The 144,179-nt window shown below is 46.2% G+C and overlaps 2 protein-coding genes across 2 annotated transcripts; both read right to left on the bottom strand.

Moving 5' to 3' along the window:
* Positions 1-7,203: 7,203 nt before the first annotated feature.
* gad3 (glutamate decarboxylase 3) lies at positions 7,204-64,457 on the bottom strand. The gene is made up of 15 exons (XM_078229313.1): positions 64,403-64,457; positions 57,911-58,072; positions 53,511-53,753; positions 49,716-49,806; positions 47,657-47,769; positions 44,766-44,881; positions 42,627-42,706; positions 40,505-40,559; positions 28,648-28,764; positions 25,621-25,685; positions 25,434-25,512; positions 22,518-22,667; positions 14,399-14,506; positions 12,524-12,613; positions 7,204-7,377 (listed from the first exon to the last, which is right to left on the bottom strand). The coding sequence occupies exons 1-15, from the start codon at positions 64,455-64,457 to the stop codon at positions 7,204-7,206; spliced, it is 1,698 nt and encodes a 565-aa protein (XP_078085439.1).
* Positions 64,458-140,950: 76,493 nt separating this feature from the next.
* mc4r (melanocortin 4 receptor) lies at positions 140,951-141,934 on the bottom strand. Its single transcript, XM_078229315.1, has one exon. The coding sequence runs from the start codon at positions 141,932-141,934 to the stop codon at positions 140,951-140,953; it is 984 nt and encodes a 327-aa protein (XP_078085441.1).
* Positions 141,935-144,179: the final 2,245 nt, after the last annotated feature.

The raw sequence follows: 144,179 nt of genomic DNA on the forward strand, positions 1-144,179 counted from the left end.
TTCAACAGCTGGAGCGCCCGAAACAGACTTTTATTCAGCAGGTCCATTTTGGCCTGATTCTGGATTGGCGAACGTGGTGGTAAAGGGGGAAATGCTGATAAAGTTGGGCGGGCAGTTCATTAATTCAATTGAAATGCATGCAAATGCACTTAAATTGCCATTGCGCCCGTTTCGGGCGCGAATTGGATCGTGGCCATTCCCGGGCCTCGATAAAGTGGGCATCTGCGGAGACATGGGCGCGGATCGCGTTAATGGCCTCACGCCCGACTTTACCATGTTTTCGCGCCCATTTTCGGGCGTGACGCAATGGTAAAATCAGGCCCAGTGTGTCAACTTCTATGCAAATTTATATATGCATGTGAATGCGTGTGCACATTGGGGAGATGGGTGGTGTAGTGATATTGTCACTGGACTAGCAATCTAGGGCATTGCTCTGGGGACCGGGGTTCGAATCCCACCATAGCAGATGTTGAAATTTGAATTCAATAAAAATCTGGAATTAAAACTTGGATGACAACCATTGTCAATTTCTTTTCTCTAATGTCCTTTAGGGAAGGAAATCTGCCGTCCTTACCTGGCCTGGCCTACATAAGACTCCACAGCAAAATGGTTGACATTTAACTGTCCTCTGAAATGGCCTCGCAAGCCATTCAGGTCAAGGGCAATTAGGGATGGGCAATAAATGCTGTTCTTTCCAACGACACCCACATCCCATAAATGGATTTTGAAAATATGTGTGTATGTGAATTTATGTTTATGTGTGTCTGTGTGTGTACACATGTGTGTAAGTTATGGGAGTACATGGTCTTGTACAGTCCCCATAAGTGATATCAACTATTTTTGTGAATTGCTCTTATACCTTGGCAATGAGTTCCATCGCCCCCATATAAAAGAGAGCCTTGGGTTGTGCTAGAATGTGATGGCCTTTACTTACTGTCATTCCCACATGTTGCACTGAAGGAAGCAGTGTTGTCTAATTTGCTATTGAACAGAAGGATTGGAAGATTCTTTGCAAGAGAGATGCTCAATATATCTCTCAATGTACCCTGATCTCTCCCCATGGCCCTGGGGAAACTATAGCCAAGGACACCTTCTGAAAAATAAATGAGATGTCATTGAGGTTGAGCCAGGAAATGACTCTTGAGATTCTGGTATTTGTTGCTGGACATTTGCCCAACTCCCTCCCTCGCTCATAGGCTAATCAATAGCGTAGGTAAAACAGATCCTGATACATCAACATGCCCAAGCAAAAACCAAGCACAGGGTTAAACAGAAGATGATAAACAATTGCACAGTGATGCTTCAATCTTTGGTGGGCGGGTTGGGGTGGGGGCAGGGGGAGGGTGTGTGTGGTCACCACAGGCCAGGAAATCAGGAATGTAGGTCACATGGAGGTCTCCAGAGTTTAACCTTTGAACTTGCTTTCCCTTTGCCCAGTTGACAGTCAGCCAGATTGAGAGGTGGGACAAGGAGGGGAAGGAGAAAGAGAGAGGAACAATGCAGTGAGCTAACATGTTTGCTGGGACGGTGGGGTGTATTTGGTGGGAATGATGGGGGTGCGTGGGGGGTGGCAATACGGGGGTGAAAACTCCATAGAAACGATGTGAATGATTAATTACACTCCGACCCCATGATTCTCACTGAAATTACCGAACTTTCACATATATCCAGAACCATTTGGCACTTGTTAACCCTCATCGCGCATGTGGATATGAGGTCTACCATGTTTAATTTTATAAGTTTATTTATTTTTTAGTCACAAGTAGGCTTGCATTAACACTGCAATGAAGTTACTGCGAAAATCCCCTAGTCGCCACACTCCGGCGCCTGTTCGGGTACACTGAGAGAGAATTTAGCACGGCCAATGCACCTAACCAGCACGTCTTTTGGACTGCGGGAGGAAACCGGAGCAACTGGAGGAAATCCACGCAGACATGGGGAGAACGTGCAGACTCCGCACAGACAGTGACCCAAGCCGGGAATTGAACTCGGGTCCCTGGCTGTGAGGCAGCAATGCTAACCATTGCGTCACCATACCGCCCATACAATGTACAATGTATCCATGTACAATGTTTGCAAATGATAAAATAATGTCCTTAATACACATTTAAAGGAAACACCACAATAGACTGAATAAACTATTTTTGTATAAGTCACGTCTCATTAATCATTGACATGAGTGTTTGATTACTGAGATTATTAGATTAATGAGCCACAATGTCTGATCTTCACCCATTTATTTTTGTGGAACTTTGCAGACTAACATCAAATAATTTCCACAACAAAGTGCAGAGAAGGTTCACAAGGATGTTGCCGGGACTTGAGAAACTGAGTTACAGAGAAAGGTTGAATAGGTTAGGACTTTATTCCCTGGAGCGTAGAAGAATGAGGGGAGATTTAATAGAGGTGTATAAAATTATGATGGGTGTAGATAGAGTGAATGCAAGCAGGCTTTTTCCACTGAGGCTAGGGGAGAAAAAAACTAGAGGACATGGGTTAAGGGTGAAAAGTTTAAAGGGAATATTAGGGGGGGCTTCTTCACACAGAGAGTGGTGGGAGTGTGGAATGAGCTGCCAGATGAAGTGATGAATGCGGGCTCACTTTTAACACTTAAGAAAAACTTGGACAGGTACATGGATGAGAGGGGTGTGGAGGGATATGTTCCAGGTGCAGGTCAGTGGGACTCGGCAGAAAAATGGTTCGGCACAGCCAAGAAGGGCCAAAAAGCCTGTTTCTGTGCTGTAATGTTCTATGGTTCTAAATTCATTTGTCGATTGCCTCAGTAATGAATGCCAAAGATGTTGCTCTGGCGGAGTAAAAATCAGATTTAATTCCCTTTCTTTTTATACTGTTTCTGACACTGGGGTTTCAAATCAGTGAAAGTGACACTTGTTCCATTTCTACTGCTATCTATATTGGGTATCACTGCACACAAACTAGGAAGAGCTGGAATAAAATAGCCCAAAAATATATCACAAGTTTTTACTTATGACATTTAAGCACAAAGGAAAAGTACATTTCATTTCTGACTCTTATTTCTTATTCATGGGGAGGTGGTGATGTCGTGTAATTGTCACTGGACTAGTAATCCAGAGACTTAGAGTAATGTTTTGGGGACCCAGATTTGAATCCTACCACAGCAGGTGGTGAATTCAATAAAAATCTGGGATCAAAGTCTAATGATGACCATGAAGCCATTGTCGATTGTTGCAAAAACCCATCTTGTTCACTCATGTCCTTTGGGAAGCAAATCTGCCATCCTTACCTGGTCTGGCCTACATATGTCTGCATGGGTTTCCTCCAAGTGCTCCTGTTTCCTCCCACTGTCCAAAAATGTGCTGGTTAGGTGGATTAGCCAGAGTAAAAATTTGCCTTTTATTGCTCCAAGATGTGTAGGTTAGATGGATGAATCATGGTAAATGTGTGGGATTACGTGGATAGGGCGGGAGAGAGGACCTGGGTAAAATATTCTGTCAGAGACTGAGTGCAGATTGCCGATGGGCTGAATGGCCTCCTGCTGCACTGTAGGGATTCTATGATTCTGTGTGAAGCTAGATCCCCAGCAATGCGACTAACACTTAGCCGAAATAACCCACAAGTTACTCAGTTCAAAGGCAATAAGGGATGGGCACCAAGTGCTGGTCTTTCCAAAGGCACTCACATTCCATAAATTAATATAAACAAAATTCAATGGGGAATTCAGGAGAAATGCCCTAGCCCAAGGCAGAAGACATTCAGTTATCTCACCTCAGCCTTGATGTCTGATGGCACAATGAACATACTTAAGAAAGGAAGTCTTGCATTCATAAAGCACTTTGCACAAACTCCAGAGGTTTCAAAGTTCTTTACCGGCATTGGAATACTTTTGGAGTTGTAGTCACTGTTGTAATATAGGAAACATGGCAACCAATCTATTCACAGCAAGCTCCCACAAACAACAATGTGACAATGAGCAGATAATCTGCCTTGTTTTCGTTGTTGACTGGGAGATAAAGAACAAACAAAGAACAAAGAACAGTACAGCACAGGAAACAGGCCCTTCGGCCCTCCAAGCCTGTGCCGCTCCTTGGTCCAACTAGACCAATCGTTTGTATCCCTCCATTCCCAGGCTGCTCATGTGACTATCCAGGTAAGTCTTAAACTATCCAGGTAAGTCTTAAAAATAGACATTGGCTGGGACACCAAGGATAAGTAACGATGTGGAGATGCCGGGGTTGGACTGGGGTAGGCACAGTAAGAAGTCTCACATCACCAGGTTAAAGTCCAATAGGTTTATTTGGAATCATGAGCTTTCGGAGCGCTGCTCCCTTGTCAGGTGAGTGGAGAGCTATGGGCTAAGTGCTGGCAAGGGGGATTAGGTGGGCAGGTCATGGCATTTCATGTGTCGGTGCTGACTTGATGGGCTGACGGGCCTCTTCTGCACTGTATTCTGTGATTCTGAGAGGTAGATTCATAAACACGGCATTTATAGGCAAAGACACAATAGCAAGATAATTACAGATTGGAATGTGAAGAATGGTTGGAATGCGAGTCTTTACAGGTAATCAAGTCTTTACAGGAACAGACAGTGTGAGTGGAGAGAGGGATGATCACAGCTTAAAGAGGTGTGAATTATCTCAAGCCTGGACAATTAGTCGGATTTTGCAAACCCAGACAATATGGTGGGGGCTACATGTAGTGTGACATAAACCCAAGATCCCGTTTTTAAAAAATTCATTCTTGGGACATGGACGTCGCTGGCTGGCCAGCATTTATTGCCCATCCCTAGTTGCCCTTGAGAAGGTGGTGGTGAGCTGCCTTCTTGAATCGCTGCAGCCCATGTGCTGAGGGTTGACCCACGATGCCGTTAGGGTCATTTCTTTGTTGAGACTTTGTAGTGATTGTTACAACTGAGAGGCTTACTAGGCCATTTCAGAGGGCAGTTAAGAGTCAACCGCATTGAACCCAAGATCCTGGTTGAAGCCGTCCTCATGCGTGCGGATAAGTAAGGTTGCCAGCTCCGGCTGAATGTATTCCTGGAGGTTTAACCATGTGAACCCCACTCCCTCCACACCTCTAACCACCCTGTCCAATCACTTCCTTCCTTCTGTATCTCCAGCACTTTTAGAATTGATGAACTAAAATGTTCAAAGTGAATTGGAGAAAAAAACATCATTTTTGTTAATGATCAGAGGACATTTTTCTGAAGGGTAACTGTATAAATGCAAGGTCTTTAGCTCCTTACAAACGTGTGACTTTCTCAATCTGTGTGAATCTGTAATAGAACAGGGAGTGATTTACATCGCTGTGATTTACATGCTGGCTGTCGAAATAAAAAATAAACAATAAAAGTGAGAGCGTCGCTAGTTTAAGAAAGAAGCTAAAGTTAATTTGTTGTGTTTGCTTTTACAAGGTGTATTGATACTTTCTCCTCGGTTAGAATTACAGCTGCAGTATCTCACAATTAGCAGCAATGAATCTTTCCCAGACTGGTTGCCAGAAGCTGCTGAGTCTGGTCTGCACTCTCCATTTCTCTTACAAACCCAGCCTTTGGGAGACAGTTAGAATCCCTACACTGCAGGAGGAGGCCATTTGGCCCATCGAGACTGCACCGACAACCATCCCACCCAGGTCCTATTCCCATAACCCAACATATTTACCCTGCTTAACACCCTGACACTAGGGTCAATTTAGCATGGAAAATCAACCTAACCCACACATGTTTGGACTGTGAGAGGAATCCGGGGCACCCAGAGGAAACCCACGCAGACACAGAGAGGACGTGCAAACTCCAGACAGACAGTGACCTGAGGCCGGAATTGAAGCCAGGACACTGGCGCTGTGAGGCAGCAGTGCTAACCACTGTGCCACCATGCCGCTGTTGGAATAAATCCATCAAACCAAAATTCCTACTATGTAGTTCTAATATTCATACCCTAAAAAAAAGATTTAGCCAGCAGGAAGCATGTTGAGCACTGGTGCTTAGCAACATCCTTTGTTTATCATTAATATCCTTCAATTTAACAGGATACTGGGAAGTGCAGACGGTGATCCTTGCAACATTCAGTCTCCGGGATTCAGTTAACAATTTAATTAACGTCATGTTTAAGGTTATCTCTTGTTAGATTGTAGTATCTTACAAATTACCAATGTGTTGCCGAGGCGACACAAAGACCTGAACTGCGAATATACCGCAGGATGTTGTTGTCAGGCATTTTTAATACCTTTGCCCAGCAGATGAGCGCTGATTTTTAATTTTTAATCCCTAATGACTTCTTATTTATAGCTGGATTCTGTCACAGCTTCATATTTATAGTTCCATTCCTTCATATGTCAACCTTCATTTTTGTACTCTTGCCCTCAAGGGGGTTTTGAACCTGGAACCTTGTGACGCAGAAGTGCTGCTGACTGAGTCACAATGATTCCACTGTCAGTCATATGCCAAATAGATTCTTTATGGAGGACCCCACGGTCCAACTTGAGGATCAAACCATCCTCAGAACTGTCTCAGAGCTGGTTCTGGTAAAGCCTGCATCCCTTCATTCATTAAAGCATTCTCGTTGTGTGAGTATCGAGCTCAAGAAGTTTTGACCCAGATCCCTGAATTAGACATTGATATTTGATTTGGTTTTTTTTCCCTGGAACGTAGGAGGCTTAGGGGGTGATCTTATAGAGGTCTGTAAAATAATGAGGGGCATAGTTAAGGTAGATAGTCGACATCTTTTCCCAAAGGTAGGGAAAAGCATGTGAAAAAAGACCCCATGGTTTTCCAAAAACAACCCAAGCCAGCAAGGGACAGCAGCAAGTTATTGGACAAGTAATCTAGACACCTGATGTAAGTTCAAATGGTGATCACGAAACTACTAGATTATTGTGAAATCCAATTTGGTTCACTGATATCCTTTCGGGAAGGAAATTTAGCATCCTTACTTGGTCTGGCCTACATGTGACTCCAGACCCAGAGCAATGCGGTTAACTCTTCACTGCTCTCTGGAATGGCCGAACAAACCATTCAGTTCAAGGACAATTATGGATGGACAATAATTTGTTGAAGTCTATAACAAGCACCAGAGAGAGTCAATATTCTAATGAATTTGCTTTGTCAAAGCTGTACGGGGGACACTAATTTGCCCAGAAACAAAGTGATTCATAGCAAAGGTAAGAAAAAAGGTTTTGCCACATATTTTATTAAAGACCATGATTATTCCTGCATCTGCTTACAATTTATAAATCCTGCCCAAGTCTTGCGATTTCTTCAATCACAAAGTCGACATCAGATGCGTTTGTGGCTGGATTTGAGATGACCATTCGGAAGAAATTCACCTTGTCCCCTTGTGGTTGGTACCCAACCATTGTTGACCCTTCCTCCATCATCCGGGCTTTAATGTTTGGCGCCACCTTTTGATTTGATTTGATTTATTATTGTCACATGTATTGGTATAAAGTGAAAAGTATTGTTTCTTGCGCGCTATACAGACAAAGCATACCATTCATAGAGAAGGAAACGAGAGAGGGCAGAATGTAGTGCTACAGTCATAGCTAGGGTATAGAGAAAGATCAACTTAATGCGAGGTAGGTCCATTCAAAAGTCTGACAGCAGCAGGGAAGAAGCTGTTCTTGAGTCGGTTGGTACGTGACCTCAGACTTTTGTATCTTTTTCCTGATGGAAGGTGGATGAGAGAATGTCTGGGGTACGTGGGGTCCTTAATTATGCTGGCTGCTTTGCAGCGGAATAGTGACAAAGAGGCAACTTCACGGTTTTGTGGCTCAAATAAAAATTAGACATTTAAAAGGGTGGCACGCTGGCACAATGGTTAGCACTGCTGCCTCACAGCGCCAGGGACCCGGGCTCAATTCTGACCTCGGGTGACTGTGTGGAGTTTGCACGTTCTCCCCATGCCTGCATGGGTTTCCTCCGGGTGCTCCGGTTTCCTCCCACACTCCAAAGATGTGCGGGTTGGGTGGATTGGCTATGCTAAATTAACCCCAGTGTCAGAATAAATACATAGGGTTATAGGAATAGGATCAGGGTGGGATTGTTGTCGGTGGAGGCTCGATGGGCCAAATGGCCTCCTTCTGCACTGGATTCTTTGATTCTATGATATGATCTTTGACAGTGTTTGCTCCTGAACCGATTGGCCATGCTAAATTGTCCTTTAGTGGCTCAAGATGTATGGGTTAGAGGGATTAGCAGGGTAAATATTTGGGGTGATGGGATAGGGCCTGGGCAGGATGCTGTGTCAAAGGGCCCTATTTTACCATTGCCTCGTGCCCATTTTCGAGCACGAAAATGTGATAAAGTCGGGTGAGAGGCCATTATCGCGATCCTACCCGCATCCGCGCAGATTGCCACTTAACCGAAACCCGGGAATGGCAGCGATTCGATTCGCACCCAAAACGGGCGCAATGATGATTTAAATGCATTTGCATGCATTTAAATTGAATGAATGAACTGCCCGCCCAACTTTATCAGCATTTTCCCCTTTACCACCGCGTTTGCCAATCCGGAACCGTGCCGTAATGGACATGCTAAATAAAAGTCTGAAACGGACGCTCCAGCTTCTGAAGAGTGTGTTCAGAGCTTCCAACGGCTCCCTGACTCAGATCAGTGGCGGGGGGAGGGAGACGGGTCAGATCATTCTTTGGTTGGGAGGGAGGAGGGAGTGAGGTCAGATCGTTGTCTGGTTGGTGGGGGGGGAGGAGGAGGAGGAGGCGGGTCAGATGTATCTCGGGGGGGGGGGGGGGGTGCGAGAGGGCCGACCATTGTCTGGTGGTGGAGGGGGAGGGCTGATCGTTGTCTGGTGGGGAGGGAGGAGGAGGCGGGTCAGATGTTCCTCTGGAGGGGAAAGGGGAGTGAGGCCAGACCATTCTCTGGGGTGGGAGGGGGAAGTGAAGCCAGTTCTCTTGGGGGGGGGCAGGAGGGAGGCGGGTAAGATGTATCTTGGAGGGAGGGGAGGCCCAGTCGCTCACTGGTGGGGGGGGTGAGGGGGCAGCTGGATCTCTGGTGGGGGGGCAGGGGGGTCTACTGCCACTCTGTGGGCGATCGGTGGGGAGGGAATGGGGGCAGGGGTGGCGATCAGTCTGGGTAGTGGGGAGGGTGGATAAGGGGGACAGTGATGTGTGTGAGTAGTGAGGGGTGGATAAGGGGGACAGTGATGTGTGTGGGTAGTGGGGGGTGGATAAGGGGGACAGTGATGTGTGTGGGTAGTGGGGGGAGTGGATAAGGGGGACAGTGATGTGTGTGGGTAGTGGGGGGAGTGGATAAGGGGGACAGTGATGTGTGTGGGTAGTGGGGGGGGTGGATAAGGAGGACAATGATGTGTGTGGGTAGTGGGGGGAGTGGATAAGGGGGACAGTGATGTGTGTGGGTAGTGGGGGGGTGGATAAGGGGAACAGTGATGTGTGTGTGTGCACCCTCGCTCCCGCTTGTCGCTCTCGGGCCGCTTTCTCTGCTTTCTGCGGCCCGGGAGCGATCTGACACGGGCGCGTTTTTCAAATTTTTTTCAAACTGCGCATGCGCAGTCCAGAGCTCCGATCGTTTTGGCCGCGCTAAGCCCCGCCCACAGCGCGAATCAGACTGGAGATGGCTGAGAGCATATGGGGGCGCCTGAAAGCAGATTTCTAAGTCGGATCTGCATTACGCCCAGAGTCGGCACTTAGAATGAAAATGGTAAAATCGGGCCCAAAGAGTCGGCGCAGACACGATGGGCCGAATGGCCTCCTTCTGTGCTGTAGGGATTCTATGATTCTATGAGAAGGGAGGTGCCTTGCGATAGGAATTCTGAATCCAATCAGCCAGTTCTGATAACAGGTCACCAACCTGGAATGTTAAGCAGGATTTTCCACTCCCCCCACCCCCGCCGTGGCGTGTTTTGTGGTGGTGGAGATGGCCCACTATTGGCCGGTGGCAGGATCTTCCAGTCCCACTGCTGTCAATGGGACTTCCTGTTGTTCGCACCCCTTCGGCTCAAAATCCCACCGGTGGGAAAGGCCGGAAAATCCCATCCGTTCACTCTGTCTCTCTCCACAGATGCTGCCTGACCTGCTGAGCATTTCCAGTTCGTTTACTTCAGTTCTGGAAGAGCTGGGTGGAGTGGGTTACACATGTTTTAGCCGTGGGACAGACTAAACTGGCAAAATAGTCATAGTTTTCACATGTTTTCCTGAGGATTGTGGGAAAATAAAAGAGAGAAATAGCTGCTCCTACCAGCCAAAAATGTATATGGAAGGTTCAAAGTATAAAGGCACCAGCGTGAAATTGTAAAATAACCTACGGGACTATCAATTTAAGGTATAAAGTCTACCATCTCTAAGAAATTTTCATATTTTTACAGCAGTGTAATATATTCCCTATGTGATAATTAGTAGTTGACAGAAGTGCTTTAAAATAAAGCAATATTGTCAAAGCATAAAACCTCTGCCGGAAATTGGTGCCATATTCCGATATATCTCCCGAGTGCTATTTCCTCAAGTTCTTGCCCATTTATGGTCAGACCCTCAGCGATCCAATCTCCCACCCTGCAATTCCCACCATCTCCATCACTCTGCCTCTCTCTCTTTTTTTTAAAACACTGCTTGGTGCTTTGATCAAGTTGAATATCAAGTTGGATTACTGTGTACAGTCCTGGTCACCCTATTATAGAAAGGGTATTATTAAACTAGAAAGAGCGTCGAAAAGATGTACTAGGATGCTACCGGGACTTGATGGTTTGAGTTATAAGGAGCGGCTGCATAAACTTTTTTCCCTGGAGAATAGGAGACTTAGGGGTAATCTTATAGAAGTCTATAAAATAATGAGGGGTATAGATTAGCGAGATAGTCAACATCTTTTCCCAAAGGTAGGGGAGTCTAAAACGAGAGGGCATAGATTTAAGGTGAGAGGGGAGCCATACAAAAGAGTCCAGAGGGACAATTTTTTCACACAGAGGGAGGTGAGTGTCTGGAACAAGCTGCCAGAGGTAGTAGGAGAGGCAGGTACAATTTTATCTTTTAAAAAGCGTTTAGACAGTTACATGAGTAAGATGGGTATAGAGGGATATGGGCCAAATGCGGTCAATTGGGACTAGCTTAGTGGTAAAACTGGGCAGCATGGACAAGTTGGGCCGAAGGGCCTGTTTCCATGCTGTAAACCTCTATGACTCTAAGGTCCTACTGTTTCCTTCGTTGATTTGGTGTGAGTTTTGTCTGATGAATGTTTTGAGATGTTTTCTATCTGAATTCTGCCATACGCTCGCAAGTTGTATCTGAGATATTGATGATTCCTTGTAAAGCCTTGTAGGCTTTATTTCTAAACACATCCTTCTTACATTGGGAACATCCAATCCTTCATATCTTGGTCTTAAGCTGCATGGATTGCTGGGGTACAAATCCTGCTACATTTTCTCTGTACAAACCTTGAAGCATTGGGCTGATTTTAATTCGGGTGGTCGTGTCTTGACGGTGGTCCAGAGAGCCTGGGATTGCTCTGCCACCACTGATTCTAGGAGTGCTGACATTGAATCATAACATTGCTACTAGCAATTGACAAGAATTGGCTATGGGCTCAATCTTGATCCAATGAGATTAGGAAAAATATTGTAGATATCGGATTAACAATAATGTAAAGGGTAATGGGGATAACGGGTTAAAAAAGGCACTGAGGTGTCCGATCAGCCATGATAGTATTGAATGGTAGAGCAGGCTTAATGGGCTGAATGGCTGACTCCTGTTCTTATGTGTTATGTATCGTAAAGCAACGAATCGTTGTGTGTTTAGTCACATGATTTGCTGTGATGTCACCAGAGGCATTTGCGGGTTTTTATCTCTCTTCCATGTTGGACTTCAATCAGGTAACAGCTCTTAAATAAATCTGTGCTGTTGGCCCAAAACCCAGTGTGGTACCTTGTCATCCTTTATCTTGTTCTACTGGTCAAAGCATCTAATATATAACACTATGTATTATTTTTGGGTTTTATAAATGGGTTTAGAGTATATTTCTGTAAGTATATCTAATGTACTGTAAGGTGGACTGTGGTAATTTTCTGGCAATGGGTTTAAGGGGTTTTTATAATCGCTGGACAAAACATCTGAGCAGGAGGAGGCCATTCGGCCCGTCGAACCTGCTCCACCATCCATTATGATCATGGCTGATCATCCAACTCAATAACCTGATTTCCCCCTTCCCCCCCATATCCTCTGATCCCCTTCGCCCCAAGAGCTGTTCCTAACTGCTTCTTGAAAACATTCAATGTTTTGGCCTCAGCTGCTTTCTGTGGTAGCGAATTCCATAGGCTGACCACTCTCTGGGTGAAGAAATTTCCACTCCTCTCTGTCCTAAGCGCTCTACCCTGTATCCTCAGACTGTGACCCAGAGGAACCTCACTCTCTTGTTCCATTTGAGAGATTAAGAGAAAATTAGCATATTGTTTTACTTGAATTGCGCCCCCCTGCAGAATGATTACATTGTCTTTTGTCATGGAGCGTGACACAGGCCAGATATCCAGCCTGCTCTGGCATGTTGACAAATTGTGAACAATTTATCAAATTACATCAGATTGAAGCTTACCTGATGAAGCTTCTTGTCCCATTCTGCGTTTTCAGGCATTCCTTTGAGACTTGGTGGAAGGTACCAGAAACACACATTGGTGTGCTCGGGCTGAGAAGGAACAGGTAAGTAAAATGGACAAAATACTTGTTGTTATTCAAAAGTAGTTACAGAAAACTGCCGATGAATGTGCCATTCTGATCACTTAATGGACACTTTTAGTACCTTTCTCAGCCTTCATCTTCACCATTTACATTTCCTTTGTCCAATTACGGGACCACCCCTACCCCCACCCTCATGGTACAAATCTTGTCTGATTCCCTTTGCTCCCAGTTCTGACGAAGGGTCACCCAGACTCGGAAAAGTTGGCTCTATTCTCTCTCCACAGATGCTGTCAGACCTGCTGAGATTTTCCAGCATTTTGTGTCTTTGTTTCGGATTCCAGCATCTGCAGTATTTTGCCTTTACATTTCCCAGTGGTAATGGTGGAAGCCTAAAGAAAGAACTTCTGCCTCCCCTCTTAGACTGAAAAGGTGAATCATATGGAGAGATACAGGAGAGAAGATAAAAAAAACAAGATGTTTTCAATAATATTGCCCCACAAGCAATATGCAAGAGCGGCACAGTGGGGTAGTGGTTCGCACTGCTGCCTCACAGTGCCAGGGACCTGAGTTCAATTCCAGCCTTGGGTGAGTATGTGTGGAGTTTGTACATTTTCCCCCTGTTTGCAAGGGGTTTCCTCCGGGTGGCCTGGTTTTCTCCCACAGTCCAAAGATGTGCAGCTTAGGTGGATTGGCCATGCTAAATTACCCCTTAGTATCCAAGGATATCTAGGTTAGGGGAATTAGTGGGGTAAATATGTGGGGTTACGGGGATAGGGTCCAAAGGTGTGCAGGATAGGTGGATTGGCCATGGTAAAAGTGCGGGATTATGGACAAAGAATCATAGATTCACTACAGTGCAGAAGGTAGCCATTCAGCCCATCAAGCCTGCACCAACAACAATCCCACCCAAGCTCTATCCCTGTAACTCCACATATTTACCCTGCTACTCCACTGACACTAAGGGGCAATTTATCATGGCCAATCAACCTAACCCGCACATCTTTGGACCTTGAGTGGAAACCGAAGCACCCGGAGGAAACCCACGCAGACATAGGGAGGATGTATAAACAAAGGGGAGGCATTTTGGTAGGACACACTTTTGGAGAGTCAGTACAGACTCAATAGGCTGAATGGCCTCTTTCTGCACTGCAGGGATTCTATGGTTCTATGTCCCAGGCGACAAATTCCAATCAACAAAATGATAAACTGATTGAAAGGCAACATTTAAAGTAAGGCAGTGCTGCACACCTGTACGCATGGGGTTATTTTTACATCTGCATTCTCCCAATTGGCATCCTCACAAGTCAAAAGCTGGCATCAGAAAACCAGAAGCTAGACAAATGATGTGGTGATGCGGGTGTCACACCCACAGTTTGATGGATAAAGAATCATTTTGATATGTAGTTCTGCCCCCTCGCCCACCAGGGGGAGAATGTGCCCTGGGGCCATGCAATCATAGAAGTGGCCCTTTAAGATGGCAATATATTTCAAAGAAAATAATGGGTAATTTTACACTTTTGTAACCTCTTTATACCTGATCATCTGTTAACTATTTTAAATGAATAGAAAATTAGTCAGGTCACATCACAAGTTTATTATTCTCCCTCCCAATATTCCAATATGTGCGCATAGAACGTGAGCCTTGCTGTTGGAGTGGCAAACGCAGGAAGTTTGCCCTTTAATCCTCCCTATTGGATCAGAATCCAGATCACCAAGGTTTTGGGGGGGGGGAGGGATGGTACTGTTTCAATGCTCTTAGACACCACATAGAATATAACAACTAGAAACTTACTTTATCATCAAACACCAGCTTAAAATCATCTCTTCCTTCAAGTTTGCTGTGGAGATATTCTGCAAGTTCAAGGCATTTATCGATTTGTTTCTCAAACCCTGATGTACCCTGTAAAGTATAACAGGAAAAATTGATTTATATCACACTGAGTTTAAAGTTCATTTATTAGTAATAAGTAAGACTTACATTAACACTGCAATGAAGTTACTGTGAAATTCCCCTAGATGCCACAGTCCGGCACCTGTTTGGGTCAATGCACCCTAACCAGCACGTCTTTCAGAAAGTAGGAGGAAACCAGAGCCCCCAGAAGAAATCCACGCAGACACGGAGAGAACATTCAAACTCCACACTGACAGTGACCCAAGCTGGGAATCGAACCCGGGTGCCTGGTGCTGTAGGCAGCAGTGCTAACCACTGTGCTACCGTGCCATCCTATTGATGTTGCATTGGTATGTGATATTGATATGTGATATTGATATGGGATATTGATATGGGATATTGATATGTGATATTGCTATGGGGTATTGATATGGGATATTGATATGGGATATTGATATGGGATATTGATATGGGATATTGCATGTAGTAATTCCAGTTACAAAGAGAAATACAAAGACCAGCTCTTGAACTGTCCGTTAGAATGAAAGATTTGTATTTATACAGCGCCTTTATACACAACCTCAGGACTTTCTGTTTCATAAGCTGGTTGTGTGGCCTGTCTTATCTTGAGGAACGGTGGTCTAACTCAAGTAGTTACTTAAAACTGGTTTAAAATAATGTTTTATTACATTCTTAAAGTTACAAAGCCAATGTTCAGTGTAGACCGGGCAAAGCCAAATCCATTCCTTACTGGCTGGAAAAACCAAATTCAAATTGAATCCAATTCAAGATGTCCACAAGAGAGACAAACAAGATCCAAGCTGACAAGATAAGGCGTTGGATCCCATCTTGAGCTTGATCCAACACTATGGGCAGCATGGTGGCATAGTGGTTAGCACTGCTGCCTCACAGTGCCAGTGATCCGGGTTCAATTCCAGCCTCGGATGACTGTCTATGTGGAGTTTGCACGTTCTCTCCGTGTCTTTTCTCCGGGTGCTCCGGTTTCCTCCCACACTCCAAAGATGTGTGAGTTAGGTTGATTGGCCATGATAAATTGCTCCTTAATGTCAGGTGGATTAGGAGGGTAAATATGTGGGGTTATGGGGATAAGACAGGACCTGTTGTCAGTGCAGACTTGATGGGCCAAATGGCCTCCTTCTGCACTGTAGATTCTATGATTCGATGACTTGATCTTAGCCATGATGTGGAGATGCCAGCATTGAACTGGGGTAGGCACAGTCAGAAGTCTCACAACACCAGGTTAAAGTCCAACAAGTTTATTTGATATCACGAGCTTTCAGAGTGCTGCTCCTTCATCAGGTGAGTCTGATGAATCTTAAACCTGTTGGACTTTAACCTGGTGTTGTGAGACTTCTTATTGATCTTAGCCAAAAGGTCTTAGGCCAACAAGCTATGTACATAATGGGCCCTATTTTACTATTTTGATTCTAAGTGCTGGGCAGACTTGAAACTGGATGTGTTTCAGATCCGTCTTTTAGACCCATTCTCAGGCGCTCCCATAAGCACCCTGCCTGAAAAAATATCAGCGAGTCCGAATTGTGCTGCACAGGCCTGTGGGTGGGGCTTAAGAGGACCCTTTAAAGGATGAGAAGGGGGATGTAATAACTGGAAATGAGAAAATGGCTGAGGCATTGAACAGGTATTTTGTGTCGGTCTTCACAGTGGAAGACACAAATAACATGCCAAAAATAGATGACAGGAAGGCTATGGCAGGTGAGGACCTAGAAACTATCATTATCACAAAAGAGGTAGTGTTGGGCAAGTTAATGGGGCTAAAGGTAGACAAGTCTCCTGGCCCCAATGGAATGCATCCCAAGGTACTAAAAGAGATGGTGGGGGAAATAACAAATGCACTAATGGTAATTTACCAAAATTCGCTGGACTCTGGGGTTGTTCCTGCAGATTGGAAAACAGCAAATGTGACGCCACTGTTTAAGAAAAGAGGTAGACACAAGGCGGGTAACTATAGGCCGGTTGGCTTAACTTCTGTAGTAGGGAAAATGCTTGAATCTATCATCAAGGAAGAAATAGCGAGACATCTGGATATAAATTGTCCCATTGGCAAGACGTAGCATGAGTTCATGAAGGGCAGGTCATGTTTGACTAATTTGGTAGAATTCTTTGAGAACATTACATGCGCAATGGACAATGGGGAACCTGTAGACGTGGTGTATCTGGATTTCTAGAAGGCATTTGACAAGGTGCCGCACCGAAGACTGCTACATAAGATAAAGGTGCACAGTGTTACGGGTAATGTATTAGCATGGATAGAGGATTGGTTAACTAACAGAAAGCAAAGAGTGGGAGTAAATGGGTGTTTTTCTGGTTGACGATCAGTGACTAGTGGTGTGCCTTAGGGATCAGTGTTGGGATCGTAATTGTTTACGATTTACATAAATGATTTGGAATTGGGGATCAAGTGTAGTGTGTCAAAATTTGCAGATGGCACTAAGATGAGTGGCAGAGCAAAGTGTGCAGAGAACGCTGAAAGTCTACAAAGGGATATAGATAATCTAAGTGAGTGGGCGAAGGTCTGGCAGATGGAGTACAATGTTGGTAAATGTGCGGTCATTCATTTTGGTAGGAATAACAGCAAAATGGACTACTATTTAAATGGTAAAAAATTGCAGCATGCTGCTGTGCAGAGGGACCTGGGTATCCTTGTGCAAGAATCACAAGGAGTTAGTTTGCAGGTGCAGCAGGTAATTAAGAAGGCAAATGGAATTTTGTCCTTCATTGCTAGAGGGATGGAGTTTAAAAACAGGGAGGTTATGTTGCAGCTGTATAAGGTGCTGGTGAGGCCACACCTGGAGTACTGTGTACAGTTTTGGTCTCCTTACTTGAGAAAGGATATAGTGGCACTGGAGGGGGTGCAGAGGAGATTCACTAGGTTGATTCCGGAGTTGAGAAGGTAGGCTTATGAGGAGAGACTGAGTAGACTGGGGCTATACTCATTGGAATTCAGAGGAATGAGGGGAGATCTTATAGAAACATATAAGATTATGACGGGAATAGATAAGATAGAAGCAGGGAAGTTGTTTCCACTGGCAGGTGAAACTAGAACTAGGGGGCATGACCTCAAAATAAGGGGAAGCAGATTTAGGACTGAGGTAAGGAGGAACTTCTTCACACAAAGGGTTGTGAATCTGTGGAATTCCCTGCCCAGTGAAGCAGTTGAGGCTGCCTCATTGAATGTTTTTAAGGCAAGGGTAGATAAATTTTGAACAGTAAAGGAGTTAAGGGTTATGGTGAGCGGGCAGGTAAGTGGAGCTGAGTCCATGAAAAGATCAGCCATGATCTTATTGAATGGCGGAGCTGGCGCGAGGGGCCAGATGGCCTACTCCTGCTCCTAGTTTTTATGTTCTTATTTAACATGCCCAAAACCCTGCAGCTCCGATTGGCACCTCCAATTGTGCATGTGCAGAACAAAAAATGTTCTGCCACATCGCTCCCGGGCCGGATAATGCCTCACCCGGCCCCCACAGACATTGCCTCACCCCCACAACATTACTGACCCCCTTATCGCCCCAACCCCTCCACCACCCAGACAGATCGCGGGCTCCTCCCCCCCTTCCCCCTCACTGATCTCAGACAGAGAGCCGTTGGACACTCGGCACTTACCCCCTCACTAACTGGAGCACCCGAATTGGACTTTTGTAGAGCATGTCTGTTTCGCGCTGATTCCAGATGGGTGAACGCGGTGGTAAAGGGGGAAGTGCCGGTGAGGTTGGATGTGCAGCTCATTAAGTCAATTTAAATGCATGCAAATGCATTTAAATGGCTGTTGCGCCCGTTTCAGGTACGGTCCCGATCGTGGCCATTTTCGGGTCATCATAAAGGGGGAACCGGCACGGAGGCAGGTGTGGATCGCGCTACTCGCCTCACACCCAACTTTATCAAGTTTTCGTGCCCAAACACGGGTGCCTTGCAATGGTAAAATTGGGCCTGATGTGTTATTTGGTAGGCACATCTCTCAGACTGATTTACCTGAATCTATGCAACAGCGTCACTTTTAGACCACTAGCTTATTAGCGTAACTATTCTATTAACCATTATACCACACCTCCTAAAGCACAGCGCAGCCAATGTAGCAGTTTTTGAAATGTAGCTATTGTTACCAAAACATCGCTCCCACAAACTGCAATATGATGACCAGATAATCTATTTCTGCAATGTTAGTTGAGGGTAAATAGTGAGAAGATACCTCCCTTATTATTCTTCAAGATAAAACTGTGAATTTCTTTGCATACAAGAGAGAACAGATAGGACCTTAGTTTATCATCCCTTCTAAACAAGGGCACCTCTAAGAGTGCCACACCCAACACTTTGCTAGACTAACCGCCCCGATGTTGTGGTCAAGGGAGGGACGGTAGCGCAGTGGTTAGCACTGCTGCTTCACAGCTCCAGGGACCTGGGTTCAATTCCCGGCTTGGGTCACTGTCTGTGTGGAGTTTGCACATTCTCCTCGTGTCTGCGTGGGTTTCCTCCGGGTGCTCCGGTTTCCTCCCACAGTCCAAAGATGTGCGGGTTAGGTTGATTGGCCATGCTAAAATTGCCCCTTAGTGTCCTGAGATGCATAGGGTTAGAGGGATTAGTGGGGAAATATGTAGGGATATGGGGGTAGGGTCTGGGTGGGATTGTGGTCGGTGCAGACTCGATGGGCCGAATGGCCTCTTTCTGTACTGTAGGGTTTCTATGATTCTATGACTTTCTGGCCCTGAGACTGGCGGCTGTCACCACAGATGGGACTGGAAAATTTGGAGAGTTCATAAAGTCAATGGCTCTCCCAATTATCACACCTGCCCACGAGGATGCCCATGGCTGCCAGAGTGGCACTGGAACCCACAACATTCAGGATATGTGAGTGCAAACAACTGAGCTACAGCTGTATATAGACAGAAACCAGTTCTTCTAACACAGGAGGAGATGGTGATGTAGTGTTAACGTCACTCGACCAGTAATCCATTAATCCAGGCTAATGCTCTCCAGACAAGGATTCAAATCATACCACAGCAGCTGCTGGAATTTTAAATTCAAGGAATAATCTGAGATTGAAAAGCTATTAGTCTCAGCGATGGTGAGTATGAAACCATTGCTGGTTGTTGTCAAATCCCTAACAGATTCACTAATGCCCTTTAGAGAGGGGGGATCTGCCGTCCTTAGCCTGGTCTGGGCTACAAGTGACTCCAGACCCAGATGTGGAGATGCCAGCATTGGGCTGGGTAGGCACTGTAAGAAGTCTCACAACACCAGGTTAGAGTCCAATAGGTTTATTTGGTATCATGAGTTTTCGGAGCGCTGCTCCTTCACCTCACCTGATGAAGAAGCAGCGCTCTGAAAGCTTGTGATACCAAATAAACCCATTGGACTCTAACCCCATGTTGTGAGACTTCTTACTGCCCAGACCCAGAGTAATGTGACTGACTCTGACTAAGCAAGCCACTCACTTCAAGGGCAATTAGGAATGGGCAACAATTGTCAGCAACACTCTCATCCCGTGAAAGAATAAATTTCTTAAAAATTATTGAAAGTAACCATTGCTCGGGGTTCCCCGATGTTATTTAATTTTTGGTTTGATAATTGGCGTCAAAGCTGTAATGCTTAAAATTATTTGTCTAATAAATTTTCCCCTTTTTGTTTTCTGCTTACTTTTAAATTACTTTTAAATCCTGGGCACTTGGATGCTACGGATGTTACTGCTGAGTTTAATCTGTCAACATTGTGAGGAGATGGTGGCCTCCAAGTCATGAGTGATGGTTGTCAACAACCCAGATTACTTTGACTATTTTTTTCAAAAGTGAGAATATACAAGTTTGGCACCTCTTTGTGACCAAGTCAAATGGACCCGTTGGGCCAAATCAAACGATGATGTGGTTCATCATAAAGGATATCAAATAGGACTTGTAAGTTGTGCATGTTCTGAGTTTAGTCCCTTATCTTTGTCAGAATGTGTGGAGTGGTGCCACTGTGGATCCCTGGGGAGATACACTTCCCACTTTCTGTAAATTGCTAACTATTTAGGACGGCACGGTGGGACAGTGGTTAGCACTGTTGCCTTACAACGCCAGGGACCCGGGTCCAATTCCTGGCTTGGGTCACTGTCTGTGTGGAGCTTGCACATTCTCCCTGTGTCTGCGTGGGTTTCCTTCGGGTGCTCCGGTTTCCTCCCACAGTCCAAACATGTGCAGGTTAGATGCATTGGCTGTACTAAATTCTCCCTCAGTGTACCCAAACAGGTGCCGGAGTGTGGCAACTAGGGGATTTTCACAGTAACCCTTCATTGCAGTGTTAATGTAAGCCTACTTGTGACTAACAAAATAAACTTTATATACAGAAATGATTTCAGAAACTGGAATCTTGCCGTCATAGTGTACTGAATAGGCTGGCAAAGCTAATGAGGTGAAGGAGAGGACAGAAATGCTGGAAGGTGTAAAAGAGCTTGGGGAGGGGTTGGGTAAATGACAAATAAAATACAACATAGCAAAGTGTGAGGTGGTTTATTTTGGTAGGTACAATGAGGAGAGGTAAGAACCAAATCGGGTAGATGAGCAACAAGATCTGGGGTTACCGACAGAGAAAGAACTAAATATAATTTTGCTAAGATTACAAATAGTGCAATAAAAAAGCACTCTCGTTGATTTCTAGAGGAATGGAACACAGAAGCAGGAAGGTCACATACAATGGGTGGGATTCTCTGGCTGTTTGCTGGCAGTGGGATTCTCTGGTCCCGTCGGTCACGTACCCCCGCCCCCGGGTTTCCCAGCGGTGTGGGGTGGCTTCAATGGGAAATCCCATTGACAGCGGTGGGACCAGAGAATCCCGCCACCAGTGAACAGCGCATTGCCTCCTATCGCTGGGAAACACGCGGCTGAGAGGCCAGAGAATCCCACCCAATATGTATATTGAATTTTATTTATCATTTACCCAACCCCTCCCCAAGCCCTTTTATACCTTCCTGCATTTCTGTTCTCTGCTTCACCTCATTAGCTTTGCCACCCCATTCGGTATCATCTGTGCACTATGTCGTCAAGACTCCAGTTTCTGAAATCATTTCTGTATATAGTTAACAATTTACAGAAAGTGGAAGGTGTTTCTCCTCAGGGATCCACACTGGCACCACTCCACACATAGTGACAGAGATGTTCAAAGAGAAGGGACTGAACTCAGAACTTGGTTAGACCACACTTGGAGTGCTGAGTACAGTTTTGGTTTCCACATTATAAAAAGGGTCTTGAAGCACTGGAGTTGGTAGAGGAAAAGAATTACGAGGATAGTTGCCAGAATAAAGAGGAAGCAGCTGTACGGAAAGACTGAAACAACTGGGCTCTTTTCTCTCAAAAAGGGAAGAAACCCGACAGAACTCTTCACAATTCTAAAAGGGTTCAGTGGTGTCGATGCAGAGAAGCTGTTTCACCTGTGAGTAATTCCAGAACAAGTGGGAATAAACATAAGGTAGTCACTAACAGATCAAAGAAAGCACTTCAGAGGAATTTTTTTCATAGAATCATAGAACCGCTACAGTACAGAAAGGCCATTCGGCCCATTGAGTCTGTACCGACCACAATCCCACCCAGGCCCTATTCCCGCAACCCCCACATTTACCCTGCTAATCCCCCTGATACTAAGGGACAATTTAGCATGGCCAATCCACCTAACCCGCCCATCTTTAGACTGTGGGAGGAAACTGGAGCATCCGGAGGAAACCCACGCAGACATGGGGAGAATATGCAACTTGCTGCTTCAAGATTGTAGCAGAGAGGATTGATTTAATTAAGGGAGAGTTGATGACGGAAAGGGAATGGAATGTATGTGAAGGTTGTGATGAAGTGATTTGTTTCACTATCACAGCAGCAATGATCAATTGGGCTGAGTGGCCTGTTTCTATGCTGAAGATTGCGTACATTTATGACGAGTGTAGGATAAATTAGAATATTAAGTGTTCACAAGTTATCATCCCATAGTATCATTACAGTGTTAATCTTCTTTATGTTTTTATTACCTTTGCTTTCCACATCAACCAGAATTTAAAGACATCCACGTGGCGGCCACACTGAATTGTTTTATCTCCTGTATCATAGGATACGTCATACGGTTTGTCATTCTGGAACAGATACTGTGCACACATTTTATTGCAGTTCAGGAGCAAACCCTGTCAAAGATCATATCATAGAATCATTACAGAATCATAGAATCCTTACAGTGCAGAAGGAGGCCATTTGGCCCACCGAGCCTGCACCGACAACAATCCCACCCAGATCCGATCCCTGTAACCCTATGTATTTATCTTGACACTAAGGGGCAATTTAGCACGGCCAATCCACCTAACGTGCACATCTTTTGGACTGTGGAAGGAAACCGGAGCACCCGGAGGAAACCCACGCAGACACGGGGAGAACGTTCAAACTCCACACAGACAGTGACCCAAGGCCAGAATTGACCCTGGGTCCTTAGCATTGTGAGGCAGCAGTGCCAACCACTCCTCCACCCTTTACCAAGGCAATATTTTCTTAAACACAAAGCTATTCATTGTGATATGCTCCATTTTATGTTACAGTTAAACACCTTTTATATGATGTAGAGGAGACAACTTAGATTTTGCGTGTCTGTGTATGTCTACTATCATCTCGTCCTGAATCTCCCTACTGTGTGTGGGGAAGGTTAGCAGTGATATTTGTACTCCTTGGAAGGAGAGGGGGATAAGATAAAACAGGCACTTCCTCATCTCTCATGGTCTTTTCAGTCATTATCTGGGCATTAAAGAAACACATTTACTTCAAGTGAAAGCTCTTGGAATGCTTAATTAATCCTCCACCATTCATTCAACTCACAATAGCTGCTAATCTTTATAGACAAGTTGCTTAAAGGGGTAATGCACCTCAGTCTCTCGTCATCGTGGGATGTCACATGCTCATTCGGAAGTCATAAATACCCCGTGCCACTTACATTGCCTCCAGTGTGGTGCCCTCTCAAAGCCAAGGTCTCGGAAGACCAACAACAGAAAACCTCTCAGCCTTTTGGCTAAGATCAAGCGTCAGATCAAGCCCAAGATGGGGTGCAATGCCTTATCCTGTCAGCTTGGATCTTGCTCGTCTCTCTTGAGGGAACCTTGAATTGGATTCAATTGGATTTTGAATTAGGTTTTTGGAGGAATGGATTCGGGTTTGCCTGGTCCACTCTGACTGAGCACTGGCTTTGTAACTTTAAGAATGGAATAAAAAAATTAATTAAAAAAAGAATTAAGCATCAGATAAGGTGCAATGCCTGCTCTTGTCAGCTTGGATCTGGTATATCCCTTTTGTGTGGACCATGAACTGGATTCAATTTGATTTGAATTTGTTTTTGGGGCAAGCAAGGAGATGGATTAGAGGCTAGCCCTGTCCGCTCTGTGCATTGGGCTTTGTAACTCTGAGAAAGGAATACAATGAAATAGAAAAGCAGAAATCTAGAACCGGATGTGAAACGACACTGCTGTAAACCTCAATGCATGAGTGAAGGGTTCTTTGGATCATAGAGATTGATTGCAGGAAAAGAGAGCACAACTCTCATGTTGTAAGTGATCAGCCCACAGGTGATTTATTTCCCATGACAGCCTCTGAAGGGGCAAACACAGCCTTCTGAGGTAGTCCTGAGAAAGATCTCCGACATATCTTTCTACCTGCTTCCTAACTAGCACCTGAATCTTTCCCCGAGCTACTCCATATCACCCTCCACTTCAATGCATACAAATTCCCATCGGAAAGACGTGGACAACCCACAGTGTCACCTTCTGAAGAGCTGAGTGCTCTAAAGAGGCAGGTTGGAAGTGGTCATGAAGGAAACATTCTGCTTTTTGAATTTACCCGTTGTTGGTTGGATTTTCGGAATGTCAGCAAAGCCCAAGGCCTTTGACCCTGTCTCACCAACAGCTCAGATTTACCACCCCGAGGCTTCAACCTCAAGCCCAGGTCTTCAATCCTTCCCCGAATGAGACACATGGCCTCTCTCTCAGGTCTCCGATTCCCCCGACTTCCCTGCCAGCCCTGCAGTCAAAACACCAGCCAAAGCACCACCCTTCCCCCATTCCACCCCGAAGCCACACACAGAGCACCCCAGAACTCCCCCCACCAGACCTGCAGCCACCTTCCCCCAGGCCTCTGATTTCCCCGCACCTCCTAGCCTCTCTCTGATCCATCCCCCATGATCCTGGGGTTGGGAGCCCCCCAGGTGAATACATCCTCCCCCACAACGATTACCTCTTCTGAGATCAGCCACAGCCCCACCCAGTACCCCCAACATCTCAGAGATCGACTGACTTACTGTCACTCCCTCTCCCCAGTCTGATACACTCCTCACTGTCATGGATGTACCTTGCCCTGAGGCCTACACTGACTGGTTCCCCACCTGACTGGACTCCATCCTGTTGATCAGGGTTGTATCAGGGTGGAGAACTGATTAGTGACACCTTACATGCATGCTGGAGTTAGGATTCCACAGTCTCCTGAGTTTGGGGTTCTCTGTGACTTTCTAATCCCTCCTCCCATTCCTGGCATGTCCGGTGAGGAAGAATCGGGGCCTTAATGCTTTTCATCTACTCCGACTCTCACACACCAGCCCCCACAACCACAACCACTGCTGATTTTAGTCACAACATCCCCCACATCCCTCCCATTGTTGGGCTCGATTTCAAATGAACACAGCAAGCTCCCGGGAGCCTAATGATTCCTCATTGGTTTCTCCATGGTAATGCCTCAGCCAATCAGATTTGGCTTGCCAACCAATCAGCACCCTGTGCTCTTGCAGAATAAATTGTCGTGGTGATTGTTTGAAATTTGGCGTTCTTGCATTTGTCCTGATGAGTGCAAGGTGGAAAACTTCAGCAACGTGAATCTTTTCAGCAAGATTGAGGTTTAGTGCGACCAAGCGGCTGTTGAAGTACCTTCTCGTGGATCAGAATGGCAGAACACTGCAGGGGAACATTCATTATCTTGTGTGGATTCCACGTTACAGAGTTGGCCCTGGAACAGAGAAGAGTTTTCCAACAGCAGAGAAAAATAAAACTGCCACGCATAAATTTCATATTCATAAATATTTCCATGGGTGGTGCAAAATGAGCAGAAATTTACCTTTCAATTCCACTTAACTTATGACGATGCTTCTGTGACATTAATAAGCCACCGCCCCAAGCTGCCTGTTTAAAACAAAAACAAAGAACGCTTTAATATGAAAGGACAAAGCGTTTCTCACACAAGACAATAGGGACATTCTGAGGCTGTTTTTGATTTTTTTTAAGATGCGCACCCAGAAAGCTATGTCAGTGGACTAATAATCCCATGGGCCTGGGTTAACACTCTGAGGGGCAGCACGGCGGCACAATGGTTAGCACTGTTGCCTCACAGCGCCAGGGACCTGGGTTCGATTCCAGCCTTGGGTGACTATCTGTGTGGAGTTTGCACCTTCTCCCCGTGTCTGCGTGGGTTTCCTCCGGGTGCTCTGGTTTCCTCCCATGCTCCAAAGATCTGTGGGTTAGAGTGATTGGCCATGGTAAATTGCCGCTTAGTGTCAGGGGGTTAGCAGGGTACATACGTGGGGTTACAGGGTTAGGGCCTGGGCGGGATTGTGGTCGGTGCAGACTCAATGGGCCAAATGGCCTCCTTCTGTACTGTAGGAATTTTATGATTCTGTGAACATGGATTCAAATCCCACCATGGCAGCTGGTGGAATTTAAATTCAATTAATAAACTTGGAATCGAAAGCTTGTCTCAGTGACAGAGACCCTGAAATTGTCACTGATTGTTGTAAAGTTCACAAGGATGATTCCAGGGATGAATCAACTGTGGCAGAGATTGGACAGGTTGGGTCTCTTCTCCTTGGAGAGAAGAAGGAGACTTAATTGAAGACCCTGAGGAGAATGGACAGAGTAAACAGTGAGAAACTATTCCCTCTCCAGAGTGCGTCAAGAATGAGAGGGCACAGAAAATAAGAGGTAAAAGGAGTCGAGGTGATGTGAGGAAAAATATTTCCACCCTGAGGATGGTTGGAATCTGGAGGGAGTCGCACATTGCAGCAGAGGGTCTTAAAGGAAAAGCAGTCACTTCAGTGGGGAGGTGGCTTTCTCTCTTTGCTGGATTCACTTATGCTCTTCCCATTCACTAGTGCCACACTTTGGTCTAGGGGTGTCAAGAGTTCCATTCACTGCTGAGAACCAGACCTACAGCTGAAACTTCCTTAACTGTCAAAATTCACCCTCTAGGTCAGGCAGTCCCAACCAATCAAAACTACCGGTGTAACCATGTCTCCAGCTGTGAACGAGTGAGTCTGATAATGCATCGGCTGTGCAAGTGTTGAAATCAGCTTGTTTTCAGCTTTCAATTAGTCTCCTGCAATGTTTTATATTTGATATACATGGGAGCCCTAACCTATTGATTCAGTGGGTAACTGTGTCACAAGATGTGCTACTCACCCAGGCAACTCAGGTACATCCCAGTCTCATCCTGGGGCAGTGTGGAATTAGCTGAAGAATGGCAATTGGATTGCTGCAATTGGCACAGTCTGACTGTGCAGAGTTAATTGAGGTTTCTTTATCTGGTCACAATCAGTAATTTCTGTTGAAAAGTGTAGGAGGATAGAACTGGGTTGCCATCTGATCGTCATAGAATTCCTACAGTGCAGAAGGAGGTCATTCGGCCCATTGAGTCTGCACCGACCACAATCCCACCTAGTCCCTATCCCCGTAGTCCCCCTTATTTACCCTGCTAGTCCCCCTGACACTAAGTGGCAATTTAGCATGGTCAATCAACCTGACCTGCACATCTTTGGCCTGTGGGAGGAAACTGGAGCACCTGAAGGAAACCCACGCAGACACGGGGAGAATGTGCAAACTCCACACGGTCAGTGACCCAAGCCGAGAATTGAACCTGGGTCCCTGGTGCTGTGAGGCAGCAGTGCTAACCACTGTGCTACCGTGCCGCCCCACTCTTGCACGCACACAAACACACATATACATGCACACAAACACACACACACACACATGCACAGACAGTCACATGTGCACACACACACACGCGCATACACATACATACACACATACACAAACATGCACACACATGTGTACACACACACATCCAAATGCACATATACGTGTTAGCTGTGGCTCAGTGGATAGTACTCATATCTCTGAGTCAGACATTGTGAGTTCAAGTCTCATGCCAGGGATTGCTAACGCTCCAGTGGGGTACTGCGAGGGTGCTGGGCTGCTGGAGGTGCTGTCTTTGGAATGAGATGCTAAACTGTGACCCTGCCTGTCTGGATATAGAAGATTGCATGGCGCCATTTTTAAGAAGAATCAGGGAGTTAGTGATTCAGTCCTGGACAATACTTACTCTTCAATCAACTTCAAACATTATCTGGTCATTATCACATTGCTGGTCGCAGGGGTTTGCTGTGAACAGACTGACCGTGTTTCCTACAACAGTAACTGGGTCATGTGCTTTACTGTTCCTGTTTCTGGTGTCCTGCACCACTCCTCCAAAGTATGTCAGTGGTTGTAAAACACTTTGTGACCTGCTGTATTTGTGAAAGGTGCTATACAAATGCAAGTCTTTCTTGTCTTTTACGGGAAATGGCTAGTGACAGGGAAATGCATGGTGGCACAGTGGTCAGCACTGCTGCCTCACAGCGCCAGGGACCCGGGTTCGATTCCCAGCTTGGATCACTGTCTGTGTGGAGTTTGCACATTCTCCCCGTGTCTGTATAGGTTTCCTCCTGGTGCTCCGGTTTCCTCCCACAGTCCAAAGATGTGTGGGTTAGGTGGGTTGGCCATGCTAAATCGCCCCCAGTGTCAGTGGGACTAGCTTGGGTAAATGCATGTGGTTATAGGGATAGGGCCTGGACGGGATTGTTGTCGGTGCAGACTCAATGGGTCGAATGGCCTCCTGTACTGTAGGATTCTATTCCCAACATTCACTTTGTGTCACTGCTTCCTGTTTGCAATCCAATGTAAGAATACGTCTGCATTTTCCCCTCTACATTCACTGTGAGTGACCTATGCTATTAAATCTTTGATGTGGAGATGCCAGCGTTGGACTTTGAAATCCTTTCTAAATCTTTGAACATGGGTGTGGTTGACTCTGTTGTATTTGGAAGGTCCTTACATCAACATGCATCCAAAGGTGGTGCTTCTTACAAATGTCCGCAATCTCATTGAGAGGATCAAAGGCTCCAAACACGGTGGTTCCAGCTGTAGCATTGACATACAAAGGAACAAAGCCCTGTAAGCAAAACCTATTATTAGCTCTGTGCTTTCTGTACATGTTACAAATAACTTTTTTTAAATGGCTCCCGTACACTTGAATAGAATTTGTTGTGGATTCACAGTCACATTTTTTGCTTCATTTCCAGTTGCTGCAAGCATAATTATTAAAGTAACCAGACAAAAGTGACCACAGCAAGGCCCAATTTCAGTAATCAGTATCTTGGGCACTAGGGTTACCTGATGAAACATCCAATTCTAAAACTGGCACTGGCCCTATTACCACATGTAAATGAAGGGCCCAACATCTGCTTTGGGAACCCCCTCCAGAAATTGGACATTGCACTGTCAGTATGTATTAGCCTGAACAGGGCGGCAGAGTGGTTAGCAATCTGTGAGTTTGCACATTCTCCCCGTGTATGTGTGAATTTCCTTTGGGTGCTCTGGTTTCCTCCCATAGTCCAAATACGAGCAGATTAAGTTGATTGGCCATGTTAAACTACCCCTTAGGTTCAGTGGTCTAATAGGCTATTATGTGGGGATAGGGCCTGGGTGGGATTGTTGTTAGTGCAGGCTTGATGGGCTGAATGGCCTCCTTCTGCACTGTAGAGGTTCAATGAGAATATGAGCTTAATATGTAGGAAAAGCCTTGTTAGTTTAACAAGTTAGCTTGAATTGTACTGGGATATAATGGTTCTCGTTTTTCTAGAGTCCCAAAGGGGAATGTCTTACATTGTTAAATAAATTTTGGTGACAGTGAGATCTTTTGGTGACAGTGAGATCTTTTGGTGTGTCTTATAATCTCTGATTTCTAGTGGAATGAAAGCTGGTCTCATTGAAATGTATAAGGGGTCGGTTTAGCTCAGTTGGCTGGATGGCTGGTTTGTGATGGGGAGCAATGCCAACAGCGCAAGTTCAATTCCCCTACCGGGTGTGATTATTCATGAAAGTCCCACCTTGTTAACCTTTCGCGCCTGAGGTGTGGTGATCCTCAGGCTAAATCTCCCCAGTCAGCCTATGGATATCTGTCAACTTTACCTTTCAGAAGATTTGACAGGTTAAATGCTGAGTAGATCCCCTGGCTGAAGAATCTAGAACACCGTCCCAATCTTTGGATAAGGAGTCAGACATTTTGAACTGAGATGAGGAGAAGTTTCCTCAGACCCTAATTTGGCCAAAGGTGTCAGTTCCACATGGTATCTTAAAGGGCGAAAGAGATGTGGAGAGATGGAAAGGTTTAGGAGAGAATTCTGAAGGTTGGAACCTTGTCAGCTGAAGGCATGGTTGCCAATGTCGGAGCAATGAAAATTGGGGATGTTCTGGAGTCCAGAATTCGACAATCCCAGATATCTTGGAGAGTTGTAGGCCTTAGCAGAGGTTACAGGGAGGAATCTGAAAGGAAGGATAACAATTCCTCTCCCAGCCAGCATCACAATAAAAAGAATAACAAGTCCATGATCTCATTGCACCTTTTGGGACCTTGATGTGTATAAAAGTACCACCACGTTAACAACACTTCAAAGTAATTAATTGTATTTGAATTACTTTAAAGTTGCTCGAAGAGCGAGGGTAAACAGCTGTATCAAGTATAAATACAAGTTCTCCTTTGTATTTTATTGTAAGCAGTCTGTCTTTGTCACTGCTTGTCTCCAACTCAGCTGTTGAAGAGAATAACACTAACATGGTTAATTTACAGTAACCAAGCTGCATTCGTGACAAATGCTGCTTTTTAAAGTTATCCTTCAAAGACTTTAGTAGTCATTCTGTTATCAGAAAAATAATGAGCTATGTTTTGCTGCACCTGTGCGAATTATTAAGTAGTTGCAATTGTCAAAAATGTCAACAACTTTCTCAAGTGAGAAGAAAAGGAATTACAAATGATTCAACCATTGAAACTGTGTGAGAAATGTTGGTTGCAACTTTTCCTGGGTTTTGTATTATTGAGGCCTGTAAGTGGACCTTCCAACCCCACACTCTGCAAAGCACCTTTGCTGCCATTTTCCTCTGATTTGTGTGCAATGTATGGTAGTAACGCGCGCATGCTAAATGAACTCCTCAGAGGCCAGTGTCCCTTCACCAGATTCTCTTTATTTACAAACTCAATTCCACTGCTAAGAGTGTTTCAGGCACAGAGTCAGAATCTGGAGTGCGAGTAGCCCTGACACTCCTCATTATATACACAGGTGAGACTCCCTGATTGGGCAGGCAATCATTACCTCAATCAGGGAGCTCATGCTCCAAGAGGCCCACCTCATGGGTCTCACTGAGGTCATTACGTCTGCCATCAAATACATTCTCATGTCATTACTGAGGACGGAGAGCATCTAGAGAGATGAGGCATGATGGTAAATCAACAATTTGTTGACTTTACATAAAATACAGATATTGATAGAATACAATTTCCCAACAATGTCCTGTAATTTCTCACTACTCCTCAATCTAGGAAGAACTGCAAAAGTGCATGTCTACCTCCATTCTTGGTGAAAATCAAAATTTTAATTAGCTATTTCTCAAGTAGCTGGCTCTGTTATAAACTATACACTCATAAATTAAGCCAAGAATCCTTGTCCAAGAGTGAGAGTGAAAGAGAGAGATCCCTCAATCATGTTTAGATGAGCCGATGGCCTAGTGATATTATTTGTGATCTAGCCGCAAACAATATAATGGAAGGGCACATAGACAAAGACAGGGAGGCGATGGCCCAGTGGTATTATCACGAGACTATTAATCCAGAAACTCAGCTAATTCCTGGGGATCCGGGTTCAAATCCCACCATAGCAAATGGTGGAATTTGAATTCAATAAGAAATATCAGGAATTAAAAATCTATTGATGACCATGAAACCATTGTCGGAAAAACCCATCTGGTTCACTAATGTCCTTTAGGGAAGGACATCTGCCATCCTCACCTGGTCTGACCTACATGCAATGTGGTTGGCTCTCAACTGCCCTCCAAGGGAAACTAGGGATGGGCAATAAATGCTGGCTAGCCAGTGACGCCCATGTCCCATGAATGAATCGTTAAAAAAAAAGATTTTCAAATCAATGAAAGCCCTTTTTTAGGTTGAACACCCATGAGGATTCATCCACAGGTTGAATGTAAACAAAGAAAATAATTATGTTGATGACTGAAGCTGATTTTATTTAGTGATACAAGTACTTTATCTGACTGAATTCCAAGGGGTTTGTTTCCCGATTGTTTAAAAGCTCCAGGAATATTCACAAATGAACAGTTTTAGGGGCCAGAGGCCATTCAGTCCCCATGTCGAGAAAGTTCAAGTGATTGAATTCAATGTTTTAGCACTAACATTTCCAATTGCTATAGCTACTGACTATAATGCAATTCTACTGGCTTTGTGAGTTGAACTCTTAAAATAAGAATTTAACGTTCGAGCAATGGCCAATACAGATTGCAACAAAATCCTTGACAAGTCATGAAAGTAAGAATCCCAAAATGTTACAGGATCAACCACAGAAAATGGATCAAGCAATGGATCCTTATCAGTAAGAATAGGCAACAACACCTCTTCCACGATTATCCTCAACACCGGTGCCCCACAAGGCTGTGTTCTCAGCCTCTCACTAGACTCCTTATACACCTATGACAATGTGGCCAAATTCCCCTCCAACTCGATTTTCAAGTTTGCTGATGACACCACCGTAGTCGGTCGGATCTCAAACAAAGATGAGACGGAGTACAGGAAAGAAATGGAGAATCTGGTGAACTGGTGCGGCAAAATAATCTCTCCCTCAATGTCAGCAAAATAAAGGAAATAGTCATTGACCTCAGGAAGTGTAAAGGAGAACACGACCCTGTCTACATTAACAGTGATGAAGTTGAAATGGACGAGAGCTTCAAGTTTCCAGGTGTCCAGATCACCAACAAACTGTCCTGGTGCCTCCATGCTGATGCTATAGTTAAGAAATCCCACAAACATATCTACTTTCACAGGAAGTTAACAAAATTTGGCATGCCCGCTGTGACTCTCACCAACTTTTACAGATGCATCATAGAAAGTATTCTTTCTGGTTGTATCAGAGCTCGATATGGCTCCTGCAAGGAGTTTGCTCCCTCCTGTGGGGGAGCACTTCAGCAGTCATGGGCATTCAGCCTCTGATCTTCGGGTAAGCGTTCTCCAAGGCGGCCTTCACGACACACGACAGCGCAGAGTCGCTGAGCAGAAACTGATAGCACACATGAGGACGGCCTAAACCGGGATGTTGGGTTTATGTCACACTATCAGTAACCCCCACAGCTTGCCTCCTGGACTTGCAGAATCTCACTGGCTGTCCTGTCTGGAGACAATACACATCTCTTTAACCTGTGCTTAATGCTCCCTCCACTCACATTGTCTGTATCTTTAAGACCTAGTTGGCTGTAGAGATTCGGATTCTAATCAGTATTCTGTAACTTGATTTTGTGTCTCTGTGCCCTGTTTGAGAGCAGATTTCCACTCCATCTGATGAAGGAGCAGCACTCCGAAAGCTAATGGCATTTGCTACCAAATAAACCTGTTGGACTTTAACCTGGTGTTGTTAAAACTCTTACTCTATTTTGATAGCAGCCTCACAAAGCATCTTCACTAAAACAGTCTCACATGGGCATCCTTTAATTGATAAAGGGGGGCCTACAAAAGCCATTAGTATTTTATGGCCTTGTCAGTGAAGTTAACTAAATCTCTCAGGGATGTGGTCAACCCATCTTGCCTTCAGGATGTTTCCCAATTATAGCCTTGATAAGTTTTGTTTATTGCCAACTTAATGAAACACGTGTATATATTGCTTATCAATTCAATGACTGAGCTTTTTATCACTACCTACAGTTTCAAGGGGATCATCATGTTACCATGAATTCTTGTCAGTTCCCACTAAGTCCCCCATCATAACTCTTTCGTTAGCTAAGACACTAATATCTTCCTGACTCTGTTTTGATTAGAAACTGTGAAGGCAGCTTCATTAAAACTCACTCTTGTATCAGTTGTTTCTGATAAGGTGTCTGGTGAGGCAATTAAGTCTCCTTGTGATTCCAACAGTTGGGTGCTTTAAAGGAATGTATTTAACATATGTTTAGTATCAAAGGGACACTCTGTAACTGTGCATCAAAGTTTCTTTGTTTAATTTCTAAAAATGCTTAGAAGATATATTTATATGTATGGACTAATTAAAGATAATACATGTACCTTTAAAACTACAAAGCATTTAAAACACCTCATTACAATTACTAACAAATTTACTCCCCATTAAGAAAGTGAATTCTACATCTAAGTTGATTAAACAGAAACCCTAGTGGAGTCTGACAATGTTACAGTAGCCCTTTTCTATCTTTCTACATTCCCTCCTCTTGTCCTTCTCAAGGACAACAATTTCAATCTAACCGAATCTTGTAAAGTCTCGCCATGTCCATGTCTACTGCATTCTCTGAGACTTTTGGGGTTGTTATTATCATCATCGCGGCTGCAGCTCCTGGAATAACTGCATTTCCGAGCCGTGCACAGCAACACTTTATCATGGCAAATACCAGACATAGGGTAAAGATAACGGCCAAAAATATGATTAACCCAATGCGCAACCCAGATCTGAGATATTTTGTAGATGGATCAGTTTTAAGGGACAAACGAGGTCAGCCCTGAGCCGGTTATGCTATTGTCACACATCACTGCATAGTCGAAGCTGCAGCATTACCAAATACTTTTCCCGCCCAGTAGGCAGAGCTGTTTGCTTTAACCCGAGCATGTACTCTGGCTCCAGGACGAACTGTCAATATTTACACTGACTCACGGTATGCATCCGGAGTAACCCATGATTATGGACAGATTTGGAAATGCCGAGGGTACCTAACCTCAGCTGGCTCAACGATTAAAAATGCTGAACAGGTTGATAACCTCCTACTTGCCCCCAGTGCCCCCAGAAAATTTCAGTTATTAAGTGCCAAGCACACACAGGTCACCAAGATGAAGTTGAGTTGGGCAATGAAAGGGCTGCACGAGGGGCTGCTATCTCAGACACAGCACTCCAGGTGTCTGCTTACGTCCCTAAATGCACCAAATCCATTGATTACACGGCCGCAATTAATGATCTACTGGCCTCACAATCACAGGCCAGCAACTGAGAAGGTGTTAGCCTGGGCACAAGATCAGTGTAATAAAACAGCAGAGGGAGTGTGGGTTCACCACGACGGCCGTGCGGTGGCACCCAGATCCTTACTCCCATGGATTGTCCGCTGTGTTCATACTTTCACACATGCGGGCAAAGGGGGGATGGCAGACAATATTTTAAAAACATGATATGCACCAGGTATTTCCGCAAACGCGAAACAAATTAGTGAAAGATGTGTTACCTGTCAAACCATGAATCTGGGAGAAACAGAAAAGGTACAGTCTGTCCCCCACCCAAATCCAACAGGACCCTTTGTAAATCTGCAAATGGATTTTATTGAATTACTCCCGTGTCTGGGATTTATGTATCAGTAATTGTAGATGTATTTTCTAGGTGGATTGAAGCCTTTCCATGTAAAAGGAATGATGCTATTACTGTTGCTAAATATTTGCTAAAAGAAATTGTACCACGATTTGGCATACCCGTACAGCTTTCAAGTGATAATGGATCAGATTTTACTGGGACAGTTATGAAAGAAATGTGCCGAGCATTGCAAATCAATCAGCATTTTCATTTCAGTTATCACCCACAGTCAGCTGGACTGGTAGAGAGATATAATGGATTGCTGAAGAACAAACTGGCAAAACCGTGTGCTGAAACTGGGCTAAAATGGGTTGGACTGTTATCCCTAGCATTAATGGTAATGCGGTCAGCAACAAACAGAACAACTGGGCTATCACCATACAAAATCGTTCAACATTTGCCTTTTTCTGCACCACTTACTGCTAAGCAGATGGATAGCCACAGAATGGAAAAAAATATGCTAAACTATTGTATTGCGTTAACAAAATGTATTTCTAGTTTCCATTCCCAGGTAAAGGAAGCTCAGACTGATCCCGCAGAAGGGAGGTGCCACAGCTTAGAATCGAGTGACTTTGTTTATGTGAAGGTGCTTAAAAGAGAGAATAGTCTTCACCCAAGATTTGAGGGCCCCAATCAAGTCTTCTTGACCACCAACACTGCGCTCAAGGTGAAGGAGAGACCGACATGGATCCAGCATCTCATTACAAGAGGGCTCCAGGTCCCGAGGAAAAGGAATCGTCAGCCTCACTGATGGAGGAAATTGGACATTAAGATTCTATTTTCTTGTGATATTTGTAATACCTGCATTGTCTGAATTGCAGATAAATACCTTCATGCAGATGTCACACACCTGTGCATGAGGGGCTGCTCTCTCAGACCCAGCACTCCAGGTGTCTGCTTATGTCCCTAGATGCACCAAACCCATTGATCCACCGCCCGCAATTAATGATCTACTGGCCTCACAATCACAGGCCAGCACTGAGGAGGTGTTAGCCTGGGCACAAGGTCAGTGTAATAAAACACCAGAGGGAGTGTGGGTTCACCACGACGGTCACATGGTGGCACCCAGATCCTTACTCCCATGGATTGTCCGCTGTGTTCATACTTTCACACATGCGGGCAAAGGGGGGATGGCAGACAATATTTTAAAAACATGATATGCACCAGGTATTTCCGCAAACGCGAAACAAATTGGTGAAAGATATGTTACCTGTCAAACCATGAATCTGGGAAAAACAGAAAAGGTACAGTCTGTCCCCCACCCAAATCCAACAGCGCAAGGGTATCAACGCTTCCAGCTGTTGGGTGTGTACACATGTACTGACACACTCAAAGGGAGATATTCCTTTAAGACCAACTCCTTTCAATGAATCAGAAACAGCAGTATGGTGGCTGAATCAGAAAAGGTCTCCCAGAATCAGAACAACAATAGTACTTTCTTAAGGAAGGACTAAGGGATAGCAAGGAACATTGGGAATCAGCTTGGTATAATATGAATAAATTTAAGGGATAGTTCCAAACTAATTATAACCTTTCTCAGAAGCCCCTTATCTTGTTCCTTACTAACACAACAGGACTGGGGAGATCCAATGGGACAATTTGTCTGGTCAGTACACAGACAGGTGGATGGAATGCAGAAACAAGTAAGTATGACCATTCACTGATCCTCACATCTGCAAAGACTATGACTGAAGGAAATTGTATCAGTTTACGAACCTCAAATGGAACATACTTTGTGTGTGGCCACAAAACATATCCCTGGTTGCCATTAAATTGGGAAGGGTCATGTTACCTGGGATATGTAATACCTTATATCTATCATTTGCCCTCCCTAACACATCACCCCCTTTATCGGGCTAAACGAGCCCTTACAAAAACACAACAATTCCTTTTGATCCTTTATCCCTCTGTCGGAGTGGGATTTACCTCAGTCGAAACAGTAAAATTAGCTAAATTACTAGAAGTGGTGGCAAACAATACTACAAATCTATAAAAGCGTTAAGCAATGAGGTGACAGCCATAAGAACAGTGACTTTGCAGAACAGGATGGCCCTAGATTATTTGTTGGCTGAAAAAGGTGGGACATGTGCTATAATAGGGTCTGAATTCTGCACATACATCCCTGACCATTCTGAGGAAATAGGAAGCTTAGTGGACCATAGCTGAAAGGAGGTTAAGAAGTTTAAGGGACCAGATTCTTAGGGAATTTTTGGTTGGGCGGGTGGATGGTTAGGAACAATAGGTAAGTACATGGGGTAATCATATTTTTGGCTGTTATCTTTATCCTATATCTCGTATTTGCCATGATGGAGATAAGGCCGGGGATTGGGCCGAGGTAGAGTGCTCTTTTGGATGGTCAGTGCAGACTCGCTGGGTTGAATGGCTTCCTTCTGCACTGTCAGGATTCTATCAACTTCACCAAGCTAACCAGAGAAACCAGATAGAAGCCTGAGGCACAGACCCTGCCCCACAAACCAGAACCACCTTTCAACAAGCGTGTGAAAATGCTCTCCGCTTCCACCTGAAAGCTGATTGTCCCACCTCATGCATGTTAACGATCTTTGCAGCACAGGAGTTGGTGGATCTGGCTAAGTCTGAAGCAATTTAGACGAATGTTTTAGTCAGGAGAATGGAGAATACAAAGGAGAAAGATGGACTACTCTTTCTTAGACTTCTGTTGGTCTTCGTTGCATCAGTCATATCAGTCCAAAGATACGCGGGCTAGGTTGATTGGCCATTCTAAATTGCCCCTTAGTGTCCCGGGATACATAGGTTAGAGGGGTTAGTGGGTAAATATGTAGGGATATGTGGATAGGGCCTGGGTGGGATTGTGGTTGGTGCAGACTCGATGGGCTGAATGGCCTCTTTCTGCACTGTAGGATTCTATGATTCTATGATTTGTGGACAAATTAAACATTGTCAACAAAGCTGTCACCTAGTTTGCATTTGGTTTTCGATTTAAAAGGTTGTATTTTGTAACATTGTAAATTTGCATATAGCACTCCACATTAGAGGAACAAGTAAATATAATTACTATATTCTCTGGAAGGAGTCTTTGGTGTGTTGGAAAATGATGCAGGAAGAGGAGAATAGAGCAGTGATGCATCTGCTAACATTTTATGGGAAAGAACCAGGGAAAGTTCATCAGGAAGTTGAAGTGGACAGTAATCCAAGACCAATCTGTCCTCTGGAGAGCACAGAAGTGAAGGAAGGGCAATGTGTTTGCTGGTGTGAATGTTATAGATGTTGGAAATGGAAAAAATGATTTGGTGAAGGAGGAGGCTGGTAGATTGGAAAAAAAAAAGACTTGCATTTATTTGGTAAATTTCATGATGAATACCACTACAAAGGGTCGTGAATGTAGCCCAATCCATCATGCAAACTAGCCTCCCATCCATTGACTCTGTCTACACTTCCTGCTGCCTTGGAAAAGCAGTCAGCATAATCAAGGATACCCCTACACACCCTGGATATTCTCTCTTCCACCTTCTTCCGTATGGAAAAAGATGCAGCAGTCTGATGACACATACTAACTGACTCCCCCTGCGGCCATCAGACTTTTGACTGGACCTACCTTATATTAAGCTGATCTTTCTCTACACCCTATTTGTAACTGTAACGCTACATTCTGCACCCTCTCCTTTCCTTCTACCCTATGTACTCCATGAACAGTATGTCCTGTCTGTATAGCACGTAAGAAACAATATTTTTCACTGTATCCCAATACGTGACAATAATAAATCAAATCAAATCAGATGCCCTAAAGCACTTTACAATGAATAGTGTGCTTTGATGTGTAGCCACTTCTGTGGTATAAGAAATGTGGCAGCCAACATGTGCAGAACAGCTCCCAAAAACAGACAATGATGCCTGTTTCTGTGATGTCTAATGAGGGATAAATGTTGGCTAGGACACCGGAAATAATGTCCCCATTCTCCTTCAAATAGTGGCCATCAGATCTTTTGTGTTTGGCTGAGAAGCACTTCACCTTAATGTCTTATCTGAAAAATGTGATGACCTTTGACCCAGAAGCAGCACATTAAGGATGCCCAGTGGGCAGTGCCAAGATATATCCTGGGCATTGCTATTTTGCACCTTAGGCAGTGCCAGGATGTACCCTGGAGGCCAGGCTGGCACTGCCAACTGCCAATGCCCAGGGGGCAACCCCTCCCATGCCCCTGTCCCACTGGAGGGTCTCCATGGCCCCCCTTCACTGCAGCGAGGTTGGGCTGCCAGCTCCCTACTAGTGGGGAGCTATTGTAAACCCCAATGGAGTGTAAACGCTCCTGGCTGGGGTTTCCCCCTGGCCTGCTAATGAAATGTAAATTCCATTAAAAGCAGCATTAGCATAACTTAGTCAATCCCGCACCAGAAATTGCACTGTCTCCCATTACCAAGCAACTCATGACGGGGAGACCAGAGAACACCACTCCCTGCTTTTCTCCCTAACTTCACATTAGATTTAATTTGCCTATTTTGTTAACTTACCTCTGTCTACCTGAATCTTTTGAGTTTTCTCTATTTCTCACCAAACTCCTCCATTTTGGTCTATCAGGAAATTTCATGCTTGCCTTCCCCAGCCCAAATCATTGTGACAACCAATGCTCTGGATTCTCCGATCTCGCCCGTGGCTGGGATTCTCCAGTCCCTCCGCAGTGGATGGAGATTTGGTGGAGTGCTAAATTCTCTGTTCTTGCTGGCAACAGCAGTGGGTTGTGGGGGAAAATTCCAGCCAATGGATCAAGGTTTCAAAAACAGCTACTAACCTTAAATTTGTTTGTCGACCAACCTTCAGTCCGTGCTGTTGCATTTCCTCTTCGACTGCTTGTACCAAAATCAAGTTACTTTGTTGAGTTTTTGCTAATTAGGGAATGGAATATATCCTATTTCCTTAGAAATGGCATTTTGCTAAATTGAGAAACAATCTCTTTTAGTCTTATGGGTGAATATTCTACACTTTAAGTTGATCTATTGATGCAATGTTGGCTTGATTACAGAGGATCTAATCAAAAAGTATAAGAAAAACATTATTTTTTCCTTCCTCAACCTAATTTGTATTGCCCAAACTCCTCTGCAGCCAAATTAAACACGCCTACCATTCAGCTTTGGTCTATGAATGTAATTAAAATACAGATTAATTAACCTTTCCATCACAGAATGAAGATATATCCATAGTATTTACATGAACTAAATAACCTTAGTTTGAAATTCAGTTTTTCACAGTTCCATTAGTCCATTAAGGAAAGAATAACAGCAAAGGTAAGTATTGGATATTAACTCACTTTCATAAAAGTCACAAACCTTTTCTTTAGCTTCAATAATTTTTGCTTCTAATTCAGCTGCGATAATCTTCCCTCTGTGAGCATAATTAGAGAAATAGAAAGGTTTAATTGAAATGCTCAATTTAGTTCTTATTTACAACGGTAAATAACATTCTCAGAATTTCCCTTGCGTATTAGAGCACTCGAATATTCAGTTATATTCTGATCCCATCTGAGGGATAACATCAACTTGCATTTATATAGCATGTTTAACATATTCAAATGTCCCAAGGTTATTCACAGGAATGTTATCAAACCAAACAATATCAAAGCCGTTCCTATAGGCCTCAAGAGAAAGATGCACGGAGGAGCGAGACAATGTTGGAGGTGGAGGAAGAAGAGTCATCTAAGGGAAACTATATCTCTGAAGGTGGAAAGGCAGGTTAATAGGGTGGTGAAAAAGGCATATGGCACACCCACCTTTATCAATCAGGGTATAGATTACAAAAGCAGAGAGGTCGTGATGGAGTTGTAGAGAACTTTGGTGAGGCCACAGCTGGAGTAGTAGTTCTGGTCACCACATTATAAGAAGGATGTGAACGCACTGGAGGGGGTGCAGAGGAGATTCACCAGGATGCTGCCTGGGACGGAACATTTAAGTTATGAAGAGAGGTTGGATCGGCTTGGATTGTTTTTGTTGGAGCAGAGAAGACTGAGGGGAGACCTGATTGAGGTATTCAAGATTATGAGGGGCCTGGACAGGGTAGATGGGGAGCAGCTGTTCCCCTTAGTTGAAGAGTCAGTTATGAGAGGACACAAGTTAAAAGTGAGGGCTGGGAGGTTTAGGGAGGAAAATCTTTTTTACCCAGAGAATGGTGACGGTCTGGAATGCGCTGCCTGGGAGGGTGGTGGAGGCGAGTTGCGAGTTGCCTCACATCCTTTAAAAAGTACCTGGATGAGTGTTTGGCACATCATAACATTCAGGGCTATGGGCCAAGTGCTGGCAAGTGGGATTAAGTGGGCAGGTCAGGGCCTTTCATGCATTGGTGCAGACTCGATGGGCCGAAGGGCCTCTTCTGCACTGTAGTATTCTGTGATTCTGTGATGCTGTGATATCAGAACTCTTCTCCATCCATAGGGCTTTGGATATTCCTGCAAATAGTTCCTGCAGACAGTGATGGTAAAGAAAGTGGAACAGCTAAGTGTAGGGAAAAGACTGACCGAAAAACTGGAGAGAACAGTTATGCCCATCTGAGCCTACCAGCTTGAAAGGAGCTGCAGACTGTAATGGAAGGTAAGTAAGAGAGAGGACATTTCAAGATGGAAGAACCTACCCTCCAACTTCCTTGTGATACATCTGTGAAGTGTATTTTCTATTGTGCTAAAAGTAAAAGAGGAATGTCATGTCTTTGTGGTTTCATGTATAAGTTGCCTACAAAGCTCGTGTTTAGTCAAAGGTGCTTTTAGTCTCTTGTTACAGTAACAGTCTTAAGACATGGGCAGCACAGTGGTTAGCACTGCGTCCTCTCAGTGCCAGGGACCCGGGTTTGATTCCAACCTTGACTGTGTGAAGTTTGCATGTTTTCCCCGTGTCTGCGTGGTTTTCCTCCGGGTGCTCCAGTTTCCTCCCACAGTCCAAAGATATGTAGGTTAGGTGGATTGGCCATGTTAAATTGTCCCTTAATATCCCAAGGTGTGTAGATTAGTGGAGTAAATATGTGGGGTCACGGGGGTGGGATGCTCTACCCCCGTAACCCCAAGTCGGTGCAGACTTGATGGGCCAAATGGCCTCCTTCTGCACTGTAGTGATTCTATGATTCTATGAAGTCTTGTTGTGTCATCCTTTCAGCTATTAACTAGAAGTTTACATTTATTTTAAAAAGTTATTGGTCTTTATGGCGATCATAGTATTTATGATACTAAAGATACTGTATAAATTGTGATTTTCAATTGCCTTGGGAAGGTTTAGACTATAACAGTTTAGTGGTAGCCTCTGTGAACTTGCAACAGTTGGCAACTTGGCTGGTTTGCATCCGGTGTGAATCCTTTCAGAAACTGATGATCCCTCCCCAGATTCTTAAACAACTAAAAAGAGAAATATGGTTTTTATTCAATATTTTCTGTACTTAGGCAGAGTTAGCATCAATGCATCAGGTTATTACCTCCCGTTGCATTTTACCGGAATCACATTGTCTGTTCCGAATCCAAGCACTCCGGCAGCTTTCACAATTGAATAGTGGCTCTGAGGAAAATCAGAAAAAAAGTTATGTTTAACCTTGGAAAAGTAACAGGTGTGGCCAGCGGTGTGACACATCCACTGGTGACTGTTTCCGAAATTTCAAGTGGCAGTGGAACTTCTTGATTTAATCATAAATGTTAAAAATGTGTTGTTTAATCATTGCCTTCCTTTCCTGGCCCTCCTCAGCATGTGCTGAAGAAAGAAATAGGTTTTCATGATACAAAACTGGATGGAGTTAATGCCCATCGGTCCATTGGTTTACACCTATGTCACTTATGCAACACGGCCCCAACTGGGGTGGCACGGTAGCACAGTGGTTAGCACTGCTGCCTCACAGCGCCAAGGACCTGGGTTCGATTCCTGGCTTGGGTCACTGTCTGTGCGGAGTTTACACATTCTCCCCGTGTCTGCGTGGATTTCCCCCGGGTGCTCTGGTTTCCTCCCACTGTCCAAAGATGTGCGGGTTAGGTGGATTGGCCATGCTAAATTGCCCCTTAGTGTCAAGGGTGACTAGCGAGGGTAAATGCATAGGGATATGGGGATAGGGCCTGGGTGGGATTGTGGTTGGTGCAGGCTCGATGGGCTGAATGGCCTCCTTCTGCACTGTAGGGATTCTATAACTATAGAGCTCTGGCTTTACTCAACCGGATGAAGATGCATGATAGAATATTCCTATAAACTGAACTTGGAAATCCCAATGTCAATGTGCATTAAATGGATCTCCAAGGTAATGGAGCAGGTGCTGGATTTGTCTGTGAGTTGTGACCATGACAATGTTTGTTTAAATATTAACGGAGTGAATCTCTTTATTGTTGATAAAGCCTCCAGATTGTTGCAGCTGGTGTTAGCTTTCTTGATCAAACTCATTCCTGTTCAGCTGTCTGAGGGCCTTCAGAACGGTTTAAAGGGAAGTTGCATTTTCCGATAGGAATGGAAAGCAGCATTGCGATGAAGAACAGGCAGCATGGGTGCACGGTTATTGAGAGCCGGTGTTCTGATCAGTTGAGAAAAAGTAGCGTTTAAAAATTACAAGTGTCCGTCAGAAAAGGTAGGAGGAACTTGGCCGAAGAATGGCGAAGTGTCGGTCCCGGCGAGAAAAACGGCATGTGGCTCTTCAGAGCCTCACTCTGTCACAAAAACCAGGTGGGTGTCTTTCATGTCTTCATGTGGGGAGGGGGGGCGGGGCTTCAAAAAACCAGCAAAGCTCAGCTGCACTGAGTTCAGGGCGCCATGTTTAAAGGGCACCCCAATCAAAGCTTAAAGAGTAACCTCCCCCTCCCACCCCACCACAGAGGTTTCAGGGGCTCCCCCCACAACCCCCTCCCCATAATATTTGGAGCTGGCACATTCACTCTCCCACCTCCCCTTTATTCAGAGTCAGCATTCCCCCCCCCCGCCCTCCACCCCCGATCAGAGCAGGTATTTCTTTCCCCATCTCCCGATCGATGATGGCATTCACCCTTCCACCCGCAGCAGTCAGTGTTGGCACCCCCCCCGCCCCTTCTCTCCAAACATCAGACCTCTTCCCCCTAAACACCCCACCCCTCCACCCCCCCAATGGCCATCACTGGCATCCCCAGCTCCCACACCCACTCCCACCCACTACCACGTATAAATGGATCCCCCCCCCCACCACTTTCCCATGAGGCGCCCAGGGGGATCTGTCCCTGGCACTACCCGCTGGCACTGGTTGGCATTGCCAGGCTGGCTGCAAACGAAGGCTCAAGATCGCCCCCATAGACTCTGAAGGCATATGGCTTATATGTGACTCCAAATGCACATCATTGTAGTTGATACTCAACTGTCCTCTTGAATGGTTTTTAAAAAACACTCAGATGTAGGAGGATTGCCACCTATTTAAGAGCAATTTTGAATGGGCAATAAATGAGGCCCTTGCCATCTTGAGAATGAACAAAGAAAACTGACACTGGGCAGGTAAAGAGAGACAATGTGAATTGGGGTCTAAGTGCTATAATTTAACTCTTTTGTGCAAGAATAAATAAGGGCTCTTTTTGGATAAACTTCTAATTAAATATGTTATTATCGACTGCAGAACACTCACCAGCTCTGAAGTAAATAAGACCATCCTGGGAAGGCTGGCTACACCTTGAGTCTTCACTTCCGGAAATCGCTTGAAACGAGCAACGAGTATGCTGTACAGGTTTGACATGGCTCCCCCTATAAAACAGGTGTCAACAGGTCTGGAATACGTCACAGTTTCCCCCTCGGGATCATATGGTTACTTTATCATACCAACTGGAAAATCATTTCTGAACCTTTTTTTTCTCAGTTACATGAATTAAAGGTACTTTCTCTACCTGAGAGGCATTGGATGTTTAGCCACTGGTGATATCCAAGACTGGGGTAGCACGGTGGCAGTGTGGTTAGCACCGCTGCCTCACAGCACCAAAGACCCAAGTTCAATTCTGGCCTCGGGTCACTGTTTGTGTGGAGTTTGCACCTTCTCCCTGTGTCTGCGTGGGTTTCCTCCGGGTGCTCCAGTTTCCTCCCAAAGATGTGTGGGTTCTGTTGATTGGCTGTGCTAAAATTGACCTTAGTGTCAGGGGGACTAACAGGGTAAATATGTGGGTTAGGGGAATAGGGCCTGGGTGGGATTGTGGTTGGTGCAGACTCAATGGGCAGAATGGCCTCTTTCTGCACAGTAGGATTCTATGAAATTGATAGATTTTTGGACATTATGGATCAAGGGGAATGGAGAAAGGATAGGAGCAGCATGGTGGCACAATGGCACAGTGCTGCCTCACAGCGCCAGAGACGCAGGTTCGATTCCTGGCTTGTGTCACTGCCTGTGTGGAATCTGCACGTTCTCTCCATGTCTGCGTGGGTTTCCTCCAGGTGCTCTGGTTTCCTCCCACAGTCCGATAGACATATGTGTTATGTGCATTGGCCATGCTGAGTTCTCTTTCAGTGTACCCGAACAAGCGCCAGAGTGTGGCGACTAGGGGATTTTCACAGTAACTTCATCAGTGTTAATGTAAGCCTACATTGTCCATTATGATTAAAACAGTCATCAGTGGATGTGTCACACTGCACACTAATAAATAAACTTTACCTTAAACTTTAAAAAACTTTTAAGTGGCCTGAGGTAAATTGGAGATGATCTTACGTATAAGGGTGGGGTCCGAGCGAGGCCATAAAGTCCCGCCCTAGATCTTTATACTGGAGTGGGACTTGAAACCACACCCCTCTGACTCATAGAGAGCTGTGTGACATACCAGGGATTTTCTCTGATTTTGCAACAATATGCGAACGTAAGTTGCACCAGGTTAAGGAACTCTGGTCAATCTCATTGTTGTGTGTGTATGCCAAAACATTGAATGTATTCAAGAGGCGGCTGGATATAGCACTTGGGGCGAATGGGATCAAAGGTTATGAGGAGAAAGCAGGATTAGGCTATTGAGTTGGATGATCAGCCATGATGGTGATGAATGGTGGAGCAGCCTCGAAGGGCCAAATGGCCTCCTCCTGCTCCTATCTTCTATGTTTTTATGACTCACTACAGAATAAAGCAGCTTATGATTAAAACCAAATTTTGAGCCAGCTCAGGCTATTTTGGAAAAACTGAAGGAAAACCATTGCACAATGATGGTACACGGAACTGTCACGTTTCCTTGTTAAACTCTGAAGTCTCTCTGTTGTATATGTGGATATCACACACAATGGGAGTCAACTCCTACAGCGGATTAGTATGAAGATTGCTTAAAGAAGTGACTCATATCACTGTACCCAAGAATTCGTCAGTGTCATCTCAAATTTGTTATGGCCAAGAATAGAATATTTGAAATGTTAGTCTGGACAGTTTACCATAAATGTTCTTGATTAAATACCTTTCAAAAAAGGAGCTTTAAGTTAATGCCATTTGCCCACCATACAATGGGATTCGCTCCAAATGACAAACTGATAGTTCCATTCACACTTTAACTGTCTCAAGAGCCATTATGTGGAGTTGCCGGCGTTAGACCGGGGTGGGCACAGTAAGAAGTCTCACAACACCAGGTTTAAGTCCAACAGGTTTATTTGGAATCATGAGCTTCCGGAGCGCCGCTCCTTCATCGGGTGAGTGGCGGAGCAGCGCTCCAAAAGCTCATGATTCCAAATAAACCTGTTGGACTTTAACCTGGTGTTGTGAGACTTCTTCGTGAGCCTTTGAAAGACTTTTAAATGTGTTCAGAGAAGTACTCTCTTTCTGTAAATCAATGCAGCCAGGAGGTAAATTTGGATTGTGATATCCCACTTAGAAAATCCCTCATAATGACTTTACACAGAACCATACAATCCCGACAGTGCAAAAGGTGGCTATTCAGCCCATCGAATCTGCACCAGCTCATCGAAAGAGCATCTTACATATTTCCACCCCCTCTTTTCCTCCCTCCCTCCCGATAACCTCACACATTTACCCCACTAACCCTAAACCTAAACTACACATCTTGGGACACTAAGGGGCAATTTAGCATGGCTAATCCACCTAACCTGCATATCCTTGGACTGTGGGAGGAAACCGGAGCACCCGGAGGAAACCCATGCAGACATGGGGAGAGTGTGCAAACTCCACACAGACAGTGACCCAAGGCTGGAATCAAACCCGGGTCCCTGACGCCACGAGGCAGTAGTGCTAACCTCTGTGCCACCATGCTGTCTATATTGTAATCATGGTAATTAGCCATAGTCCACAGAGGACCTTAGGCTTCTTACTCTAGGCATCTCATTTTTCTTTCACCATAGATATCTCATTCCATTGGAGAGAGACAATTGATACTGCAGAGTTTGAGGGGCAGATTCTGCATCAAGCTTGGGGCATGATAAGGAGGCAGGCCTCCATGAAGTACCGCAGCTGGCACATACATTGAACCCATGCTCTTGGCATCATTCTGCATCACACTTGTCAACTAGGCTAACCAACCCCCACAATCGTACGCCTTCTGGCAAACCTACCTGGTAAAAAAATGCCATCTGCTTCATTGTTTGGCCATCCAAGCATTGTAGACATTTTCTTCAAAAGGATTTCTTCCATGATGATGAAGACTGGAGCAATTTCATATGTGAACCTACATTAGAATTTAAAAAAAGATAGTGAGGCTCTGAGGAAATAAAATACTTAGAAACTCAATAAAGTTAAAGCACAGAATATTCAGCAGGCAAAGTTAATCTGATGGAACTTTGTCATGTGGTGGCACAGTGGCACAGTGGCACAGTGGTTAGTTGCTGCCTCACAGTGGCAGGGACCCGGGTCAAATTCCTGGCTTGGGTCACTGTCTGTGTGGAGTCTGCACGTTCTCTCCATGTCTGCGTGGGTTTCCTCCGGGTGCTCCAGTTTCTTCCCACAGTCTGAAAAACTTGCACTGACCCGAACAGGTGCTAGAGTGTGGTGACTAGGGGAATTTCACAGTAACTTCATTGCAAAGCATTTTCAATAAAATAATTCTCAAAGTATATCTCTTAGAAAAAATGATACTTTAATATATACTTTAATATGCTTTAACATAATATATTTGGCCTGGGCTTGCAAAATCCTACTAACTGTCCCGGCTTGAAGCAATTCACACCTCTTTAACCTGTGATTATCCCTCTCTCCACTCGCACTGTCTGCACCTGTAAAGACTTGCATTCCAACCATTATTTTGCAATTGTATCTCTGTCTATATATGTCGTGTTTGTGAACCCACTTCTCCACTCACCTGATGAAGGAGCAGTGCTCCGAAAGCTCGTGATTCCAAAAAAACATGTTGGACTTTAACCTGGAGTTGTGAGACTTTTTAATATCTGAGTTTGACTTGGAAATATATCACCGTTCCTTCACTGTTAATGGATCAAATGCCTAGAACTCACTCCCTAACAGCTCTGTGGGTGTGCCTACACCACATGGATTGCAGCGGTGCAAGAAGGCAGCTCACCGTCACCTTCTCAAGGGCAATTAGGGATGAGCAATAAATGCTGACCCAGCCAACAATTCCCACGTCCCATGGATGACTGAAACAAAAAGAAAGATCTTCTTCAGGAATGGGAGAAGTGCAAATACAGCCTCCAGACGTGGAATTCAGATGAAAGTCTTGGATGCGCTTGATATTTATAAAGAGCTTTTGGCTGTCCTGAGGAAGAGAAGTTGCGCAAAAAATGAAAACAGCTTCACCACTGAGGGCTACACTTGAGTTGGGAGAGACGGTGAGGCGATGATTTTTATTTTAAGTGCATCTTCGCACCCAGAGTGTTTTTGTCCCTTTGGGGAATAGTGGGTGAAGGGTTGGACAGATTCCTGAACTAATTATCAGTCTGTTAAGCCACATTATGAACATTCCTACGGCTAACAGGTTCTGCTGTTGGCTTTGAACGCAAAGCTTCTGGTCCAGAGATAGGGGCACTACCACTGTGACACAAGCTCTCCTGGGTAATGAATGTTGATAAGTAAAAGAGATTTAAGGCTGGAGATGTTAATGCTTTGATTTTTATTTCTATATTGGCAGCTTCAGGGCAACAACAGGACATTTTCATAAAAGCAAAATACTGCAGATGCTGGGGATGTAAGAAAAACACAGAAAACGTTGGAAATATTGGTTTGATATTTATTCAACTTTTCAGTTCATCCAATATTAAGTGTGTTTTTCTCTCCACAGGCACTGCCTGACCTATTGAGTTTTCCCAGCACTTGTTGCTTTTATTAATGCAATACGGTGACACAGTGGTTAGCACTATTGCCTCACAGAACCAGGGACCGACCGGCTTGGGTCACTGTCTGTGCGGAGTTTGCACGTTCTCCCCGTCTCTGCGTGGGTTTCCTCCGGGTGCTCTGGTTTCCTCCCACAATCCAAAAGGCGTGCTGGTTAGGTGTATTGGCCATGCTAAATTCTCCCTCAGTGTACTCGAACAGGTGCCGGAGTGTGGCGACTAGGGGATTTTCACAGTAACTTCATTGCAGTGTTAATGTAAGCCTACTTGTGACACGAATAAATAAACAAACTTATTTTCTCAATCTGATTTTACAGAAACAACCACTTACATGTTTGTGTTAGCAGCAGCAGTCAGCCATTCTCCTGCTAACCCAATGATGTCCAGACCACTGGAAAGCTGATTGAAGAAGTGGGGATGGCCTGAAGGAGGAAAGTATGTGACACACACCTTATTCTAGTATTGTGTAAATATCTGCTTCATTTACCGAGGGAACTATTTCATTCACAGTTGGCGATTGAATCTTTTTTGGTAAGTACAATGGGAGCAAACGTCCAAAAGAGTTTTCCTGATTTTCTGTCTCAGTGGCAGAAGCTGTGAAGATTGTTGGAACTTGGTGTAAATGGTTATTCAGCCAGTGATTTCCAGGGCTCCTCAAGTTATTTCAGCTGGCTGGGGAAACTTTTGTGGGAATTCATCTCTTACAGCTTGGTAATAGCGTTTCTTTCCCATTGGAAGTTTACAATGGTAAAGTCCTAACTATGCTAAAGTTCGCGAGTTTTAACAAAAAGCAAAGAACGTACTTTGCACACATATATTCAGACTAACAACACAACAGTTTTTATTCCAGGAGATGTTGTCTGCACTGCGCAGAGTACAAACTGTAAATATAACAGCATCTTGTGGCAACACCGTAATGACATCACCATCAAATCATGTTATTAGTTCTGAAGGCAACCTTCAATCCTTTTAAATATAGAACAACAATGAAACATAGTTGTCCACTCTCTAAATTGGTGCATCCACTGTACCGACAAAATGAGCAATTGATATGGGGCCAAACAAGCTTGAGATGGTCAGGACTGTACACAGGAGTATGGCACAATGTATTAGAATGTTGCCCTAAAATTCCAAATTAGTGGAAATTGAATAAGAATCTTCTTAGGATTATCAAAATTTTTCCTGTGATTGGGAATTTGTAATTTAATTTGATGTTGCCAAACAGATGTTACTGTATTTTTTTATGTAAGGTATCTGCTTATTTATATTTTTAACATATATTTGTTAAGGCAGAGTCTTCTGGAATTGAAAAGTTCCTTTATACCATGACACATAACACTGCCATCCTGTGCCCTGTACATTGTGCCCACCCGGCCCCCACCTTCTTGATGCACAATTTAAATTGGTTAATTATGCTGTTAATTGGTTGTGGTGCTGATGTAATAATTATCGGAAGTGCATTGTGGTACAATTGTGTCCGTACATGATTTTGCCACAGAGAAGCAGTTGATAATTGTTGAATTTACAATGTGTCTGCTGATTTGTGGCGATGTCATTAGGTTCACATCCTAGCCAGGGGTCCTGGGTAGTTTTAATACATCGCATATGACAATGTCCCTGTAGCCGAGTTGAATTTAGACATCTCAGCCGGAGTTTTACTGTCCTGCGCGCCACGGGAATCGGAACAGGCAAGGGACGCACCACGGAAAGGTCCATTGACCTCAGGCGGAATTTTACAGTTTCAGGATGAGCGAGACCAGAAAATCCTGCCCCATGGAAAATCTCAGTCATCATGGTGCACCAATGAGCCAACCTATTGCATTAAATTAGAAATATGCACTTTGACGCTTGATAGAAATTTACACTGGTCTTAATATTGGTTTGTGTAAATTAGCCTTCCAGAGCCAGAGATCAAATGCCATTGTATAATCCACATTTATGTAGCAACTGTACTTTACACTGCTTAATAAAACAAGACACAAAAAAACACACTGTAGGAGTGTTGATGCGTGAGAATATTAGGTCTCCAGATAGGGTGGTGCAGCAAAACATCCACTGGAAAAAAAGTTAGTGAACTTACAGTATGGGCATGTAAGGATGAATTTCAATGTAGAGAAGTGTAGGAGGAAAAGGCAGGTAATTTCTCTCCTTGTGAAACGAGAGTCTAAATGAGGTAGAGTGATATTGATGGCCACAGTTTCAGAAATTATTCAAAGGAACAAAGCAGATCAAAAAGGCTATTAAAATGCAAACAAAACCCCAGGGTTCATTTCTAAAGGGGATGGAATTAATAAGCAGGGAAATTATGATCAACTTGTATAGAACATTGGATTGACCACACTTGGAGCAGTTCTTGTTTCTATGTTATAAAAGTTTAATAAAGGCACTGAAGGAGGTGCAAAAAAAGACTTAGAAGGATGGTACTATTGCTGACAGGATAAAGCTGCCAGAAACGATGGAACAGGCTGGGACTCTTTCCTCTAGAATACCAGATAAAGGTCTTTATGATTAACCTGGTGTTGTAAGACTTGTTTATGATTATGTTAAGGTTTGACAGCTTGGCTGTAGAGACCGGTTTTCCACTTGTTGGTGGCCCCAGTCCAAAGAATCATCAGAATAAGACTGTTACTCATAAATCCAGTAAGAAACTCAGCAGAATCCTATTTACCTAGATAGTGATCAGAATAGAGGGCTCCCTTGCCGCAGGGAGTAGGTAAAGTGGATAGTATAGATACTTTCAAGGGGGAGGCTTCATAAATGCATGAGGGGAAAAGTAACGGAATGATATTCCAGCACGGTGGCACAGTGGTTAGCACTGCTGCCTCACAGTGCCAGGGACCCGGGTTCAATTCCGGCCTCGGGTGACTGTGTGGAGTTTGCATGTTCTCCCCTTGTCTGCGTGTGTTTCCTCCAGGTGCTCCAGTTTCTTCCCATGGTCCAAAGATGTGTGGGTTAGATTAATTGGCCATGAAAAATTTCCCTTTAATGTCATGGAGATTAGCAGGGTAAATACGTGGTGTTACAGGGATAGGGCCTGTGTGGGATTGTTGTCGGTGCAGGCTTGATGGGTCAAATGGCCTCCTTCTGCACTGTAGGGATTCTGCGGCCGGAATTTTACCGGCATGCCCTGCCCTGATTCTGGGGGCGGGCAAGGCTTGGAGAACGACAATCTCTGTTGGTCTCAGGCGGGATCGTACGAACCTCGGGCAGACGTGCTGGTAACATTCCGCCCTGTGATTTTATGAACTAGTGCGGGAGCAGTGTGGAGCATAAATACCAGCAGGAACCTGTAGGGCCGAATGACCTTTTACTATGCTGTAAATACCATATAAAAGCTGAGAAAGGTTATACCTTCAGTACTAAGTCTATATAGTGAGTGCAGATAGACTTAGGCTGGGCTTTTCTGATCATACCAGCAGCGGGTTTCACTGCGGGCGGGTCAGGAAAATTTGGAGAGTAGCTAAAACTCTCTTTATAACAATGGCTGCCACTGCCGGGACTGGAAAATCCTAATCTGAGGGTGGGATTTTCTGGCCTCCCTGCGCTGTGTTTTCTGGTGACGGTGTGGGGTGTGACTCATCATTGGCCGCTGCTGGGATTTTCCAGTCCTGCTGATGTCTACGGCATTTTATGTGGTTCACCGGCAGGAAGGACTGGAAAATTCCACCCTAAATTTTTAATGAAACAATGCGGCACAGTGGCACAATGGTTAGCACTGCTACCTCACAGTGCAAAGGACACGGGTTCAATTCCGGCCTCGGGTCACTGTCTGTGTGGAGTTTGCACATTCTCCCCGTGTCTGTGTGGGTTTCCTCTGGGTGCTCCGGTTTCCTCCCAAAGTCCAAAGATGTGCGGGTTAGGTGGATTGGCCGTGCTAAATTGACCCTAGTATCAGGGGGATTAGCAGGGGAAATTTGTGAGGCTACAGGGATAGGGCCTGGGGGGGATTGTGGTCGGTGCAGACTCGATGGGCCAAATGGCCTCCTTCTGCACTGTTGGGATTCTATGATTCTATGAAATCAATTTTGTCACTGTCAATATTTTTGCAAACAATATTCTTTGACGCCCAACACTCATCTTCCTCAGTCTCATTGAGGATTATCATCCAGAACGGGATTGTTGGTACCTGTTTTGACTCCATATTTTAATGTATCTCTGCAGTCAACAAGAATTTGTTCAAGAGATTCTGGCTGGTCAGGCAGTTCCAGGTTGAAGCCTTCCATTCCTTCGAGGAACTGGTGGGGATAGTGGAAATCCAGAACTTTTGATGTCCTGTCGAATGTTTTTCTGATGTAATTCAGAAGAACTTCAAAAACATCCATTAAAAATTGATTTGTGTGCTCTTCACCATTTTTAGCTGGTAGCAAATCTACAAACAAATATTAAATTAATTATTCACTGACAGCAAAGCAGGTGTAAAGGTATTCCATAAAGCTGGCAACCATGGAAATAAATACTTTGCTTTCAACCATTAAAGAAAGTCACTTCTCAGCTCCACAGAGAATTCTGGACCTTTGTTGCGTATGAATTATCTAATTGATTCATTACTTCTTACTATTTAGATTTCTACTCATTGAATAAGGCTGATTTAGCTTTGGACAGATCTGTTCAAGTATTATGGGGACACCCGCACTTACATAAGCATGGGATTACTACATTTGGAATGTCAGTTCTCAGGAATAGAAAACTTCCACCTCTGTCAGTATTGAGCACTGCTTGATTTTGTAAAGTGTGCTCCGAGACAACAATGATTCAAAGGGACACCGTACATCAGAGTGATTTCTTTGTCATGTCTCATGCCTGTTGGAAGTGGTGACAACTTTGTATTGGATGTAATGCGACCAATGGTAACAAGCTGTAAGGGTCAGCTGACCCAGTAAACCATGGAACCAAGTGCAGAATGATGTAATAGTCAACTGACTAGCTGACTCACTATAAATAAGAACCTGTTTGGAATTGTGAGGTGCTTGGAGTGGCCCAGGGTGAGACCCCAAGTTTGGAGTAATGATGTTTCTTTATTAAACCCTTTCTTTGATTTATAAGTTGGAGTAAATTTTGTTGTATTTTTACTGTCTGCATTTGAAAAGTTCCTTCTGACGAAGCAATGCCAACCTTCTTCATAGACCCTCTGAACGTGAAGCTAGTTTAGCAGCAATTGTGGACAGTTTGTGTTGTGAGTTTGCATTCATTGCAACCCAGATTAACGTTGTTTAAAATCATTTCATCTGAAAGAACTCAAGGCAGGATCCGCTCCAATTATGAATTCAAAGCAAGTCACATGCTAATAGCTACGCTAACAATCAATGTAAGAAAAACAGTCAAACTTGGAAGATGGCTTATTTGTGCTTGCGAGAAGAAACATACATTTATAAACAGAAACCAGTTCTCTGCAAACAAGAGGAATATGTTCAAACTTTGTGCCTTTCTTGAATTACCCGGATGCTTGGGGTGCCCATAGTTCCCCATCACTTTTCCCATGGCAATACCTCAGCCAATTAGAGTAGACTTGACAACCAATCAGCACCCTTTTCTCCTGTAGTACGAATTGTGACGGTTTGAAATTTGGCATTCTTGTGTTTGTCCTGATGAGTGCAAGATGAAAAGTTTTGGAAACATGTCTCTCTTTTCAGAAATATAAAAGCCCGTAATTACTCCTGTTATGAACCAAATTCGAGAGGGAAACTTGTCTTACAGGTCATAACCTTTTTTTGTATCCCGAAAATGAGAAAGCATACTAATCTCAGCAGCAAAGAGGTCCGGTAGCACTTTTGGGATTTTAAATATTAAAAGTAAAAATTTCTTTTAACAAGTAGACAAGAAAATCTAAGCACACAAGATTACAGTTATACATTTAAAATTAGCCTTTCAAAATATTCCCTCCAAAAGACTCCCTACTTGGTGTTAGAATGTAACCAGTGACAAATTTGTGTTGGATGTAACATGAGCAATGGGAACAAGATGTAAGAGTCAGCTGACCCAGTAAAACATGGAACCAATCACCGAGTGATGTAATAGTCAGCTGACCAACTGATTCATTATAAATAAGGAACTATGTAGAATTGTGGGAAGCTTGGAGTGGCCCAGGGTGAGGCCCCAAGTTTGGAGTAATGATGTTTCTTTATTAAACCCTTTCTTTGATTTATAAGTTGGAGTAAGTTTTGTTGTATTTTCAGTAGCTGCATTGTGAAGAGTTCCTTCTGAAGAAACACTTGATCCAACCCACAAGTAAACACCTTCCAAGCAGTATCCTTGATAGATGTTTAACTACAAAAATCTAGTAATATTACCTGTGGCAAAACTGTTGATGCTTTACTAAAGGCATACCATACAATCTCTCAAACTCACTTCCAATCTGCTGCTGGAAATCCAAGAAACCTTCAGATACGAGAATGCTTTTCACAGTCCAAGACTTCACTGGCTTGACTGGATGTCTGATTCAAAATGCACTTTCTCCTGCCCCAGAGCTCTTTCCCTCAGGAGATCTTCCCCACACGGCCAACAAAAAATCCCCTCAACATCTCTCCTCAAATATCCTTTTTCACTTTCATCTATAAGCCCATTGTCCTCAGCACTTCTTTGAAATCATCTCTTCCAAAATATAAAAATCTTTCCTGTTTTTATTTTGTCTCTACTTTTGTGTCAATAAAATGTAATATTCATTCTCCTGTTTACCTTTGGAACTCCCATAAGATGCAGAATGTTTCTTGTCACCTCGTAATTCCCTTTGAAACTTAAATGAACGCTCAACTGAATTAAAAATGCAAATCATAGAATCATAGAAACTCTACAGTACAGAAAGAGGCCATTCGGCCCATCGAGTCTGCACCGACCACAATCCCACCCAGACCCTACCCCCATATCCCTACATATTTTACCCGCTAATCCCTCTAATCTACGCATCCCAGGACACTAAGGAGCAATTTTTTAGCATAGCCAGTCAACCTAACCCGCACATCTTTGGACTGTGGGAGGAAACCGGAGCACCCGGAGGAAACCCACGCAGACACGAGGAGAATGTGCAAACTCCACACAGACAGTGACCCAAGCCGGGAATCGAACCCAGGCCCCTGGAGCTGTGAAGCAGCAGTGCTAACCACTGTGCTACCGTGCCGCCCCTTTTAGACACAAATTTTAGACCCAAATTTTAGACCCAACCCATTTACTTGTACCTCAAACCCACCATAATAACCCATTACAAATGCATAAATTTAACACCTGCATCCTTTCATGTCTTGAACCTCTCAGACAATCTGCTCAAGTAATCTTGGCAATGATGGCACAGTGGTTAGCACTGCTGCCTCACAGCGTCAGGGACCCGGGTTCGATTCCCGGCTTGTGTCACTGTCTGTGTGGAGATTGCACGTTCTCCCCATGTCTGCGTGGGTTTCCTCCGGGTGCTCCGGTTTCCTCCCACAGTCTGAAAGACTGGTGGATTGGCCATGCTAAATTGCCCCTCAGTGTCCCCGAACAGGCGCCAGAGTGTGGCGATCAGGGGATTTCACAGTAACTTCATTGCAGTGTGAATGTAAGCCGACTTGCGACACTAAATAAATAAACTTTATCCATCCAGCTTAATTAAATGATTTACACTCACAAGCACTCACACACACACACACACACACACACGCACATGCACACGCACACAGGCTTCTTCACAGAATAACACAGTGGGCAAGATTCTCCGGCCTCCCAGCCGTGTGTTTCCATAGAAACATTGGTCATAGAATCATTTCTATGATTCTATGATTCTCCCAGCCGTGTGTTTCCCGTCGGCGCATCATTTGCCAATGGGAATTCCCATTGACGTCACCCGACACCTGCAGGAAACCCACGGGTGGGGGTGAGCTGCCGACGGAACCAGAGAATCCCGCCGGTGTGAATGGCCAGAGAATTCCAGCCAATATTTCCCAAAAATATCAAAACAAAATTGCCCACTCCCCTGCGCTACCTGGTCACCATGACATCACCTGGCATGCGTGGCCGGACTTCACAAACATTAGCTTTAAAGCAACATTGCTGTAATGTGACCAAATGTCAGTGAATGTGCTGAAATGTTGGCCCTGTCTCCTCACCACCGATACAGGTGTTTCAGAGGAAGTGGTGCATACACTTAACCCCTGGTGACTGGTCCACCAATCAATGAGATTATGGGCTGATCTGTGACCTATCCAGATAGCTGCTTTTATCTCATATCTCTATCTTTGATAGACTTTTGTTAACCAATTTCAGTTTTAAAATTGACAATTGATCTAACACCAATCGCCATTTGTGAACAGAGTTCCAAACATTGACAGTCCTTTATGCGCAGAAGTCTTTCCTACCTGTCACTCCGGAGAGGTCTAGCTCTAGCCTATGGCCTATGTTCTCCAGTGCTAGTCTCACAAACCAGTGGAAATAGATTCTGTCCACCTGCCCTTTAATGACACGAAATGTTCGACTAAATCGACATTACTCTTCAAAATTACTCTGTTTCTAGTATGTTCTGCTCTTGCGCTAACAGTTTACAGTAAAAGACAACATGTATACCTTTTGCAAAAATGGTGGAAGAATCTGCAACATCCCGTTTAGTGTTAGCGTCTCTGTTGTCTCTATTCTGACACTCACAGTGACCATCAAGCTTTGGCAATATCTTCAAACAGTTTGGATTCAGATTATTATCTCCATCCCTGTCTGCTCTCTCCAGGAATTCTGCAACATGAAGAAATGTGATGGAGTTTCCATCATTTAGTTTCCAGGTTTAATCTGTGCTCTTAAACCTCAGCCAATACCAAAGGGCTTTAAGTTCTTTGGGAGTGTAGTCAGTGTTGTAATATAGAAAACATAGTGGCCAATTAGTGCAGGAGGATGCTCCCATAATCAACAATGTGAAAATGACCATAGAATCCTTACAGTGCAGGAGGAGGCCATTCGGCCCTTCGAGCCTGCACCAACAACAATCCCACCCAGGCCCTATCCCCGTAACCCCAAGTACTTTACCCATTAGTCCCCCTGACACTATGAGGCAATTTAGCACGGTCAATCCACCTAACCCACACATCTTCGGACTGTGGGAGGAAACCGGAGCATCCGGAGGAAACCCACGCAGACAGAGGGGAGAATGTGCAGAGTCCGCACAGGCAGTGACCCAAGCCGGGAATCGAACCTGGGCCACAGGCGCTGTGAGGCAGCAGTGCTAAACACTGTACCACCGTGCTGACCAGATAACCTGCTTTTTTGTCAGCAATGTTGGTTGAAGGATGGATCTTGGACTAGGGACATCAGGAAGAGTTAAACGCAAAATACTGCGGAGCTGGAAATCTGAAATAAAACAGAAAATACTGGGAAAACTCAGCAGTATCTGCAGGGAGATGTGTGATCTGGATAATTCTGCTAATTTTTAGGGTCTGTTACAGATTTGGATTTTATTCTTTAAACACAGTTGAAGTTAAATAGTTAAGTTTGAATTTCTGCTGGTTGCAATTCTTTACAGGAAGGCAGTCACCTTTGAAGAAACAGAATTGTTTCATGACAAAGTTCCTGTGAGTCTTGAGCTGAAGCAACTCTATGTTGTCTTAATTTTCCAGAATACAATTCGATAATTTCTAAATCAGTTTGAAGGAATTTACGATGACACTATCTTTAAGCAAACCATGTGTTGTTTTAATTGATCAATATGACAGGAAATTTTATTTTCTGATATTCTGATAGGAAGTGTACTTAACTGTTGATTTTAACAGCATGAGTATTGGGCTTAAGTTCAAATACATTGACAAGTGATTGTGACTTTACTTTATTACTGTTCTGTTAAAAAGGAAATGTATCATTTGTTTGTAAGGTAATGTTAACCCTGTATCCTCTCTGGGGCCAAGGGAGTAAGAGATAGAGTTGTGTCTCAGTTTATGACCCATGCAGCAGGGGATACTAGTCTTTAGTCTGTTGGCTCTAGTTACTGAGGTGGGATGACACAAGATGATTTGTACCCTATAGCCAATAGAAGAGGTGAATTTGGAGCATTTCCAAAAAAGGAATAATCAGGATAAAAGTTGAGAAATTGTAAATTGTAACGTTGGCACAGTGATACCCTGGCTTCTGCAGGAGTCCAAAGATGTGCAGGTTAGGTGCATTGGCCAGGCTAAATTTCCCCTTAGAGTCCAAAGATGTGTAGTTCAGGGGGATTAGTAGGGCCTGGGTAAGGTGCTCTGCCAGAGAGCTGGTGTAGATTCAATGGGCCGAATGGCCTTCTTTTGCACTGAAGGGATTCTATGATTTTCGGACTCATCTGGACACGGTTCAACATCACTTCAAAGATAAAGAAGAGAAGGACAATGGAAAGCTGTGCTGGCAACACCACAGGTTCCTGGGATCTTGAGAGACGAGCAACTTCTATGTTGCTTTTACTGCTTGTGTTAAGTATTTGTAAAATCTTGCTTAATGAATTCTACTTGATTTATAAATACTAGTTATTCGTACTTTGTCGGTCAAGCATAACTGAGGACCCTAGTGTTAGAAATTAAGAATTCCGACCTTAAAGTTTTTTCTAATTATAAGGGTTGTATATTCCAAAACCCTAAATCTTACAGAGAGAAATAAAGTTAACATTTTGAGTCCATGTGACTCAAAAGAGAGGGAGACGCGTGATGGATCTTATTCTGTTTAAGTGGGGTTGGAGCATATGGAGCAGAGTAGATGGTCAGGAATAGATGGGAACTTGGATCTCTCTTGGTTCCCACCCATCCGTGTTTCACACCAGGAAGAACTGTTCTGCCCTTCCTCAAAATAGCACCATTTGGAATTTTTATGTCCACCTTTTTATTTATTCATTCGTGGGACATGGGGATCGCTGATTGGCTAGCATTTATTGCCCATCCCTAGTTGCCCTCTTCAGCAGCTGGAGTGCCCGAAACAGACTTTTATTCAGCAGGTCCATTTCGGCGCGATTCCGGATTGGTAAACGTGGTGATAAAGGGGGAAATGCTGATAAAATTGGCCGGGCAGTTCATTAATTCAATTTAAATGCATGCAAATATATTTAAATCGCCGTTGCGCTCATTTCGGGTGCAAATAGGATCGTGGCCATTCCCGGGTCTCGGTAAAGTGGCCATCTGTGCGGGCGTGGCGCGGATCGCGTTAATGGCCTCACACCCCACTTTATCACATTTTCGCGCCCGAAAACGGGGGCGACGCAATGGTAAAATCAGGCCCTTAGTGACATGGGGTTTCGCAGGGTGAATATATGGGGTTACAGGGATAGGGCCTGGGTGGGATTGTTGTCGGTGCAGGCTTGATGGGCTGAATGGCCTCCTTCTGCACAATTCTATGATTGGAGAAGGATGTATCCCTCATTCTCCGATGATTCATCAGTTTCTTTGCTTAATGTGAAAGAAACTGGATATTCAAGTTGGAAATGTAAACAAATGTTGCTCGTTTATTGCATAAATTACATAAATAATAAACCTTTCAATGTTTAATGAATTAATATTTGTATACGTGAAAGCATGAGAAATAAAAGCTGGCGGAGGCTGTGTTGCCGTTCGATTCTTCTCTGGTCTTCACCAGGGTTGTAGCTGATCTCCCGTTTCACCTTCCTGCCCTCTCCCCATATCCCTTAATTCCCTCGCACCCAGAAACCTATCACCCTCTATCTTGAACATGCTCAATACTGATCATCCACAGTTCCCTGGGGTATAGAATCCCAAGGATTCACAATCCCTTGGAGTCAATAAGTAAAGTCGGACGTGAGGCGAGTAATGTGATCCGCACCCACCTCCACACTGGTCCCCCCTTTACCAAGGCCCGAAAATGGCCACGATCTGGACTGTGCCCGAAAAGGGCGCGACAGCCATTTAAATGTATTTGCATGCATTTAAATACACTTAATGGGCTGGACGCCCAACCTTACCGGCACTTCCCCCGTTACCACCGTGTTCGCCAGTCCGGAATCGACGTGAAACAGACATGCTCCATAAAAGTCTGAGTCAGTCGCTCCATCAGTGAGAGTTAGTGAGGAGGTAAGTGGTAGTGAGGGGGGTGGGGGGGGCGGGGGGGGGGGGGGGGGGGGTGGGGCGGGGGGGGGGGTGGGGGGGCACCCACTCTCAGTGGCTATCAAATCTGAACTTTTATGTAACTGGCTCTTTCCAGACCCCTCGCGGAGATGTATGCGGCATTTCCCAATCAGCTGTAACATCTGAGTCAAGCCGGTCCCGGAAGTCCTGTATGCCTGGGCTGGGCAGTACATCAAATTTAACCTGGACCAGGCCCACCAGGAAGCCCGGGCTGCAGGGTTCGCAGCCATTGCGGGGATGGCTAATGTACAGGGAGCCATCAACTGCACCCACGTCGCCCTCAAGGCCCCGCTGCAGAATCCACGAAGATTCATTAACAGGAAGAGGTTCCACTCCCTGAATGTCCAACTGATGTGTGACACAATTTGAACATGATGCATGTCTGCACGAGAGACCCAGGCAGCGTGCATGACAGCTTCATTGTCAGGAGCTCGGACATCCCGGAGGCATTTGAGGAGGAGCCCAGGCTGCGGGGGGGGTGGCTCCTGGGTGATACGGGTCACCCGCTTCGGACATGGCTGATGAGGCCTGTGCGGAGGCCTGTGACTGAGGCGGACACCCGCTATAATGAGGCCCCTGTAGCCACCCGCGCGATAGTGAAGAAGTGCATTGGGCTCCTTAAAATGCGGTGCCTGGACCGCTCTGGCGGGGCCTCCAATACAGCCCAGTGACCCCTCATTGTGGTCGTGTGCTGTGCTTTGCACAACTTGGCTCTGCAGAGAGGTGACCTATTGGAGGAGGAGGAGGACATGGAGGCCGGCCAGCCTGGCGGCACTGGGGAGGAGACCGTCCAGCACAAGGAGGAGGAGCACACTGGGCAACACCACCCAGGCGCTGGAGGGCTGGCAGCTCGAATGAGGCATACGAGGGCAGCTAGAGAGGCCCTGATCACCAGGCAGTTCAGTCGCTAACCCTAACCCTTCCTCTTCCCTTGGGGTTCCTGTGGGCCCCTGGGTCACTCCATGGGACGGCGGTGCTTCTGCAATGAGATCCAGAAGCTCCGGCATCACCTGGCACTGCCAGTCCTGGAGGACCACCTGCGTCCTACCCATGGTTGTTGAGCCTTCAGCGATGGCCACTTGGGTCAGGGCCACCTGTCAATGGCCGCAGCAAGTGCCCTCTGAGACTGGGCCATGCTCTGCAACCCCTCAGCCATGACCCTCTGCGACTGGGCCACAATCTCAAGGGCTGCTGTCGTAGCCCGCTGTGTCTCAGCGCTGTCCCGCTGGGTCTCCTGCAAGCTCTCGAGCCTCTCAGTCATGGGCCGCAGAATCTCGCGAAGCCTGTTCAGTCCCTCAGCTGTGGCCCGCTGTGACTTGGCCATCGCTTGGAGCCTGCCACTCATGGTGAGGATCCCCTGCCCCAGGCTTTCCACCGCAGACGCCACCCTTGCAGTGTTGGCCTGGGAAGCACGCAAGACAGGCAATAGCTGGTTCGCCTGGAAGCTTTGGGACTCCTCCCAACAGCCTCACAGTTGGTCCAGTGTGGCCATCAGCCCCTCCTGCATTCCCTGGCTCTGTTGCTGTATCTCCAGCAGCTGAAGGAGAAGTGATCTCAGAGGCCCAGCATGTAGCCTGGGGCCAGCTGAGTCCTCGCCTCCGGCAGACCCCCGCATGCCAGAGGCCTCGAACCTCCTTCCTACCCCTCCGTTCCTCGCCACCCCCCAAGAGTAGCATTGTGCTTTTTTTTGCACATGTGCAGTTGGAGGCTCTGATCGGAGCTGTAGGGTTTCAGGTGCGATAAGCCCCACCCACAGGCTTCTACAGTGTGATTCGGAATCGCTGATATTTTTGCAGGCAGAGTGCATAAGGGGGTGCCTCAGAACGGGTCTAAAAGTCGGATTGGAAACACTCTCAGTTTCAAGTCCGCTCAGCACTTAGAATCAAAATGGCAAAATAGGGTGCAGAATGTTTCCCCCCAGCTGGTAAGTCTAGAATCAGGGGACATAAATGGGTCGGCCGTTTAAGAATGAGATGAGGAGGAATTTCTTCATTCAGAGGCTGGCGAACGTTTTGAACTCTGTCAAAGCAGAAATCAATAAATTTCTGGAGACTAATGGCATCAAGGGACACGGAAATAGTTCCTTAAAGTGGCATTAAGGTAGATGATCAGTTATCTTATGTGGAATTGAGGCTGAGATGAGATCAGCCATATCTTGTCCTGGTTAGGGTGCATTGGTCGTGCTAAATTCTCCCTCAGTGTACCCGAACAGGCGCCGGAGTGTGGCGACTAGGGGATTTTCACAGTAACTTCATTGCAGTGTTAATGTAAGCCTACTTGTGACACTAATAAATAAACTTAAATGGCAGGGCAGGCTCGAGGGGCTAAACTGTCTATACCTGAGCCTTGTTTTTACGTCACATGTTTATGATCTGATTGAGTGGCAGGACAGGGCCAACAGGTTGCATGGCTTCCTCCTTTTCCTATGTTCCTAATCTTGATTTTGGTTGAAGAGCACCATCGGTTGGCCAGAGTGTCATAGGAATCAGATTAGGCCATTCAGCCCTTTGAGTCAGTAATTATTATTTTGGGGGAATTGTGGGATTGGAGGAAATGGGCTTGGAATGTCTACTTGCTCAAAGTATATGAATTAACACCAATATCACCCCTGAATGATTTGGTGATTTTATAATTCCATTTGTATTAGCTCAGCTTTCTAACTCTAAGTAATATTCAAGTTGTAAAATTTTGGCTCAACCCCCATTAAGTCATAAGATAATCATAATCATAAATCAAAAGTTCTCTCCAAACTAGGTACTTAATTACTGTAACAAAGAAACAACAGGAACAGTTACAACTCAAAGAAATTTAAACTTTACTTTTAATAAAAATAATTACTTTTAGCCAGTTAATTTTTTTAACATATTTCATTTCAAAGGTTAATAAGGAAAAGAGGGAGTAGTCCCTTCATTAGTTCATGATAATGAACACCATTCACCAATTACACAGCAACTCTTTAAATGTAGCAAACACTCACTTGTCCCAATATTTACAGCCAGTCTTTTCATATCTGGATCCTCACTTTCTCCCATCGGAAGGTGTTTTAATTGCAATCAGGGAACTGGTTTGAAAATTTTTTTTCCATCCCTTTTATATGTCAGCTGTGCCATTGTATCATTTCAGCAAATCAAAGTCCCTCTTTCGTGACGTATTTGCTCTCTGGGTGGAGACAGGCACGGGTTAGTATCTATAATAAGATTCTCATTCTCTTACCTCTATCCATGAGAACATGGACAAGTGGTGTATGTGGGTGGCAGGATGGCACAGCACTGCTGCCTCGCAGCTCCAGTGACCCAGGTTCGATTCCCGGTTTGGCTCACTGTCTGTGTGGAGTTTGCACGTTCTCCCCGTGTCTGCGTGGGTTCCCTCCGGGTGCTCCGGCTTCCTCCCACAGTCCAAAGCTGTGTGGGTTAGGTTGATTGGCCATGCTAAATTGGCCATTGTGTCCCGGGATGTGTAGGTTCAAGGGATTAGCGGGGTAAATATGTGGGGTTGTGAGGATAGGGTCTGAGGTGGGATTATTGTCGGTGCAGACGCGATGGGCCGAATGGCCTCTTTCTGCATTGTAGGGTTTCTCTGGGTCTGTATGTTTGTTTCCCCACAATAGCACAGTGAGATAATGTACCACCAACGGCACTCAACCATATAACTGTGTGAGATCTTTTATCTCTATTTGAGAAGAACAGGGTCCAGGAGAGAGATTGATTACTGCTGCAAAGTATTGTGAAAGGGTTTTTCTGGCATAGGAGGCTAAGGCACTCCCTTTGAATGGGTCACTAAAATTCCACACAGGAGACTGATGTTTTTTCAAGTTTCAACTTTTTTAAAGTTTAAAGTTAAAGTTCAAAGTTTTAAAGTTTATTTATCAGTGTCATAAGTAGGCTTACAATTGCAATTACTGTGAAAATCTCCCCGCTGGTGTCTGTTCGGGTACACTGAGGGAGAATTTAGCATGGCCAATGCATCTAACCAGCACATCTTTCAGACTGATGCCAATAGAAGCAACAAAAATGGTATTTCCTCTCGCTGGGTCCAGTGTATTTGAGGTAACCTCTCAATGACCTTGCAAGCACCGGCAGAGGTCAAGTGCAAAAATTTCAGAAGGGTTTTGCTTGGACAATCCAATTGATTGCAAGCACTTTCTGTGGAAAAGATGATCTAACAAGTTTGTAAAACATAAGACAGACATGAATCACCAACAACAACAAATTCTGTTTTCATAACATCATGTATTCTCCACACCCTTTCTCACGGCGTGTTTTGCAGTGGGGGAGGTGATCCGTCATTAGCCGGTTGGTGGATCTTCCAGTCCCACCGCTCTCAATGGATTTCTCATTATTCACACCCTTTGACGTTGGGGAATGTGTGGCGATGGAGGAGAGGGAAGGGGGATTGGGGGGGGGCTGCTGCTGTCGGCAGAGAATGGGAAGATCCCGTCGACAGGAACAGCTGGAAAATTTCAGCCTTTGATAAAATGTCCCAAGGTGCTTCACAGGAGCGATTATCAAAAGAATTTGACACGGAGCCACCCCCTCCCGCACCCCCCTCCCGCCCCCCCCCAACCTTCGCGACCAAAAGCTTAGAGAAAAGTTTTAGAAAGTGACTTACAGGAGAAGGGAGAGGAGATATGGTTTGGGAAGATAAAGTAAAGTTTATTTATTAGTCACAAGTAGGCTTAGAACATAAGAACATAACAACTAGAGCAGGAGTAGGTCATCTGGCCCCTCGAGCCTGCTCCTCCATTCAATAAGATCATGGCTGATCTCTTCGTGGACTCAGCTCCACTTACCCGCCCGCTCACCATAACCCCTAATTCCTTTACTGTTCAAAAATGTATTTATCTATCTACATTAACACTGCAATCAAGTTACTGTGAAATTTCCCTAGTCGCCACACTCCGATGCCTGTACACTGAGGGAGAATTTAGCAATTCACCTAACCAGCACCTCTTTCAGAACATGGGAGGAAACCGGAGCACCTGGAGGAAACCCACACAGAACGGGGAGAACGTGCAGACTCCACACAGACAGTGACCCAAGCCGGGAATCGATGGCGGGATCCCTGGCTCTGTGAAGCAGCAGTGCTAAGCACTGTGCCACAATGCCGTCCCACAGTCTGGGATTTAGGCAGTTGAATGTATGGGTGCTGGTGGCGCAGCGATGAACAACAGGGCTGCAGGAGGAGCACAGAGGTCTGGGAGCTTTGAATAGTTCAGAAGTGAATGCAGGGTTGGGAGATGTGAGACCCTGGAGGAATTTAAAATCAAGGATGAGGATTCTAAAACGGGGACGGGAGCCAACACGGGTCCGTGAGCACAGAGATAAATGAAACCTACTGTGAGTTGGGATTCAGGCTGATGTTTGTGGAGGGTGCAAAGTGGAAGGCCAGTCGGGAGAGCATTGGAAGTCTAGAGGTGTCAAAAGGGATGAGAGTTTCAGCAGGGGAAGAGCTGAAAGAGCGCTGGGGATGGGCAATGCCGCAGAGGCGATCTTGATCATGGAGGTGGTATGGAGTGAGAAGCTGGGCACGGGACCAGGCAGGGCTGCAGGTTTTGAGGTGGAGTTGTTTTGCTGGAGGTGGGAATTTAGTAGACATGATGAAGAACTGCAAAGTAATGAGGTTAACAAGGAAAACCAGGAGTTGTCAGAACTGTCAATTGAATGGTTGAGTAAGAGTCCCAGAGGTGAGCGGTGAGAATAAATCTCTTCTGGAGCTAAGCAGCACACTGTTCATTCACTCAGTCCATTTGAGAATTTACTCCATAAATTTAATAAGGAATGAAAAAAGAAATTATATTTAACAACTAAATTAGTCACTCTATTTAATTAATTTGTTTGAAGCCTGAATATCATTATTAATTTACCAATTGCTTTAATAATTTATTTTTTGCTTCCATTTAATAATTAATTTAGTTACCATGTAGTGAGTGACTCAGGAGTAGACAACCAGCCTTGTGTATCTGAAACAGACATAAGACCATAAGACCATAAGACATAGGAGCGGAAGTAAGGCCATTCGGCCCATCGAGTCCACTCCACCATTCAATCATGGTTGATTTCAACTCCATTTACCCGCTCTCTCCCCATAGCCCTTAATTCCTCGAGAAATCAAGATTAAATCATGATTAAACTGTTGTGTTTATATTCAACATCTCTTAAAGGCTCTAAGTTTTCTGGAGACTTGGAGATGTGTTAGAACAACGCATCGCAGGATCAGGCAGGTGTACGAAGCTGCACCTATTGCCTACTCTAATTTGAAATGGTCTCAGAACCTTTTTACTTACAGCTTACTTACAATCCCTACAGTGCAGAAGGAGGCCATTTGGCCGATCGAGTCTGCACCGACTGATGCGCGACAATCAAGCACGAGGTACAAGGCTTCAGCGATTGAAGGCTTTTATTGACAAACAATGGAACTATTTAAACACGAGTACACCATTCCAGACTGGAGGGGTCCCGCCTGCGCAGAGGGTCTTATACCTCTCCCCAGGAGGCGGGGCCCGACCGGGATGTGCCATAACAGCATCCACCACAGGTATATTAATCCCACAGTGTAAACACCCTAGCCCAACAACAACATTATAACAACCCCACAGTGTCAACCCCCTAACCCAACAGCAACATTGGAATAACCCCACAGTGGTAACCAACGATGGTTCACCACATTCACCCCTCCTTTGAAAACAAAGGCCGGCGGGGTGCGAAAACAGACTACATATATACAAAAAATCTACAAGTCCAGACGGTCTGGAGGACCGCACCGTCGCTGTGATCTCCTCAACACCGGTTGTGACACCGGAGCAGGTGCTTGCAGTGGCGTTCTCTCCAAAACAGCGTCCGGCTGTCCCCTCGAGGACTCACGGGCCGGTAGACCCTGGTGAAGCGGTGGTGCAGGGGATCCCGGTACCTTCTGTGGTGGCGCCGATCTCCGAGTCTCAGGCAAGCTGTACATGGGAGTATAACTGTTATGCACTGGTCCCGGTGCTGACCGCGCCACGTCCGGGGAAGAAATAAGTGATAGGGGATTCGTGACAGGGGGTATGGGAGCGACAGGAGTTGCTACGTCCCCTGCGGGCGCCAGGTCTCGAATCGAGACTGTGTCCTCTCGCCCGTCAGGATATGCCACATAGGCATACTGAGGGTTGGCGTGGAGGAGTTGGACCGGTTCGACCAATGGGTCGGACTTGCGGGCCCTTACATGTCGCCGCAGAAGGACGGGTCCTGGGTACGTCAGCCAGGCTGGTAAAGATATCCCCGAGGACGACTTCCGAGGGAATGAGAACATCCTCTCGTGGGGAGTAGCATTGGTTGCCGTACACAGGAGGGAGCGAATGGAATGAAGCGCATTTGGAAGGACCTCCTGCCAACGGGAGACTGGAAGGCCCCTGGACTTCAGCGCCAATAGGACAGCCTTCCAGACTGTAGCATTCTCTCTCTCCACCTGTCTGTTGCCCCTAGGGTTGTAACTCGTGGTTCTACTAGAGGCAATCCCGTATGAGAGCAGGAATTGCCTCAAGTCGTTACTCATGAACGACGAGCCCCTGTCGCTATGTATGTAGCAGGGGTACCCGAACAGGGTAAAAAGATCACGGAATGCCTTGATCACCGTGGCAGTCGACGTGTCCGCACAGAGGACAACAAACGGGAACCGGGAGTATTCATCTATGATATTGAGAAAGTACACGTTCCGGTCCGTTGAGGGAAGGGGGCCCTTAAAATCCACACTCAGCCTCTCGAAGGGGCGAGTGGCCTTGACCAATTGTGCCCGGTCAGGTCAGTAAAAGTGCGGTTTGCATTCCGCGCAAATCCGACAGCTTCTCATTACTGACCTGACATCCTCCACCGAGTAGGGCAGGTTGCGGGCTTTTATGAAGTGGTAGAGCCGAGTGACCCCAGGATGGCACAGGTCATTATGGAGGGCGTTCAAGCGGTCCTCCTGCATGTTCCGCGCGAGAGGGCATCCGAGGGCTCATTGAGTTTCCCTGGACGATACATAATATCGTAATTATAGGTGGAGAGCTCAATTCTCCACCGCAAGATCTTGTCATTCTTGATCTTGCCCCTCTGCGTATTACTGAACATAAACGCCACGGATCGCTGATCCGTGATCAGGGTGAACCGCTTCCCCGCCAGGTAATGGCGCCAGTGTCTGATGGCCTCCACAATAGCCTGGGCCTCCTTCTCCACCGCTGAATGCCGAATTTCGGGGCCTTGAAGGGTGCGGGAAAAGAACGCGACGGGCCTGCCTGCCTGGTTTAGTGTGGCGGCCAGGGCGAAATCAGATGCATCACTTTCCACCTGAAAAGGGATGGATTCATCCACCGCGTGCATCGTGGCTTTCGCAATGTCGCTTTTCAAAGCCTTGAAGGCCAATTGGGCCTCCGGCGTGAGTGGGAAAGTCGTGGACTTGATGAGCGGACGGGCTTTGTCCGCGTAGTTGGGGACCCACTGCGCATAATAAGAGAAAAGCCGAGGCATCTCCTCAGTGCTTTTGCGCTAGCGGGCAAGGGAAGTTCAGTAAGGGGGCGCATACGGTCTGGATCAGGGCCGATGACCCCGTTTTCCACCACGTATCCCAGGATAGCTAACCTGCGCGTACGGAATACACACTTCTCCCTGTTATAGGTCAGATTCAGGCGAGACGCAGTGCGCAAAAAGTTCTGGAGGTTTGTGTCATGGTCCTGCTGGTCATGGCCGCAGATGGTGACATTATCCAGGTACGGGAAGGTAGCCCGCAACCCGTTCTGGTCCACCATTCGGTCCATAGCACGCTGGAAGACCGAGACCCCATTGGTGACACCAAATGGAACCCTAAGAAACTGATACAGACGACCATCCGCCTCAAAAGCCGTGTATTGTCGGTCCTCTGGGCGGATGGGGAGTTGGTGGTAGGCGGATTTAAGGTCTATGGTAGAGAACACCCGGTACTGCGCAATCTGATTGACCATATCAGATATGCACGGGAGAGGATACGCATCCAGCTGCGTATAACGATTAATGGTCTGACTGTAGTCGATGACCATCCGGGGTTTGTTCCCGCTTTTAACCACCATGACCTGTGCTCTCCACGGACTAGCGCTGGACTGTATGATCCCTTCTTTGAGGAGCCGCTGAACCTCAGATCTGATGAAGATCCGGTCTTCAGCGCTGTAACGCCTACTTTTAGTAGCGATGGGCTTGCAGCCTGGTACCAGATTCTTAAATAAAGAGGGTGTGGTGATCTTTAGTGTGGAAAGATTGCATGCGGGGCGCTTTGGACGATTTGGAGGCTGCGGCTGATTCCCTACTGCCAGCGAAGGGAGTGGCCCACCGTACTGTAGGATCACACTCTTCATGTGGACCATAAAGTTTAGTCCGAGGAGAATTGGCGCGCAAAGATGCGGCAACACAAGGAGCCTGTATCGCTCGTAAATTGTGCCCTGCACCTCCAGAGTTACCACACAACGTCCTTGGATCGGTACAGACCGGGACCGTGATGCCATAGAAATTGTCTGTTTGGCAGGTAGAACCCGGAGTCCACACCTCTTTGCAGTGTCAGGGTGAATAAAACTCTCGGTGCTCCCACTGTCAAACAGACAATACACAGTACGACCATTTACCTTGATGTTCATCATTGAACAGTCAAGCCTGTGATGCTTAGCCTGATCCAGGGTGATCGACGCCACCGTTGGCCCTTGGACGTCACTGCAGGCAGCCGAGGTTGATGCTGAGTACCCCTGCTGGTCGCTCCTGGTCGTCGTCGACCAAGATGGCCGCCCCATGAATCGCACGTGGGTGAGGGCGCCAAGCGTAGCGACTCCTGGTGGTCATCCTCCTCCTCCGCCAGCCACAATGGTGTCGTCCTGGGTTCGCACGTGGTCAGACCTCGTGGGTACTGCGACGCCGATGGAGATTGTCTCCGTTCTGGAGGGTCACAGGCTGCACTGCCGTTCTTGGGCTTCGATCTGCAGACTTTCGCGTAGTGCCCCTTTTTAACCGCACTGACTGCAGATCACCGTTTTAGCTGGACACTGTTGCCGTGGATGCTTGGCTCCTCCGCAAAAATAGCACCGCGGGCCGCCTGGAGCTGCCGCCGTCGTCGGGTCGATATGGGAGCGCGAGCCCGTGGGGCGAGGAGGGATTTGTGCCTGCTCCTGCCACGTTGTCTCCACGTGGTCTTCTGGGTACAGAGCCAAGCTTTTCGACGCAGCCTCCAGCATCTCAGCCATCTCCATCGCTTGGGTCAGGTTGAGATTCCCTTTCTCCAATAGCTTGAGCCGGATGTACGAGGACCCTACCCCTGCCACAAACGCATCTCGGGCGAGGTCGTACATGTACTGCTCAGCCGACACAGCTTTGCAGTCGCAGCCCCTGGCAAGCTGCAAGAGCTCATTGGCGTAGTCCTCCATGGTTTCGCCCGACTGCCGACGTCGTGTAGCGAGGAGGTAACGAGCGTGGATCTCGTTGGGTGGTCTCGTGTATCGCTTTTTCAAGAGCTCGAGGGCCCTCGGGTAAGTGGTGGCCGCACGAATCGCGAGGTAGACCGTGTCGCTTACCCTCGCATGGAGGACCTGGAGTCTGTCGTTATCCGTAGTAACTGCTGCAGAGGCTGCCAGGTAGTCCTCGAAACACTTCAGCCAGTGGTCGAAGGTGTTAGAGGCGCCGACTGCACGTGGGTCCAGCGTCAGACGCTCTGGTTTCAGCATTTGCTCCATACTCTCAGTTCTGTCGAGAGTTTCGTGTTTGTCAATAAAATTGATGCGCGACAATCAAGCACGAGGTACAAGGCTTCAGCGATTGAAGGCTTTTATTGACAAACAATGGAACTATTTAAACACGAGTACACCATTCCAGACTGGAGGGGTCCCGCCTGCGCAGAGGGTCTTATACCTCTCCCCAGGAGGCGGGGCCCGACCGGGATGTGCCATAACAACATCCACCACAGGTATATTAATCCCACAGTGTAAACACCCTAACCCAACAACAACATTATAACAACCCCACAGTGTCAACCCCCTAACCCAACAGCAACATTGGAATAACCCCACAGTGGTAACCAACGATGGTTCACCATACCGACAACAATCCCACCCAGGCCCTATTCCCGTAACCCCACATATTTACCCCGCTAATCCCCTGACACTAGGGCCAATTCAGCATGGCCAAGCAACCTAACCCACACATCTTTGGAGTGTGGGAGGAAACATGAAGGGAACTCACGCAGACATGGGGAGAACGTGCAAACTGCGGACAGACAGTGACCCAAGCCGGGAATTGAACCCAGGTCCCTGACGCTGTGAGGCAGCAGTGCTAACCACTGGACCACCGTGCTGCCCTTAGAAAAAAAGGGGATTTAAAAAAATCTTATCATAAAGAAAGAAAAAGTGAAAGAAGGAAAGGAGAAAGAGAGTTTAAGTTTATTAATTAATGTCACACGTCGGCTTACATTAACACTGCACTGAAGTTACTGTGAAAATCCCCTAGTCGCCACACTCAGGCGCCTGTTGGGTACACTGAGGGAGAATTTAGCCTGCTTTAACCAGCATGTCTTTCTGATTGTGGGAGGAAACCGGAGCACCCGAAAGAAACCCACGCAAACACAGGGAGAAGATGTGGACTCCATGCACACAGTGACCCAAGCTGGGAATCAAACCCGGGTCCCTGGCACTCTGAGGCAGCAGTGCTAACCACTGTGCCACAAAGAGAAAGGGAGAGAGAATATGAGAACTTGCATTCACCAGCTCAGGGCATTTGACGGTGGATTAATTATTTTTTGAAATGTGGTTGTTCAACAACCAAGTATGATTTTTATTTTGATGGCATCTTAAATATAAGCCAAGGTGCCAAGGTGTTTCAGGGGATTATTACAAAGCAAAACATGGTGCCACACCACGTAGGGGATGTCAGGGCAAATGACAAAAAGTTTGGTCAGTCAGGTTGGTTTTAAGGAGTGTCCTAAAGGTGGAAAAAGAGGTAAAGAGACAGAGAGCTTTAGGAAAGGAAATTCAGAGTCCAGGGCTCAGGCAGCTGAGGGCCTGGTCTCCAGTTATTGAGTAGTCATGTTATGGTTGCCCTGTACCATTCTTACCTTGGCTGCTTGTGTTGTAACTGCAGGCATTAGGAAAAGTGGAAAGAAATCTGCAGGTTTCACTTTTGGAACAGCTGGAAATTGCAAGGTTAAAGCTCATTTGATGTCCAGTGTGTTCAGCTGCTCCTTTAATACTGTGGAAATATAAGGCTGATAAAATTGGATATCCTAAGTTAAAGAATTGGGCATATTAAAATCAAACACAGTCAAACCTCAGGCAGGCCAATTGTACAAATACACAAACATGTCTGGGCCTGACCCATCAACCACCCATCAAAGGTCGTTGCACTCTACTGATACTTAGCAGGAGATCATTGCACTCCATTGAAATGCACCGGCCTATTGTTAGAAGCCCAGATCGAGCCAGACTTTCTGTCACCAAGAGTTCCTGTGATGGGGAGGTGCCGGCGTTGGACTGGGGTAAACACAGTAAGAAGTCTCACAACACCAGGTTAAAATCCAGCAGGTTTATTTGGTAGCAAAAGCCACTAGCTTTCGGAGCGCTGCTCCTTCATCAGGTGAGTGGGATTTCAGTTCACAAACAGGGCATATAAAGACACAAACTCAATTTACAAAAATAATGGTTGGAATGCGAGTCTTTACAGGTAATCAAGTCTTAAAGGTACAGACAATGTGAGTGGAGAGAGGGTTAAGCACAGGTTAAAGAGATGTGTATTGTCTCCAGCCGGGACAGTTAGTGAGATTTTGCAAGTCCAGGCAAGTCGTGGGGGTTACAGATAGTGTGACATGAACCCAAGGTCCCAGTTGAGGCTGTCCTCATGTGTGCGGAACTTGGCTATCAGTCTCTGCTCAGCGACTCTGCGCTGTTGTGTGTCGTGAAGGCCACCTTGGAGAACGCTTACCCGAAGATCAGAGGCCGAATGCCCGTGACCGCTGAAGTGTTCCCCAACAGGAAGAGAACACTCTCGCCTGGTGATTGTCGAGTGGTGTTCATTCATCCATTGTCGTAGCGTCTGCATGGTCTCCCCAATGTACCATGCCTCGGGTCATCCTTTCCTGCAGTGTATCAGGTAGACAACGTTGGTCGAGTTGCAAGTGAATGTACCGTGTACCTAGTGGATGGTGTTCTCACGTGAGATGATGGCATCCGTGTCGATGATCCGGCACGCCTTGCAGAGGTTGCTGTGGTAGCAGACGCTACGACAACGGATGAATGAACACCGCTTGACAATCACCAGGCAAGAGTGTTCTCTTCCTGTTGGGGAACACTTCAGCGGTCACGGGCATTTGGCCTCTGATCTTCGGGTAAGCGTTCTCCAAGGCGGCCTTCACGACACACGACAGAGACTGATAGCCAAGTTCCGCACACATGAGGACGGCCTCAACCGGGATCTTGGGTTCATGTCACACTATCTGTAACCCCCATGACTTGCCTGGGTTTGCAAAATCTCACTAACTGTCCTGGCTGGAGACAATACACATCTCTTTAACCTGTGCTTAACCCTCTCTCCACTCACATTGTCTGTACCTTTAAGACTTGATTACCTGTAAAGACTCGCATTCCAACCATTATTTTGTAAATTGAGTTGTGTCTTTGTATGCCCTGTTTGTGAACAGAACTCCCACTCACCTGACGAAGGAGCAGCAAGCGCTCCGAAAGCTTGTGTGGCTTTTGCTACCAAATAAACCTGTTGGACTTTAACCTGGTGTTGTGAGACTTCTTACCAAGAGTTCCTGCAGTTATCTGATAACAGGCTACATGTAAGCAACAGCATGGAGATGGACACCTGGGGGTGGACCCTGGTGTCCTGTCAGGCAGACATCAAGAAACCCACTGGGTATTGGAACCCCCTCCTGGGACCTCATTGGCCGGAAGCCAGAGAAGTTTCTGGAAAGGCAAGCAGGCTGGGGGATAAAGGGACACATCTCAGATACACCAGTAGTGAAGACTCGACGAGGGAGGTGACCTTGACCATTCGGAAGACTGACCAGAGAAGGAAGGAAGGAAGAAGCTGCCATCGAGACTCACCTTCGTGACGACGGACCAGAGGGACTCAGAGAATTGAGACTGCAGTTTAACCAAACCATCTTTGCGGGGAGTATATCTGAATCTGGGGTATCCTCTTGTTTTATGTGGGTAATTTAAGGGTTAATAAACTTATTGAACCTTTACTTGTGTTTGTCGTTTGTCCATCTTGCAAATAAGGGCACCGAGGTATAACCTTGGAGTAAGCAAACTGGTCGGAAGTATCTGAGAATTAACAGGTACAACACCAAAAAAAGCCAGTCCGAGTTCCCAGGAGGGAAAAATAAACAGTTTGAATCCAGTATTCATTTTCCCATTTTCCTGCTTTTTTCCCATTGGGTTACAATGTGATTTCCTTCATTTGCCACATTAAGTGTGGGACTGAGAAACTGTCCGGTTTGTCATTGAAGCATTGAGGTAAGGCTTGTGCGTTGGAGATTGGCAATATAATTGATAAAGGCAAAAGGAACTTCCACTTCTAACATCTCACTTTCCAACTTGTTTACCAACCCCCCCCCCCCCCCTACCCTACGAGGCTCAACTGCTAAATTCCTCAGGTTGTCCTTTGACTCTTTGCACTTTTATTCTGCCACTTGCACATTCCCCTCTCTTAATGGCCGCTATTAGCACCATTTTCAGCCTTTATCATCAACATTACATTCTCTTTGTCTTTTTCTCTATGCCATTCCTATCAATTACCCCTCCCCCAGCCCCTGCACCCTCACAGTATAAATCTTGTCCAATTTTCCTTGTCTTCAGCTCTGATGAAGGGTCATCTCGACTCGAAAGATTGCTCTATTCTCTCCCCACTGATGCAATCAGACCTGCTGAGATTTTCCAGCATTTTCTGTTTTTGTAACAGTGTAATTGATATTGGGAAAACCTGATGGTTTGCAGCAACTTACTGTCCGTCTGAATGTGATAGCCAATGCTGCCAATGTGCACAAACTCAACTGGGTTACCCTGGTGTCCCTGGCAGTTGAAGCAGCTGCTTTTAGTGATTCACGCTGACCTCTAGTGAGTAACTTTTTCCTTGCAACCTTGCTGCTATCGGATGGTAGCAGACACTGGGTGAGACTGAAACTATTCATTGAGGATGTGCAGGACCACAGGCAAAGAGGTTTCGATTTCAGGGAGGTCCTTCAGATAAGAGTCCCAAAATACATCTTAGTCATTCTCGGTTAGCTCTGGTAAGACTGAGAGGGTATACCTGACAGGAAAGATTGAAACGGCTGGGTCTCTTTTCTACAGAATGAGTGACCTGATAAAGCTAAGTTAAGTTTATTTATTAGTCGCAAGTAGGCTTACATTAACACTGCAATGAAGTTACTGTGAAAATTCTCTATTCGCCACACTCCGGCGCCTGTTCGGGTACACTGAGGGAGAATTTAGCATGACCAATTCACCTACCCAGCATGTCTTTCGGACTGTGGGAGGAAACCGGAGCACCCAGAGGAAACCCACGCAGACATGGGGAGAATGTGCAGACTCCGCACAGACAGTGACCCAAGCCAGGAATCGAACCCTGGTCGCTGGCGCTGTGAGGCAGCAATGCTAACCACTGTGCCACCGTGCCACTCTTTGTAACAACAGCAAATCACGTTTATAGAGCGCCTTTAAGATAGACACTTCATAGGGGATTTATAAAACAAAATTTGACTTTGAGCCACCTGCGAGATTAGATCCGATGAGAGAAGGTTGGTCAGTGAGGTAGCTTCTAAGGAGGGAGAGGTTTAAAAGAGGGAGACAAAAAGATTTAGGGAGGGAATGCCTAGAGCTGGGTGTTGGGGCAACTGAAGGCATGGCCGCCAAAGGTGGATCAATTAAAATTGGGGATGTACAAGAAACCCGAATTAGAAAAACAAAATTTGCCAGACGGTGAGGGAAGATGAATTGAATTGATTTATTGTCAAATGTATTGGGATACAATGAAAAGTATTGTTTCTTGCACACTATGGACAAAACATACCATTCATAGAGCACATAGGGGTGAAGGAAAGAAGAGGGTGCAGAATGTAATGTTACAGTTACCGATAGGGTGAAGAAAAAGATCAGCGTAATATAATTTGATTTGATTTATTATTGTCACATGTATTAGTATACAGTGAAAAGTATTGTTTCTTGCGCGCTATACAGACAAAGCATCCCATTCATAGAGAAGGAAAGGAGAGGGTGCAGAATGTAGTGTTACAGTCATAGCTAGGGTGTAGAGAAAAATCAACTTAATGCGAGGTAGGCCCATTCAAAAGTCTGATGGCAGCAGGGAAGAAGCTGTTCTTGAGTCGGTTGGTACATAATCTCAGACTTTTGTATCTTTTTCCCGACGGAAGAAGGTGGAAGAGAGAATGTCCGGGGTGCGTGGGATTCTTAATTATGCTGGCTGCTTTGCTGATGCAGCGGGAAGTGTAGACAGAGTCAATGGATGGGAGGCCGGTTTGTGTGATGGATTGGGCTACATTCACAACCCTTCGTAGTTTCCTTGCGGTCTTGGGCAGAGCAGGAGACATACCAAGCTGTGATACAACCAGAAAGAATACTTTCTATGGTGCATCTGTAAAAGTTGGTGAGAGACGATGTGAACATGCCAAATTTCCTTAGCCTCCTGAGGAAGTAGAGGCGTTGGTGAGCTTTCTTGAGTATAGCATCGGCATGGAGGGGTCAGGACAGGTTGTTGGTGATCTGAACACCGAGAAACCTGAAGCTCTCGACCATTTCCACTTCATCCCCGGTGATGTAGACAGGGGCGTGTTCTCCACTACACTCCCTGAATTTGATGCTACCTCCTTCGTTTTGTTGACATTAAGGGGAGATTATTGTCATTGCAGATTACAGAGATAGGGAGGAGTGAGGCCATGGAGGAATTTGAAATGAGAATTTTGAAAATCAAGATGTGTGGGAGCCAATGTGGGTTGGTGAGCACAGGGGTGAAAGGGGAACAGGATTGGTGTGAGTTCAGACACTGGCAGCACGTTTACGGAGGGTAGAAATAGACCAGCCTGCAGTGCATTGCAATGGTCAAGTCTAGAGTTAATGAAGGCATGGTGCCCAGTTTCAGAGAGACCAATCAGTTAGAATTTCTTCAGCTATTGGAATTGCATAAAAGCATCACATAGTCAAACTGTGCGTTATCTTCTCAGTTACACTATAATCCAATTTGAGTAGGGGCAGCTTTGACATCAGTCTTGAAGTTCTTCTGAAATTGAAAATTAATCTCTCCCCTCCATAGCCTCACTCTTTGATATTGTATCTTTTACAATACTCTTGAGCTGTCTGTGCCGCAGATTTCTTTTAATGACTCGAGTCGCCTGTGACAGTTTTGTTGGTATTCTATGGAGGGGTAAATCTAGGATGTTTGCAGTAGGATTAAATGGGTGAAACCAGCCCCAATTCATCTGCCTTTCTGCTGAAGTCAAAGAAGGTAAAGGGATAGGGAGGTTTGCAGGACAGCTTGCTGACTTGTTATTGCCTGTTTTATACAACTGCACGGTCTACACAGGATAACAAATCAACTCTGTGATAGATTCAATCAGTGAGATTTTAATATGACAGACATACTTGAAGGGATGAAGGCAGTTTAAAGTTAAAGTTTATTTATTAGTCACAAGTAGGCTTACATTAACACTGCAATGAAGTTACTGTGAAAATCCCCCGGTTGCCACACTCCAGCGCCTGTTTGGGTACACTGAGGGAGAATTTAGCATAGCCAATCCAGGCTTGCAATCCAGTCGTTTCCACAGAGGGGTTAACCGTAACTCTTGAACTCGGCGACAGTACCCTCATTCCAGATCTCCCGACCAACATAAAAACAACAACCACGTATACTTATTCAGCATTTTCAATGAGGGCGGCACGGTGGCACAGTGGTTAGCACTGCTGCCTCATAACGCCAGGGACCCCGGTTCAATTCCCAGCTTGGGTCACTGTCTGTGTGGAGTTTACACCTTCTCCCCGTATCTGCGTTGGTTTCCTCCCACACTCCAAAGATGTGCGGCTGAGGTGGATTGGCCATGATAAGTTGACCCTTCGGGCCCGATTTTACCATTTTCATTCTAAGTGCCGAATCTGGGCGTAGTACAGATCCGACTTAGAAATCCGCTTTCAGGCGCCCCCATTCGCTCTCAGCCATCTCCAGTCCGATTCGCGCTGTGGGCGGGGCTTAGCACTGCCGGAACGATCGGAGCTCTGAACCGCACATGCGCAGTTGGAAAAAACATCGAAAAGGCGCGCCTGTCACATCACTGCCAGGCTGGATAATCTCGCACAAGGCCCCATCCCACTTACACTCCGATGGCTGTGTGACACCCCCTCTCTCTCCCCTGTCGCTAATCATTGAGGCACTCATCCACCACCACCGCCCCCGCCACCGCCCCCCCCCCCCCCCCCCCCCCCCGTCCCCCCGTCCCCCAGCAGCACTCCTACAAGTGCTCACTTGCCTTCCCCTCAATGCTAACAAGCAAACTGCATGGAACTTGCTGGAATGTTCTGTCGAACCGCCTGCAGCTGATCTGCCCTAACGAAGGGCAGCTCCATAAGAAACTCCAGAATGGATAGGCAGGCAGTCCAGGACAATGTGCGCACGGCCAGCCCCCCGATTTTCTGAGGACGACTTGGGGAGGCTGCTGGATGCAGCTGAGGCGAGGTGGGCCACCCTCTTCCTCCCAGGAGGATGCAGACCCAGGGGGGGCTGATGGCCATGTGGCCTGGGAGGCAGTCGCTGCCTCGGTCAGTGCCAGGGCACTGGCCCCCCGAACCCTGAGACAGTGCCGGAAAAAAATCAGTCACCTCATCTGTGCAGCAAGGGTGAGTGCTGAACCCCATTCAGCATGCTCCCCCATATCTCCCCCAGATCCTCCTATTCCCAGCACCCTGCATGCTTCCAGCTCCTGACCCCCAAGCACCTCCTTCCTTTCTCCCCAATGAGCCTCACTGCGTTTGTCCTCTCAGGGTCACCACCTGATTCTCTGCATGAGTCTCGCCACCATTTATTTCATGGTTCCATCTGTCTCCACAGAGGAAGACCGAGCACAACACTCGTGAGAGGGTGAAGACAGGGGGTGGTGAGCCAGACCTCCAGGTCCTCATCCCGTCCGAGGAGCAGGCGCTGGAGCTCTCCAGAGAAGGGGAGACACGGGCTGTTAGTGACAGCATGGTCGGGCTGCTGTCCAGACGTGAGCACCTGTCATTCCTACACTCACTTTGAGGCAACTTCTTGGGGGCGCGAGTTTCGGGTGCAAGGGGCAAGGTGTAAAGGAGGTGTATGAGGCATTTTATTTGCATTGAGAGGATAGTGGGAGCCTGGAACTCACTGCCTGGGGAGGTCGTGGAAGCGGAAACTATAGGGACATTTAAGGGGCATCTCTACAGCTATCTGAATGGGATGGGAACAGAGGCATATGGGGGCAAACAAATCAGATGGGCAGCCTGGTTGCTACAGGGTTGGATGTCCGAAAGGCCCATCCCTGTGATGTAATTGTCTGGGTTCAGTGTTCCATGTTCATGGGAGCCATGTGATTCGTGTGTTTGGCATCCCGGATTCCTCTCCCTCCCTTGCCCTTAACCTTGAGTCCTGTGTTTCAGGAACAGATCCTGATGCCTCAGGGCCTTCTGGACTGCAAGCCCCGGCTACAGCTCCCATCCATCCTGGGAACGATAGCTCGGACGAGTCCTCGGAGGATATGGGTGAAGGGACCTCCGAGGGAGGCACCGTTTATCCGTCAGCTTCTACCTCACAAATCACCATCGCAGAAACAGACACGTCGGTGGGTCCAGTTGGTGTTGAGGCTTCTGGGTCACTCTCTGGTGAGCACGACACATCTGCTGATGTACATCGGGTGGAGGAGGAAACGTCCGAGGCCTCTGGCATGCGGGGGCTTGCTGGAGGCGAGGGCTCAGCTGGCCCCACGCTACATGCTGGGCCTCTGAGATCACTTCTCCCTCAGCTGCTGGAGATGCAGCAACCGAGCCAGGGAATGCAGGAGGGGCCGACGCCCACACTGGACCAACTGCGAGGCTGCTGGGAGGAGTCCCAAAGCTTTCAGGTGGACCAGCTATTGCCTGTCTTGCGTGCTTCCAATGCCAACACTGCAAGGGTGGCATCTGCAGTGGAAAGCCTGGGGCAGGGGATCCTCACCATGGGTGGCAGGCTCCAAGCAATGGCTGAGTCACAGTAGGCCACAGCGGAGGGCATCTTGCAATTCTGCGGCCCATGGCTGAGAGGCTCAAGAGCTTGCAGGAGACCCAGAGGGACAGCACTGAGACGCAGCGGGCAATGGCAGCAACCCTTGAGAAGGTGGCCCAGCCTCAGGGGGCCACAGCTGAGGGCTTGCAGAGCATGGCCCAGTCTCACAGGGCACTTGCTGTGGCCATTGAGAGATGACCCATGACTCAAGTGGCCATCGTGGAGGGGTCGACCACCATGGGTAGGACACAGGTGGTCCTCCAGGACTGGCAGTGCCAGGTGACGCCGGAGCTTCTGGAGCTCACTGCAGAAGCACCAGTGTCCCATGGAGTGACCCAGGGGCCAAAAGGGACCCCAAGGGAGGAGGAAGGGCGTGAGCCCACACCGGGGCCTTCCAGCCAGGAGACTGTGGCTATGGCAACACCTTCTGACTCCCCCCTTCCTGACACTGGGGCATCTCAGGGGCAGCGGGATGAAGAGGGTGTCATGGAAACATCCCAGACACCTGGAAGCCGGCCAGGGCCCTCAAGGTCCAGGGCCTCCAGAGGACACCCGCCACATGCATCACAGGCCACGGGGCGAGGTTGGCAGCTGGCCCCCTCCACCTCCGATGTACATTCTGGGGAGTCACTGAGGCGTAGTGTGAGGCAGCGGAAGGTGAGGGAATTGTAGTTGCTCTGAGATGGCACGGGGGTGACGGGCTGCACTCGTTAGAAAGGACTGTCGGCACATTAGTGTTTTCCTTTCACAAGTTTCTGTGTTTCACCAGCTTATCGGAACAGCTTTACTGTAAATAAATGTTGTTTCTCCACAACCACCTGTGAAGAGGTTGTTTCGAACAGGATTCCTGCCCCATTGACGATCACCCGATTGATGCCTCATGGTGAGATCAGTTGGGGAGGCCCCTCAATGCGGTGTCACTGAGAAAAGGAAGCCATTGGTCTCTCGTACCTCATGAGCGATGACCTCCCGCCCCCCAACCCACCCGCCCCAGGGCCCTGTACGGGGGTTTCGGATCCCTTACCCACTAGACAGGCCCAGGTGCCAGCGTGCATGTGGATCTCAGACAGCAGTCAGACTGGTTTGCACCAGGGCATCATCAGAATGGTGCTTAGCGAGTCGTTATCACCCTCCTGCCTGGAAAAAATATCGTGAGCACAGAGTACCCAGGCCCAGCACTCTGCTGTGACAACGTGCAGGATAAACGGAAGGCATTTTTCGGGGGTTGGGCGGGGGAAATGGAACCCACAATCACCATCCCCTAGCGACTGAACCGCCTGGTTATCAGAGCCTCTCTAGCCACCCTCGCATGCCTCACCTGGCAGGTGTTCCAAGGTGTTCTCATCCTCCTCTTCCTCCTCCTCCCCTTCCTCCTCCTCCTCCCCTTCCTCCTCCTCCTCCCCTTCCTCCTCCTCCTGCTGGTCATCCTCTCCAGTGACGGCCGGCTGGCCATTCTCCACGTCCTCTTCCTCCTCCAAGAGGTCACCTCGCTGCAGAGACAGATTGTGCAAGGCACAGCACACCACCACTATGCGGGAGGTGATCAGGGGGCTGTACTGGGGGGCCCCTCTGGATCGGTCCAGGCACCGGAATCGCATCTTGAGGAGCCCAATGCCCCTCTCTACTGTTGCGCGGGTGGCGACATGGGCCTCATTATAGCCGGTCTCCGCCTCAGTCAGAGGCCTCCGCACAGGCGTCATCAGCCATGTCCGAAGCGGGTAACCCATATCACCCAGGAGCCACCCCCGCAGCCTGGGCTCCTCCTCAAATGCTTGCGGGATGTCCGACCTCCTTATAATGAAGCTGTCGTGCACGCTGCCTGGATGTCTGGCACAGACGGGCATGATGGTCATATTGTGGTCACACACGATTTGTACATTCAGGGAGTGGAACCCCTTCCTATTAACAAATTGTCCTGGATTCTGTAGGGGGGCCCTGAGGGCGACATGGGTGCAGTCGACCGCCCCCTGCACATTCGGCATCCCCGCAATTGTGGCGAACCCCACAGCCCGGCTTCCCGGGCCGGGTCCAGGTTGAATTTGATGTCCTGCCCAGCCCGGGCATACAGAGCTTCAGTGACCTGCTCGACTCAGGTGTGGACTGAAGACTGGGCGATGCCACAGACATCTCCACTCGGGCTCTGGAAGGAGCCAGTCGCGTAAAAGTTCAGAGCAGCCGTCAACCTGACAGCCACTGAGAGTGGGTGCCCCCCCCCCACCCCTCGGCGCCAGGTCCTGCAACAGGTCGAGCAGGTGTCGCACGGTATCCTTTCGGAGTCGGAGACGTCGGCGGCACACGGTGTCCGACATCCCCTCGAAGGGCACTCGTGCACGGAACTGCCGGGGTCTCTGCTCCCTCCTTCTCCGAAGCACCCGCTCTGGGTGAATGGCGGCCACCTCCTGCCTCTGATGGTCGTCTCCCTCCGGTCCTGCAGGTGGTAGGGGCCGGGCCTCCTGGGCTCGCAGGTCTTCCTCCACGTCCTCCTCCTCAGCTCCAGCAGCAACCAGAAGAACAGCAAGATCGATTGGTCGCATTGCAAAAGCCATCTCGTCACTCTGAAAGGGGGGGTGGGGTGGGGGGTGGGGCGGGGGGGGGGGGGGGGGGTGGATGGGGGAAGGTGGAGATGAACAAATGTTGGAGTCATGCAACGCTGCTTGCCCCTAGCAAACCGACAATCACAGCACCCCCATGCCCCCCAATCCCCCCAGCCACATGCTCCACACAGTCACAGCCCCCCCATGCCCCCCCAATCCCCCCAGCTACATGCTCCACACAGTCACAGCCCCCCCACGCCCCCCCAATCCCCCCAGCTACATGCTCCACACAGTCACAGCACCCCCATGCCCCCCAATCTCCCCAGCCACATGCTCCACACAGTCACAGCACCCCCATGCCCCCCAATCTCCCCAGCCACATGCTCCACACAGTCACAGCACCCCCATGCCCCCCAATCTCCCCAGCCACATGCTCCACACAGTCACAGCCCCCCCCCCCACGCCCCCCCAATCCCCCCAGCTACATGCTCCACACAGTCACAGCCCCCCCCCCCACGCCCCCCCAATCCCCCCAGCCACATGCTCCACACAGTCACAGCCCCTGGTAACATTAAGAAGCTGCAGCAGTGCTATCTACAAGGGCTTTGTGCACATCCTTCAGCCTGAAGTGAGCTGCGGTGCTGGGATCCAGCAGCACTGCAGGACCCGAGGTCAGTGCTGAGACCCGGGTCCGTGCTGCCAGACAAACATCGGAGACCGTGCACAGCAACAGCCCCCCCTCCCCCCCACACACTCGCAGAGCCGCCACCAACCCGGGACAGCGAAATGGCCGCAACAACAGGACACCCGTGAGTAGCGGAGAGCTTTCGGACGCCATGCACCTACCCCCTCACCAACCCTCACTGAGGAAGCGCCTGATTCAGACTTTTATTCAGCAGGCCCCTAAAAGCGCGGTTCCGGATTGGTAAACGCGGTGGTAAAGGGAAAAATGCTGATAAAGTTGGGCGGGCAGTTCATTAATTCAATTTAAATGCATGCAAATGCATTTAAATCGTCGTTGCGCCTGATTTGGGTGCGGAACGGATCCCCGCCCTTCGCGGGTCTCGGTAAAGTGGCGATCTGCACGGACGTGGGTGCGGATCGCGATAAAGACATCACTCCCGACTTTACCACGATTCCGCGCCCGAAAACGGGCACAAATTGTTGGTAAAATTGGGCCCTTTATGTCAGGGGGATTAGCAGAGTAAATGCGTGGGGTTATGGGGATAGGGCCCAGGTGGGATTGTGGTCGGTGCAGATTCGATGGGCTGAATGGCCTCCTTCTGCACTGTAGGGATCCTATGAAATCTCCCAGGATGCTTGATGGGAGTGCTATAAAACAAAATGCGACACTGGAGCCACATAAGGAGATGCTGGGTGGAATTTTCCCGTCTCGCCCGCCATGGGAATTGTAGTGGGTGGGACACGGAATACATTGACCTCAGGCAGGATTTTCTGAAAATCTGGCCACACTTGCTCCAAGGTCAGAAAATCCCGCCCCTTATGTTAGATGACCAAAAGGTTGGTAAAAGGGTTGGCCTTAAGGAGTTTCTTAAAGGAGCCAGGTAAGGTAGAGAGGGCGGAGAGGTGCAGAGTGGGAATTCCAGAGCTCGGAGCTCAGACAACTGAACATCCTTACCAAGGCTTTGACAAAGGGTCATCTGGACTCGAAACATCAGCACTTTTCTCTCCACACAGATGCTGCCAGACCTGCTGAGATTTTCCAGCGTTTTCTCTTTTGGTTTCAGATCTATTATAGATTTTCTTATTGATCATTCCCACCTCATATCAGTTTAAAATCAATTACATTCAGTAAACATACACCAATAATAATACCTGGCAAGTTACTCATTTTACCATCCGGAATAACGATATCTCATTCGTCCACTTAACCCGGACGCTGACTCCCATCTTGGCTGAGCTCATTTCCCTGTTGCTATTTAACTAAGGATGCTCAACATCGAGGTCAAAGTGAACATTCCCATCAACTCATTGCCAAAACTAGATAGACACATGATCCTGCGCCCAGATACGTATCTATTCCATGTCTAGACAATGAATGCCCATATTCATGTCCATATTCATAAAGTACGAAAATATGTTCCCTCTCCAGAAACTTTCTGATATGAATTCTGCTAACCAGTGAGGTTCCCAGGCCTTTGGCTCTGAACTCTTTGCCTTTACCATCATACCTTGCAGTAATTATTTTGAAGGGGCAACCAAGTTTTTTGAAGGGGTAACCAAGATGGTCGATGAGGGCAGTGCAGTTGATGTTGTCTACATGGACTTTAGCAAGGCCTTTGACAAGGTATCACATGGTAGGTTGTTGCATAAGGTTAAATCTCACGGGATCCAGTCTGAGGTAGCTAAATGGATACAAAATTGGCTTGATGACAGAAGCCAGAGGGTGGTTATAGAGAGTTGTTTTTCAAACTGGAAGCCTGTGACCAGCGGTGTGCCTCAGGGATCGGTGCTGGGTCCACTGTTATTTGTCATTTATATTAATGATTTGGATGAGAATATAGGGGGCATGATTAGTAAGTTTGCAGATGACACCAAGATTGGTGGCATAGTGGACAGTGAAGAAAGTTATCTCAGATTGCAATGGGATCTTGATCAATTGGGCCAGTGGGCTGACGAATGGCAGATGGAGTTTAATTTAGATAAATGTGAGGTGATGCATTTTGTTAGGTTGAACCAGGGCAGGACTTACTCAGTTAATGGTAGAGTTGAGGAGAGTTACAGAACAAAGAGATTGAAAGTGGAGTCACGGGTGGACAGAGTGGTGAAGAAGGCATTCAGCATGCTTGCTTTCATTGGTCAGAACATTGAATACAGGAGTTGGGACGTCTTGTTGAAGTTGTACAAGACATTGGTAAGGCCACACTTGAAATACTGTGTACAGTTCTGGTCACCCTATTATAGAAAGGATATTATTAAACTAGAAAGAGTGCAGAAAAGATTTACTCGGATGCTACCGGGACTTGATGGATTGAGTTATAAGGAGATGCTGGATAGGCTGGGACTTTTTTCTCTGGAGCGTAGAAGGCTGAGGGGTGATCTTATAAAGGTCTATAAAATAATGAGGGGCACAGATCAGCTGGATCGTCAATATCTTTTCCCAAAGGTAGGGGAGTCTAAAACTAGAGGGCATAGGTTTAAGGTGAGAGGGGAGAGATACAAAAGGGTCCAGAGGGGTATTTTTTTCACACAGAGGGTGGTGAGTGTCTGGAACGAGCTGCCAGTGGTAGTAGTAGAGGTGGGCACAATTTTGTCTTTTAAAAAGCATTTAGACAGTTACATGGGTAAGATGGGTGTAGAGGGATATGGGCCAAACGTGGGCAATTGGGACTAGGTGAGGGGTTTAAAAAAAAGGGCGGCATGGACAAGTTGGGCCAAAGGGCCTGTTTCCCTGCTGTAAACCTCTATGACTCTATGATTCTAGTTTGCTTTTGGCTGAAATGAACAACAATTCATTCAATACTTAAAATACATTTAAAATATCAGCAGATGTGTTTTAAAATTATAATTACTGATTTAATTCTCTTATTGCATCCACATATGTGTAAACTATTTGTTTCTTTAGCTTATTATTTTTATTTCGAGAATCATTTAACTCTCTGCTGGTAGTGCTGTCAGTATCTCATGTATTCTGTCTAAAATCTTATTAGCTGGTTAATAATTTCCCCTTCCTGGTTGAAGATTGGGGACTGTATTGCTGTGGGCCCTCGGGGCAACGGCACCCCTTTGGAGCAGTAGTGTTCCGCCCCGTTTGGTTGGAGAGCTGTGCTGTGAGTTGATCTCTGAGTGCATTGCAGGGAATCCAGGGGAATGGAATCTCTGGAGACAAGATTGAGACCCTGAGAGCGGGACTGTTGTTGATGCCATCCTCATCAGCGGGAGAGAATTCCCAGCTTAAATCTTTAAAGGTGCAGACTGGAATTGCTTGTGACAGAGAAAGAGTTTCAGGTGAGATTGGTTGACTCACAGGATGGGATTTTCTTGCCACGATCCCCCCAAAACTGGAAACTCCCACCCAACGTTAACAGACCTTTGCAAAGTCTGCTCCCCCACCTGCTATGATTGCTGTGGCGGGCGGGATGGGAAAGCTCCCCCCACAGTGTTTACTGATGTTGCTGGTGTTACTGATTTGAGGGGATGGAGGTGCATAAGATAGGAAGGGGCTCAGATAGGGTGGATAGGCAAACACTCTTTCCATTAGTAGAGGGGTTAATAACCAAGGGACACAGATTTAAGCTGAGGGGTAGAAGGCTAAGAGGGGAGTTTGTGGAGAAGATGGTCTAGTGTTTTATTACTAGGCTATAGTGGGTGACACAGTGGTTAGCACTGCTGCTTCACAGCTCCAGAGACCTGGGTTCGATTTCCGGCTTGGGTCACTGTCTGTGTGGAGTTTGCACATTCTCCTCGTGTCTGCGTGGGTTTCCTCCGGGTGCTCCGGTTTCCTCCCACAGTCCAAAGATGTGCGGGTTAGGTCGATTGGCCATACTAAAATTGCCCCTTAATGTTCTGGGATGCGTAGATTAGAGGGATTAGCAGGTAAAATATGTAGGGATATGGGGGTAGGGCCTGGGTGGGATTGTGGTCGGTGCAGACTCGATGGGCCGAATGGCCTCTTTCTGTACTGTAGGTTTCTATGATTCTATTAATCCAGAAAATCAGCTAATGTTCTGGGGGCCCGGATTCGAATCCCGTCATAGCAGACGGTAGAATTTGAATTCAATTTTAAAAGAATCTGGAATTAAGAATCAACTGATGACCATGAAACCATTGTCGATTGTCGGAAAAACACATCTGGTTCACTAATGTCCTTTAGGGAAGGAAATCTGCTGTTTTTACCTAGTCTGGCCTACATGTGACTCCAGAGCCACAGCAACGTGGTTGACTCTTAACTGCCCTTCAAGGGCAACTAGGGATGGGCAATAAATGCTGGCCACCCAGTGATGCCCAAGTCCCACAAATTAATAAAAAAGAGTTGAGGAAACACTTTTTCACCCAGAGGGTCGTGGGAATCTGGAACTCAGTGCCTGAAAGGGTGTTTGAGTTAGAAATTCTTGTAGCATTTAAGAAGTATTTGGATATTCACTTGCGCTACCATAACCTCCAGGCCAGGGGCCAAGTGCTGGAAAATGGGATTAGTGTTGTCAGATCTTTGTTGATCGGCGTGGACACGATGGGCTGAATGGACTCCTTCTGTGCTGTAAATGTCTATGAATCTATGAAAAACCTGGAAACAATCAAAACAGCCTAAGATCAGTTAAATTCATAAAACTGTGAGGATCACATCACTTTTTCAAGGTTTTCTTGATCTTCAGTTCTCTCCTATATGGGTCAAACTAATAAGTTGTCTTCATAACACATGCAACAGCGTAAAATCTAGCTCCCAGAGTTTTAGTAAGACCTTGTCAGCAATCAGAGGTGCTAATAGAACATTTCATACTGGAGATATCTCGCAGTTTGCTTTTTCTACTTTCATTAAAGCTCATTATAGCATTAGTAGAAACTCATTATTAAATATTACACCCTCCCAGGATAATTGCTTAATTTTAGTTCGTACAATGTCAGAATAATTGCTCTTCTGCTTCTAGTTGCACACACCAGGGGTTTCCCGGTTGCACAATTCTGAAAGCCAGAGCCATTATGTTTAGTCAATCTTGGCCAAGAGAGGTTTACAGTACAGCGGGTTCACAGCTCGAGCAGCCTGGGGTCATGGGTTCCTTCAGTGATTCCCCACACTGTACTGATCATTTGGCACACCGTAAGATGTCTCCTTCAGGGCCTGGTGATCAAAGTGTAACCAAATCGGGGCGGCATGGTGACACAGTGGTTAACACTGCTGCCTCACAGGGAATATATAAATATTCCCTTAAACTTCTGCAGACATTTCCAAAATTCTACCCAAGGACCTGGGTTCGATTCCCAGCTTGGATCACTCTCTGTGCGGAGTTTGCACGTTCTCCCCGTGTCTGCGTGGGTTTCCTCTGGGTGCTCCGGTTTCCTCCCACACTCCAAAGGTGTGTGGGTTAGATGGATTGGCCATGCTAAATTACCCCTCAGTGTTGGGGGGACTAGCTAAGGTAAATGCATGAGATTAAGGGGATAGGGCCTCGGTGGGATTGTGGTTGGTGCAGACTCGATGGGCCGAATGGCCTCCTTCTGCACTGTAGGATTCTATGATTCTATGAAATACAAAGGGCGCGATCTTACCAGCCGTTCACACCAGGCTCCCGCTGCAGCGAGGTTGGAGAATTTGGCGACCAGCCAAGTCTCCGTTCACTGCCACGGGACAGGAAAACCCCGCTGACATGAACGGTAATCAGGCTGCGGCCAGAGAGTGGAAATTGGTTAGCGTGAGTGAGGTGGCATTTTGTAATGTGTGACATCGATCATGTTAACATCGTAAGGGATATTCGAGAAGTGTCTTCAGCCAAAAAAAACTGAACAGTCAGTTGAATGGCATTGGCTATCAAAACCTAGAAATGACCACTGACCATTGTAAGAGATGAGTGCTGGACAATCCTCTGTCTAATATTTGACACGGGCAGATACTTGTTTAAATGATAAGGCAGAGGATTATCACGTGAGTATGCTCCTCTATTATTATGGCAGAATTACAGCAAGCTGGAAAATGCATCAAATCATAGAAATCATAGAATGCCTACAGTGCAGAAGGAGGCCATTCGGCCCATCGAGTCTGCACCGACCACAATCCCATCCCAGGCTCTATCCCCACAACCCCACATACTTACCCCGCTAATCCCTCTAATTTATAAATCCTGGCACACTAAGGTGCAATTTAGCATGGCCAATCAAATTAACCTGCACATCTTTGGTATGAAGAACACAGTGTTTGGGATGGGTGAGGCGCAGATTGGAGAAGTGGACATGATGACAGGCCCCGTTACAAAATAAACCAGATGCGCTCACAACTTCCTCAGTCATTGCAACAGCCTACCATTGCTGCAGACTGAACTTCATTGTGCTATTCCTTTCCCCTGTCAGCAGCCTGAGCCATATTGGGAGACGGCAGCTTGAGGTGGTGTTTAAGGTTGTGTGCTCCATTGAGTGTTGCGTTGTTTGTAGTATTGCTCCTGGTAGGGACGCCCAAACCGACAGGACGCAAGGTCAGTGTCCTTTACTTCCCGACCCTTCTGTCACCGGATACAGTTTCTTCTTATTTACATAACCAACCCATGAACGCTTTAGAATACTTCTGTTAAATCTCCCCTTAACCTTCTCTGATCAGAGCAGACCAACCCCGGTTTTCCCAGTCATTGTGCACACCTAATAAATTAGGGAGATTATATTTTGATTTGATTTATTATTGTCACATGTATTGGTATACAGTGAAAAGTATTATTTCTTGCGCTATACAGACAAAGCATACCGTTCATAGAGAAGGAAAGGAGAGAGTGCAGAATGTAGTGTTACAGTCATAGCTAGGGTGTAGAGAAAGATCAACTTAATGCGAGGTAGGTCCATTCAAAAGTCTGACAGCAGCAGGGAAGAAGCTGTTCTTGAGTCGGTTGGTACGTGACCTCAGACTTTTGTATCTTTTTCCCGATGGAAGAAGGTGGAAGAGAGAATGTCCGGGGTGCGTGGGGTCCTTAATTATGCTGGCTGCTTTGCCGAGGCAGCGGGAAGTGTAGACAGAGTCAATGGATGGGAGGCTGATTTGCGTGATGGATTGGGCTACATTCACGACCTTTTGTAGTTCCTTGCGGTCTTGGGCAGAGCAGGAGCCATACCAAGCTGTCATACAACCAGAAAGAATGCTTTCTTCCCTTTCCAGAAGATTTGTTTAAAAGAAAGGTTTCCCAAAACACTTGATGTAAATACATTAATGCACACACATGGGAGAGGTGACATCTGAGTCTGTGGTGATCATGGAAGTCTACAGCACAGAAAAGGGTCCTTCAGCCCATCAATGCCTGTGCTGATCAAAGACAAAGCACCCTCTATTCTAATCCCATTTTCCAGGATTTGGTCCATGGCATCGCAAGTGCACACCTAAATACTTCTTGAATGTTATGAGGGTCTCTGCCTCCACCGCCCTCTCAGGTAGTGAATTCTAGACTCCCTCCACCCTCTGGGTGAAAATGTTTTTTTGGCCACCGAGAGACTATTTGAACGCTGCTGCTAAAAATCGTTGGGTCATCTTCTTGATGAAGAAATTGATGGTATGCGCTCCCTCTTTTTACAGAGTATAACAAAGCAGCTCTCTTTCTCATTCAGGCTACAGTCAAATGCGTTTTACAAAATTTGAATATATTCATAATTTCCATTGTTACTTTTATTCACTCAAAGTTTTGAAGAACGCTATGAATATTTATCAAACCTATTTATGTAATCGTGTTTTATTAAAGCTGTGGCCAGGGTTAGTTTATCTGCAGTTCCAGATAGTGGCCATACAGGAGGCGCTATTGGGCTATAATTTCCACACAGGCTCTTAAGCACTTGAGAATAGGGTAGAATTTTGGAAATGTCTGCAGAAATTGAAGAGAATATTTTCTGCACTTGTTTGAATTAGGGCGAGTGATGGCAGAGGTATGTCTGGTTATAGACATGATATCTTGAGAGGGGTAGGGGTGTATATATCGCAGAAACTTTCCAATGGCGGATTTCATTTATAAATTGGGTTTTTATGATGCTGTATATTTTGAATCTTTGAAGCTTTGAAAAATCCCTCCCAAACAGGGGGATGATTATACGTCGAGGATAAAAATGAATCGCCAGTTTGGGTGCCTGCCATTTTGAAATGTCATTGGCATCCAATGCGAAGGGTGGACAGATCTTAAACATCTTAGCAACACGCACGGCGGCACAGTGTTTCGCACTGCTGCCTCACAGCGCCAGGGACCCAGGTTCGATTCCCGGCTTGGGTCACTGTCTGTGTGGAGTCTGCACGTTCTCCCAGTGTCTGCGTGGGTTTCCTCCCACAGTCTGAAAGATGTGCTGGTTAGGGTGCATTGGGCCGAACAGGCACTGGAGTGTCGCAACTCGGGGATTTTCACAGTAACTTCATTGCAGTGTTAATGTAAACCTCCGTGTGATGAATAAATTAACTTAAACCCAGCCTGCGTACCTGCTTGTGCACCCATTTATAACTAACGCACAGATGATCAGACTGGGCGACTGCTTTGTGGAACACCTCCACTCAGTCCACAAGTATGAAGCCAAGCTTCTGGTTGCTTGCCATTTTAATTCACCACTTTGCTCTCACGCTGACTATTCTATCATTGGCCTGTTGCAATGCTCCAGTCAAACCCAAGGCAAGCTTGAGGAACGGCACCTCCTTTTCTGATTCGACACTTTGCAGCTTTCTCGACACAACATTGAGTTCAACAATTTCCGAGCGTAAACTCTGTCCCTCGTTTTGATTGTGGGTTTTTTGCCATGTGCCAGCTGGAATCTTTTTTTCAGACAGAGTTGTTTGTTATTCTGCCATTAGTCCTCACTCTGGACAAATACTTTGTTTCTTTGTCATAACCAATAGCACTCCCTTTGCCTTTTGTTCCACGACATCTTTGTCATTTAATTTCTCCCGCTCTCGACTCGATCCCAGACTTTCCCTTTTCCAATCCCTCCCCTCTTTCAATGGCATAAAACCCATCATATTTCTACCTTCCATTAGTTCTGAGGAAGATTAGTAATCATGGAATCATAGAAACCCTATAGTGCGGAAGGAGGCCATTTGGCCCATCGTGTCTGCACCGATAACAACCCCACCTAGGCCCTTTCCCCTAACCCCATATATTTACCCTGCTAATTCCTCCAACCTATACATCCTGGGACACTAAAGGGCAATTTAGCATCTAACCAACACGTCTTTTGGACTTTGGAAGGAAACCAGAGCACCCGGAGGAAACCCACATGGGGGAAAATGTGCAGACTCTGCACAGACAGTGACCCAAGTCGAGAATCGAACCCAGGTCCCTGGAGCTGAGGCAGCAGTGCCAGCCATTGTGCCACCGTGCCTCTTGTTAATTCTGTTTCTCTCTCTGCAGATGCTGCCAGATCTTTCGAGTATTTCCAACACTCTGTTTTTATTTCAGATTACCAGCATCCTCAGTATTCTGTCTCTCTCCTTGGCAACATTATCCACAGACAAAAGGAGCATTCCCAGGTGTAGGATGATGAAACTTAACTTTACCTCTCCACCATCTCCAACTGTCCCTCCATTGCCTCGGTCCTCTCAGACTGAGATCAGGTGGAATTTCCTCCGGCTCTACATTGGGAATGCAAAGTCGCTTACTTCAGTTTCCATCACAACCTCCATACCCTCCCCACTCCACTGCCTTCTTTGACCACTACCTCCGAATAAACGAGACTATTCACAATACTTATATCCTGTCCAACTCTCTTGACAATCCCTGGTATTAACCAGTCCTGATGTGGAGATGCCGGCGTTGGACTGTGGTAAACACGTAAGAAGTCTCACAACACCAGGTTAAAGTCCAATAGGTTTAGTTGGTAGCAAAAGCCACTAGCTTTCGGAACAGGCTGTTCCTTCATCAGGTGGGTGGGAGTTCTGATTACAAACAGGGCACAAAGACACAAACTCAATTTACATGAATAATGATTGGAATGTGAGTCTTTACAGCTAATCAAGTCTTAAAGGTACAGACAATGTGAGTGGAGGGAGCATTAAGCACAGGTTAAAGAGATGTGTATTGTCTCCAGACAGGACAGCTAGTGAGATTTTGCACATCCAGGCAGGTTGTGGGGGGTTACAGATAGTGTGACATGAACCCAATATCCCGGTTGAGGCCGTCCTCATGTGTGCGGAACCTGGCTATCAGTCTCTGCTCAGCGACTCAGCGCTGTCATGTGTCGTGAAGGCCACCTTGGAGAACGCTTACCCGGAGATCAGAGGCTGAATGCCCGTGACCGCTGAAGTGTTCCCCAACAGGTACAGACAATGTGAGTGGAGGGAGCATTAAGCACAGGTTAAAGAATTCCAGTCATTATTCCAATCATTATTCATGTAAATTGAGTTTGTGTCTTTGTGCCCTGTTTGTAATCAGAACTCCCACCCACCTGACGAAGGGACAGCCTGTTCTGAAAGCTAGTGGCTTTTGCTACCAAATAAACCTGTTGGACTTTAACCTGGTGTTGTGAGACTTCTTACTGTATTAACCAGTCCAGCATTGGTCGTCATGCTTTCAGCTGCCAAGGTCCCAGGTTCTGGGATTCCTTCCATAAACCTCTTTCCCTGTCTACCTCACTTTCTAGCTTTGTGATGCCCCTTCAAACCTACCTCCTTACCCAGGCGTTTTGCCATTTGCCCTCATATTGCCTTATGTGGCTTGGTGTCAAATGTTGCTTGACAGTGCTGAAGAACTCTGGATGATATTATTGAGGCTATATTAACACAAGGGGGATGGGCGCTTCTCCTTTTAGCGCAGTGGGCCGGGAGATTCCAGCGGCGACCAATCCGCGGGATCCGCGCTGGGCGTCCCGACCTACTAGCACCTCCCAGCGCCGGATTTCCGGCGTTGCCACATCCGCGCCAGAAATCGGCGGGAAGGTGCATAAATTATGGTAATACTCATTACCATATACTTTAACTGTGATTAGTGGGCCTGGGACTGAAGTCTCTGAGCCCGCTAGCATCTCCCCCCCCCCCCCCCCCCCCCACCACCGCCACCCCCCCCCCCCTCCCCCCCGCCACTTTCTCTTGGAATGAATGGGTAATTTTCCGAAGTGGATAGCCACATAGCTTAGAGAGAACACAGAAGGGGATGATGGGTGGTGGGGTGGGGGAGGAGGGTGGGGGGGATGGTGGTGGGGATGGGTTGCAGAGTTAGGGAGGGGGCAAGTCTACGAAGAGTTTTGAATACAAGGTTGCGAATTTTAAAATCAAGATGTTGCTTCGCTGGAAGCCAAGGTAAAGAATACGATAACATCAGAGGCAGTCCAAAAGAGATGAATCAGGCTAATTCCTGGGATAAAAGACTGAATAGTCTGCCTCCATAATTCTTGTTAGGGGTGTCCTTATTCAAACATATAAGAACCTGCGGGAGGGTTGACAAGGTAGATGGTGAGATGTTTCCACTAGTGGAAGGACCTCACACAAGGGAACATTGCTACAAGATAAAGGGCTGGTCATTTAAAACTGAGGTGCATGGAAATGTCTTCTCGCAGAGGGTGGTGAATCTCTGGAATTCTCTGCCCCAAAGGGTGATGGGGGCTGGATCATTAGAAGTATTTAAAGTGGAGGTGGTTAAATATTTGATAGATCGAGGAATAGAGTTATGGGGAAATGGCACAGAAAAGGAGTTGAGGCCGGCACAGATCAGCCATGATGGTATTGAGTGGCGGGGCAGGGCCTGGTGGCTCACTTCTGTTTCTGCTTCTTGTGTTGTGTGTACATTTGGTCCCTTCATTTAAGTCATTGGTATAAATTGAGGCCCCAGCACTGATCCCTGTGCCACTCCATTGGTTACATCTTGTGGTGCCATTCCCACTGTGTGAGTGACCCCAGGCCCAAAGGTTTGGGAATGCGCTGGAGATATACTGGATTGATAACCAATAATTTCCAGGGAGCAAAGCAGGGCTCCCAGGAATTCTGGGCCCAAATCTCAGCGAGCATTTGCCACCTATGTGTGTAAATATAACCTGACTACAGTCTCCCAGGATCCAGTGAGATCCTTTGTGTCGGTTGTTGCTCAACTCCCAGCTCATTCCCCTAGTCACAAAGTTCTGAGCACAGAAATCAAAGCTGCCACCCCAGTGCCACACTGAGGGACTGCTGCCCTGTCAAGGGTGCTGCTTTTTGTTGCAGGGTGTTGTTTACAGTTTGGTAGGTCTGATGAGGGCACGGGGTGGCGCAGTGGCACAGTGGTTAGCGCTCCTGCCTCACAGCGCCCAGGACCTGGGTTCGATTCCCGGCTTGGGTCACTGTCTGTGTGGAGTCTGCACATTCTCCCTATGTCGGCATGGGTTTCCTCCGGGTGCTCCGGTTTTCTCCCACAGTCCGAAAGATGTGCAGGTTAGGTGGATTAGCCAGGCTAAATTGCCCCTTAATGTCAGGGGCACTACCTAAGGTAAATGCATGGGGTTATGGAGATAGGGCCTGGATGGGATTGTGGTCGGTGCAGACTCGATGGGCTGAATGGCCTCCTTCTGCACTGTAGGATTCTATGATTCTATGAAGTCTTCATTGTCATTGCTGCGTTAATTCTACGGGTGGAATTTTCCCATCCCGCCCACCATGGGAATTGTAGCAGGTGGGGGAGCACCAGGCAAGATCTGTTGACATTGGGCGGATTTCCAGTCCTGGGGCAAGTGCAGCTGGAAAACCTCGCCCCTTGTCTTTATTAACTCTGAGAACTATTTACAAATGGAGTCATAGAGTCATAGAGGTTTACAGCATGGAAATAGGCCCTTTGGCCCAACTTGTTCATGCTGCCCTTTTTAAAAAAAATATACAGTAAAGGATACAAGCTGGGATCTGTCTCCATCCTTTGGTATGCATGTGGCTCTGTCCAACACTGACCCCTGGTTGTGGGTCATATGCATTACATCTTATATTGTTCTGTGGGGCTGTACATTAACCCCATGTGTGCCAGACCGTTATACTACACCTTTTGGATCAGACAGAAAACTGAGGCCCTCTCAGCCTGCACGAGTCGATGGAAGAGATCCCGTGGCACGGTTTTGAAGAAGAGCAGGGGAGTTCCCCCTGGGGTCCTGGCCAATATTTATCCCCCAGTCAGCAGCACAAAATCAGATTCTCTGGTCATTATCACATTGCAGTTTGTTGCTGTGTGAAAATTAGTTTCTGCGTTTCCTACACTATAACAGCAACTACACTTGAAAAAGTACTTCATTATCTGCAAATCATAGAATCCCTACAGTGCAGAAGGAGGCCATTTGACCCATCGAGCCTGCACCAACCACTATCCCACCCTGGCCCTAACCCCGTAACTCCAAGTATTTATCCTGCTACTCCCCCGACACTAAAGGGGTAATTTAACATGGCCAATCCACCTAACCCATGTTAGGAATGGATTAACAGACCTTCCAAATAAGTCCTAATTTGATGTCAATTATCCAATGGACATCACTGATATATCAAGGGGCTGCATGTGGCACTGGGTGTTGGTGGAGAATTGTGTGTGGATTTGGATCAAAGAAATAAAGGTAGTTTATGAAGAAGCAGAACTCGTGTCTCCTTCACTGAACTACATCCAAGAAGCTCAAACAACCCACACATCTTTTGGACTGTGGGAGGAAACCGGAGCACCCGGAGGAAACCCACGTAGACACGGGGAGAACGTGCAGACACCGCACAGATAGTCACCCAAGGCCGGAATTGAACCTGGGTCCCTGGCGCTGTGAGGCAGCAGTGCTAACCACTGTGCCACCGTGCCGCCCCTTATGACTTCGAGACATCCTATGATCACGAAAGAGACCATACAAATGCTGATCTTCCTTTCCTTTACCTTTACCACATAAAGATACACAGTGATACCTGCCCCATAACCAGTCTGACCATCAAATGTCACTTTGACTTAAAGGTCCATGTCTTAGATTACCACTGCCTTGTTTGCTGCACAGACTGTTCCACTTCATTTCACTTCAATAATTGAGAACATTTCATGCTAATAGCTTTTCTAACTGACTGGGACTGAGTCTGTACATATGTTATCACTGTATGGATGAAGTGGAATTGTCAATTCTGTAACACAGCTGCTTTATTTATTAATTCATTGATTGAGTTGGTTGAACTGTACACAGATTTGACGTCAATAACTCACCTAGCAACTCAGCAGTGATTTTCGTGCTAAATCTGGCCTGTGTTGACATTTCCATCTACAAATTCTGTTTTATTATTTTCATAGAATCCCTACAGTACAAAAGGGGGCCATTCAGCCCATCGAGTCTGTACCGACCACAATCCCACGCAAGCCATATTCCTGTAACCCCACATATTTACCCGGATAATCCTCCTGACATTAGGGTCAATTTAGCATGGCCAGTCCACCTAACCTGTACATCTTTGGACTGTGGGAGGAAACCGGAGCACCCGGAGGAAACACACGCCGACACAGGGAGAATGTGAAAACGCCACGTAGACAGTGACCCGAGGCCGGAATTGAACCTGGGACCTTGGCGCTGTGAGGCAGTAGTGCTAAACACTGTGTCACCGTGCCACCAAATCTTTGATTGTTGACAGGCTATTTCACTGATCGATACCTTTGTGAACAAAGCATTACATGTTTGTTCGGATTTATTCATTCTCAAATGTGGACGACACTGGAGAGGAGTGGATGTACCTGCTCCACATGGACGACAGCAAGTCGAGAAGTTGGCTCACCACCACCTTCGCGAGGGCAATTATGGGCGACACGGTGGCACCTAGTGGTTAACACTGCTACCTTACAGCACCAGGGACCCGGGTTCAATTCCTGGCTTGGGTCTGTGTGGAGTTTGCACATTCTCCCCGTGTCTGCATGGGTTTCCTCCGGGTGCTCCGGTTTCCTCCCACTGTCTGAAAGACGTGCTGGTTAGATGCATTAGCCATGCTAAATTCTCCCTCAGTGTACCTGAACAGGTGCCGGAGTGTGGCGACTCGGGGATTTTCACAGTAACTTCATTGCAGTGTTAAAGTAAGCCTACTTGTGACACTAATAAATAAACTTTACTTTAAAATTAGGGATGGGCAATAAATGCTGGTCTAGCCATCAGCGACCATATCTGGGAACAAATATTAAAGAATGGTCCTTTGAGACAATGTTGGAGGAGTGCTGTGTGGGAAACCTATGCTCCAGTAAACTGGTAATTAGTCACCTCTGTGACATCTTACCAAGAGGCAATTCAGCATGGCCAATCCACCTAACCCGCATGTTGTTGGACTGTGGGAGGAAACAGGAACACACAGAGGAAACCCACGCAGACATGGCGAGAAGGTGTAAACTCCACACAGACAGTGACTCAAGGCCGGAATTGAACCTGGGCCCTGGCGCTGTGAGACAGCAGTGCTAACCACTGTGCCACCGTGCCACCTACAATCACAATCCAGCTCCCTCAGCGTCTTGTCAGTGGCAATGAAGCTGAAGCACGCAATTACTTTTCGGCAGAAACTGGCGACATTTGAAAGCAAGGAAGAACTTATAGTTCTCTCGCACCTTTCATGATGTTATGTCAGCTGTGAGGCAGAGATGCTGTGTGTATTTAAGGCTGAGATAGATAGGAAGATTTCTGATCAGTAAGGGAATCAAGGGTTATAGGGAAAGGGCAGGAAAGTGGATGTGAGAAATTTTGGATCAGCCATGATGCTATTGAATGGTGGAGCAGGCTCAAGGGCCGAATGGCCTACTTCTGTTCCTATTTCTTATGGTCAAATATCCCAAGGCCCTGAAACCAATGAAGTAGCTTTTTGAAGTGTACTCACTGTTCGAATGCTGTAAATACTGAAACCAATGTGTGCACACACTATACCCCCTGAAACAGCGATAATGACCAGCAAAGGTTCGGGGTGGAAGAGGAAGGAGAGGTAGGAGAGGAGGGAGGGGTAGGAGGGAGGGAGGGGTAGGAGGGGAGGGAGGGGGGTAGGAGGGGAGGGAGGGGTAGGAGGGGAGGGAGGGGTAGGAGAGGAGGGAGGGGTAGGAGGGGAGGGAGGGGTAGGAGGGGAGGGAGGGGTAGGAGGGGAGGGAGGGATAGGAGGGGAGGGAGGGGTGGGGGGGAGGGGTAAGAGAGAAGGGGGGTAGGAGAGGAGGGGGTAGGAGAGGAGGGGGGTAGGAGAGGAGGGGGGTAGGAGAGGAGGGAGGGGTAGGAGAGGGGGGAGGGGTAGGAGAGGAGGGAGGGTAGGAGGGAAGGGAGGGGTAGGAGAGGAGGGAGGGGTAGGAGAGGAGGGGGTAGGAGAGGGGGGAGGGGTTGGAGAGGGGGGAGGGGTTGGAGAGGAGGGAGGGATAGGAGAGGAGGGAGGGGTAGGAGATGAGGGGGGTAGGAGGGGCGTAGGAGGGGAGGGAGGGATAGGAGGGGAGGGAGGTGTAGGAGATGAGGGGGCTAGGAGGGGGGTAGGAGGGGAGGGAGGGGTACGAGGGGAGGGAGGGGTAGGAGGGGAGGGAGGGGTGAGCAGCAGCAAAACTCATCAGCACATTGTCCCACTGTTTCTGCTGCAATTCTGAAATTGGTCTGAATTGTGGCGGAGAATCTAAGCCATGAAGTGAAAGGTATAAACACGAAAGAGAAAACCCTTCTCATAAATCATCAGCGATTTGGTGAAAAGACAATAAGCAGCAGTGACGCAGGAAGTGCTTTTGATGAATAACCGTCATTGTAAATAATGACCAGGAACCACAAAATGGATCATGTCATTGTCGTCACCTGATCATCCTAAAATTAACTCAAATGTTGCAGTGTTACATGGTCAGAGCTCCATTCATCGACGTCAATATTGAACTCTGTGGAGAGTGGTGACAGTGTTTAGAAGTCACAATCGGTCCCAATTTTCCTGTGACCAATTGTGCTTGTGTCCAGGGCCGGGGAGACAAATTGTGGTTCCCGGAGCGTCCCTGTTTCTGGCCCACTTATTCCTCAACCCTATCCCCCCCTGCCGCCTCTCGCCCGACCAATTTAATCCTCTCCCTCAATCATGCGTGATGCTTTCACCTCTTTCAAGATTCACCAATCAGTTCAACATGCAATCACATGCCATGCCCATTATTGAAACCCGGTGGCAAATATCGTCCTATGTATATGCAGCATGGATCATTAATATTTAGAGCAGCAACTATATGTGGCAGGGTTAGTTTGTGTATACCCACCGTGACTATTAAATCAGATAATATAAATTCTAGTTAACAATATCGTACAATAATATTAGTTTGACTGGAAAATATCTCAATCAGTATTTCTAACTGTACAGACGCTAACAATGATTTTGGTGGTTGCCTCTGCCCTCATTAACATGTTCTGTACATTGCACCATATGAACTCAGTGATGGTACATTCATATTTGGGGGGAAAATTCAATAGTTGCAACCCAGATAAACCCCATCAGATCTCTTCCATTCTGTCGAAGTAGAAGACGACTTTCTTCTGGTTGGGTGTCTGATATTTTTCACTGTAACTATTTCATGCAAGTGGTGTAATTGGATTCTGTTTTATCAGCAGTCTCACGGGAAGTTCAAATTACTCCTGAGCAACAAAGTGGAATGATTAGACAATATAGGTCTTCACTGTCAGTGAGAGGCGTTGGAGTCCTCAGGTGTCTCTGTGCAACACAACCTTTAAAATGCCAGAGTAGAAAGACTGAATGTTGTATCTGAGTTTTCTGGATCAGTAAGGCTGAGGAATCTGCTGATTGTTACTTCTCACTATGGTACATTTTCCAATATCGACCATGTATACAATATGCCCTGGCCCCCCATGCCGACACTATAGTTAAGAAAGCCCACCAACGCCTCTACTTTCTCAGAAGACTAAGGAAACTTGGCAAGTCCGCTACGACGCTCACCAACCTTTACAGATGCACCATAGAAAGCATTCTTTCTGGTTGTATCACAGCTTGGTATGGCTTCTGCTCTGTCCAAGACCGCAAGAAACTACAAAGGGTCATGAATGAAGCCCAGTCCATCACGCAAACCAGCCTCCCATCCATTGACTCTGTCTACACTTCCGTGGGGGAAAAGATACAAAAGCCTGAGGTCACGTACCAACCAACTCAAGAACAGCTTCTTCCCTGCCGCCATCAGACTTTTGAATGGGCCTACCTCACACTAAGTTGATCTTTCTCCACACCCTAGCTATGACTGTAACATTACATTCTGCACTCTCTCCTTTCCTTCTCTATGTACAGAGTGCTTTGTCTGTATAGCGTGCAAGAAACAACACTTTTCACTGTATACTAATACATGTGACAATAACAAATCAAATCAAATCAAATCATGTAACACAACTTTATCATGACATTTCAATTCCACTCATAAAAAGTGCCACTCATAAAAAGCACCAAGAGAGAGTGGCATAACAGGTGAGTGGACAAAAGGAAAAGATTGAAGTCAATGGAAAAGACTCTTGAGAATTATGTGCAGTGTAAAACAGGTTCCTGACTCACGAAGAGTCCGCTATGCCTTCCTGTCCTGGCAATCCCACCCCACAAAGCCCATTCACTGTTAAACTTCCACGAGCGACAAAATAAACAGAACTCCAACTGTGATTGCACCCTCTATTCCCAGGATAATTATGGATGACAAAGACCATTTAGTTCAGTTCATCTCATCCATCCAGAAAGATTAACGTACGCATTAGGAGCCGGAGTCTATTCCACTATTTGATAACATGGCCTACATTAAACTAGTGACTACAACTCAATAGTATTTAATTGGCTGTAAAGAGATTTGTGAGCATTGTGAAAGGTGCTATATAAATATAGGTTTTGTCTTTCTTTCATTACACCTGCACGCAGTAGACAGAGTGACTGTAACAATGGAGGAATTGGAGTGTTGATTCTCTCGGTGATTTTTAATCATAGGCCAATCCACTGATGCAAGGAAAGTGGCTACAAAGAAATCATCATCTTTACAAAATTTACATGGCTTTGAAAAATTGCATTAGGTAAAGCCTCGGTTTAACCTTATTGGCTATTCTGATCCTTTACTGTACCCTAGCTTTGGCAAACCACGATCACAGGCGCCAGGACACCCCCACATGCAATGGGATAGACTCGTCCCCTGCCTGAACACGGTTCCATCCCTGCCAGGTCCACCTGTTTTCTGTCCCGGATAGTGGAATTTCCCCTCAGTAACTCAAGCTATAGATTTGCTTAAGATGAGTTTAAATTGATACAAGGCAGAGTTCATTCAGCACGCAGAGCTGGCATCCACTCTCCCATAAGACCATAAGATATAGGAGCAGAATTAGGCCACTCGGCCCATCGAGTCTGCTCCGCCATTCAAGCATGGCTGATATTTTTCTCATCCCCATTCTCCTGCCTTTTCCCCGTAACACCTGATCTCCCACAACAACCCAATATTTAATCAATGTCTCCATTGGGTAACTCAGTAAATGAGCCAATTTAACATTAATACAACTAATCAACTGAGTTGTTGTTGAAAGATAAATATTTTGTTTCTTTGAGAGTCTTAGATTGTTCACTGTTCAAGATATATGAAATCTGAGCCTTTGTCTTCAATGGTTTTTATTGGCAAATCACAAATTGACAGTTAACTTGGGCTTTGTTTTACTTGAATCAAAATATGTTTATCTCAAAGTAAATAATTGGAGACAAGATGATTGATGAATAGTGCACATGATTTGATAAGTTATATTACTCTGTGGATGTCTTGATGAGTTTACACTAATGAAATAATTCATCATCCCTCAGATAAAGTGTCAGAAGTTTCACGAAACCTACATGAATGCAGAAGCTGTGCATGAAGATATATGGCTTAAATGCTGGGACCAGTTAATTGAGTTGGTGGTAGATGCATAATGGCATGTGAGAAACAGCGAACTATTCATAGCTCATAAAGTACCTCGGAATTAATTATCCCTCAAACGCATTTTACTCTTTCATATACAGAACTGATCAGACAGCACCAGCAGAAACGTGCCTGGAAGCATTTTCCTGTACATTGCTCTGCACGACCAAAGTGTCTGGTGTCCAATAGATAAGAAGTGGAAATAAAATCACTTTCTATCTGGAAATATTTAAAAGTTTACAACATGAGGAAAATAAGACTTACATTTCTATAGAGTTCTCTCGTGACTTCAGAATGTCCCAAAGTACTTTCCTGTACTTTTGAAGTGTAGTTACTGTTGTCATGGAGAAAGCACAACAGCTAATTTGTAAACAGCAAGTTCCCACTAAAAACACTCGATCAGTGACCAGATAATCTGTGCTGTTGACTGAGGGAAAACTATTAGCCAGGGCGCCAGGGATAAACTCCCCTACTCTTCTTCATAACAGTGCTATGGGAGCTTTCACACTCACCAAAGAAAGGCAAATGGGCCCTCAGTTTAATGGCTCATCCTAAAGACGGCATCTCCAACAGGGTAACACTCCCTTGCCACCGCATTGGAGTCTCAGCCTTGATTATGTGCAGGACTTGTCTCACAACCTCATGATGCAAGGCAAGTGTGCGATCGACTGTACACTGCAGGCACCCCAACTGAACCACAGCCAAAAATAAGGCCAAAGGAATCATTTGTTGACTGCCACATACCACTCCATCTCCCCCCCCCACCCCCAACCCCATCCACTGATCTCCCATTCTCTCAACTTACTAATCAATATTCTTTCATGATGAGCAGTGATTGGAGGGCGCTCTGAAGGAATATAGAGCTTAGAGCACTCTGGGTGAGCTTGTTTAATGGTCACCTTCCAGAGTGCCTCATTGGTACAATTACTGACCGTGCTGCCTCCTTCCTAAAGGAAATATCTGCCAGATTCGATCTTCATCCTATGGTGAAGGAACTTAAATAGGGAGTAACATACTTGACCGTGTTTTCACTTACCTACCTGCCTAAGATTGCATTGGGTATCATCTACTTCATGCAAAGTGCTCAGCTTTGAGCGTGCTGTCTCACGGTGGCACAGTGGTTAGCACTGCTGCTTCACAGCGCCAGGGACCCGGGTTCGATTCCCAGCTTTAGTCACTGTCTGTGTGGAGTTTGTATATTCTCCCCGTGTCTGCGTGGGTTTCCTCCGGATGCTCCGGTTTCCTCCCCCATTCTGAAAGACGTGCTGGTTAGGTGCATTGACCTGAACAGGTGCCGGAGTGTGGCGACTAGGGGAATTTCACAGTAACGTCATTGCAGTGTTAATGTAAACCTTACTTGCGATTAATAAATAAACGTTTCTTTACTTTACCACTGCAGTTGGTGAGACAGACTAATAGCAAACGCAATCATTCAAAAATGGGCATCCACTAGCCATTAGACAATCAGTGAGAGCAGAATTATATAGAGTTGGTATTCTTGTGTTTGCCCTGATGAGTGCAAGATCAAACGTTTCTACAACATGTCTCTTTTCAGCATTGTTTGCGTTCTGTATTAATAGGCAGTTCAATTATATCCAACCACAGGCTGTCTATCTCCTGGCCTTTCACAGCTCACATTCTCCTTGATCACCTTCAATCCGGTAATCTAGACCTGCTTCAAAACAGGGTGCAGAAAGGTGTATGAGAAGCAGTCTGAGGCAATACACGTTAAAATAAGGCACCGATCTCATAAACCTACCACACAAGACTATCTAGATGTGAAGCATCAATGATAGCAAGCTGATACCAAGTCTGTCAATCTCACAGGCAATGGGCCAAAGTCAGATGACCATTGCTGGAGGTCAGGAATACTGGACACCAGACCATGAATAAAAATATGGTGTGGGGGGAAAGGTGATCTTATGAAAAAAATTCTAAGTCCAGAACAAGCATGAAAATGGGAGAGTTTTGGATCTGTTTTTTTCAGTGAGTCCAAATCTCGAATCTTATGCACTTAGTGCATTAAAGAATCCTGAAATCTGTTTTCTGCCTGCAAGGGGAGTGGGTGGGGCTTAAATTGCCAGAAAGCCGGCTGATAGCAGCAGAGGGTGCAATTGTGCATGTCTCTACTCTGAGAGCAGCAGGAAGTACTGTCACACGGCCTCTGCTGCTAACAGCCGGCCGGCTTCCATGGCCTAAACCTAACACCATCCCCCACACTACCGCGAGGCCCCGCAGCCAAACACGAACTCCCCTGGCCGGACCAATCGACCCCTGCCCGGTGCCCAGTGAGCAGTGCCAGAGTGCCAGGCTGGCACAGTCCAAGGGACACCCTCCCTTGTCCATGACCTCTCAGGGGGGTTTCAATGGCCTCCGGTTCTCCCGGTGATGCCATCTGGACCTCATTGATGGGGGACCAGCTGTGATTCTCGCCGGAGAGAACCTCCCCTGGCGAGGCCACACAGGCAAGTCAGCCCGGACAATTCTTCCCTGGGCTCGCTAATTCCATTTAAATCAGCATTACAATATGTTTAGATAATTTATTCAGACTTGCACTGGAAATGGGCATGAGGCAGATCCCGTTGGATACCCGGTGCCAGTAAGATCGCGAGAAGCGAGACATCGGGTGTGAACATGATTTCTCGGCTCTCTCGCATTCTTACCGGCTCACCCTGCCCATCTCCCGGCAGGGCACAATGGTAAGGTCGCCCCGACCACCGTGCATGGAGATGGCATCAACACACATGGAAAGCCATCTCTGCCTGAGGTGAGAAAGGGCACAATGGGAAGAGGAAAAAGCCAAACTGCACATCAGTGAGGAATGGTGAATGGGTGGGGTGGGAAAAATGCATCTTCTCTTTTGTGTGCAGGTCCCAGTTGGTTTGCTGCTATTGGAGGTGGGGAAAGGGAAGAGCACAGACTTCTGTGGATAAGCGTAAGACACAAAGTACCAGAATAAAGCCTTCTGGGACTGGACAATGGCCACACCGGCTAAATTCTGGACCGCCCAGAATAACATTGGACAAATGAGCACCCTGGACCACAGCAAAACACTGCAGCAGCACCACGTCCATTCATAGATGGATGCTTCGGCAACTTGGAAAAGGAGACAGCACTATGGACATCACCATGGTGAATGCCAAGACGGAGGTAAGAGACAAATTTGAAGTACTTGCCTTCAGTGGAAAGTGCTAAGATAATGAACCTATTAAGGCTCGTCCTGAGACTCTCACTATTTTAGATGGAAGTGTTTGATAGATGTAGGAATAACAAGATGAAAAATTACCCAGATTACCTTTTATCATTCTGGTAATTGTATCACAATAATAATCATATGGGCCACAAGTATTGGGTCCAAACAAGGATTAGGAATCGACGCAGGCTTGGTGGGCCGAAGGGCCTGTTCCTTCTTGTGCTGTGTTGTCCTTTGTTCTTTGTATGCGCATGCATGTGTTCTACAATTTTCCCTGAATTTTATAAACTCACTCTCTCTTTAACTCAGGAAGCCTGGTTAAATTGGCTCCTTGTCAAAATAAATACATTGGGAATGGAAAAAGGCATCCGCAAAGGAACAGATCCTTTTGGAACAAAAACAGAAATTGCTGAAAGATCTCAGCAGGTCTGGCAGCATCTGTGGAGAGAGAATAGAGCCAATGTTTCGAGTCTAGACGACCCTTCGTCAGAGCGTTTTGAAGCAATCTTGTTTCGATCAACCGAGAGGGTTGAATAAGGAACGGGAGCCATTTCATCCCTCCTCACCCAAGGTAATAACAACTGGGGGTATTCCATGTGAAACTTAACCAATTGGGGCGTGTATTGTAACAGTTCCCACAGAGGGGACGGAGCGTAACAAATTTGGGGACCTCGCCTGGAGACTGGGCGTGACAGAAATCATTTAGGATACTGGACACATTAGAAGTCCTCATAGTACCCTGGCTGTAGTTTTGAAGACCTGGCCTAGCTTTTCCAATACAGTCATCACAACAGAATGTATTGATTGAGTAAATAAGGAGGATCTTTCTAGAGACAAAAGGGTCGGTAATGAAGGACTCAAATTTAATGCAATTGGAAAACTAAATTACACCACGAGTCGTGATATGAAATGCATTGCCTGAAACGGCAGTGGAAACAGATTAAGCGGTAAAGAAGAATCGGATAAGGACTTGAACTGGAGAACATTGCAGGGCCATTAGGAAAGAGTGGTGCAACGGGGCTAATTGGATAGCTCATTCAAAGTGCAGCACAGATGCAACAGGTTAAGTGATCTCTTCAGCTCTGACAAAGGGTCATCCAGGCTTAAAACGTTGGCTCTATTCTCTTTCCACAGACGCTGCCAGACCTGCTGAGATTTGTTTTTGTTGAGCGATCTCTTACTGTGCTGTACATTGAATGTAATCATCAATTCAGAAAATTGCCCAAGAACATCATCTTCACCAAAAACAGGATACCTAGACAAGGACATATCCAAGATTCAGTCATTAGTTCCTTCTATTTCTTGGAAGGACCCAATGGTCAGAACATTGAATACAGGAGTTGGAATGTCTTGTTGAACTTGTACAAGACATTGGTAAGGCCACACTTGGAATACTGTGTACAGTTCTGGTCACCCTATTATAGAAAGGATATTATTAAACTAGAAAGAGTGCAGAAAAGATTTACTAGGATGCTACTGGGACTTGATGGTTTGAGTTATAAGGGAGAGGCTGGATAGACTAGGACTCTTTTCTCTGGAGCGTAGGAGACTTAAGGGTGATCTTATGGAGGTCTATAAAATAATGAGCGGCATAGATAGTCAACAGCTTTTCCCAAAGGTAGGGCGGTCTAAAGCTAGAGGACATAGGTTTAAGGTGAGAGGGGAGAGATACAAAAAGGTCCAGAGAGTCAGTTTTTTCACACAGAGGGTGGTGAGTGTCTGGAACAAGCTGCCAGAGGTAGTGGGTACAATTTTGCCTTTTAAAAGGGTTTAGACAGTTACATGGGTAAGATGATTATAGAGGGATATGGGCCAAATGCGGGCAATTGGGACTAGCTTAATGGTTTAAAAAAAAGGCGGCATGGACAAGTTGGGCCGAAGGGCCTGTTTCCATGCTGTAAACCTCTATGACTCTGTGACATATAGGTTTGATCAGCTTTCAAAATCACAACCGTTGACAGGGTGGCTCCCATGCGATCCACTTACAGCAACAATTGATGACACAGATCTCAAGAAGGTATCTGCAAGGACCCAAATGTTTAACAGCTTTTTTGACACAATCGGTTAGCTAAAAGAACTTGCTGCCTAATTTTCATCACAAAGTTAACATCGAAGGCTAACTAAATATTATGAAAGTTAAACTGTCGGTGTGAAGAGAATTGTTTCTTGTTCAATACATTGCTTCATATTCTTTCATTTATTCACCTAGCGGGGTTTGTCGATGCCAATCAATAGTCCTAATGTATTCAAAGATATACAGCCTGCTACATATCCAAAGACAACTTGTCCATCACAGAAGAAGCTTCTCTGAAAACTACAGATAATTCAGATGCTGAAAACTAAGGCTGATGAAATGAAACATGTGCGATGAAAAATAATAAAACGGGTTAGCAGGGAATTAAAGTAGCAGCAGAGTCAAGATAAACCAGGCCAGTGTAAGAGCAGATATTGAACAGGAGGGCTGCGTGCTGCTTGCATAGAATCATATAATGTCACAGCCCTGAAGGGGGTCACAGCGCCAGGAATCCGGGTTCAATTCCAGGCTTGAGTCACTGTCTGTGTGGAGTTTGCACGTTCTCCCTGTGTCTGCGTGGGTTTCCTTTGGGTGCTCCGGTTTCCTCCCACACTCCAAAGATGTGCGGGTTAGGTGGATTGGCCATGCTAAATTGTCCCTTAGTGTCAGGGGGACTAGCTAGGGTAAATTATGGGGTTGTGGGGAGAGGGCCTGGATGGGATTGTGGTCGGTGCAGACTCGATGGGCTAAATGGCCTCCTTCGGCACTGTAGGATTCTATGAGGCCATTCAGCTCATCATGTGTGGACTGGCTTCATGTTAACACTGCCCATCTCAAAAGTTCTGTTTAGCATACCAATTGCATTATAGCAAATCCTGCTCACAGGGCATTCAGTTCACGTCAGCTTTCACTGCTCCATAAAGCAAAGCGACAGTGTCCAATGGATAACAGGTTACAGATAGCATCGAGTGTGTCATTAGCCCCATCATGAATTTATTGGTGATGCCAATAATCATTGATTGAGCTCAATAAGATCTCCCAAACAGCTATGAGGTGACTATCCCGATATCCCTCTTGGATCTGAGCAGGCATCATACCTGTGGGAGGAAATCGGAACACCCGGAGCAAACTCACGCAAACACGGGGAGAACGTGCAAACTCTACACAGTCACCCAAGGCCAGAATCAAACCTGGATCCCTGGTACTGAGAGGCAGCAGTGCTAACCACTGTGCCGCCATGTGTTGTTATGGGATCAGATGGTCACAAATTTGGCATTAATGAGACAGTCCACTTTTCAAAAGCTTGGTCTTGTACCCTCTCGGGCTGTTGCCCCCTTTTCATGGGGATGGTGATTGCATAACATCCACTGAGATACAAAGCTTCCGTCACTTGTTTTCTTATTATTTGACAGGAGATGACCCCAGCCTCTGATTCTTGGCCTATGACCCACTCCAGGGTTTGACGGCCAAAATGGTGCATTCATGATGTGGCTAAGGAGGTTAATTACCAGTCTGCAGATCCTCGCAATGCACGGAGAGCAGGCAGTACCAGCAAGGGAGTCTCCTGGTCAGTTAGAAATGTGTGGTATCTGTAATGCAATAACTCCCCGTGCAGATTGTTGAGCAGACTGCACTCTGTGGCAAATGTCTTTGCCATTTCAAGGAGCCATGATGTGGAGATGTCGGTGTTGGAGCTGCCAGAGGAATTCTGTACAATGCAGCAAATGTCACCAAAGGTTTTGCTCTTCCCCACAAGCGGAATCACTCTCTCTGTTCCACTCTATCAGATCCTTTCCGAATTGTAAAGCTCTTTGTCAGGTCATCTCTCAGCCTCCTTTTGTCAAAGATTAATGAGCTAATGTGTTGTTCCTTTCCTGGCAGGCATACCCCTTCACTTCTGGTATTATCCTTATGTGTCCATTCAATGTCAAAGTTTATACATGAATAATATCCATTGACATAGAATTACTCGTAGAAACAGGCCATTCGACCCATTTGGTCTGTACTAGCATTTTCTTCTCCATTCGACTCTCCCCCCATCGTCGCACTCCATCCACATTTCCTTATTTCCTTCCTCGTGTTTATATAGACTCTCCCTGAATGTATCCTATTTGCCTCAACTGCTTCTTTAGTAGCAACCTCGACGTCCTCACTAGTCTCTGAATGAAAGAGTTCCCCCTGAATTCTTCGTCAGGTTAATTAGTGGCTATTACAGATTTAAGGTCCCTTGGATGAGTTAGTGGAGAATGGGTCACGTCTGAGGAACCGCATGTTTAAAGTTAAAGTTTATTTATCATTGTCACAAGTAAGGCTAACATTAACACTGCAAAGAACTTACTGTGAAATTCCCCTTGTCGCCACACTCCGGTGCCTGTTCGGGTCAATGCACCTAACCAGCGCGTCTTTCAGACTGTGGGAGGAAACCGGAGCATTCGGAGGAAACCCACGCAGACACGGGAAGAACGTGCAAACTCCACACAGACAGTGATCCAAGCTGGGAATTGAACCCGGGTCCCTGGCGCAGTGAGGCAGTAATGCTAACTACTGTGCCACCGTGCCGGCCCCATGTGTATCAATATGGGATCATTAACATCTACCTGAACCACAAAAACACGACGTTTAAATTTAATGTTTTAAACAAGACGCAACACTTGAAAACAGTACAGTACTATCTCTTAAATCCTGTCTGTGTTGGGACTTGAATCCATAATCTGCAGATGAATGGAGCAAGGGGTTTACCGATTGAATCAAGATGACAATATTTCACTGATACTTTCATTTGTTTGATAAATCTCCGGGCCCAGATGGGCTACATCCTAGAGTTCTAAAGGAGATAGCTGAAGAAATAGTGGAGGCGTTAGTTATGATCTTTCAAAAGTCACTGGAGTCAGGGAAAGTCCCAGAGGATTGGAAAATCGCTGTTGTAACCCCACTGTTCAAGAAGGGAACAAGAAAAAAGATGGAAAATTATAGGCCAATTAGCCTAACCTCAGTTGTTGGCAAAATTCTAGAATCCATCGTTAAGGATGAGATTTCTAAATTCTTGGAAGTGCAGGGTCGGATTAGGACAAGTCAGCATGGATTTAGTAAGGGGAGGTCGTGCCTGACAAACCTGTTAGAGTTCTTTGAAGAGATAACAAATAGGTTAGACCAAGGAGAGCCAATGGATGTTATCTATCTTGACTTCCAAAAGGCCTTTGACAAGGTGCCTCACGGGAGACTGCTGAGTAAAATAAGGGCCCATGGTATTCGAGGCAAGGTACTAACATGGATTGACGATTGGCTGTCAGACAGAAGGCAGAGAGTTGGGATAAAAGGTTCTTTCTCAGAATGGCAACCGGTGACAAGTGGTGTCCCGCAGGGTTCAGTGTTGGGGCCACAGTTGTTCTCTTTATATATTAACGATCTAGATGATGGGACTGGGGGCATTCTGGCCAAGTTTGCCGATGATACAAAGATAGGTGGAGGGGCAGGTAGTATTGAGGAGGTGGGGAGGCTGCAGAAAGATTTAGACAGTTTAGGAGAGTGGTCCAAGAAGTGGCTGATGAAATTCAACGTGGGCAAGTGCGAGGTCGTGCACTTTGGAAAAAAGAATAGAGGCATGGACTATTTTCTAAACGGTGACAAAATTCATAATGCTAAAGTGCAAAGGGACTTGGGAGTCCAAGTCCAGGATTCTCTAAAGGTAAACTTGCAGGTTGAGTCCGTAATTAAGAAAGCAAATGTAATGTTGTCATTTATCTCAAGAGGCTTGGAATACAAAAGCAGGGATGTACTTCTGAGGCTTTATAAAGCACTGGTTAGAACATAGAACATAGAACATAGAACATTACAGCGCAGAACAGGCCCTTCGGCCCACGATGTTGCACCGGCCAGTTAAAATAAAAAAAAAACTGTGACCCTCCAACCTAAACCAATTTCTTTTCGTCCATGAACCTATCTACGGATCTCTTAAACGCCCCCAAACTAGGCGCATTTACTACTGATGCTGGCAGGGCATTCCAATCCCTCACCACCCTCTGGGTAAAGAACCTACCCCTGACATCGGTTCTATAACTACCCCCCCTCAATTTAAAGCCATGCCCCCTCGTGCTGGATTTCTCCATCAGAGGAAAAAGGCTATCACTATCCACCCTATCTAAACCTCTAATCATCTTATATGTTTCAATAAGATCCCCTCTTAGCCGCCGCCTTTCCAGCGAAAACAATCCCAAATCCCTCAGCCTCTCCTCATAGGATCTCCCCTCCATACCAGGCAACATCCTGGTAAACCTCCTCTGCACCCTCTCCAAAGCCTCCACATCCTTCCTGTAATGTGGGGACCAGAACTGCACACAGTACTCCAAGTGCGGCCGCACCAGAGTTGTGTACAGTTGCAACATAACGCTACGACTCCTAAATTCAATCCCCCTACCAATAAACGCCAAGACACCATATGCCTTCTTAACAACCTTATCTACTTGATTCCCAACTTTCAGGGATCTATGCACACATACACCTAGATCCCTCTGCTCCTCCACACTATTCAAAGTCCTCCCGTTAGCCCTATACTCAACACATCTGTTATTCCTACCAAAGTGAATTACCTCACACTTCTCCGCATTAAACTCCATCCGCCACCTCTCGGCCCAACTTTGCAACCTGTCTAAGTCTTCCTGCAAACTACGACACCCTTCCTCACTGTCTACCACACCACCGACTTTGGTGTCATCAGCAAATTTGCTAATCCACCCAACTATACCCTCATCCAGATCATTAATAAATATTACAAACAGCAGTGGCCCCAAAACAGATCCCTGAGGTACACCACTTGTAACCGCACTCCATGATGAATATTTACTATCAACCACCACCCTCTGTTTCCTATCCGCTAGCCAATTCCTGATCCAATTTCCTAGATCACCCCCAATCCCATACATCTGCATTTTCTGCAGAAGCCTACCATGGTGAACCTTATCAAACGCCTTACTAAAATCCATATATACCACGTCCACTGCCTTGCCCCCATCCACCTCCTTGGTCACTTTCTCAAAAAACTCAATAAGGTTAGTAAGGCACGACCTACCTGCCACAAAACCATGCTGACTATCACCTATCAATTCATTACTCTCCAAATAACTATAAATCCTATCCCTTATAATTTTTTCCAACATCTTGCCGACAACAGAAGTGAGACTCACCGGTCTATAATTCCCGGGGAAGTCTCTGTTCCCCTTCTTAAACTATGGGACAACATTCGCTAACCTCCAATCTTCTGGTACTATACCAGAGGCCAACGACGACCTGAAGATCAGAGCCAGAGGCTCTGCAATCACTTCTCTTGCCTCCCAGAGAATCCTTGGATAAATCCCATCCGGACCAGGGGATTTATCTATTTTCAGACCCTCCAGAATATCCTGCACATCCTCCTTATCAACTGTAATACTGTCTATTCTACTCCCTTGCAACCCAGTGTCCTCCTCAGCTATATTCATGTCCCCTTGCGTGAACACCGAAGAGAAATATTGGTTCAATGCTTCACCAATCTCCTCCGGTTCCACACATAACTTCCCTCTGCCATCTATAACTGGCCCTAAACTTGCCCTAACCAACCTTCTGTTCTTGACATACCTATAGAACGCCTTAGGATTCTCTTTAACCCTATCCGCCAAAGTCTTCTCATGTCCCCTTTTAGCCCTTCTAAGCTCGCTCTTCAACTCCCTCTTAGCCAATCTAAAGCTTTCTAGTGCACTACCCGAGTGCTCACGTCTCATCCGAACATAAGCCTCCTTTTTCTTTTTAACCAACAAAGAAACTTTTTTGGTGCACCACGGTTCCCTAGCCCTACCAATTCCTCCTTGCCTGACAGGGACATACCTATCACAGACTCGCAGTAGCTGCTCCTTGAAAAAACTCCACATGTCGGACGTTCCCAGTCCCTGTAATCTCCTAGTCCAACCTATGTTTCCTAATTCTCTCCTAATAGCCTCATAATTACCCTTCCCCCAGCTAAAACCACTGGCCCGAGGTTCATGCCTATCCCTTTCCATCACTAAGGTGAACGTAACCGAATTGTGGTCACTATCACCAAAATGCACACCAACTTCCAAGTCTAGCACCTGGTCTGGCTCATTTCCCAGCACCAGATCCAATATAGCCTCACCTCTAGTTGGCCTGTCTACATACTGAGTCAAAAAACCTTCCTGCACGCTTTGAACAAAAACTGACCCCTCTAACGAGCTAGAGCTATAACAATTCCAGTCAATATTAGTCAAGTTAAAATCCCCCATAACAATTGCCCTATTACTTTCACTCCTAAGCAGGATTGACTCCGCAATCCTTTCCTCAACCTCTCTAGAACTTTTAGGAGGTCTATAAAAGACTCCCAACAGGGTGACCTCTCCTCTCCTATTTCTAATCTCCGCCCATACTACCTCAACAGATAAGTCCTCATCAAACCTCCTCTCTGACACTGTGATACAATCTCTGACCAATAATGCTACCCCTCCCCCTCTTCTACCTCCTTCCCTACTTCGACTAAAACATTTGAACCCCGGGACCTGCAGCATCCATTCCTGCCCCTGCTCTATCCATGTCTCTGAAATAGCCACAACATCGAAGTCCCAGGTACTGATCCACGCTGCAAGTTCACCCACTTTATTGCGAATACTCCTGGCATTGAAGTATACACATTTCAAACCCTGCTCCACCCCACCTCTGCAATGCCGTGCATTGCAGTCCCCATCCATGCATCCCTCACTTTCAGCCCCACTACTCAGGATCCCTCCCCCCCCCCGAATCAGTTTAAACCTCCCTGCATGGCCTTAGCAAATTTACCCCCCAGGATATTGGTCCCCTTCTGATTAAGGTGTAGACCATCCTTCTCATAGAGGTCACACCTTCCCCAGTACGAGCCCCAATTGCTTAAGTACCTGAACCCCTCCCTCCTGCACCATCCCCTCAGCCATGAATTCAAACCTTCCCTCTCCCTATTCCTCTCTAAACTATCCCGTGGTACAGGCAAGAGTCCAGAGATAACCACTCTGTCAGTCTTGGCCTTTAGTTTCCACCCCAACTCCATAAATCCCTGCCTAATATCCCCTTCCCCTATCCTCCCTATGTCGTGTGTCCCCACATGTACAATAACTTGTGGTTTATCTCCCTCCCCCCTAAGAGTCCTGAATACCCTGTCAGACACATCCCGGACCCCAGCCCCTGGTAGGCAACACACCAACCCTGAGTCCCTACCTTTAGTTCCGACCCTCCTATCTGTCCCCTTAATTGTGGAGTCCCCAATCACAAGGCCCAGTCTTTTACAGCCCCTAACCACCTGAGCTTTCTCACTCGGCTCACCCCCAGAGATCTGCTCTCTATGCTCAGTTGATTCCTCCTCAACTGTAGCCTCCAGCACCGAAAACCTATTATGGAGGGGAACCGCCCCAGGGGATTGTCTTCCCGATTGCTGTTCAAATGGGTTAGGCCCCATTTGGAGTACTGTGAGCAATTTTGGGCCCCACACCTCAGGAAGGACATATTGGCACTGGAGCGGGTCCAGCGGAGATTCACACGGATGATCCCGGGAATGGTAGGTCTGACATACGATGAACGTCCGAGGATCGTGGGATTGTATTCATTGGAGTTTAGGAGGTTGAGGGGAGATCTAATAGAAACTTACAAGATAATGAACGGCTTAGATAGGATGGACGTAGGGAAGTTGTTTCCATTAGCAGGGGAGACTAGGACGCGGGGGCACAGCCTTAGAATAAAAGGGAGTCACTTTAGAACAGAGATGAGGAGAAATTTCTTCAGCCAGAGAGTGGTAGGTCTGTGGAATTCATTGCCACAGAGGGCTGTGGAGGCCGAGACGTTAAGCGTCTTCAAGACAGAAATTGATAAATTCTTGATTTCTCGAGGAATTAAGGGCTATGGGGAGAGAGCGGGTAAATGGAGTTGAAATCAACCATGATTGAATGGTGGAGTGGACTCGATGGGCCGAATGGCCTTACTTCCGCTCCTATGTCTTATGGTCTTATGGTCTTATGGTTTAACTTCTATTCCCTCTAAGATTCATTACTATGTTGTGAAAAGCTCTGAGGGCAAATAGCTCTCAGTGGGATCATTGATATTTTATTTGCTATTAATCTCCATCTTCCAAACCTGTTTGCTTTCTTTACAAAAGTTTAGAAATGTCTTTGGCATCGATAAGAATGGAAATGCCCATCGTGCATTCTCTGTAGCAAGCTCAGTTCGTGAATGGTAACCTAGGTGAGCTCCGCTCTGAGTGAGCAACCCCCCCACCGCACCTGGCCGATTGTGCTGTGCCCTTGCAATGTTTTTAATGTCCAACCACGAAAGAGATAAACCTGCCCCAGATTTTGATTGGGATCCTGCCAAGGAGGCATGGCAATCAATCAGATAGAAACAAATAGATCCTAGATGTGGCATTTTTCTCTGATTATCATAGTACCATAGAAATGATACAACGCCAGAAGGAGAACATTCGGTCCATCTTGCCCATGCCAACCCAGGTGCACTTTCTAAAGTTTATGTATTAGTTACAAGTAGGCCTACATTAACCCTGTAATGAAGTTATTGTGAAAATCCCCTAGTTGCTACACTCCGGCACCTAGTTGGGTATACTGAGGGAGAATTTAGCATAGCCAATGCACCTAACCTGCACATCTTTGGACTGTGGGAGGAAAGCGGAGGAAACCCACGCAGACACGGGGAGAATGTGCAAACTCCACGCAGACAGTGATCCAAGCCGGGAATCAAACCCAGGTCCTTGGCGCTGTGAGGCAGCAGTGCTAACCACTGTGCCACCACGTCGCCCATCTAATTCCTTCTTCCTGCAGACCGACCATAAGATTGGGCAATCTTAATTTGATGACATTCTCAATGGGTCAAAGGGCAATTCTGCACCACATTTACAACTCTGCCTCTGTTGCCTCACTTCCATGAAGGAACTTGCATTGGGGTTGACTGATATCACCAACGATCACATTATTATCTTTAAGCATCTTTCCCAGCTCGCTGTTCTAATGTGTCATTACTTTGCCCAGTCAGAACCATGTTGTTAATTCTTCCCTCTGCTTGCTTTTCAGCTGAAATTAAACTATTTTGTTTCATTTCTTCCTTGGGATCTATTCACCGTCCTTGCCATTATAATCCCAAAAGTGTTTACACAGTAGGGTAGATCATTTTGTGGTGGTTTTCAATCCATCAAACTGGTGATTCTGAATTCTCTCCAAACAGTAATGTGCTCTCCGTATTAACTGCCTGACACCTGACTGTGCTTGCTTCACTGGCCATTCCTAATATCTCAAACACATGGGCTGGAACTCTATCACCTTGCCCACCATGGAAGCAGCTCGGGCGAGGGTCCGACAATGGGAATCTCTGTTGATCTCGGACGGGAATTCCCGGTCTCGCCCGAGTGAGGCCGTAAAGTCCCTCCCATGGCCACCGAGAGAAATTGAATAATTTGATTATTTTATGACTTATTTAGATTTTTTGACAGTGAAATGCGATTCACATTTTTGTTTAATTTTCTGTTTTCTCACTCCCATTCAGAATTGTTGACCAAACAGGGCTGGCTCAATGCTGTGAGGATATTCAGACAATTCAGAATGTCTGTGTGGAGTTTGCATGTTCTCCCCGTGTCTGCGTGGGTTTCCTTCGGGTGCTCCGCTTTCCTCTCACAGTCCGAAAGACGTGCGGGTTAGGTGAATTGGCCACGCTAAATTGCCCCTCAGTGTCCCAAGATGTGTAGTTTAGATGGATTATCCATGGGAAATGTGTGGGGTTGCGGGGATAGGGCCTGGGTAAGATGCTCTGTCAGAGAGTCAGCGCAGACTGTAGGGATTCTATGATTCTCTGAATAGGAATCCCAGATTTTTTTTCATGCCTTTATTATGAAAGTAGTTTCAGATGTTCTGGAAGATGCATAACAAATAATTCTTTCAAAATCCTGAGAGGACCAAATTGAATTGATTTGTGATGTTGTGGAATTCAACTCGAGCTTCGCGATTGAAACTATAGTCAGAAATATCCTTGGAGCTGATCTCCAGTTACCATGGTAACCTCTCTGGAAATACTGTGGAAACCCTGCTTATGGAAATTCCTGACCAACATTCAAGATGAGGGGAAACATAGAAACAGAGCAGATAGGAGCAGGAGGAAGCCATTTGGCCCCTCGAGCCTGTTCTGCCATTCATTACGACCATGGCTGATCATCCAACTCAGTAGCCTAAGGGATGAGATTGCAGAGCCTTTGGCTTTGATCTTTGGGTCCTCACTGTCCACGACGATAGTGCCAGAGGACTGGAGAGTGGCGAATGTTGTTCCTCTGTTCAAGAAAGGAAATAGGAATGACTCTGGTAATTATAGGCCGGTTAGTCTTACTTCGGTGGTCGGTAAGTTAATGGAAAAGGTACTGAGGGATAGGATTTATGACCATTTGGAAAGATGCAGCTTAATCCGGGATAGTCAACACGGATTTGTGAAGGGTAAGTCTTGCCTCACAAATTTGATTGAATTCTTTGAGGAGGTAACTAAGTGTGTAGATGAAGGTAGAGCAGTTGATGTCGTATACATGGATTTTAGTAAGGCATTTGATAAGGTTCCCCATGGTCGGCTCATGAAGAAAGTAAGGAGGTGTGGGATAGAGGGAAATTGGATAAGTAACTGGCTATCTCATAGAAGACAGAGGGTGGTGGTGGATGGAAAATTTTCAGACTGGAGACCAGTTATCAGCGGTGTACCACAGGGATCAGTGCTGGGTCCTCTGCTATTTGTGATTTTTATCAATGACTTGGAGGAGGGGGCTGAAGGGTGGGTCAGTAAATTTGCTGATGACACCAAGATTGGTGGAGTAGTGGATGAGGTGGAGGGCTGTTGTAGGCTGCAAAGAGACATTGATAGGATGCAGAGCTGGGCCGAAAAATGGCAGATGGAGTTTAACCCTTATAAGTGCGAGGTGATTCATTTTGGTAGGACTAATTTGAATACGGATTACAGGGTCAACGGCAGGGTTCTGAGGAATGTGGAGGAACAGAGAGATCTTGGGGTTCATATCCACAGATCTCTGAAGGTTGCCACACAAGTGGATAGAGCCGTGAAGAAGGCCTATAGTGTGTTAGTGTTTATTAACAGGGGGTTTGAGTTTAAGAGCCGTGGGGTTATGCTGCAACTGTACAGGACCTTGGTGAGACTACATTTGGAATATTGTGTGCAGTTCTGGTCACCTCACTATAAGAAGGATGTGGAAGCATTGGAGAGAGTGCAGAAGAGATTTACCAGGATGCAGCTTGGTTTGGAGGGTAGGTCTTATGAGGAAAGGTTGAGGGAGCTAGGGCTTTTCTCTTTAGAGCAGAGGAGGATGAGAGGCAACTTAATGGAGGTTTATAAGATGATGAGGGGGATAGTTAGAGTGGACGTTCAGAGACTATTTCCTCAGGTGGATGCAGCTGTTACTAGGGGGCATAACTATAAGGTTCATGGTGGGAGATATAGGAGGGATGTCCGAGCTAGGTTCTTTACTCAGAGAGTGGTTGGGGTGGAATGGACTGCCTGCTGTGATAGTGGAGTCGGACACTTTAGGAACTTTCAAGCGGTTATTGGATAGGTACATGGAGCACACTAGAATGATAGGGAGTGGGATAGCTTGATCTTGGTTTCGGACAAAGCCCGGCACAACATCGAGGGCCGAAGGGCCTGTACTGTGCTGTACTGTTCTATGTTCTATGTTCTAATCCTGCTTTTTCCCCATAACCTTTGATCCCATTCACCCCAAGTGCTATATCCAGCCGCCTCCTGAATACATTCAATGTTTTGGCATCAACTACTTCCTGTGGTAATGAATTCCACAGGCTCACCACTCTTTGGGTGAAGAAATGTCTCCTTATCTCCATCCTAAATGGTCTACCCTGAATCCTCAGACTGTGATCCCTGGCTCTGGACTCCCCCACTATTGGGAATATCCTCCTTGCATCTACCCTGTCTAGAATTTTATAAATCACTATAAGCTCTCCCCTCATTTGCCTGAACTCCAGCGAAAACAATCCTAACCTAGGAAAGGGGATCAGCCTTGGAATAGGACATACCAAATAGTTCCTCATGAAATGGCTGTGGGGCACTCGGAGTTGACGGGAATGCCAACACTTCAGATGGTGGGCAGGGAATCCCCATTATCCAAAATATTCAGCACTCTGCCACTTACTCAAAGAAATTAAGCAAGTTTGTCAGACGCAATTTACCTTTAACAGCATTGGCTGTCGGTGATTTACCCAAAATTTGACAAATAACAATAAATATTGCCCCAAATTTAAGGGGGAGGTGATGGCCTAGTGGTATTATCGCTGGACTATTAATCTCAGAACTAATGTTCTGAGGACCCTGGTTCGAATCCCGCCACAGCAGATGGTGGAATTCGAATTCGCTAAAATAAATCTGGAATTAGGAATCTACTGATGACCATGAAACTATTGTCGATTGTCGGAAAAACCCATCTGGTTCGTTAATGCCCTTGAGGGAAGGAAATCTGCTGTCCTTACCTGGTCTGGCCTACATGTGGCTCCAGAGCCACAGCAATGTGGTTGACTCTCAACTGCCCTCGGACAATTAGGGGTGGGCAATAAATGCCGGCCAGCCAGTGACACCCATGTCCCACGAATGAATAAAAAAAATTTAGGGTCTGTAGAAGCTTGCCCACCACTGCCAACTGGACTGTTGGTTTGCTCGTTTATTCCTCTCCTTTCTTTGAATAGCAGTGTGCCATGGGCAAAGTACCAGTCCTCTGGCACCGCTCCTATATCAAAGGAGAATTGAAAGGTTATGATTGGAACTATTCCCACTCTTACTTCCCTCATTATCCAAGGATACATTCCATCTGGACCAGGTAACTCTTCTACTTTGAGCATAGCCAAGTGTTTAAGCACTTCATCTTCAACTATCTTTATCCTGCCATAAATCTCTTGTTTAGTCACCAGTTGTTGTACCCAAGGGTTAAAAATAACTTAGTATCTGAGAACCTGAAATCTGTTCAGCAACACAAACTGCGATTGTCTTTGGAAAACCCACTCTTGTACCATTTGGATAAATTCAGCAAGGACTCAGTCCAGTGTTTCCATCACTTTTCCTCCGCCATTATGAATTTGAATAGTGACACTCTGTTTTTCATTTCACTAATAGGCTCACCCTATTGTGAAAGAGAGCTCTATTTTGCTCCAGTGGTTACAAGGACAACCATAATTACAATATATTAATGAAGAAACCTCACTTAAGTCGCTAGCAAGAGGGATGTAATTTGGCACTTTGTAGCCAAGCTCTCCAAATATGAAGAGACTTCCTCTTATCAGAATACACCCAGCTTTTGCAAGGCTCTTGCAATGTAATTGCTGCGAGTGTCTTTCAGGATATTAATGAATGATACATGAAAGTCGTATTCGAGATTCAGTCAGTTCCAGTTAATTTGCTTTCCAGTAGCAGTGAGCTTCCCAGAAAACATTTAGCGATTGAAGCCTGGTGCTCATTAATTGCAAATTGCACTTACTGTGCTGTCTCTGCTGCCAAAAGTTCTCCAAATTAACTGCCTTCCAAATCCAGCAATTTCACATTTCCAATCAGATTTCAGTCCCCAACAACGTAGTGAGATAAATCTAGTCAAAGACACAAGTGACATCCCCTGTGATTGGGGCCACGTTGCACTATTGCTCCTCGTCCCCTCAGTCTCTCTGCAAACTGTGCTGTGGCCTGTCATGCCACCCGCCCCCCCACCCCCACCCCCACCCCCGGAATCGTCATCATTTGGTTTCCCTCTTACCTCTTCAACTGGAGCCCAGAGCCTCTCAGGAAGCTCACCTTTCCAGTCCTGCACTGTTACCTCCAGAGTCCCTCCCGGATCACTCCATGGTTACTTCCTCTTCCTCATCTGTGGCATTCACAAACATGGGAATCAGTCCCTGTATGAATGCTGATGTCACTCAGTCTGACCTTTCTATCATTTCACAGAGTCATGGAGATGTACAGCACGGAAACAGGCCCTTCAGCCCAACTCGTCCATGCTGACCAGGTTTCCTAAACTGAACTAGTCCCATTTAACTGTGTTTGGTCCATATCTCTCTAAACCTTTCCCATCCCTGTACCTGTCCAAATGTCTTTTAAATGTTGTAACTGTACCCGCCTCGACCACCTCTGGCAGCTCATTCCATACACGCACTACCCTCTGTGTGAAATAGTTATCCCTCAGGTCCCTTTTAAATCTTTCCCCTCTCATCTTAAACCTATGCCCTCGAGTTTTGGATTCTCGCATTGCCTCTGTGCTTTCAGACTAGAATATTGTGTGCAGTTTTGGTTTCTTTATCTGAGGAAGGGTGTTCTTGTAGAGGGACTGCAGAGAAGGTTTACCAGACTGATTTCTGGGATGGCAAGACTGAGGTATGAGGAGAGATTGAGTCAGTTAGGATTGTATTTGCTGGAGTTCAGAAGAATGAGAAGGAATCTCATGGAAACTTATAAAATTCTAACAGGACTAATCAGACTAGATGCAAGAAGGATGTTCCCGATGGTGGGGATGGTGGAGCAGGTTTGAAGGGCCGAATGGCTTCCTCCTGCTCCTATTTTCTATGTTTCTATCTTTTTTTATTCATTTGTGGGACATGGGCATTGCTGTCTGGCCAGCATTTATTGCCCATCCCTAGTTGTCTTTGTTCAGATGGTAGTTGAGAGTCAACCACATTGCTGTGGGTCTGGAGTCATATGTCAGCCAGACCAGGTAAGGGTGGCAGATTTCCTTCCCTAAAGGACATTAGTGAACCAGTTGCGTCTAGTCATGGATAAACCACACTTTCCTGCAGTCTCCAAGCTATCAGCTTCACCCTGAATCATTTTTGACACATCAGCCCCCCCACCATAAATACCTGGACAATCACCACCAATGCCATCCCCCCTGCCCAGCCACTGTCCCTGGCAGAGAGAATGTTTGAAGTCTCAATGCCACACTGATCTTTCTCAAACACATAAGATTCTGTGGGAGCTTGAGCGGGTCAGTGCCGAGAGGGTGAATCCTCTCTTGGGGAGGCTAGAACCAATGGTAGGGGTTTCCCACTGAATGGAGATAAGGAGGAATTTCTTCTCAGTGGATTGTTAGTCTTTGGAATTCCTTTCCGAATAGAGCCGTGTGAACTGGCTCATTGAATATATTTAAAACTGAGTTAGACAGTTTATCGATTGACAAGGGAGTCAAGGATTATTGAGGGCAGGCAGGAAAGTGAAGTTAAGGCCACAATTAGATAATCCATGAGCTTACTTGTAAAGTTTAAGTTTATTTATTAATGTCACAAGTCAGCTTACATTAACACTGCAATGAAGTTACTGTGAAAATCCCCTAGTCGCCATACTCTGGCACCTGTTCAGGTACACTGAGGGAGAATTTAGCATGGCCGAAGCACCTAAGCAGCACGTCTTTCAGACTGTGGAAGGAAACCAGAGAACCCAGAGAAAACCCATGCAGACATGGGAAGAATGTGCAAACTCCACACAGACAGTGACCCAAGCCAGGAATTGAACCCAGGTCCCTGGTGCTGTGAGGCAGCAATGTAACCAGTGACAACTTTGATTGGATGTAATGTGACCAATGGGAACAAAATGTAAGGGTCAGCTGACCCAGTAAATGATGGAACTAATTACAGAGTGATGTAATAGTCAGCTGACCAGCTGATTCACTATAAATAAGGAACTGTGTAGAATTGTGGGGAGCTTGGAGTGGCCCAGGGCGAGGCCCCAAGTTTGGAGTAATGATGTTTCTTTACTAAACCCTTTCTTTCATATATAACTTGGAGTAAGTTTTGTTGTATTTTCATTAGCTGCATTTTGAAGAGTTCTTTCTGAAGAAACACTAACCACTGTGCCACCGTGCGGCCCTATTTACTGGTGGAACAGGCTCGAGGGGCCGAATGGTCTACGTCTGCTCCTATGATCTTAGGATCCATTTGATCCTGAGCTGGCTTTCAGCCCCATGTAGTCTTCATTAAAAACAAGTTCATAACATCGTCCAGCACACCTGCATCTGTCACTCCCACCCGGTTCCCCGCGCATTCCAAATTTGACTGTTCCTGCACTCCCAGGCTGCCTCCATGCTCTATCCTCTCATGTTCTGTTCCCCTGACATCAGCTCCCAGTTTCCTCACACACTTCCAGTTTAAAACACTCATCTTCATGGCATCACGCTTCACCATCTCTGTAACCCTCTTCCAGCGTTTCAGTCTGCCGAGGGCTTTCTCTTTCTCAGATTTTGGCCTTTTTCACACAACCTCCCTCCTCCCTTCTCCCTGCGCTTAGCCGCTGTGATGTGTTTGGTTTAATAAAGACACTTGCCAGAATTTTACCGCCTTGCCTGTCCGAGGCTCGTAAGATCCCGCCTGAGGCCAACGGAGAATGCTGTTCCGTGAGCCTTGCCCGTCCCAATTCTGGGGTGGGTGAGGCGGTAAAATTCCGGACATTATGTCAATCCAGGTTCCTGCCAATGGTCTTAGGGAAAGGATAGTTGGATGGTTTCGCATGCAGACAGAGAGCTGGATGCTGGGAACACTGAGTGGGCTTCAACAATCTGGCAGCTTTTATCTTTTACTCTCATTCCATGCTTTTAAAACTGTACTTTAACTCCTTTAAACTCTTTCTTTCTCTACACCCTAGCTCTGACTGTAACACTACATTCTGCACCCTCTCCTTTCCTTCTCCCCTGTGTTATCTATGAATGGTATGCCTAGTCAGTCTGTATAGTGTGCAAGAAACAATACTTTTCACTGTAACCCAATACATGTGACAATATTAAATCAAATCAAAGCTTCTAAGGGAGAGATTGTGCTCTGTGGATCCTAGGATACATCAGTCAAGATGTGACAACTCTCCAGGGTTTCAGAGCAATGGAGGGGTGGACAAGTTACCTGAAACTCATCCACACCATTCCAGAGTCTGGAAAAAAGGGACAAAGTTTGCCAAGTATTGGTGACAGGAAGTCCCAAAGTATGGCAACACTGGAAAGAACCATGTACTTGAGAAGGGGAAATCCTGTAGAGACTGATAATATTGGTGGGGGCGAGGGACGTGCCAGACTCTGGGAGAAACTCCTGGGTCAGCCAATGCTGTAAAAAAATCTTTTCACATGCCAGGACTGCAAGAAGTTTATGAACCCAGCAGGTTCTGTGAGGAATCTGGCAGCATTGAACGAGGACAGCTGGACCTGCAAGTGCTTGCAGGAGGTCAGAATATGAGTCGCAGAGTCTTGCATTTCTTGGGGACAAAGCAGGTGGCAGTAAGTACCAATCACTCCTTCCTCCAGATGGCACGAGTGGCAATTTAGACTTTGAAGCATCTACACTTGGGAGTCAGTTCTTCCTTCAGTGTCTCCAGGTTAACTCAGAGGATGAGTGAGTGTGATTATGCGTTCTTCTCAACTGGAATGGAGCCACGCACGATGGGCACAGATGGAATTTGAATACTTGTAATTCTGTCCAAGAGTGATAGCAATATTGGGAAGCAATGCAGTGAAGAAATTAGAGAAAGAAAGCAAAGAGAGAATCAGACTTTTCAACTCACCTCCTGTGTCACCCAGTGCTATTCTGTGGAGTACAGTTTGAACTGTGCAGTTCAAAACTTGTGCAGAAAATTAGCTCAGTTGGCTGGTTTGTGATGCAGAGTGATACTAACAACGCGGGCTCAATTCTCGTACCAGCTGAGGTTATTCATGAAGGCCCCATCTTCTCAACCTTGCCCCTCGCCTGAGGTCTGGTGTTGTGAATTCACCAGTTTTTTGTATATTTTATTTATCTGATTTACTACATAACAATGTAGAGATGACACTGGTTCTAAGTCTGCAACTTGTTTATTTACATTGCTTAAAATATCTCCTCAGTTAGAAGGTGGCTCCTTATATATCACAGTTTTAGCTTCTCAGATCTTTCTGGAAGCTTCTGTTAATTTTAGCTCTCAGAGGCTTCATCCATGTTTAATCAATCAAAATGTGGAGATGCCGGCGTTGGACTGGGGTAAACCCCAAATAATGCTACCAAATAAACCTGTTGGACTTTAACCTGGTGTTGTTAAACTTCTTACTGTAATCAATCAAACACAGTGAACTTAGTCAACAGTTTAACATTATCAAATACAGATCAATTAGGTCATTGAACACCACACAGTGGAAAGAAGATTGGCGACACTGAAAACTTGACTATTTTCTACAAACCTGTTTTGCACTGCTGCAAGATTTTATGGTGAATTGTCAACCTCACAGAGTGGAAACTCAAGGCCATAATGTTTACAGCACAAAGAGAGGCCATTCTTCTCATTATGTCAATGATAGTGTTTATACCCTCTGTGAGGCTCCTCCTATTTTCCCATACCTCACCCCATCAACATCCTCAGTCAGGTGTTTTCAACCCTTACAACCATGACAGGCAAGAACAACAACAGTAAATTTAATTATATAGCACCTATAATAAAGGAAATTGTCCCAAGCCATTTCATAAGAGCATAATGAAACCAAATATGACAAAATACAAGGAGATTTTAGGGCAGATAACCAAAATCTTGGTCAATGAAGTAGATTTTAATGAGCAGCTGAAAGGTAGAAAGAGAAATAGAGGGGCAAAGAGTTTCACAGAGATAATTTCAGAGCTTGGGATTAGGCAGCTGAAGGCATGGCTGCCAATGGCAGCCAATTCCCCAGGGTAGAAATGTCAATTACTAGGCGATCATAGGTTTAATGTGAAGGGGGGAAAGTTTAAATGAGATGCGAGAGGCAAGTCTTTTTACCCAGAGGGTGGCAAGTGCCCGGAATGTGCTGCCAGAGAAGATGGTAGAAGCAGATACAATAGCAACGTTTAAGAGGCATTTTGACTGGTACATGAATAGGCAGGGAATAGAGGGATACGGTCCGCATTGAGGTAAAAGATCTTTGGTTTAGAAAGGCATCATGTGTCGGCGCAGGCTTGGTGGGCCGAAGGGCCTGTTCCTGTGCTGAACTGTTCTTTGTTGTTTGATGTTCATGAGGCCAGAATGAAAGGGAAAATGGAGGGTTATGGGACTGGAAAGGTTAACAGCAATAGGGAAGAGCGAGACTATGGAGTGGTTTGAAAACAAGAATGAGAACTTTAAAATCAAAACATTGCTTAACCTGGAACAACTGTAGATTAGTGAAAAGAGTGGTAGTGGGTAAAAGGGACTTGTCACAAATTAGGAGAGGGCAGCAGAGTTTTGAACAAATCCATTCTACAGAGTGTAGAGTGTGGAAGGCCAGTCCTGAATACGCTGGGACAGTCAATGCTAGAGTTACCATCAGCATGGGTGAGGGTTTCAGTAGCAGATAAACTAATAGGCACCATCTAAATGAAAAGCAACATTATCAAATGCCTGCAATATTTGTCTATCACCCTTGGTGCATCAGTAACTCCAGATCATTAGCTCAGTTCCCTTTGTGCACCCACATAATGAGTTTTTTTTCTAAAAACAGTTACATTGTTCATGATAGACAACAGATAAACAGCGAACTGAGTATCAGTTCTCCATTCTGAATCATCGCCAAATCAAACAGCCTCTTTGGTCCACGTGACCATGTCAAAGAACAAAGAAAATTACAGCACAGGAACAGGCCCTTCGGCCCTCCAAGCCTGCACCGACCATGCTGCCCGACTTAACTAAAACCCCCTACCCTTCCGGGGACCTTATCCCTCCATTCCCATCCTATTCATGTATTTGTCAAGACGCCTCTTAAAAGCCACTACCGTATCCGCTTCCACTACCTCCACCGTCAGCGAGCTCCAGGCACCCACTATTCTCTGTGTAAAATATCTGCCTCGTACATCTCCTTTAAACCTTGCCCCTCGCACCTTAAACCTGTGCCTCCTTGACATTTGCTCATAAACAATAAGATGAGAAATATTTCCACCTCTCAGAGCCTGTCTGTGGCAATGTATTATTCATCAAACATAATTAGGCATCAGAGGGTAAGGGTAACTCAAGTTACATTATTCACATATTAATAAGGCACAGAGAGTGAGAATTTAGTGTACGTGTGCCACCTGGGGTGTTTGATCCCAATTGTGCCGTAAGTTATTTATAAATTATCATAGTACAGAAGAGGCACAGACTAACAAGGCAAAATGTCAAAAATGTAAGGGGTAATTCTGTATTTCTTACATTTCAAATATGAGAGAAATTCCACAGGGAGCTGCTTTCACACAGATCGTGCAAGTAGAGTATAAGATGACAACATGTCCCTAATCGACCCATATTTCCAATTGTATGTATTATGGCAGTGGGATAATATTATTGGCTACAGGTCATAAATGATTGGATGCGAGGGTAATGGATGGATGCATTTTTGCGTTTTGACGAAGGAAATAAACACTTTTGAAAAGGTTAACACCAGCATTAATGTAGCAGAGAGAGGGTGTCGCGCAATATCTGTGTGCAGATTCACTCTCCTTGCTGAAGGAAGGGTATATTTGCCTTAAAGGGAGTGCAACCAAAATTCACTAGACTGGAACCTGAGACGAGGGGTTGTGCTGTGAGAAGAAATTGAGTGGACTCGGTCTATATTCTTAAGAGCTTAGAAGAATAAGAGGTCATTTCATTGGTATATAAAATTCCTAAGGAGCTTGCAAGGGTTCACTAGATTGGTTCCTGGGATAAGAGGGCTGTCACATGGTGAGAGGCTAAATAAGTTGGGTCTACATTCTCCCGAGTTGAATTTGGAAGGACTGGAGATGAAATGACTTTCTGAAGAGGCTTGACAGGGTAAATATGGAGTGTTCGTTTCCCTTGGCTAAGGAATCTAGAATTACAATAAAGAAAATCCCACTACAGTAAGGGAAATGTTTCTGTTACTTCACATCAGCAGAAAAAGAGCAGATAAATTTTCCATCCCTAACACAAACTTGAAAATAATTAAAACGAATAATGTCACCCATTACACACCGCTGCTGTGTTCAATGCGCCCTCAACTTATGTCAGCATCTTGCTGCCAACCCCCTCCCCCAGCCACGCCACCCACTCCCTCTGACTGGCAGCAGTATTGGAGGCAGCCCGCTGACTCTGCTATCTTGGTGCTGGATGACCTTGGTGGTTGTCCACTGGCCGGGGAACCTGATTTGGCTCCGCCTGGGATGTTGCATCCAGCCAGCACCATGGCTGGACATTCCTCAGTCATTGTGGCATCCACCAGATGCAGCGGACACTTGCAGAGGGGCGGGGGAGCTGGTGCCATCAGGGTGGAGTGTCCTGTGTGGAGCCCCCAGAGATGATGGGCAGCTTGTCTGCCACGGTGAGGTATATTTGGGTGTGCGGGGAAGCGGGGGTGGGGTTGGCAGCAAGATGCTGATGCAAATTGAGGCATCCCCTACTGTCCCATGCCCACTCAATGTTTCTGTTGTCTGCCTCAACATTCTCACTCTGCGTGTCCCCAAGCTCTTCCCCTGACCCATCACTGAAGGTATCCTGCCAGGTTTGTGGAGCCGCCTCACTTTCTTCAGCCTCCACTGGGCTCTCCTTGCCAGAGCCAGGTTGTGCAAAGTGAGAAGCACTGTGCAGGACTTTATAATGTTCTCCCTCATCGTTCCAGACATCTGAAGCACACCTTGACCACTCCGACAGTCTTCCCCACCGTTGCCCTTGTGGAGGCATGACTCCTGCTGTATCTCTTCTCCGCATCTGTCATGGTGACCCTCACAGAGTGGGATCATCAACCACCTTCTCACGGGATAACTTCTGCCGACGATTTAAATATTCAGTAGCTTTTTAAAATGTAATTAGTGAGTCCTGGGGGCTTTCGTCTGGGCTCACTTGCACTTACCTACTCGTCGGTCGAAGTCCTCACTGGCATGAATCACATATGGTCCCCACCAATGCACCCTAGCATGGCCAACCTGGCACCCTGGCAGTGCCCACCAGGGACCCTGTCACTGCCCGCCAGGCACCAGGTGGTGCCAAGGGGGTGGGACCTGAAGGGGGCAGGGCCTTAAGGGGGTGAGGCCTGAAGGGGGTGGGCTCATGACAGGGAGACAAGGAGGAGCTCCGCAGGGGGAGAGGGAAGGGGGGGTATTCTGCTTCAGGAGTGGGGGGGGAAGGGTGGGGCAGTTGGAGTGGCAATCCACGGGGAGCGATGTCAGATGGAGCGATCGGAAAGGGGGTGTTGATATCCGTGGGGGGGGTGCTGGGGTAGTGACAGATCTCCCAGTATATTTGTACACAGTGCACTGGGAGATTGGAGCGCCTGCGCAATGACGCCCCATGAGCTCAGCAGCCGGCTTCCTGATATGAAAAGGCTCCACCCACTTCCCTTGCTGGCGATAATCATGTATTATTTTCTAAGTGTCGTAAAATTGCGTCTGGGAGCTCACCCATGAAATGGGTGCAATTCTCACCTGTTTTTACGCTTGTTTGACACTGAGAGTTATTTTGTAAGACTGCCCCCGTCCTCTTTTGATATAAACCTGCCTTATGCATCTTGGATTCTTTTCGTTCCCTTTGGAATTTTGTAAGTAAAAGTTGGGACAATTTCCATCCAGCACTGGATTCCGTTTTTAGCAAAATGAATCTAAATTCTCAGCGATTTATCAGATTCCACTAGTGCAGAAATAACATTTTCAACTGGAGTTTGCCTCTAATCAGTAAATTCAGCCAATATCCCAGTCTGAGGTAAGGCACCTGACCTTTACAAATGTGTGGTTGCTGCACTGTTCACTGAGAACTGGACCATTTCAATGTTTGATTGGAAATTATCAATCACTTGGACAACAGCGAAGATTTACACCTGGCTTGAAGGGCCCATCCACTAATACTTGTCAAAGTGCTTTCTGCACTGTCGCAGTGATGGTTAACAAACTGTTTGAAGTTAGTTAAATCCCACGTGGATGCTGGAGACACATCAATAATTTCCATCAAATGACTGGGAAACTTAATAAGCCAAGATCGGAACAGTGCTTGGAATCATCAATCTCATGATGCCAACTTACGCTTTGGTTCCAATTTTCATTTACATGTCAGTGCACCATTTGGGACTGAACAGATGGACATCAAATGCTTTTATCGAATCCTACTTCCCCTTGTGTTTAGGGACTCCAGCACTTAAAAAGAAAATTCTCATTCTTCATGAGTACAGATTTTCCCCAGGCGCTGATCCATGTGAGGGTACATCTCAATGATCTCTCCCTCAATGTCAATGAAACAAAGGAGATAGTCATCGACTTCAAGAAGCAAAGTGGAGAACATGCCCCTGTCTACATCAACGGGGACGAAGTAGAAAGGGTTGAGAGCTTCAAGTTTTTAGGTGTCCAGATCACGAACAACCTGTCCTGGTCCCCCCATGCCGACACTATAGTTAAGAAAGCCCACCAATGCCTCTACTTTCTCAGAAGACTAAGGAAATTTGGTATGTCCACTACGACGCTCACCAACCTTCACAGATGCACGATAGAAAGAATTCTTTCTGGTTGTATCACTTCCACCTTCTTCCATCGGGAAAAAGATACAAAAGTCTGAGGTCACGTACCAAGCGACTCAAGAACAGCTTCTTCCCTGCTGCCATCAGACTTTTGAATGGATCTACTTTGCATTCAGTTGATCTTTCTCTACACCGTAGTTATGACTGTATCACTACATTCTGCACTCTCTCCTTTCCTTCTCTGTGAACAGTATGCTTTGTCTGTATAGCGCACAAGAAACAATATTTTTCACTGTTAGCTAATACACGTGACAATAATAAATCAAATCAAATCAATGTGCACCAGCCCTTTGGTTTACCCCTAAGATCACCTACAATTAATAATAGTTCAATACAATATATTCTGCATGTTATTTTCAGAGTAACCTCATTGCGGTGTTAATGTAAGCCTACTTGTGACACTAATACATAAACTTAAAACTTGAGCCTGTGTTAAAAAGAGTCAGATCCTGTTGAAAAAAAGCACAGTGCAAGTTGTCCAGTGATATCCCGTCAATTGCAAAGTGCCACAAGTTCTGGACAATTTTCACACTGCACAATTAGCTTTGAAACAAATAGCATCTCAGTTATCCTGCAATCCTCCTGAGGTTGTTGCATTTCCACATTCATCGTCCATTTAGACTCTGCACAGAAAATTAAATCTCATTATCAACCGTGTAAGAAACCTTTCAACTATATAATAAATGTGAATGCTTGCAATCAACCGCTTTTTGCCCAGAAACAACAGTGGCTATCGATGTTGTGGACAGTGACTATTTACCGCATCAAAAGTCAACTGCCCTCTAGTGTCAATGTTAAGTACTATATACAAGGAAAACCTTTAAGAGAAAATTGGGCCAAATGGCGTCCTTCTGTAGTGTAGTGAGGGAGGCAGAACGGCACAGTACTTAGCACTGCTGCCTCACAGCACCAGGGACCCAGCTTCGATTCCGGCCTCAGGTGATCGTTTGTGCGGAGTCTGCACATTCTCCACGTGTCTGCATGGGTTTCCTCTGGGTGCTCCGGTTTCCTCCCGCAGTCCACATTGGCCATGCTAAATTCTCCCTCAGTGTACCCGAACAGGCGCCAGAGTGTGGACTTTCACAGTAACTTCATTGCAGTGGTAATGTAAGCCTATTGTGAGACTAATAAATAAACTTTAAACTTTAAATTCTGAGTGTAAGTTGGAGAGGATCTATAAGACAGGAAATGTGGGGGGAGTGGTGGGGAGCAGGGGCTGGAGAATTCTAAAGTAGGCAGCTCTGTTTACTTTGCTCTGAGTCAACACACGGGCATAACTAATCAAGCACAATGAACATAGATCAATTACATGATCAAAGACAGAACAATTGAACACTATAGTTACAGCAGGGGAATGCTGTGGTTGCAGCCATAGTAATTGATTTTGTTCATTGGGATTGATTTTGAGTGGGTATTGCATGGGTTAAATGGGGGTGAGCTGCCTCACCACCATGTTAACCCCTGCGATGCTGCAGCTACCAATCTAAAATAAGCTAAAAATGGAGTGTCTGAAGCTTGTTTCAACCAGCGGGCTCTTTTCAATAGACGCCATTGATAAGAATGAGATCCTGCTTGCCCGTTTATCAGAGAAAAAGACTTGCATTTATATAGTGCCTTTCATGACCTCGGGAGTCTTGAGGCTTTATAGCTTATGGAGTACTTCAGAAATGTAGCCACTGTTGTAATATAGGAAACACAGAACCAATTTACACACAGCAAGCTCCCACAAAGAGCAATGTGAGAATTACCAGATCATTTGATTTTATAATGTTGATTGAAGGATAAATATTTCTCAATATTTCTTCACATCAAATAATATTCATATAAATATTGGCCCTGGGGTTAACTCCCCTGCTCCTCTTCGAAATAGTTCCAAGTGATCCTTTTCATTCACTTGAGAGAGCAGTTTGGATTCTCAGTTTAATGTCTCATCCGCCAAACGGCTCCTCCAATAGTGCAGCACTCCCTCAGTGCTGCACTGGAATGTCAGCCTTAAACCCTGGAGTTGGACTTGAACTCACAATTTTCTGACTGACGGACGAGTGTTCTCCACTGAACCACAAACTCTACAAGCCAAGATAAGCAGTGCAGCTGCATACTCGACTTGTATTTAACATTGATTCAAATATTGCATTGAGATTTGAAACATTAGGGAATTAAACAGCCGCTTTGGCAAACAGTGCAAAGAATAAAATCAAACAAGCCTTGTCAATAAAACTGGCTAAATGTGCATTAGAAGGATAGAAACTTAGAAAATAGGAGCAGGAGGAGGCTATTCGAGACTGCTTTGAGACTACTCTGCCATTCATTATAATGATGGCTGATCATCCAAATCAATACCTGATCCCATCTTTCCCCCATACCCTTTGCCCCTTTAGCCCCAAGAGCTACAGCTAACTCCTTCTTGAAAACATACAGCCCAGAATTTTACCGGCCTGCCCACCACGGGAATTGGAGCGGGTGAGGGGCAGACAATGGAAATGTCTATTGACCTCAGGTGGGATTCTACGGTTTCGGGGTGAGTGAGGCTGTAAGATCCAACACTTAATGTTACAGCTGCCCTTGCTTTCTATGATAGCGAATTCCACAAGCTTACCACTCTTCTCATCTCTGTCCTAAACGGTTTATCCTCTATCCTCAGACAATGACCTCTAGTTCTGGACACACCCACCATCCTTCCTGCATCTACCCTGTCTAGTCCTGTTAAAATTTTATAGGTTCCTATGAGATCCTCCCTCATTCTTCTGAACTTCAGCGAATACAATTCTAATCGACTCAATTTCTCCTCATACGTCAGTCCCGCCGTCCCAGGAATCAGTATATTGCTCTCATATAGTGATTGTTTGTTGTTGGTACAGCTTACTCAGCTGTCAAATGTTTCCAGATAATTTTGGATGAGTAAAGAGATGGAATGAGTTCCATAAGTTACTCGATTCTGTCCTTGGCTAACTGTGTGGAATTTGCACGCCTTCCTGTGTCGACATGGGTTTCCTCCGGGTGCTCCAGTTCCCTCCCACAGTCCCAAGATGTGTAGGTTAGATGGATTGGCCATGGTAAATGCATGGGGTTAGGGGGATAGGGTGGAGGGGAGAGCCTGAGTGGAATGCTCTTTTGGGGAGATGATGCAGGCTCAATGGGCCAAATGGGCTCTTTCTGCACTGTAGGAATTCTATGACTCTATCGGTCAAATTCCTGGAACTCCCTCCCTGACAGCACTGTGGGTGTCCCTATACCTCAGGACACCACCTCCTTCTCAAGGGGCAATTAAGAATGGGCAATAAATGCTGGGTCTAGCCAGTGACCCCCACATTCCATAAACAAATAAAAAACAGAAAAAAATATCACAGCCTACCAGGAACGGACCAGAAAGCCATTCAAAAATTAACATTATAGAATTCCTATGGTGCAGAAGGAGGCCATTTGGCCCATCGAGTCCACACCGACCATAATCCCACCCAGGTCTTATTCCTATAACCCCACACATTTATCCCACCAATCCCTCTGACACTAGGGTCAATTTAGCATGGCCAATCAACCTAACACGCACATCTTTGGACTGTGGGAGGAAACTGGAGTGCCCGGAGGAAACCCACTCAGACACGGGGAGAACGTGCAAACTCCACACAGATAGTGACCCGAGGTTGGAATTGAACCGGGGTCTTTGGCGCTGAGCCACTGTGCCACCCCATCAACTGTAAAGAATGGAAACAGCTTCAGATAAAAGTATCAACTTTGCACTTTGTCAAAGGTTATATATTTCAAACAAGAATGTGATTGATTTCAGTGCATTCCATAAAGATAATCAAGTATTAATTGTGGATAAAAACACAATAAATTATAATTTTGTAGAACATATTATGGTCTGCCACAAAATGATTGAATTCCTCTCTTTGGCTTGAAGCATGGATCAATAATTGCATTTCTCTGTGTCGAGGCTGCTGGCAGCAACATATTCTGATTCAATTTAAGGAATTACGTCGCTATAAACCTTTAAACATTGATGAAGTGATTTGTTTATATCATCCAGCAGGAGCCAGGAAGGAACTTATGCAAATCTTTCTTGACATATTTTATTTTATTCTTTGTGTAAGGCTTAACTTGGGAACTATTTCTTCAGGTGGTGCATGCTGTGTACATAACAGCACCTGAACTGAACTGGACTTGCCATGTAAAGATTGCAAGAGCTGGTCAGAAACTCCACCAAGAAGCTCATCTCCTGACTCCCCAAAGCCTGTCCATCATCTACATGACACAAGTCAGGAGTGTGATGGAATACTCCCCACTTGTCTGGATGAGCGCAGCTCCAACAACACTCAAGAAGCCATCCAGGCCAAAACAGTTTGGCACCCCATCCACAAATATCCACTCCCTCTCCTACCAATGAACAGTGACAGCCGTGTGCACCAACTACAAGATGCACTGCAGGAACTCACCAAGGCTTCTTAGGCAGCACCTTCCAAACCCATGACTAGTGCCAACTAGAAGGATAAGGGGAGCAGATACATGGAAACCGCCCCCCCCCCCCGCCCCCCCACTGGCCCCCGGCCCAATCTGCTGCAGGAGGTCTGTCTTCATGGAGCTGGTGGTCTCTCCCCGCAGTGTGGGAGGTCATCCTACTGTCAACAGGACGCCAAGTGGGCCAGAAGGGAATCGACACAAAGTGGGCTGTTAAATATTGCACTTGACTGCCTGATTCCATTTGGTGCAGCACCTCTGCACCTGACCCTGCTGCTACCCAGGGACTGATCATTTCACATCATTTACAATCAGTTTCTAGGTCAAAGACCTTGTTGTATTTCTGGAAATATTCACATTCCATACCCTTAAACATTAAAAATGAATGTTTCAGTTGAGCTATAACATTAGTCAAAACTACAAACAGAATCATTGAATTCACAGGACTGAACTAACCTCAGACAGAGAAACATAGAAAACAGGAGCAGTGGGAGATCATTCGGCCCTGCTCCACCATTCATTTTGATCTTGGTTGATCATCCAACTCAATAGCCTGATCCCGCCAAACCCTCCAAATCCTTTGATCCCTGGCCTATGTGCTATATCTAACTGCTTCTTGAAAACATACAATGTTTGGTCCTCAACTATGTTCTGTGGTAGCGAATTCCATAGACTGACCACTCTCTAGGTGAAGAAATTTCTCCTCATTTCTGTCCTAAATGGTCTACCCTGTATCGTGTGACCCCTGGTCCTGGACACCCCCATCATCAGCAACATCCTTCTTCCATCTACCCCATCTAGTCCTGTTAGAATTTTGTAAATTTCTAACAGAACCACCCCCCCCCCCCCCTCATTCCTCTGAACTCCAATGAATACAATTCTAACCAACTCAATCTCTCCTCATACGTCAGTCCCGCCATCCCAGGAGTCACTCTGATAAACCTTCGCTGCACTCCCTCTGGAGCAAGAACATCCTTCCTCAGATAAGGAGATCAAAACTGCACACAATATTCCAGGTGTGGCCTCACCAAGACCCAGTATAATTGCAGCAAGATATCCCTGCTCCTGTACTCGAATCTTCGAGCTATGAAGACCAACATACCGTTTGCCTTTTTTACTGCTTGCTGCCCCTGCATTGCTTACCTTCAGTGACTGGTGTACGAGGACACCCAGGTCTCGTTGCACATTCCCCTCTCCTAATTTGTGGCCATTCAGACAGTAATCTGTCTTCCCGTTTTTGCTTCCGAAGTGGATGACCTCGCAAATGATAGTGAGGAATAAATCATTATACTGTGACTCTGGGCGGAATTTTCAGGCCCCAGGCAACCACTGGGATCATCCAGTCCTGCCGAAAGTCAATGGATGTCTGACTGGGCCATCGCATCTCCCACCGCAGGACCGGCCACGGCGGAGCTGGAAAATCCCAGCCACCGTCTCTTCCTCCTGGAAAATAAATGCTTTCTTCACAAAAGCCAGAGGGAATTGTAGGATTTTAGTAACATTTATTTTAATTTTTGATACATAGGGGATGCTGGATACCCAATGAGAAAGTGCACAATAGCAAAGCAAAAACTTAACAATCACTTTTGTAAAGCTTTCGATTAATATTCTCGAAGTTTTAACCTTGGTCCCCGAATGGTGAGGTACCCAAAGTGTTAACCTGATCCTCACTTCGTGAAAACAAATAACTAATCAGCAATGCAACCGCATCAAGATCTAATTATTGCATTGGGATAACTGATTGGACAGCTTGTGCCCATCAACTAATAAACATCAGCGTATTGGCCACACAATGAAGGATTTTGACTGAAGTCTGCAAAGACCATTTGTCAGCAAAAAGGGAGAAAGTGAGTGACATAAATACATGATAGAGATAAAATCCCAGGGATATGGGGAAAGGGGGAGTGGGACTGACTGGTTTACTCACTGAAAGAGCTAGTACAGTCTCGACAGACTGAATAGCCTCAGCCTGTGCTGTTCCATTAAATGACAGCTTGTATGAAGCAGCAATAAGTTGGCTAAGCAGCCAAATAGTTTTCTCTCCAACACTCAGAAAGCACCATCGACGCAGACATCTCACATAGTCTGTGATGGAGAGGCCAGCCTTAGAAAGGAATCCCCGAGGAATTCTGTAAGATTGCTGCCCTTCATTCTGCACAACAGTTATGGATTGCATCAAAAACAACACGTTTCTCTGCCACTTTTAAAACTAAGCAACAATTTCAAGATTTGCAGCAAAAAAACATTGGAATCGTGGGCATATAAAAATGACATTTTAAAAGGTATTTCAGAACACAAATGACATCCAAGTATATTGACTGGGTGGCACGGTGGCACAGTGGTTAGCACTGCTGCCTCACAGTGCCAGGGACCTGGGTTCGATTCCATCCTTCCAGTCCATGTGAAGTTTGCACGTTCTCCCCGTGTCTGCGTGGGTTTCCTTCAGGTTCTCTGGTTTCCTCCCACAATGCAAAGATGTGCAGGTTAGGTTGATTGGCCATGCTACATTGTCCCTTAGAGTCAGGGGGATTAGCAGAGTATATGTGTGGAGTTATGGGGATAGGGCCTGGGCGAGATTGTGGTTGGTGCAGATGCTATGGGCCGAATGGCCTCTTTCTGCACTGTAGGATTCTATGACTGAAACCTCAGAGACTATTCGAGGGGATCAGTACAGCTCCGGCACACCTGAATTCCAACCCGAATTCCCATTAAACCCTTTTTAATTTGGATTTCCCTCACAGCTCACACGGATCAGGAAGGCTTTAGTTTCAACCAGACGTCACAAATTTTAAGTAATTGGCAGAAGGAAGAGGGGGGAAGGAGAAAGGATTTTTTTATCCGAACTTGCCGAGATCTGGAAACTGCTACCTGAAAAGGGTGCTGGAATCAGACACTACAGGAACTTTCAAAAGGTGATTAGAGATGTGTGTGAAGAGGAATGATTTGCAGGATAATGGGGAAACAATCCAGATGTGAGGACAAATTGGATAGCTCTTTCAGAGTGGGGGGTGGCCCTGGGTGAAATGCTCTTTCGGAGAGTCGGTACAGACTCGATGGGCCAAATGGCCTCATTCTGCACTGTAGGAACTCTATGGTTCCCTGATTCTCTTTCCTCCCTCCTCTACAAAGATGTTCCGGATTGTTGAAACAGTGCTTTCCCTTAAGCATATTAATATTTATTTGTCAAGTCACAAAGTCCCCGCAAACTGCAGCAGCAGATTATCTCTTGGAATGTCTTTCGCATTTCGTGACTGCGGAAAGCGTAGATGAGCGGGTCAATGATCGAGTTGCACATGATGAGGATTAAATACATATTGAAATGCGACATAAAGCAAAGACAGTACGGGTTTCGCGGACAGGAGATAATGAGAAGGAGGTGCAGGAAGAAGGGAGCCCAGCAGACAACAAAGACACCCAGAAGAATGGTCAGCGTGATGGCCCCTTTCATGTTGGCCGCTTGGTGGATGGCACCGTTGCCAGGCAGGGCGGCGATACGCTTGACATGCAAGCGTGCCAGCATGAACATGTGAACGTAGAGTGAAGCCATGAGGACGAGCATGGTGAAGAACATGGTGATAAGACAGATGACCACGGTGGTGCTCTCTGAATAGACAATGAAGAGGATCCCAGAGATGGTGCAAGCTGTCCAGATTCCAGCGATAACCATCAGGGCCCTTCTCACCGTCACGATGTTGTGGTAGCGCAGGGCGTAGAAGATGGTGATGTACCTGTCCACAGCTATGGCAAGCAAGCTCCAAATGGAGGCAAGGAGGGAGGTACAGATCATGGAGTCCAGCACATTGTCCATACTCTTGATCAAGCTGTCCTGAGCCATTAAGTGCCTGCTTTTTAACATGGCGATGAAGATCGTCTCCCAGGCATTGGACACACTAACCAGCATGTCGGCCACTGCCAGGCTGCAGATGAAAAAATACATTGGGGAGTGCAAGTTCCTGTTTTTGATGATAGCAGTGATGACCAAAATATTTGCCAAGAGGCTGATGATCCCCAACGTGAGGAAGGCCTCCGTAGAGATCCACAGTTGCTCATAGCAACCTGAGGAGGAGCTGGCACCGTGCGAGCCATTGGCGTTGATGATTCCCGTGGCGCTCTCATACCTGGGGTGTGGACCATGATACAACGAGGAATTCATGCCTGCCACCAAGGATTTCCCTGACTGGATCCCCTCACTCCAGAAGAAACAAACACCGTTCAGACTGACGTAGAATAGGAAATCCGGCTCAGAGCTGAAGCACTGATCCCATGGCTTTGTTGCATTGCTTGGCCATCCTTGTTGCACCGTCGCAAAACTGCTCCTGAGGTAAATGAGGCAGCTACTGAACCCAAATCACCTCAAAGCTGCCGGACTTGCCAAATGAACGTGACTTCATGTTTTTGCATACATTGTTTTAAATCAGTCCTTCCTGGGTTAGCCAGTGTTAAGTGCAGCAGAATCCAGCTGCAGGAGGCTGTCAAATGGACAGAAAGATCCTGCTTCTTCCCCTTCCAGCATCAATAGACACACAGAGTCCCAGATAACCACTCACAGGAAAACAACATCAAACCTGTGTATCGGTAGGAGATTCAGTAAGGAATGAAAACCTTTCACATGTTAACAAATTCTGTGAAAGTGTGGTCAGTAAGCTCCACCCCTCACAGTACAGTTCAGCCTATCACACTCAGGACTGGAAAACTGCATGTTAAACATTTAAGGAAGACTCCAGTTTTTCATTACTCCTGGCGATTCAGTTTCATTCACAATGATGTTTGTGTTGTGTGTGCTATGAATTAAAATGCAATTGTGGAGATAATTATATTTGCATCAGTTTGTGCTGTTTCTTAATAAGCCCCCAATTAGTAACTCAAAACACTAACTCAATATTGCTGAGGCTTTAAATGTATTTAAATATCCACCACACTGAAAGCTCACTGATATTTTTGTTCTAAGTTAACCACAGCTGTCCATTAAGAGCAGGTATTGTTGTGTCTTTGTGTTCAGGTTTATTTAATGAACACATTGTTAAGGTACAATGTCTGGATGCTCTTTCGTATTCGTTGCATTTGTGAAATTTCTTTAAATAAAACCTCAGTGGTTGGTAAACTGATGGAGAAGATCCTGAGGGACAGGATATATGAGCATTTAGAGAGGTTTCGTATGCTCAAGAATACTCAGCATGGCTTTGTCAAGGGCAGATCGTGCCTTACGAGCCTGGTGGAGTTCTTCGAAAATGTGACTAAACACATTGACGAAGGGAAGGCGGTAGATGTGGTTTATATGGATTTTAGCAAGGTGTTCGATAAGGTCCCCCATGCAAGGCTTCTAGAAAAAGTGAGAGGGCATGGGATCCAAGGGGCTGCTGCCCTGTGGATCCAGAACTGGCGTGTCCAAAGGAGGCAGAGAGTGGGTATAGATGGGTCTTTTTCTAAATGGAGGTCGGTCACCAGTGGTGTGCCCCAGGGATCTGTTCTGGGACCCTTGCTGTTTGTCATTTTCATAAATGACCTGGATGAGGAAGCAGAGGGATGGGTTGGTAAGTTTGCCGACGACACGAAGGTTGGTGGGGTTGTGGATAGTCTGGAGGGATGTCGGAAGTTGCAGAGGGACATAGATAGGATGCAAGACTGGGCGGACAGGTGGCAGATGGACTTCAACCCGGATAAGTGCTTCGTGGTCCATTTTGGTCGGTCAAATGGGATGAAGGAGTACAATATAAAGGGAAAGACTCTTAGTACTGTAGAGGATCAGAAGGACCTTGGGGTCCGGGTCCATAGGACTCTAAAATCAGCCCCGCAGGTGGAGGAGGCAGTTAAGAAGGCGTATGGTGTGCTGGCCTTTATCAATCGAGGGATTGAGTTTAGGAGTCCGAGGATAATGATGCAGCTATATAAGACCCTCGTCAGACCCCACTTGGAGTACTGTGCTCAGTTCTGGTCGCCTCATTACAGGAAGGATGTGGAAAAGATTGAAAGGGTGCAGAGGAGATTTACAAGGATGTTGCCTGGATTGAGTGGCATGCCTTATGAGGATAGGCTGAGGGAGCTCGGTCTTTTCTCCCTGGAGAGATGAAGGATAAGAGGAGACCTAATAGAGGTATATAAGATGTTGAGAGGCATAGATCGGGTGGACTCTCAGAGGCTTTTTCCTAGGGTGGAAATGTCTGCTACGAGAGGACACGGGTTTAAGGTGCTGGAGGGTAGGTACAGGGGAGATGTTAAGGGTAAGTTTTTCACACAGAGGGTGATGGGCGAGTGGAATCGACTGCCGTCCGTGGTGGTGGAGGCGAACTCAATAGGGTCTTTTAAGAGACTCCTGGATGAGTACATGGAGCTTAATAGGATGGAGGGTTATAGGTAGGTCTAGAAGGTAGGGATGTGTTCGGCACAACTTGTGGGCCGAA

This window comes from Mustelus asterias, chromosome 2 (genome assembly GCF_964213995.1).
Source record: "Mustelus asterias chromosome 2, sMusAst1.hap1.1, whole genome shotgun sequence".
NCBI lineage: Eukaryota > Metazoa > Chordata > Chondrichthyes > Carcharhiniformes > Triakidae > Mustelus > Mustelus asterias.

Bases quoted from the DNA above. Each gene is read 5' to 3' on its own strand.
- gad3 (XM_078229313.1), bottom strand. From the start codon at position 64,457: ATGGGAGAAAGTGAGGATCCAGATATGAAAAGACTGGCTGTAAATATT. The intron at 47,770-49,715 runs GTAAGTGGTTGT...ATTCTAATGTAG, and splicing joins GCTGCTGCTAACACAAACAT to GTTCACATATGAAATTGCTC. The intron at 14,507-22,517 runs GTAATAAAAACA...TATACTTTACAG, and splicing joins GGTTGATGTGGAAAGCAAAG to GGTACATCAGGGTTTGAGAA.
- mc4r (XM_078229315.1), bottom strand. From the start codon at position 141,934: ATGAATTCCTCGTTGTATCATGGTCCACACCCCAGGTATGAGAGCGCC.